General features: G+C 40.5%; 1 protein-coding gene across 1 annotated transcript; it reads left to right on the top strand.

Annotated features, from left to right (window-relative positions):
- The first annotated feature begins 31,180 nt into the window (after positions 1–31,180).
- COL2A1 (collagen type II alpha 1 chain) lies at positions 31,181–100,905 on the top strand. The gene is made up of 54 exons (XM_082245826.1): positions 31,181–31,520; positions 35,179–35,385; positions 36,468–36,484; positions 36,860–36,892; positions 36,985–37,017; positions 37,124–37,177; positions 37,922–38,021; positions 43,679–43,755; positions 45,784–45,828; positions 45,926–45,979; positions 47,840–47,893; positions 49,105–49,158; positions 50,152–50,205; positions 50,287–50,340; positions 50,495–50,539; positions 51,118–51,171; positions 58,160–58,204; positions 60,298–60,351; positions 68,742–68,840; positions 69,644–69,688; positions 69,852–69,950; positions 70,143–70,196; positions 70,770–70,877; positions 73,295–73,348; positions 73,588–73,686; positions 74,278–74,331; positions 74,452–74,550; positions 75,874–75,927; positions 76,483–76,536; positions 78,134–78,187; positions 78,298–78,351; positions 79,234–79,278; positions 79,408–79,506; positions 79,613–79,720; positions 81,317–81,370; positions 81,854–81,907; positions 82,916–82,969; positions 83,517–83,570; positions 85,046–85,153; positions 86,787–86,840; positions 88,474–88,527; positions 89,309–89,470; positions 89,656–89,763; positions 91,423–91,530; positions 92,082–92,135; positions 93,753–93,860; positions 93,948–94,001; positions 95,016–95,123; positions 95,928–95,981; positions 96,079–96,186; positions 96,793–97,081; positions 97,819–98,006; positions 98,164–98,406; positions 99,389–100,905. Exons 1-54 carry the CDS (start codon positions 31,424–31,426, stop codon positions 99,533–99,535), a joined length of 4,473 nt encoding a protein of 1,490 aa, XP_082101952.1. The 5' UTR covers positions 31,181–31,423; the 3' UTR covers positions 99,536–100,905.
- The last annotated feature ends 43,274 nt before the right edge of the window (positions 100,906–144,179 follow it).

Below are 144,179 nucleotides of genomic sequence, written 5' to 3' on the forward strand. Positions count from 1 at the left end.
GCAACAGCAAGCGTGTGAGGCATGCACTAGTAGCAGACTGTAGCACAGCAGACACAGTAGGATGTGTCCAGAAGTAGGGTCAGGCAAGCTGGGGCATATACTGTCAGGACAGATCAGGTACAGAGGAGCAGGTAACAGCGTGGTCTGGGTACAAGCCGGGTAGGGAGCCAATTAGTGCAATAGATGCCAATAGAACAGACAGAAGCGGAGGTCAAGGACACTCACACAGTGCAGATGGAGTTCAGAGAATGGTCAGACAAGCCGGGTCAGCATCTGGATTCAATACAGGATAACAGGAACACAGGATGCAGGGGAGGCTGAAAGACAAAGCAGCACTGATCCTGAGCACTGGCTGAGTTTAAATAGCCTGTTTGGTGCCAACATCTGTCACAGGTGCACGTGTGCGCTGTCACACACGAAAATGCACGATGGCTTGTGTGGGCGTGAGTTCGCGTATACGCATATGTATTAGCCAGTGCATAATTCTTGTGAGCATGAAAAGGAACATGTTTTAGCCTGTGCACAGAAGATCTTTCCTTACACTCTATTATTTTTTGTTATAAAACATATTTTAAAAAAATGTTCTTTATTTAAAAATGTAAACCAAATTGTATTCTGCAACACACTATGGCATAGGCTTGCACAGGGGGTGTGCCAGGTGTGCCTGGGCACATCCTAATCACTACGTGCAGCGCTGATTGCCCCTACTGCCCGGGCTTCCTCAATGTTGGCCCCCCTATTCCGCAGTGTTTCTGGCTTTCCTCCTGTTTCAGGATGGTGGAGGAAGAGGCTAGTAAATATGTAATTTACCAGCACCTTCCTTTCTAAATGAACACAGTGAACACACTCACTCACTGTGTTGATTCAAAAATGTGTTTACTATGCTTCAGTTTGTGAATGAACAGGAAGCCAGTCAGCACAAAGCAATTCACTGTCCAGTGCAGCTGAGGCTGCAGAGAAAGGCATGTGTGTTTGAGCTTTGGGGTGCACACCCTAATGTAATAGGCTGTGCACACCTATAAACAATGCTATATATTTATGAAATGAATGAATCCTGATGTTCTCATTTCTTGAAGTCCTAAAATGCCAGGGCATCTCTTTTAAAGATTTCATTTTTTGCCATGATTTTTTGGAAAATTAAGAAATAAAATGAAAAATGTTCCATAAAGTTGTCTCACAAAGTCACGGGCTTACATAAGTCGGCACACTTACATTTACACCTTAACCACCTAGACGGTAATCCCGAGCGTGATTCGGGGTGGATTTTTCATTGCAGGATCGGTAACCCCGAGTCACGCTCGGGGTGGATTGCAGAGAGCGCAGCGGTGTTCTCTTACCTTATCCTGGCGATCCAGCGATGATCTCTCATTACTGAGATCGCCAGCCGAGAGTCCCGCCGCTCCTCCATCAACCGTCGGTGTGATGACTTCCTAGTTCCGTTCCCTGCAGCAGCAATGCTGCATGGGAGCGGAACTAGGGAGGGAAATTCAAAAAAAAAAAAAGTTTTATATCATATATATATATATATATATATATATATATATATATATATATATATATATATATATATATATATATATATGCATATATATATATATATATATATATATATATATATATATATGTGCATATATATATATATATATGCATATATATATATATATATATATATATATGCATATATATATGCATATATATATATATATATGCGCATATATATATAATATAAAACGTTTTTTTTTTTTTTTTTTAATTTTATATATGCACACACACACATATATATATATAAAATTATATTATTGATTCAATTATAATTCATGCGTTATATATTATATATATATATATATATATATATATATATATGTGTGTATATATATATATATATATATATATATATATACACACACACACAAATATATCTATATATAATATAAAATGCATGAATTATAATCTAATCAATAATATAATTTTATTATATATATTATATATTAAATAATAAAATAATATTATTGATTCGATTATAATTCACGCGTTTGTGTTTCAAATTTATCACATCTGGGATGTCTACTAGACTCTTGTTTTGGTCAGGTTTAAGTCAGTAATTACTAAGAATTGTAGGCCTATAATACATAACGCCAAATTTCCATGAAAACAATTGTACCGCTTTTGGTATGTAATTCCTGACATAATCATACCGCCAGGGAGGTTAAACACATTCTACTTCCTGAGTATGGGGATACTTCATGTATGCAACCTTTTTTCTGCCTAGCCTCAAAGAGGGACCAAAAATCCAAGAAGCACCTTCAGGATTTCAAGTAGGATAAATGATTTCCTGACTACCCTGATGATCTAGTTTTGGAAACCAGGCATGCAATGCTTTTGGTAAGAGGCATAGGGGTTGATTTACTAAAGGCAAATATAATGTGCACTTTGCAAATGCAGTTGCTCCAGAGCTTAGTAAATGAGATAAGGTCTCACTTTGCAAAGAGTAACCAATCACGTGCAAAGAAAAAAAAATGCATTTTTGCTTGCACATGATTGGATGATGGAAGTCAGCAGAGTTTCTGCTCATTTACTAAGCTCTGGAGCAACTGCAAAGTGCACAGTCTTTTTCACTTTAGTAAATCAACCCCATAGTGTCTGTCTGCGTTTAGGGCTGCTCACCCGCACCCACATGCATGTCAAAATGGAAAGAGCGGCTGTGTCTGAGTACACGTACATGGGCTGCCAGCACACAGCACCTAGCCGCTCAGGCGATATAAATATTTGACCCATGTACAGACTACAGGTCTCAGCACCAATCTTCATCAGGCTTTGGACCCCACATTTTGCTACTCCTCCTTAGTATGAGAACACTTTTCGGTGTTTAAACGAATTATGTACCTGACATTGTATCTTGTGTATCATAGAAATCAACCAAAATTGTATCAAAGATCATTAAACAGTGTCTCTGTGTGGTGTAAACAAGTACAACCACCCAAAACTATTACAGAGCAAGTGTTCAAAAATGAGCAGCTCAGATGTGTATACAGTAATCAATAATCTAACACTAGAAACACTTGCACTGGCTGTGATTAGAACCACTGAAAACACTGGCTGTCTCTGTCAGGGGTCAGGCTCAAAGACCAGTAGCTATAGCAGTAGAGAGGTTCCCAGAAATGAGTGATGTCTTGCGAAACGAGTAGCAACTGAGTATAAAAGAGAAGAGAAGCGCCTCTAAGTGTAGCAATATGGTTACATTTAATAAAGGTTCAACATTTAACAACTCACATGGTTGATGATTAAAACAGGCACATCTAAGTATGCAGTCATTAAAAGGTAAAGCAGTCCACATAGACCATCCTCCGCCATCGACGTCATCCCTTCCACACTGCGCTCCACGAGCGCTTTTAAGCCTCACTTTCAGATCGCTCTACTGCGGAGGATGGTCTATGTGGACAGCTTTACCACGGATGCTTGCATACTTAGATGTATGCATAACTCAGACCAAGTTACTTGCAATCTAAAGTTTTACTGTATATCATAATTACTTATTTTAAACTTTTTTTTACATTTCTTCAGTTACTTCTTGGTTTACAAGCCTAGGCAAATAATGTCATACATCCCAAGAGTCTTCAGGAGGGAGGAGGGGTTTTCTCAGCTATGGACACCTTCTGCTAAGGGCAGATGGATTCCAGGAAGTAAATGTAACATGAATCATCTGCCCTTATTTAAGATGGCCACAGCCAGAAATACTAACTAGAGTATGGTTTTTAAAAGTGATTTCTCAGCAAATTAAAACATGGATACCTCTATGGATGGGTGAGTTTGCTTTGAATATTAAAAATATATATTTGTTTTGGTTTGTGGAGCTCAGATGCAGTGTAGTTCTGCTTTAAGTGCCAAATTGTCCTCATTACAAAACTTGCTGCCCCCTGCTTCTTAGCTTTGTGTTGAGAAGTCCTAAGGAAAGCCTTTGTGATTTGGCTGCACTGTACCCCAATTATAATTTGTTTGAGAAAAAGATGCTTAAACATTGGTGCACTGGAATTGTGATTGTCATCACTGAGGTTCTGTCCCTAAAGAAATTTAGGTGACATAAGGTCCCACAGTATTCTTCTGTTGCCCCCCTTACAATAATTTATATTTGGTCAGTAATGTCAGGGCTATCCCTTCCACTTTGTTTACATGGCTGGGGATTCCAAACAGCAAATCAAAGGGGTCAGGTGATGTCACTGGTTGCTAAGGATGTGGTAAATGCCAGCATCCGCTGCTTCCTCAAAGTGGTTGTAAAGGCCCTTTTTACCTTAATGCAGTCTCTGAATTAGGGTATAAAAACCTTCTAATGTTGGTATCGAGCCTGCATGTGTGCTACCATAGGAAGTGGCTCCCTATGGTGGAACACAGAGAAAAGGAGGAGCACAGAGTACCGACAGGGGACCCGAGAAGAGAAGGATTGGGGTTGTTCTGTGTAAAATCATTGCACGGAGTAGGTAAGTATGATATATTTATCATTTTAAAAAAATTACTTTGCAATCACTTTAATACACATTGACAAGCAAACTGTCATATATAGTAGCAGAAGAAAAAACACTACTATATAAAGTTTGGGTTCTGCCGAACAAGCTAAAACTCCAAATGAACCCCTGGAGTGGGTTCTTCTAGGCTATGCTAGGCACCTTGAACTGGGTCACAGCCTTACACATGGGGTACCTTACCTTGAACAGATGACTAAACTCTAGTTAATATACATGCAAACCCAATGCACTCTCCACCTGTCCAGGTTATCTCCTCTAACTCATTCCCAGTAATGGAATGGGGCCCCACCATGCACTTAGCACAGACTCCGTGTAAGCACTTACTTAACTCTTCTGTACCTGTGCACAGGCTAAGGACCTCTGCAATGCTGATCTGCTCCCATTGCTATGGAATATGGATCGCTCATGAAGGGAATGCTGACAACAACCCATCATGCAAGAGGCTATCCCACCTGCCACATGTACACACTGCTAGAGAAACCTTTGTCACCCTTGGTAATCACTTGCTGTCTTCATGCCCCAGAGTGTCTCAACTGACCCAACAGTGAATTATGTGTGCCAGGTTCTTACATTACACCTCTTTAGAAACTTCAGACCAGGCAGAAACAAGTTTTAAACACTTTTACTTCAGATACTTGAGCATTACAGATGACAGTAACACAGTTCTTCCTAACCTAAGCCCTAACTCAGGCTTTGTAGCTGCCCCAGCATACCTACACAGGAAAGAGTCTATAAAGGCAAATCTCCAAAGCTGGTATCTTCGGGCGAAACATGTTAACTCCCAGCTGGGGCAGAATTAAACTTAATTTGCTTACAAGCTAATCCCTATTAATGATCAGCAAACTAGAAATACTGGCAATGACAGTGATCAGCAAACTGAAAAACACTGGCATTGGCTGTGATCAGAAATGCCGGCATTGGTTTATTGGGCAAACCAGGAACTGGGACTGGCTGTGATCAGCAAACTGGATATACTAGCATTGGCTGTCATTGACAAGTGTTATACAGTCTGATCAATGTGATCAGTCAAAATGATCAGATAGACTTTCATTGTCTCTCTTACTTTTGCCTGTGATCTGTGCTGTTCAATGATAGTTTTAAAACATTCCCCAAAAACAGGAAGTCCCTGACCAGCCATTTAATTACAACAGCAGGTTGTGGAGATGTTAAATTATAGTGACTGATTCACTACCAGTGAACATTTGGAGAAAGTTACATTCACCACTTCATACAAATATGCCCATATGTGTTTGCCATGCTTATTAAATTTGAGAACAAGAACTTCTATTCAGTACAGTAATTTTGTCTTTTAACTTGACAGAGATTTACAGTCCAAATATGATGTGGTTGTTACATGAAAACCTGAACCCCTCTGAGTAGAAATGACATTACCATCTTGGGTACACTATTACATGGCATTAAATATCATCGTAGAATTATCCATAGTTGTGCTCAAATGTTCTAACAAAAGACATGTTGTCTGTGGCTTTCTAACTACTATTTTCCTTTCAAGCTCTACAACACAGCTATAGTAAAAGATTATTTGACATTTATTCACTCCTTTTTATGAAATATATTGCAGTGGAAATTAAAAAATGTTGTAGGTCACTTGATTGGAAAATGACATAACCACAATGACATAACCGTTTGTTATAACACAATGGATTCACTGTGGGGCTGGTAGAGTTCTCTTGTGTTCATTGGTGGAGGTAGACAATACAGCGAATTGTCCCAGTAATGGTGACCTGGTGATGGAATTATGGTGTGGGCACCATATGCTATGTTCCATTTACGGACACTGGTACTGGGGATTTTTGTAAACTTTAGTGTTTCAGAGGTGAAAGTAGAGAACTGTATTGTTGGGCACGCTCTGCAATCTTACAGAAGAAAAGTGTAAGAATTTAAATTCAATATCATTAACATAATGACTTTAGCATGGTTTTAGGGATGGGTAAGACATGGGCAATGAAACATATCGTGAGAAAAATACAGGAATTGTTCATTCTAGTTCCCTTGCTTTTATGCTAGTCTATTGCAAGACACTGCAGGCGTTCTTTATTTTCAGTCTCGGGAAGCCCTGCAGAAAGAAGAGACAGAAGAGTAGGGATTTCAAATCCCTGGACTGCCACACCGCCTGTGTGGGCACTAACAGCTCATTACCCATGGGTGTAAGTACAGCAGGTACTGAGAGCGAGAGGGTGTAAAGTATTCACCCTTTTGTTGTTTCTAAACAGGTGAACTTATTCTTTAAAGCATCAAAGAGTTAATGGTGGTAAGACTCTGCATGTGCCAAAGAAAAAAGCTGCGGCTTCCAATAGGCAACATCTAACTTCATGTCATTCAGACATCCAATGAACTTTTCACCAGTGGATTCGCTAGGACAGAGTCTCTCCTTCTCAGGTCTCAGTGCTACCTGTATTCCATTGGTCTGATCTATGACTACGTGTAATTCAGAAATTCTATAAACAACCAAATATACCACTTATTACAACTCTTTCGCTGTCTTTCACAAGTGGATATCATGTGACGTGTCGCCAATTGGAGGAACAGGAATAAACATTCGATCTTGTTTTTATGAGGATATGTGCAATGCTCATATGCAACTTCATGTGATCAACTTTCAGTGACGCCTCCCATACCCTTGATGAAGGAGATCGTTACTCTCCGAAACACGTTGGGTGGAGGGAATTGCTGTTCCATCATTCATTCCACAGTTGGTGCATCACTAGTTTATTGCACAATTTTTTATGTGATGTAAAATGTTTCTATGTATCCTGTGTCGATTTTGTACTTGTCAATATGTTTGCTAATTTTTAACCAATATGTCTAATAAAACATATAGTTTTTAATATATATAAATATATATATATTTGTTTTTCACTTGTGCCTTTAAAGTCCCAACCATTTAGGGGAATTTTTTCTTTATGTCATTCTTTAAAGGGTACTTGTACACCTTAAATGAATGCTATTAAGTTTGATAAAGTACTGTATATCATAGAAAAAGACCTTTCCTAACAATAAAATTATTATTTTTACTTGCTTTGTATCCTTTGTTTTATCTTATGACCTCCTGCAGCATCACTGCATCCACTTCATTTCTAAATCAATTGTATTGAATAACTGCATCATTTTTCAGGGCGAGATTCCTGATGGTTACAACAGTGGACCATGCCTGTGCAACGTATGTCAGCACAGCCACATGTATTCCTTATTGGAAGTGTGTGACAAGTGGACAAAGTGTCTTTGTCACCCTCATCACCAGAAATGCTTTACAAATGGACCTCCATGGAAGTATTCTTTGAATGAAAAATGCAGGTTTAAAAAGTTAAAAATGACTGTTGAAGTGTTAACATTGTAAAGCACATATACATTTGGGTTGGGCACATTGTTGGTGAACCCAGTTTATTGTGTTTTCAGCCATAGTTTGTAACGCCCCATTGCATTTTTTTATATGTGTCATGTAGAACAAAATGCACTGTTTCTACCCCACGAAATAGCATATTCAATCTGCATGTTAGATGTGGTGAATTGAACCATTAATCAGTACAGTGCTCACCCCCTCCAGTGCTCACTGGAGTGCTGAGCTATGGAGAGGATGGGAGCAGCTTGCTCAGGCTCTCAGTAGCTTGCTGAGTGGCTGATCCAGCTGCTGGTTCAGGTATCTGAGTGGATTCTGACTATGTGGTTGGGATCTTTTCAGAGCATGGACCAGAACTGTGATGTCAGTTGACAGCAGGCTTTAGTCCACAGTCGGCTGACAAAGGGTCACAGGAGTGCAGAACAAACTGTACTCCTGTGATCAATAGGAGAAGTACAGCCAAAAAAGATTTGGCTATACTTCTCCTTTAACTTTGGCTATAGTAAGAATATTTTAAAGTCTCTATTGACTTTAATGTCTGTGCTGAGAAGATCAACCAGTGTTGGTAGTCATTAGCTTACTTACTGTATCTAGTGCCACTTTCCATTGGGAAATATTCCCCCATTTTCTGTTCTTTCTCTTGACACCCACAATTTGGACAGGATGTAAGAAACATTGACTTGAAAATCAAGCTTGAATATAGCTTCCCACTGTATTACTTGCTGAATATATATGTTTATTGTTATGCATTAATGCGCTTTTTTTTTCAACCATTTAATTATTTAAATCTGCATTCACAATCATTTCAATTATTCTTACCCCCAATTTGATATTTTGTTTGCATGGTCACTGAACAGGGACTACAATCAGTGAAGTTGACACTAAGCCCCAGAAAGCTATTTGGTTTATAGCATTAGCACTGGGCAACACAGCACTTGAATTCGGAGGACAAAAATAGGTGGCCTTTGCCTCTGTGAGCTCAAAATTTGCATTAATATTTAGAATAATTATATAATTTGTGATATTATTACAGTATACAGTGCACCTGGAAAATATTCACAGCACTTCACTTTTTCCACATTTTGTTATGTTACAGCCTTATTCCAAAATGGATTAAATTAATTATTTTTCTCAAAATCCTACAAACCATACCCTATAATGACAATGTGAAAGAAGTTTGTTTGAAATCTTTGCAAATTTATTAAAAACAAAAACCAAAAATATCACATGGACATAGGTATTCACAGCCTTTGCTCAATACTTTGTTGAAGCCCCTTTGGCACCAATTACAGCCTCAAATCTTTTTGAGTATGATGCTACAAGCTTGGCACACCTATTTTTGGGCAGTTACTCCCATTCTTCTTTGCAGGACCTCTCAAGCTCCATCAGGTTGGATGGAGAGTGTCGGTGCACAGTCATTTTCAGATCTCTCCAGAGATGTTCAATAGGGTTCAAGTCTGGGCTCTGGCTGGGCCGCTGAAGGACATTCACAGAGTTGCCCCGTAGCCACTTCTTTGTTACCTTGGCCTGTTCTTTGGGTTGTTGTCCTGTTGGAAGATGAAACTTCATCCCAGTCTGAAGTCCAGAGAGCTCTGGAGCAGGTTTTCATCAAGGATGTCTCTGTACATTGCTGCGTTCATCTTTCCCTCGATCCTGAATAGTCTACCAGTTCCTGCCGCTAAAAACCATCCCCACAGCATGATGCTGCCACCACCATGCTTCACTTTAGGGATGGTATTGGCCAGGTGATGAGCGGTGCCTGGTTTCCTCCAGACATGACATTTGCCATTCAGGCCAAAGAGTTTAATCTTTGTTTCATGAGACTAGAGAATTTTGTTTCTCATGATTTGAGAGTCCATTAGGTGCCTTTTGTCAAACCCTCAGATTGGCAGTTATGTGCCTTTTTCTGAGGAGTGTCTTCTGTCTGGCCACTACCATGCAAGCCTGATTGTTGGAGTGTGCAGAGATGGTTGTTTCTGGAAGGCTCTCCTCTCTCCACAGAAAAACACTGGAGCTCTGTCAGAGTGACCATCGGGTCACCTCCCTGACTAAAGATCTTCTCCTCCGGTCGCTTACTTTGGCCGGGCGGCCCGCTCTAGGAGAAGTCCTTGTGGTTCCAAACTTCTTCCATTTAAGGATGATGGAGGCCACTGTGCTCATTGGGACCTTCAATGCCTCAGAAAGTTCTCTGTACACTTCCCCAGACCTATGCCTCAATACAATTCTGTTTTGGAGGTCTACGGACAATTCCTTGGACTTCATGGCTTGGTATAGACTCTGACATGCACTGTTAATGGGGGACTCTATATAGACAGGTGTGTGTCTTTCCAAATCATGTCCAATCAACTGAATTTACCACAGGTGGACTCCAATCAAGTTGTAGAAACATCTCAAGGATGATTAGTGGAAACAGGATGTACCTGAGCTTAATTTTGAGTGTCATGGCAAAGGCTGTGAATACTTATGTACATGTGATTTTTTCATTTTTTATTTTTAATACATTTGCAAAGATTTCAAACAAACTTCTTTCACCTTGTCATTATGGGAAATTGTTTGTAGAATTTTGAGGAACATAATGAATTTAATCCGTTTTAGAATAAATGTGGAAAAAGTGAAGCCAAGTGAGTACTTTCTGGATGCATTGTATAGATATATATATATATATATATATATATATATATATATATATATATATACGGTATATATATTTATTAACATCAAGAACATGTGCTTGGAACACTTGTAACTGACTTAATAAAGTCATAAATTGCTTAAATATAACTGCTTGACCTTAATTAGCCCCCTTTCTGACAGAATCCATAGTGTGTAGATTTTCCGTGTTTTTTGGATCCAGTACAAATATATTCAGTGGCAAGGAAATCTAGGTAACCAGATTAGGGAATTTTAACATTGGTGAGTGGCTGCTTTTGATGCTGGTAAGGAAAGCAAAACAATAGTGTGCATTCATTACTACATTTAGGACTTATCCAATAACCTACATTTAGAAAAAGGGATACAAACATCTTTTAAAAGTTCTTTGTTCTAGTTCCTGTGCCACCAACAACCTGACTCCAATTCTCAGATCAGTCAGCTCTTTCATACTCCTGTGTCAGTAAATTTGAGTAGGAGGTGGTAGGTAGCTAACAAGCAGAAAATACACTTCAAACAGCATTGAGATGCCAGCTAAAGATCCAAGCACTGTAAGATCTCACTTTACCCCCAAAACCACCATACTTACATATGTGCTCATATCCAAGTGCACAGTGTCAGGGAGCCTCTCAAAAGTTGTGTTTGCCATAAAAATGGAGAATAAACCTTTTTTATTTTTAAATGTGCTTCTGTTAGTTTGGCCAGACCTCAGTCTCCATAGATCATGACCCCAGTCATCACCATATCCATTGCAATGGTAACTTTGTATCATACAGAAGCAAAATAATATATTGTTCAGCATGTTGCATTATATTATAAAGCAATATAACAACATAACTCACCGATAGGAACAATATAATATTCAGCAGCATTATGATATACGGTAACTCCAGACAATAGCATTGTAATATATAACAGTACAAAAATATATTATTTAAAGAGGAGGTCCAGGCTCCTTCAGAAAAAAATAAAAGTCAGCAGCTACAAATACTGTAGCTGCTGATGTTTAATATTAGGACACTTACCTGTCCAGGGATCCCACTGTGTCTTCACCCCAGCCGCTGCCATTGCTTGTAAGGGAAGCCGGGAGTGAAGCCTTGCAGCTTCACAGCTGGTCCCCTACTGCACATGAGCAAATGGCAGGGAAGGAGGAGGGGGCTGAACTTCCGGGGGATACCCGGAAGTGGGATCACCTGGATCATCCAGAAGTGGGAGCAGCTACCTGTCAAAACCAAATACTCACTCCCCTCTCCCCCCCCTCCAAAAGGTGCCAAATGGGGCACCGGAAGGGGGGGGGCAGATAGGCAGATAGGCAGAGCTTCCCCTTTTGCAGCATCATAGTATCCAGCAAGATTAAAAAAATATATCCCCCAGCCAGTCACCTTATAATAGATCCTGAGAAACTTAATATACCCCTAGCAGCATAGTAATAAAAGATCATTAGCTTTTTGAAGGATCATCAAATATCTTGGGACACCTCTATCTTTTGCTATATCTAGAGGCACCAAATATTAAGTTTGCAAAAAAGAAGTTCTTCCCTTTGGCTTTACCTCTCTTGTGGTTTGAGAGCTGTTTTACAGGCTCAGACTATTGCTTTGTTTATATTTACCCTGCCTACATTTTACAAGTGAAGATTGCAGGATAAGCTGGAAACCAGGACAGAAAACAACAGGAGAATTATGGAGAAAAACCCTCATAATGAGTCATAGCAAACACATGTTGTGTATTTTAACAATGCAAATGCCTATGGAGTGCAAGCAATTTTTCAGCATCATTCATTTCACTGTTATTGAACCTTAGGGGATGTCCCTTTAAATGGAGTGGAGATTACACTGTCTGTTTTGTTGAATTCATATGCTTGAATGTAACAGGTTTAAAATAAACTAGAGTTGTCCAAAAATATCATAATTGATAGGTGCAGGAGTGAATGGAAGCGATCTTTCAAAGAGTAAGACTTCCACTATCTCAGGTCTAGGCAATGATGCATGTGAATTGAGGCATGGTCAGAAAGTAAATTCCATTTTAGTTAGTTATATTTTATTTGCATGCCTTGGTCTGGGCAGTAAATTTCCCCCTGCATAATCTACCAGCCTGTGTAAAGGAGTAATGGGTCCTCTTTACTGGGGAACTAGTGACATGGTCATAGGTTTTCCTGAAGCCAAGGGGCCCTGACCCTATGTAATTGGTGGTTGGAGGCCAGATGGGAGGAGCTAAGGACTGCGTCATAAGATGTTATGATGTGAAGGGTAGAAGAAATCAAGATTACCAAGCAAGTGGAAACAGGCCTAACTGCTGAATTGGGAGAGAAAGTCATCTTCTGTTCTTCAATGTTCAGAGGTACACCTTTAGGGCAACTAATGAGACACATGACCCTCCTTTCTTGTAGGCAGGTACACCAACTGTTACTATAACCATTGTTGTTGTGCATTCTTCTAGCAATATATATATATATATATATATATATATATATATATATATATATATATATATATATATATATATATATATATATATATATATATATATATATATATATCGTTATACTGTATAAATTGGTGGTCATAGGACATAGAGCAAGGGGGCATACACTGGGTGCCTAAAAAACAAAACGTGCACTAATGGAAGGCGTGCTGGACCAAGGTATAAAAAAATACAAATTAATTTATTAGTTTATACTTAAAAATCAGCCAACACATTTTAAGGGTAAAATAAAAACCTCCTCCTTCATCAGGGTATCAGATCAGGTAAGAACTGAAAGGACTCAAAATAGAGTTTTCCTGTGTGGATCTGTACTGTAGGGAAGCTAAATGCTGGATCAAGAGAGTGACTGGCAGCAGTATCTGTGTAAGCAATCAAGATAAACCTTATTTTTATCTTACTTTTATCTTGATTGAGCATGCAGATAATGCTGGCCAGTAACTCTCTTGATCAAGCATTTAGCTTCCCTAAACAGATTCACACAGGAAAGCTCTCTTTTGAGCTAATTCAAAGTTCTTATCTTAACTGAAGCCCTGACGAAGGGGGAGGTTTTTTTTTTCTGACCCCCAAAACGTGTTGGCTGTTATTTCTTAGCATAACCAAATAAATTAATTTGGACTATTGTATCCTTTGGTCTGGCACTCCTTCCATTAGTGTATGTTTTTCTTCTAGTAACTAGTAAAGGCGACCCACTGAAGGGTAGCTTTGTCTGTTGTGAGCTGCCTAATCTGAGCCAGTGGGTTCTCTGAATGTGTTTGTGCTCTCACAACTTTGTATGAATTTATATCAATACTTATAAGTCCCAGCGTCTCTTGGATGCTTTTTTCTTCATTGGGGACTGTGCACAGGGTAATAGAATAATTTAATAAAAAACAGGCTATCTGAGCTAATCTAGGGCAGTTACTAGGTATGCCTTCATAATAAACAATGTTGGTGCATTTAAACTGCTTAATAAAGAAGCACATAATGTTGCATGATCAAAATCAAGGTAATTTACAAATGGTGTATTTGTTCTTAAACACTGAAAGTGCACAAAAGTCAATATGTGTTAGTTGGATGGCAAAGGTGCATGGAAAATAATTTCCACTGGCATATCCAAAAAATATAAGAAACCAGAGGAGATTTAGACCATAAGGATTGATTTTCTAAATGAATAAAGACTGTTCATACAGCACAGTGGATACTTAACTAGCTTAAGGTATAAGAGGAAGATTTGGTCACCTGCCTCTAGAAAAAATGTACTAGAAAAAATCCTGTTTTTTTTAATTCCCCTTGCACATGATTCGACATTTAACATGTATACATCTTTACCCCATTCATTTACCTACGTGAATATTCACTTTTTTATGTAAGCAGCCTCCACTCCTTTAGTAAATGAACCCCACAGACTATACCCATATCTAAATTATTCAATTTTTAATTATATTAATTCATATTTATTATTAACAATGTATTATTGATTAATATTAATGAATGAGTAATTAAATATTAATAATACATAATATTATATTAATAATACAATACCTGTTCTCCTAAAACTAACAAACGATCTACTATCGGCCAAAACTAATGGACACTATTCTGTATTCCTACTCCTGGACCTTTCTGCTGCCTTTAATACAGTTGACCACCCCCTCCTCCTCAAAAAACTCCACGCCTTTGGTCTCCGTGACTGTACTCTTCACAGGTTATCTTCCTACCTATCCAACCACACCTTTAGCGTTACTTACAATTCTACTTCCTCCTCTCCTCTTTCTTTCTCTGTTGGGGTCCCCCATGGTTCTGTTCTTGGACCCCTCCTATTTTCAATCTACACCTCCTCTCTGGGTCAGCTGATAGCCTCCCATGGCTTCCAATACCATCTTTATGCTGAGGATACCCAAATCTATTTATCCACCCCTCAGCTCTCTCCCTCAGTCTCCTCACGTATCACTAATTTACTAGCAGATATATCAGTCTGGATGTCACACCACTTCCTCAAACTCAATCTATCCAAAACCAAACTTATAGTTTTTCCTCCACCACGTGCCCCTTCCCCCGATCTCTCTGTCAATATCGATGGAACAACTATCAGCCCTTCCCCACATGCCAAGATCCTAGGTGTTGTCCGGGACCCTGAACTCTCCTTCAAGCCCCACATCCAATCACTGTCCAAATCTTGCGCCTGAACCTCCGCAACATCTCCAAAATATGCCCCTTTCTAACTAATGACTCAACAAAGCTCCTAATTCACTCCCTGATAATCTCGCCCCTCGACTACTGCAATTCCCTTCTCATTGGCTTACCTCTGCACAGGCTATCCCCCCTTCAATCCATCATGAATGCTGCTGCCAGACTCATCCACCTTACCAATCGCTCAGTGTCCGCTACTCCTCTCTGTCAAGCCCTCCACTGGCTTCCGCTCACCCAACAAATTAAATTCAAAATACTAACAACATCTTACAAAGCCATCCACAGTTTAGCCACCAGCTACATCACTAGTCTAGTCTCAAAATACCAACCTAAACGCTCTCTTCGTTCCTCTCAAAACCTCCTGCTCTCTAGCTCCCTCGTGACCTCCTCCCACGCTCGCCTCCAGGACTTTTCCAGAGCCTCTCCAATCCTATGGAACTTCTTACCCCGATCTGTCCAGTTATCTCCTACTCTATAAGCTTTTAGACGATCCCTGAAAACCCTCTTCTTCAGAGAAACACACCTAACAACTATACTTCCATTTTTTCCATCAGCCCATCCCCCACAGTTATTGCCTTTTGTTTCACTTGACCCTCCCTCCTAGATTGTAAGCCCTAATGAGCAGGGCCCTCTAATTCCTCCTGTATTGAATTGTATTGTAACTGTATTGTCTTCCCTCACATTGTAAAGCGCTGCGCAAACTGTTGGCGCTATATAAATCCTGTATAATAATAATAATAAAAATAATATTAATATTAATATACCCATATCTAAATTATAATTATTGGGTGGGCAATCCTTTTAAAGAGAATTGTGTGCCAGGATTAATATTAAATCGGTAGCAAGCTATAGCTAATCAGAGCAACTGAAATTTTTTTATTATGCAGTGTTGGAAGATAATTCATATGACAATCATCCCTATGCAGTTCTCAGTACTATATTGAATGCAGTGTTGTAACTGGAGGTATTTTTGTATTTATTGAATTTATGTAGAAAATAGCCAACGTGCTTCAGAGGTTTTACAAAGCGCCCATCCTCAGGACCTAAAAGTATGGTAACCTGCCCAGAAAGGCTCTTGACTGACAGCATGAGCAGACAATGAAGCTTTATATTATAATATGTCAATAACACCGGGCTAACTGAGCGTTTGCTGTGCAGCTTACCTGAGATCACACAATTGCAGATCCACTGTCAGCTGCAGGTAAATGCCAGAGTTGTCAGATTACCAGTTTGGCTTATGTAATCGATATCAAGATGTAAAAACCAAGATACCATGAAATACAGTTATGTATTCAAAAAAGATAATGAAATGCAAATTTAACGTTGAACTCTGTGAAAACTAAAAGTCCTGTCTTGAGGTAAGGCTGCTCCTGCACTGAAAGGTTTAGCTGCTTATTTATTTCTAGGGTGACTGGGTAAATTGCTTCTACTTACTGGTCCCTGCAGCCTCTTTTACTCTACACTCTGGCAGTCTAAGGTACACTGAAATTGATGCAGGGACCATAGCTCAGAGGGACAGTCTTCAGCTGGAGCCTAGGGTAGCAACGCCTGCCAGTGGGCAGAGGTAAGTTAAAGTGCATTTCCTGCTCCCTAGACAGAAACAAGCTGCTAACCCTTGCAGGGCAGCCTTTTAGAAATGTTGGGGCCCCTTACACAGATTTAGGCCTGCCCACTAACATTCCCCAGGGACCACCCACTGGCCGTCCCACCAAATCTGCCCCATAGCCAACCCACCGAGTCCTTCAGTGTACGCACTTTTTATTTTAACACTCTTGGAACTTAATCTATGAAAATGAAAAGTGTATTCCAAGTCATCAGTGCTTTAAAGATTTAACAGTAAGGAATTATATTTTGGCCAAAAAATATGAAGCCTGCCACCATGACAAGCTAGACTCTTTTGAGCAGCACCCTACATAACACTAACTGCACCACCTTTTCAATGCCCCCCACTCTATTCTCCCCTAGCAGATCTAAGAAAACAAAAAAAACACCTCTAAAACATAAAAAATATGTATTCGGCAAACAGACTACCCAATTAAGCACCTGAACACACTCAAGCTTCCCTTCACACCTGTACACACTCAAGCTCCCCTTAACACCTGTATGCTCGCAGCCCCCCTCACACCTGTATGCTCTCAGCCCCTTTTCACACCTGTATGCTCTCAGCCCCCTTCACACCTGTATGCTCTCAGCCCCTTTCACACCTGTATGCTCTCACCCCCTCACACCTGTATGCTCTCAGCCCCCCTCACACCTGTATGCTCTCAGCCCCCCTCACACCTGTGTGCTCTCAGCCCTTTTCACACCTGTATGCGTTTAGCCCCCCCTCACACCTGTATGCTCTCAGCCCCTTTCACACCTGTATGTTCTCACCCCCTCACACCTGTATGCTCTCAGCCCCTTTCACACCTGTATGCTCTCAGCCCCCCTCACATCTGTATGCTCTCAGCCCCTTTCACACCTGTATGCTCTCAGCCCCCCTCAGACCTGTATGGTCTCAGCCCCCCTCACACCTGTATGCTATCAGTGTCCCTCACACCTGTATTCTCTCAACCCCCTCTCACCTGTATGCTCTCAGCCCCTTTTACACCTGTATGCTCTCAGCCCCCTCACACCTGTATGCTCTAAGCCCCCTCACACCTGTATGCTCTCAGCACCCCTCACACCTGTATGATCTCAGCCCCCCTCACACCTGTATGCTCTCAGCCCCTTTCACACCTGTATTCTCTCAGCCCCCCTCATACCTGTATGCTCTCAGCCCCTTTCACACCTGTATGCTCTCAGCCCCCCTCACACCTGTATGCTCTCAGTGTCCCTCACACCTGTATGCTCATAGCCCCCTCACACCTGTATGCTCTCAGCCCCTTTCACACCTGTATTCTCTCAGCCCCCCTCACACCTGTTGCTCTCAGCCCCCCTCACACCTGTATGCTCTCAGCCCCTTTCACACCTGTATACTCTACGCCCCCCCTCACACCTGTATGCTCTCAGCCCCCCTCACACCTGTATGCTCTCAGCCCCCCTCACACCTGTATACTCTCAGCCCCTTTCACACCTGTATACTCTCAGCCCCTTTCACACCTGTATGCTCTCAGCCCCCCTCACACCTGTATGCTCTCAGTCCCCCTCACACCTGTATGCTCTCAGCCTCTTTCACACCTGTATGCTCTCAGCCCCCCTCACACCTGTTTGCTCTCAGACCCACTCACACCTGTATGCTCTCAGCCCCTTTCACACCTGTGTGCTCTCAGCCCCCCTCACACCTGTATGCTCGCAGCCCCTTTCCCACCTGTATGCTCTCAGCCCCCCTCACACCTGTATGCTCTTGGCCCCCCTCACACCTGTATGCTTTCAGCCCCCTTTCACACCTGTATGCTCTCAGCCCCCACTCACACCTATATGCTCTCAGTCCCCCTTACACCTGTATACTCTCAGCCCCCCTCACACCTATATGCTCTCAGCCCCTTTCACACAAGTATGCTCTCAGCCCCTTTCACACCTGTATGCACTCGGTTCCCCCTCACACCTGTATGCTCTCAGCCCTCTCACACCTGTATGCTCTCAGCCCCCCTCACACCTGTATGCTCTCCGCCCCTTTCACACCTGTATGCTCTCAGCCCCCCTCACACCTGTATGCTTTCAGCCCCCCTCACAACTGTATGCTCTCAGCCCCTTTCACACCTGTATGCTATCAGCCCCATCACACCTGTATGCTCTCAGCCCCCTTACACCTGTATGCTCTCAGCCCCCCTCACACCTGTATGCTATCAGTGTCCCTCACACCTGTATTCTCTCAACCCCCTCTCACCTGTATGCTCTCAGCCCCTTTTACACCTGTATGCTCTCAGCCCCCTCACACCTGTATGCTCTAAGCCCCCTCACACCTGTATGCTCTCAGCACCCCTCACACCTGTATGATCTCAGCCCCCCTCACACCTGTATGCTCTCAGCCCCTTTCACACCTGTATGCTCTCAGCCCCCCTCATACCTGTATGCTCTCAGCCCCTTTCACACCTGTATGCTCTCAGCCCCCCTCACACCTTTATGCTCTCAGTGTCCCTCACACCTGTATGCTCATAGCCCCCTCACACCTGTATGCTCTCAGCCCCTTTCACACCTGTATTCTCTCAGCCCCCCTCACACCTGTTGCTCTCAGCCCCCTCACACCTGTATGCTCTCAGCCCCTTTCACACCTGTATACTCTACGCCCCCCTCACACCTGTATGCTCTCAGCCCCCCTCACACCTGTATGCTCTCAGCCCCCCTCACACCTGTATACTCTCAGCCCCTTTCACACCTGTATACTCTCAGCCCCTTTCACACCTATATGCTCTCAGCCCCCCTCACACCTGTATGCTCTCAGTCCCCCTCACACCTGTATGCTCTCAGCCCCTTTCACACCTGTATGCTCTGAGCCCCCCTCACATCTGTATGCTCTCAGCCCCCCTCACACCTGTTTGCTCTCAGACCCACTCACACCTGTATGCTCTCAGCCCCTTTCACACCTGTGTGCTCTCAGCCGCCCTCACACCTGTATGCTCGCAGCCCCTTTCCCACCTGTATGCTCTCAGCCCCCCTCACACCTGTATGCTCTTGCCCCCCCTCACACCTGTATGCTTTCAGCCCCCACTCACACCTATATGCTCTCAGTCCCCCTTACACCTGTATACTCTCACCCCCCCTCACACCTATATGCTCTCAGCCCCTTTCACACAAGTATGCTCTCAGCCCCATTCACACCTGTATGCACTCGGTTCCCCCTCACACCTGTATGCTCTCAGCCCCCTCACACCTGTATGCTCTCAGCCCCCCTCACACCTGTATGCTCTCCGCCCCTTTCACACCTGTATGCTCTCAGCCCCCCTCACACCTGTATGCTTTCAGCCCCCCTCACAACTGTATGCTCTCAGCCCCTTTCACACCTGTATGCTCTCAGCCCCCTTGCACCTGTATGCTCTCAGCCCCCCTCACACCTGTATGCTCTCAGCCCCTTTCACACCTGTATGCTCTCAGCCCCCCTCACACCTGTATGCTCTCAGCCCCCTCACACCTGTATGCTCTCAGCCCCTTTCACACCTGTATGCTCTCAGCCCCCCTCACACCTGTATGCTCTCAGCCCCCCTCACACCTGTATGCTTTCAGCCCCCCTCACAACTGTATGCTCTCAGCCCCTTTCACACCTGTATGCTCTCAGCCCCCTCACACCTGTATGCTCTCAGCCCCCCTCACACCTGTATGCTCTCAGCCCCTTTCACACCTGTATGCTCTCAGCCCCCCTCACACCTGTATGCTCTCAGCCCCCCTCACACCTGTATGCTCTCAGCCCCTTTCACACCTGTATGCTCCCAGCCCCCCTCACACCTGTATGCTCTCAGCCCCTTTCACACCTGTATGCTCTCAGCCCCCCTCACACCTGTATGCTCTCAGACCCCCTCACACGTGTATGTTCTCAGCCCCTTTCACACCTGTATGCTCTCAGCCCCCCTCACACCTGTATGCTCTCAGCCCCCCTCACACCTGTATGCTCTCAGCCCCTTTCACACCTGTATATTCTCAGCCCCCTCACACCTGTATGCTCTCAGCCCCCCTCACACCTGTATACTCTCAGCCACTTTTACACCTGTATGCTCTCAGCCCCTTTCACACCTGTATGCTCTCAGCCCCCTCACACCTGTATGCTCTCAGCCCCCCTCACACCTGTATGCTCTTAGCCCCTTTCACACCTGTATGCTTTTAGCCCCCCTCCCCCTCACACCTGTATGCTCTCAGCCCCCTCACACTTGTATGTTCTCAGCCCCTTTCACACCTGTATGCTCTCAGCCCCAATCACACCTGTATGCTCTCCGCCCCTTTCACACCTGTATGCTCTCAGCCCCCCTCACACCTGTATGCTTTCAGCCCCCCTCACAACTGTATGCTCTCAGCCCCTTTCACACCTGTATGCTCTCATTCCCCTTACACCTGTATGCTCTCAGCCCCCCTCACACCTGTATGCTCTCAGCCCCTTTCACACCTGTATGCTCTCAGCCCCCCTCACACCTGTATGCTCTCAGCCCCCTCACACCTGCATGCTCTCAGCCCCTTTCACACCTGTATGCTCCCAGCCCCCCTCACACCTGTATGCTCTCAGCCCCTTTCACACCTGTATGCTCTCAGCCCCCCTCACACCTGTATGCTCTTAGACCCCCTCACACGTGTATGTTCTCAGCCCTTTTCACACCTGTATGCTCTCAGCCCCCCTCACACCTGTATGTTCTCAGCCCTTTTCACACCTGTATGCTCTCAGCCCCCCTCACACCTGTATGCTCTCAGACCCCCTCACACGTGTATGTTCTCAGCCCCTTTCACACCTGTATGCTCTCAGCCCCCCTCACACCTGTATGCTCTCAGCCCCCCTCACACCTGTATGCTCTCAGCCCCCTCACACCTGTATGCTCTCAGCCCCCCTCACACCTGTATGCTCTCCGCCCCTTTCACACCTGTATGCTCTCAGCCCCCCTCACACCTGTATGCTTTCAGCCCCTTTCACAACTGTATGCTCTCAGCCCCTTTCACACCTGTATGCTCTCAGCCCCCTTGCACCTGTATGCTCTCAGCCCCCCTCACACCTGTATGCTCTCAGCCCCTTTCACACCTGTATGCTCTCAGCCCCCCTCACACCTGTATGCTCTCAGCCCCCTCACACCTGTATGCTCTCAGCCCCTTTCACACCTGTATGCTCTCAGCCCCCCTCACACCTGTATGCTCTCAGCCCCCCTCACACCTGTATGCTTTCAGCCCCCCTCACAACTGTATGCTCTCAGCCCCTTTCACACCTGTATGCTCTCAGCCCCCTCACACCTGTATGCTCTCAGCCCCCCTCACACCTGTATGCTCTCAGCCCCTTTCACACCTGTATGCTCTCAGCCCCCCTCACACCTGTATGCTCTCAGCCCCCCTCACACCTGTATGCTCTCAGCCCCTTTCACACCTGTATGCTCCCAACCCCCCTCACACCTGTATGCTCTCAGCCCCTTTCACACCTGTATGCTCTCAGCCCCCCTCACACCTGTATGCTCTCAGACCCCCTCACACGTGTATGTTCTCAGCCCTTTTCACACCTGTATGCTCTCAGCCCCCCTCACACCTGTATGCTCTCAGACCCCCTCACACGTGTATGTTCTCAGCCCCTTTCACACCTGTATGCTCTCAGCCCCCCTCACACCTGTATGCTCTCAGCCACCCTCACACCTGTATGCTCTCAGCCCCTTTCACACCTGTATATTCTCAGCCCCCTCACACCTGTATGCTCTCAGCCCCCCTCACACCTGTATACTCTCAGCCACTTTTACACCTGTATGCTCTCAGCCCCTTTCACACCTGTATGCTCTCAGCCCCCTCACACTTGTATGCTCTCAGCCCCCCTCACACCTGTATGCTCTTAGCCCCTTTCACACCTGTATGCTTTTAGCCCCCCTCCCCCTCACACCTGTATGCTCTCAGCCCCCTCACACTTGTATGTTCTCAGCCCCTTTCACACCTGTATGCTCTCAGCCCCCCTCACACCTGTATGCTCTCCGCCCCTTTCACACCTGTATGCTCTCAGCCCCCCTCACACCTGTATGCTTTCAGCCCCCCTCACAACTGTATGCTCTCAGCCCCTTTCACACCTGTATGCTCTAAGCCCCCTTACACCTGTATGCTCTCAGCCCCCCTCACACCTGTATGCTCTCAGCCCCTTTCACACCTGTATGCTCTCAGCCCCCTTCACACCTGTATGCTCTCAGCCCCCTCACACCTGCATGCTCTCAGCCCCTTTCACACCTGTATGCTCTCAGCCCCCCTCACACCTGTATGCTCTCAGCCCCCCTCACACCTGTATGCTTTCAGCCCCCCTCACAACTGTTTGCTCTCAGCCCCTTTCACACCTGTATGCTCTCAGCCCCCCTCACACCTGTATGCTCTCAGCCCCTTTCACACCTGTATGCTCTCAGCCCCCCTCACACCTGTATGCTCTCAGCCCCCCTCACACCTGTATGCTCTCAGCCCCTTTCACACCTGTATGCTCCCAGCCCCCCTCACACCTGTATGCTCTCAGCCCCTTTCACACCTGTATGCTCTCAGCCCCCCTCACACCTGTATGCTCTCAGACCCCCTCACACGTGTATGTTCTCAGCCCTTTTCACACCTGTATGCTCTCAGCCCCCCTCACACCTGTATGTTCTCAGCCCTTTTCACACCTGTATGCTCTCAGCCCCCCTCACACCTGTATGCTCTCAGACCCCCTCACACGTGTATGTTCTCAGCCCCTTTCACACCTGTATGCTCTCAGCCCCCCTCACACCTGTATGCTCTCAGCCCCCCTCACACCTGTATGCTCTCAGCCCCTTTCACACCTGTATATTCTCAGCCCCCTCACACCTGTATGCTCTCAGCCCCCCTCACACCTGTATGCTCTCAGCCCCCCTCACACCTGTATACTCTCAGCCACTTTTACACCTGTATGCTCTCAGCCCCTTTCACACCTGTATGCTCGCAGCCCCCTCACACCTGTATGCTCTCAGCCCCCCTCACACCTGTATGCTCTTAGCCCCTTTCACACCTGTATGCTTTTAGCCCCCCCCCTCACACCTGTATGCTCTCAGCCCCCTCACACTTGTATGTTCTCAGCCCCTTTCACACCTGTATGCTCTCAGCCCCCCTCACACCTGCATGCTCTCAGCCCCCCTCACACCTGTATGCTCTCAGCCCCTTTCACACCTGTATGCTCTCAGCCCCCCTCACACCTGTATGCTCTCAGCCCCTTTCACACCTGTATGCTTTCAGCCACCTCACACCTGTATGCTCTCAGCCCCCCCTCACACCTGTATGCTCTCAGACCCTTTTACACCTGTATGCTCTCAGCCCCCTCACACCAGTATGCTCTCAGCCCCTTTCACGCCTATATGCTCTCAGCCCCCCTCACACCTGTATGCTCTCAGCCCCCCTCACACCTGTATGCTCTAGCCCCTTCCACACCTGTATGCTTTTAGCCCCCCCCTCACACCTGTATGCTCTCAGCCCCCTCACACTTGTATGCTTTCAGCCCCCCTCACACCTGTATGCTCTCAGCCCCTTTCACATCTGTATGCTCTCTGCCCCCCTCACACCTGTATGCTCTCAGCCCCCTCACACCTGTATATTCTCAGCCCCCTCACACCTGTATGCTCTTAGCCCCCCTCACACCTGTATGCTCTCAGCCCCCTCACACCTGTATATTCTCAGCCCCCTCACACCTGTATGCTCTCAGCCCCTCACACCTGTATGCTCTCAGCCCCCCTCACACCTGTATGCTCTCAGCCCCCCTCACACCTGTATGCTCTCAGACCCTTTTACACCTGTATGCTCTCAGCCCCCTCACACCTGTATGCTCTCAGCCTCTTTCACACCTTTATGCTCTCAGCCCCCCTCACACCTGTATGCTCTCAGCCCCCCTCACACCTGTATGCTCTCAGCCCCTTTCACACCTGTATGCTTTTCGCCCTCCCCTCACACCTGTATGCTCTCAGCCCCCTCACACTTGTATGCTTTCAGCCCCCCTCACACCTGTATGCTCTCAGCCCCCCTCACACCTGTATGCTCTCAGCCCCTTTCACACCTGTATGCTTTTAGCCCCCCCCCCTCACACCTGTATGCTCTCAGCCCCCTCACACTTGTATGCTTTCAGCCCCCCTTACACTTGAATGTTCTCAGCCCCTTTCACATCTGTATGCTCTCAGCCCCCCTCACACCTGTATGTTCTCAGCCACCCTCACACCTGTATGCTCTCAGACCCTTTTACACCTGTATGCTCTCAGCCCCTTTCACGCCTATATGCTCTCAGCCCCCCTCACACCTGTATGCTCTCAGCCTCTTTCACACCTTTATGCTCTCAGCCCCCCTAACACCTGTATGCTCTCAGCCCCCCTCACACCTGTATGCTCTTAGCCCCTTTCACACCTGTATGCTTTTAGCCCCCCCCTCACACCTGTATGCTCTCAGCCCCCTCACACTTGTATGCTTTCAGCCCCCCTCACACCTGTATGCTCTCAGCCCCTTTCACATCTGTATGCTCTCAGCCCCCCCTCACACATGTATGCTCTCAGCCCCCTCACACCTGTATACTCTCAGCCCCCTCACACATGTATGCTTTCAGCCCCCCTCACATCTGTATGCTCTCAGCCTCTTTCACACCTTTATGCTCTCAGCCCCCCTCACACCTGTATGCTCTCAGCCCCCCTCACACCTGTATGCTCTCAGCCCCTTTCACACCTGTATGCTTTTAGCCCCCCCCCCTCACACCTGTATGCTCTCAGCCCCCTCACACTTGTATGCTTTCAGCCCCCCTCACACCTGTATGCTCTCAGCCCCTTTCACATCTGTATGCTCTCAGCCCCCCCTCACACATGTATGCTCTCAGCCCCCTCACACCTGTATACTCTCAGCCCCCTCACACCTGTATGCTTTCAGCCCCCCTCACATCTGTATGCTCTCAGCCCCTTTCACACCTGTATACTCTCAGCCTTCCTCACACCTGTATGCTCTCAGCCCCCCTCACACCTGTATGCTCTCAGCCCCTTTCACACCTGTATACTCTCAGCCCCCCTCACACCTGTATGCTCTCATCCCCCTCACACCTGTATGCTCTCAGCCCCCCTCACACCTGTATGCTCTCAGCCCCCTCACACCTGTATGCTATCAGCCCCCCACACACCTGTATGCTCTCAGCCCCTTTCACACCTGTATGCTCTCAGCCCCTCTCACATGTGTATATATGACACACACATACACACACACAGACATGCACAAACACACACATGTACATACAGACACACAGACATGTACACAACGACACACATGTACACAGTTTCCCCTTTTCTTGTATAACAGCCCTTAGAATCACAATGTAACTCCATTATGTCAGCGTGTCAAGTGATTTACCCTCCATGCTGCTCTCTCGCATCTGCATGCACCTGAGAGGGCTGGGTCCACTCCCACCACTGATGAGGCTGACCACAACCCCTTCCAGACTCCGTGTCAGCAGGCGGCGACTTGTGTGAATCTTTATTGTGGGTGCTGTGTGGGCCAGTGGCTGCCTGCTAAGTGGCAAGTGCTAACACTTTCATTTTCCTGCTGTAGGGGGTGGGGTCAGCCCTGGGCCCGACCGGCCGGGCCTCTTGGGACGCTGGGGCATCTTCAAGTGTATTGCTTGTACTCCCCTGATGGCTGCCCTGAGTGTGGGTGCAGTTTCACTGCAAGGCAGGACTTTTATTAATTCTGGTTTTGGGCTTTAAACACAGTGTAAGCTTCTGAAATTGTCTTGATATTAACCTTCTGTAATTTCCTTTACAAGGCATTCAGACTAGGAGAGGAAGGAGCCAATCAGGCTCTGCTGCAATGCACATGTGCTGATAGTTAACATGCCGACAAGAAGGGAAGGCAAAGTTAGCAGAGGGAGGACCTACTCAGTGTGCTGCTGCTCCATTTTATCTATTTTGATCTATTTTACTGTTTTTCTTATTATCATTAACAGATTCTGTGCAAATCACTTAGTAGCACAAAATTATACTTGGTTCTGTTTTCTCTAAAAGGTACGGTCCCGGGAGGTGGAAAGGAGGCGGGAACAAGGCATGGTGCTCAGAGATGGGTAGAGAGTAGAAATGAAGAGTGACTCAGAAGGAGGGGGGGGGGTGGGAGTTCCTGCACCTATTCTCTGAAAAAAAGCCCTGGTACACACTATACAGTACCATGTATATGTATTTCTAATGTGTATTTGGCTGCTTAGCTGGAGTTTGGCTATTAGTAGCTACCTCTCCTCTAATTATTCATCGGCAATTACTTTTTATGTTGGAAAGAAAATTAGGATTTTTTTTTCAAGCCTTTAAAAAACTGTATTGCCCTTTAGTGTAATGATTGTGCAAACATAGCTGTGGTTCTTTCACTCTGGAATCAAATGAGCACAGCGCTGCATTGTTGGAGCCACATTCCAGGAAGCAAGGCCTAGATTGCAGCTAGTGGGAAGTATCATATGACATTATGCTGCATAAGTAACCAATGGGGCACTCCCCATGCCTGGTACCTAAAAAGATCCCTAGAGGTGATAGTACAGCTCTCAATGTATTCCGGTCATATGACCTATCGGCTGTTTGATCCAGGTTATTCTTTTGGCTTGTTGTGAGACTCTAGAAATCTGCAGTTTCCATAATCCCCTATTACACCTATGTTGTAACTGTTATTTCTTTATTTTTAGTACTGGACTGGTGAACCACTGATGACACTATTCATTCGACGTGCTGCTTCTGAGATGGCTCCTTACTGAAGTACACAAAACAGGAAACTCTTTGTAATGACATTTCATTTATTGAAAGGTCATTCGACCCACAGCTTATTTTTCAGTTAGAGGTGGAAGCTTGTGTACTTAAAGGGAATTTGCTTGGATAGAATCATGGGAGCTGCTATTGCTAGGCTGTCCTCTCCACCTTGCTTTACTGCTTAGCCCATCACTGGTCCAGAACAAACATGAAAAAAAGATGTCCTTATTTTATGGAAAACTTCAGGGCTGTCATTGAGCTGGAACATGCACGGACATATTGGGGTTGATTTACTAAAGGCAAATAGACTGTGCACTTTTCAAAGTGGAGTTGCACTGTGCAAGACCAGTTGCTTCGGAGCTTAGTAAATTAGTAGAAGCTCTGCTGACTTCCATCATCCAATCACGTGCAAACAAAAATGCTGTTTTTTTTTCTTTCCTTGCAATTGATTGGGTATTCTTTGCAAAGTGAAGCTTTACCTCATTTACTAAGCTCTGGAGCAACTGCTCTTGCAGAGTGCAACTGCACTTTGCAAAGTGCACAGTCTGTTTGTGTTTAGAAAAAATTAACCCCAATATGTCCGTTCATGTTCCAGCTCAATGACAGCCCTGAAGTTTTCCATACAATAAGTCAGAAATGGCAGCTCCAATATTTTTTTTTATCTTGAAAGATTCCTTTAGAACACTCATTGACTAAAATCTCCTTGGAATACAGGGGGAGATTTACAAAAAATGGAGCACTCGGAATCTGTTGCATCTGTGCATGGTACCCAATCAGCTTCAATCTTCAGCTTGATCTTTGGCAATAAAACCTGGAAGCTGATTGGTTTCTTTTCTGAGCTGCACCAGATTTTGCACTCTCCAGTTTCAGTAAATCTCCCCCACAGTAACAGGATCCTGGTTCATTGTCCCCATAATACAAAGGGGGTTATTTACTAAAACAGAAGTGTGCAAAATCTGGTGCAGCTCTGCATAGAAACCAATCAGCTTCCAGGTTTAATTGTCAAAGCTTAATCAGCTGCACCAGATTCTGAGTGCTCCATTTTTATTAAATCTCCCCCAGAGTCTCACTCCCCCTGCTTCAAATGAATGTAACAGGTGGATTGACCTGGGTATTCATGTGCTGCAATTTCACCTCTGAAGTTCCACAAGGTTTAATGTGCTCAACCTGTGGCCCTCCAGCTGTTGTAGAACTACAAGTCCCATCATGCCTCTATATGGACTTGCTGAAATAAAGGTGATTTTACTGGACATGGGGCCAACCAAAATTATTTTTTGCTCATTGGAATCCACGATGGACAGGGCCAGCACCTGGTCTGTGTGTTAGTGGAGATGGGAGACTGACCTAGAGCAGTGTTTACACACATCATGCCTCTGCCTTTGGGAGTCATGCTTGTAACTATCAGCCTTGCAACGCCTCATGGGTCATGTAGTTCTGCAACAGCTGAGGGGGCTACAGGTTGAGCGTCCATTGAACTTGGGTCAATGCAATAACATCTACCCAAAACTTTAATATCAGCTATGAGAGGACTAAACCTTTAAGACCAAGACAGCCACAATATTATCCTTTGTGAGTGACTGATCCCGTAGAACTATAAGACCTCTGAAAATAACGGAGCGCCCATATTATAATAAAACCAGATCCCAGCCAACGGACCTCTCCTTTCACATCTTTAAATCCCCAAAGTAAATATGGCTTAAACGATCCAATGAACCAAGCAAAGCTGTGGGTGCTGTCAAAAGAGGTTAGCAGATGTAATAAAATGAGTGGGTGAACAATTTGGCCAGAACCCATGAGAAGACTTCTAAATGAAGATTACAGCCATTGGCTAAACAAGCTCTCAGTGTAATTGGTTCTCTCCAGTCACACCCATGAGACCAGTTTTGTCCAATCAAACTTGGAAAGGAAATGAATCGCCACCAACTCTTTATGTCCCTTTAAGAATACAGAAAATGCTAATTATCCCTCACCTAGAATTCCACATTTGTAGGTGTCAGCTAATGCAAAATGATATTTTCAGGAGAAAAAAAAAATGAATAAAAGAAAGGCGGAATCATTGGGTGGAAAGGCTTAATCATAATGCTGGTACTTTTAACTGCAAATAACAATAGTACCTGAAATAAAAGCAAATAGAAAAAATAAAGATGAAAAAGAAATGTTGTTTAAGTAAATATTAATACACATTGGTGGACTGTTTGCCCAGATTCAGAGTGATATTATGATAATACTGACCCTTCCACCCAGCTATCGCATGTTAGATCTTCAGACTAAATAAGTCCTTTAAAAGGAAGGTTAGATGACTTCAATATTGTTGAAAGTATTAAGTCAGAATAGTAAGCTGCCAAGTAAATAAGAAGTGTTGTCTCATGGAACATCCAACTGGAACATAAAATGCCATTTCTGACCCTCCCTTACAGCACTTAGAGCCCAAAAGGGAAAAGCATACAAACATAGATCCCATTCAGCAGGACCACCTGGCCAGTCCCAGCATCAGCTTGAAAACCAATTCCCAGCTTTAGCCTGCAATAGATAGAAAGCTCATTCATGACATTCTTGTGATCACACTGCAGGCATTTTCCGCACTCTATGCATGTATAAAAATGCATGTTAAATGATGTTAAATGATGCTGAAATAAAGTAAATACCTATACATACTACAAGAAAAAAAAAAAGTTTATAGATGACAGATGCATGCTATGACAGATAGATAGATAGATAGATAGATAGATAGATAGATAGATAGATAGATAGATAGATAGATAGATAGATGATAGGCAGATAGACAGATAGATAGATAGATAGATAGATAGATAGATAGATAATAGGTAGATAGATAGATAGATAGATAGATAGATAGATAGATAGATAGATAGATAGATAGATAGATAGATAATAGGCAGATAGATAGACAGATAGATAGATAGATAGATAGATAGATAGATAGATAGATAGATAGATAGATAGATAGATAGACAGATAGATAGATAGATAGATGATAGACAGATAGATAGATAGATAGATAGATAGATAGATAGATAGATAGATAGATAGATAGATAGATAGACAGATAGATAGATAGATGATAGACAGATAGATAGACAGATAGATAAAAGTGATCATTTGCATATTTAAAGCTAGCATCTTGTTAATCCAGGTAGCAGATTTGTCAGCATAGGTACTCACTGATTGTTAAATGGATGAATAGATAGATGTAGATGGGACAAGAAAAATCTACACAGGGAAAGCTGAAGAAAGTCCCATGAGCTGACACACATTCAGAGCCCTGTGTCTGTCCCATAGCAGCAGCTATCCATAAGGCAGCCAGCCACTCTCTAGAGCCGTATGAACCTAGGAGACCTCCCTAGACCAGAAAACTTTTCTCCTGCAGCACAACCTCTCCAGACAACTTTTCAGCAAACTCAGGATAGGAGATCTGCTTTTGCAAATTGAACTTTTTTTTTTTTTTTTTTATCCTCTGCCTTGCTTCTCTGTAAATGGTGGTACTTTTTTTTTTTTTTTCTCTTGACAGAGGAATGAAAGAGTGTAGGTGATGGGGAGGCAGGAGAGGGGAGGGTGCAAGGGGACAGAGAGTGGCAGGCTTAGGAAAGGGACCCTTCAGCAGAAGGAGGGGTCTGGTGGGATGGGGAGAGGGCAGAGAGGAGTTGAGGGGGCTCAGATTTCAGCACTGCTGGGGGCAGGGGAGGACTAAGATGTGGGCATATACGTTGACTTCAAGGCACTCAGGACTATAACTTCAGTACCTTGGCCCAGAGCAGTTAGTACTAAGTTCTGCTGGGGCCTGGTACTGGATTCTCCCTCTTTTCCCAAGAAATCGGCTGCATGAAGACAAGATAACTTTTTTTGGGGACAGCCAACCTCCTCTCCTCCCTCCTCTTCTTCACTTTCTTCCCACAAAGATTCTGCATGTCTAACATTTAGACATGTTCAGATTTGTGGATTCAAGGACACTAGTGCTGTTCGCAGCCACCCAAGTCATATTATTAGCGCTTGTACGATGCCAAGACGAAGAAGATGTCCGTAAGTTCCAAAACTTTTTAACTATGGAAACTTTTTATTTTTATTTAAGGATTGTCTGTCACTGTGATCTGCATTTTGCTAGAGGATTTGTGAGTTAGCTCTGGCATTTAGCGGTAATTACTTTCCATCAGGGAAGGGGTTAATGCTAGCGGGGCTTTAAAGTTAATTCACTGCTATTCCCGATGTAGCCGGTAATTGATTGTCATTAGGGTGCATGGTTATGGCATCCTCTGTGCTGACAGCATCCTGCAGCGCTCAATTCATTTGGCAACTGCAGCGCAGATCGTGCTGCTGCTCCATCAGGACACCGAGCTGCTGCTGCTGCTGCTTTGTCTGGACGCTGCGCTGCTAGTTCAAGCTAGCAAAACACTAGGAGGGGGATTATTTAAAAGATGAACAGTCAGAATAGTATGTGCAGCAGTTGTGCATGGCAACCAACCCACTTCTATCATTCATTTTAAAAGTTCAGCTGAACAAGCAGAAGCTAGGAGCTGATTGGTTGCCATACACAGCTAATCCAGATTCTGTCTATTCCAATTTTGATAGCTTTCCTCCAAGGGGTCTCAAGTAGGAACTCTAACACCTCACTGAAGTGGCTCTATGTTAGGATGTTTGTAGTGCAAGCAAAGTGAATGGTGACTTACCAGCCACCCAAACAGTAATATATATATATATATATATATATATATATATATATATATATATGGATAGATAGATAGATAGATAGATAGAGATCAATCTATGTATGTATGTATCTATCTATCTATAGATATATACATATATATCTATAGATAGATAGATAGATCTATCTATCTATCTATCTATCTATCTATCTATCTATCTATCTATCTATCTATCTATCTATCTATCTATCTATCTATCTATCTATCTATCTATCTATCTATCTATCTATCTATCTATCTATCTATCTATCTATCTATCTCTATATATATATATACAGATAGATATATAGATAGATAGATAGATGGATAGATATATAGATATATATATAATATTTATTTTAAACTGATCTTAAAATCCTTAAATTGTTTTCCAGTTAGACAAGTAACAGCCCTCCACTGTGAAGGAGCTGAAGAGTTGTAAAAGAGACATTTAATGACACTTGGCTGCTGAAATTCCAATGTTTCCACTGAGACCTGCAAATTTCAGCTTTGATTGATAGTGAAAGCCTACAGCGATCAGCCACAGCACAGAGCCAACATAGGCATTCAAGTCGCTGCTGATCGCAGGTTAGGGGTAGTGTGTGTATGTGTGTGCTGAGTTCAGGAGCTGCATTCTTTCAGAAACTGATCCCTTTGCAAGTTTGAAGGAACTCAAAAAAAAAAAAAATGTCTCTAGGAGCCCTTGTGAATGTTGAAAAGCATTCCTGGGACACACATTAGATTCCAAAAGAATCTTAAAATAGCTTCACGCTCATACTAAACCATTGTGTGGCACTGGGAAAGCAATGCAGTATTTTGGGATAGTCTGATAATTGAGTTCTAAAGGTGCAGCGGTGTGCAGTTTCCCATAGCAACCAATCAGATATCAGCAGGTGAATGAGGTGAATGCTTATTGGTTGCTAGGGGATACTGCAGCATTGTTTATTCGTACCCTGTAACTAAATTTATCAAATGGCATGAATTTATTTTATTTAATCAAATATTTCATTATTACATGACCTAGTGTACTGTTTAATGAAGATAATTTAAAGAAAACACTTCTAATAGCTATTAATATTTATATAAGCTATAAATAATATATATATATATATATATATATATATATATATATATATATATATATAATATGCTTTTTATTTATCTCTATACAAAAATTACTCGAATATTTGTAAAACTGGCAAAAATTAGTGGAATATATGAGAAAACACCTGGCTACGGAAATAGTCTGGGCAATCCTTCTAGATCAATGCTGGAAGCTTTATTTCTTAGCAGAAATGCTTTAACTTGCTTGGGCAGGTCCCCAATGGTAAGAAAAAATTCTTTTACGAGCCTTTTAAGTCTTTGCATACTACAGATTGTAAAACCATTGCAGAGAGAGTATGGAAAAGGCATGTTGTCTTGACTATTTGCCACTTTTAGCTGGAAGCAGTCTCTTCTTCCATAAAGAAAGGTCTTTTTTTTTTTCTTTATAAAGAAACTGACATCTGCAAAAAAAAAAAAGAAATAAGTGTATAAAATTCTGCAGAAGCCAGTTACTAGGATTGTGAATTGGCTCCTCCAGGAAGATCTGTATAAACATACATATAGAGAAATTTTTGTTATATAGAAGTCTAATTCTGATGTAAACTGTCTACATTCTTAAAATGTGTAGATGATGTCCAGGAATTGCAAAGGGAAAGGGGCCTTCCGGGGAAGAGTAGCATTAGTTTAGTGTTCAGGTGAGCAAAGGCCCGATTGGGATGGTATGTACAATTCTGGGAAATGAACCTGTAAATTGTAAAAAAAAATTCTGTATGTCAGTAGCTATATTGATCAGGTCTGATTTGATAGGAGCCAACCCAGAATCCTCAGCATCTTAGGCATGTTTGAAGTGGGTAAGCCTTTAAGACATGTAAATATGGTTAAAAGCTGGGATGTGTAGACTTATTTGAAGACTCCAATTGACTATTGTGATGGTTTATTTGCACTACAGGGATTGGCAGCAATGGGTTCCAGATGGAGCTGAAATGCTGCCCATATTTATTTAAACTGGCCCCTGACAGTGAAATGTGAATTGAAACCTCTGTGTATTTTACAGAAAGGCCCATTCATTAAGGGTCCTCTGGGCTACCCAAGCCTAGGCATGGGACCCAAAGGGAGCTACACTGAATATAATGAAGAGCAATTCATGGAGAACTATGCTCCCATCATAGCCCCTTTGTCATTTTACAATGTATATTTTTGTTTTATTATGTTTTCCTTAAAATTAAACTTACTTATGTAAACATGCATCATATTTTGCCTTGTTTTAGTACAGCTTCTTCTTACAGCCATTGCATATCTGTCTAATGAACACAAGATACTAAATTATTACTTTATTTGCAGCTTAAATTTAATTTCTTTTTTTATTCATAAGCAAATGTGAAAAAAAGGCCCCATGGATACTTCGGACACTTTTCTGAATGACCTTAAAGAAACTTTCTGTTATTAAGGATCTCCATAGTTCATGCTGTAATATTATATTACAACTTCCTATAATTCAGGCCAACAAATATTGCGCTAGGGCATTCTCCTCCCTCTTACCCCAAGCATCCCCTGTCTAATCTGAACTCAGGTCATAGTCCCCTGTCTGGTACAACACTGCCCCTCTCTGGTAAATTACAGCATTACACCCATTTTTTAATTCACCTGCTGCTGCTATTGCAACTAATAAAATATATTTAGCATTGTAAAACTAATTTATGAAGAACTCTGCATAGGTATGCAAATAATATTTAGACAATTATTATGTAAGTGTAATTCTCTAAATATGTCATATATGTATATATACATATGAACTTGTGTATATATACACACATATAATTGCTGCAATATATGACAGTTTTATTTGACTATTGTATTATATTTTTCCCTTTTTATTTTATCCCTGCCTCTGCTCTCTCTTCTGCTGCCTCTTCCTACGCTTATAATCCCCTTCCCTTTACACCTTGGCACAGTGGATGCAGGGAGCTGCGTGCAGGATGGGCAGAGATATAGTGACAAAGATGTCTGGAAACCCGAACCCTGCCAAATCTGTGTATGTGACACTGGGACTATTCTATGCGATGAGATAATCTGCGAGGAAAATAAAGACTGCCCCAATGCTGAGATCCCCTTTGGAGAGTGCTGCCCCATCTGCCCAACTGAGCCGTCCACCACCAGTGGTCGTAATTTATTTATTTGTCTTCCATAAATAAATTACATGTTCATGCCTATGGATGGAATACCTTTCTGTAACAGACTGGGCATCCATGGGTACCAACTGCAATTAAAAAGGGCCCCTTGTGCTTAGCCTTCTGCCTTTAGAATACCAAAGTTCCCAGATTCACTAACCTATGTATAACCTCACCACAAATTGAGAGGGTAAAATCTATGCATACAGATACATTTATATATGTAACTGTACAAGAAAATCAAAGTTTTTATACTGTTTAATTAAAGATTTTACTAGAGCAGGAACAGTACTCTAGAATACTGTGTCCTTTTTTTGCCTTCTGTTGAAACCACAGGTCTGTACTTTTGCGGTTTACTTTGGCAGCCAGACTGGAAGCACACAGAGCAGAAAACCACGTGTAGCTATAAATATGAAAGGCGCTTTAACCTATTCTTGTCATTTTTGTTTAAAAGGCAGAAGACATATAATCAACGGGGATCCCTTTCTAATAGCTTACCTGCACAGCTAGCACTGTGATTGTAAACAGTAGTACCTATGATTACAGGTTCCTGTGATTAATGAGCTGTATCCTTGTGCTCATGTAGGATGTATAATTAGCAGTGCTATGTGCAGGTTTAATTAACATCTGTTATCATAATAACCATTGTTCGTATTTCTTTGTAACTAATAATTTCCTCCTTAACTCTAGATAACTGTTCATGTGAAAAATTGCAACTAACAGCCAGATTAACTAACCCCCTTTTATATTGTACCAAAAACAAAAGCCCTTTTCATGTTTCTTTATAATCTTCCACTGACCTGTGCCTCAGAGCTCTGCAAGCCAAAATGTACAGGCATGTAGCACATCCACTTGGGATGGAGGCGTGTGCTGGAAAACTGGTTTAGTAGCGGAAGTCCTGTGTCATGTGATTTAACACTTACCTTCTTCAAGTGAAGAAGGCCTTCATTGTATCTGACTTTTGTCTACGTTCTGATCTCTGTTTATTTGTAGTGTACTGTGTTTTCTCTTGCCTCAATATAAATTACTTTGTACTGATTTTTTTTTTTTTTCACTTTTCTTCCAATAAACAGGGCAAGGTATACAAAAGGTAAATTGATTTTTACTTTATACATTGAGAGTGATGAGTTGTAGAATAATAAACATTATAGAGAGCCCTCTCAACAGTATAGAAGTGGAAAATGATCCAGTGACTCAGCATTTTAAGAAATGATTTGGCATGTGTATCAGATAATGTAATATTAGAACTTTAGTTGTCATGCAAATGATAAACCAGAAACATGTGGTAAACACCAACAAGAATTCATTATTTTCTAATGAGATATGTCTTTGTAATATATATACATTTATATGATAAGTAATATAGGGATATTTATGGTTACCCTAAAGAAATATACCAATTATTGTGGGCAGATATTGTGGTCCATTCTCATTTAATTAACATTTTTCCTGGTTGATCTTTTAGGGACAGAAAGGTGAACCTGGCGATATTAAGGATGTAAGTACCAGTATCCCATTTCATACTGGTTTATTTTTAAAGAAAACATACCAGGAACATTTCCTTTAATAAATGTATCTCTTTTTGTACAGGTTGTTGCACCAAGAGGACCTCCAGGACCACAGGTATAATAAACAATTTCTAAAAACCCAGATACAGAACTTTAAGTATTCCTTTCCTAGCTCTCATTTTATATGCATTATATTAATATATTTTATTGTTGTTTATCAGGGTCCTGCTGGTGAACAAGGACCAAGAGGCGATCGTGGAGACAAGGGCGAAAAAGTAAGGAAATAGATGTGTAGGACCAAATAAAATAGATGCCAATGACCAATTAAGAAAAGAAGTATGTTATTGTACCCAGAGTTTAGATGCGCAGAAGCCCAGCAAATAGGTAGAAATTAGGCCCAATATATCTTTAATGCAGCTATTTTTATTGGTTAGTTGAGTCTTTTGACATTTGTAATTGTGGCATTCTTAGTGAATTTAAAATGTGCACCAGCCTTGTACAAATCAAGAGTAATAAGTCTTTATAAATGATAAAGACTTATACCCTTCCTTAAAATGATTGACATTATATCCATCCTATATGGATAGCCATCTTTGATGGCTTAGAAATCATGTGTTTGTCTTGCTCCATAACCAATTCAGTGTATTCATCTTATCTTAAGAGGGAGGGAGGGAGGGAGGGAGGGGGAAGTAGTGTTGTTTCTTTATAGTAGAGCAAGGTATTATTAGGGATTACTTTATAAATGTGTAAATTACATGCTTTGGACAGATAAAAACTATTTGTGATGGGTTAATAAGAGCTACTTTAAATTTGCATCATACATATGTTTGTTTTAATGTTCTTTATATAGCTGCAAATCATTATTCCTTGTCTGTAAATAATACCGCCATCTAGCATAAATGTAACACAAAGTGTCTAGCATAAATGTAACACAAAGTGTCCATTATGTATATTGGAAATTTCAAACTTCTTATTTTTTATGACCTGAATATAATGTGTCCATTTTATCTGCCACTAAGGGTTCTCCTGGACCCCGCGGAAGAGATGGCGAACCCGGTACTCCTGGAAATCCAGGACCCCCTGGCCCACCTGGACCTCCCGGACCCCCTGGCCTTGGCGGAGTAAGTAGGCTCAGCTCTGATACCCAGTCTTTCCCACAAAGCCACAAAGTTCACATCTCAGGGTCATATCAGCCTGGGACATTTGCTCTACATGGCTAAACCAACCTGACAGTGCTGAAAGACCTCGCTGTTACAAAGTAGCTTGTAACAGTCACTCTTTGTAATCAGGCAGTTTGTTTGCATTCCTCTGACACAAAATATCTTCTCTGCCCAGAAAGTTTTTTTTTCTTCCCTGGCTGGACACTGTACAAGCAGATGATTGTCCAACTGCAGACAGAGAGACAGATGCCTCATCATTATCACCAATGTGAAAACCCTAATGTAGATCAAAGTCATGCACTTAGACTCCTACATTAGTAGGATAGTTGGATTTCATTAGTAACTACAATTACACATTTCTGTAAAGTACTGCAATATAATTTTTCAACATTAATTTTCAGGTATTAAAAAATGGGTAACAGAAACCCTAAATATATCCATCAGTCTATCAAAGTCTTTTGACTAGTGTAGCTGGCTGCATTTGTAGTGTACAGATGCATTATATATTAGAAATGATAAAGCTGACTATATTCATAATACAAGTCATACTAGAACCTACAGTACAGCTGGGTCTGAAGTAAAAGTAATAAAGCCTTTCAGAATTTCCTCCCACGTAAACTGCACTGGAATACGTTCACCAGCCAAGAAAAACTTTCACTTTGTTCATTTCAAGCATCCAATGATGTCATGGGAAGTTTAACATTTTTTAATACTTCTTACCTGGAATCATTGGGCAGTAAGCGATTCCATTGAATGAAACAGTATATTACAAAATTGCAAATCTGTTACAGCTAATAGCATATGACAGATATATGTAAATTTGCATAGCATGTGGATGCTTTCTGTGAGCAGGATCAGGATAACAGCCTTCAAGCTCTCATCTTTAGTAATAATTTGGCAGTGAAACATCCCATGTTTTTACCCTCACAAGTTCCCTTTAGGATGTTTTTAAAAAACAAGATCTGAGCATTATCTTACCAAATACAGCCATGTATTCCTATATCTAGGACTGGATTTATCTTTAGACTCAGTAGACCTGTGCCTTTAGGCATCAAAAGCAGAGGCAGTTCTGTAGAGTAACCTGGCAAACATTTTTTGCCCATAATTCAAAGAAGTACAGCAGTTCTGATATAAAAATATATCACAATAATCCAAACCTGGGTAGGACCAGTAAAGCAAGAAAAAGTTCTGTGTGGTGCCCGTACAGGGGTATGGTTTTCGGAGCCTAAGGTTGTATGCCTACATTCTCAAGTGATGGTGGCCAGTGATGTTGGCCATATCAAAAAATTATGGATGTTTGGTGGCCAGTCAGAACTTTCAGATGGCATAACAGGCAGGGTTCCCATAAGGCCAGAATTCTTTAACAAATTAGAATATTACATGGCCCAATTTTCATCTTACATCTTGTTTTCATTGGCCACAGGTATAATTTTTGCCCCTATGCAGGACAAGAAAATCATTGGAATGAACAGCTTAGTATTTCTAATATTCATCCTATATAGGTGCCTCATTGCTTTAGAACAGATTAGAGTAACCTATAGCCCTTCTAGTTGTAATAGAACTACAAGTTTCAGCACATCATATTGGAAAGCAACCGTTTTTTTCCCAATCAAAGAACATCAGTTTGCTCAAATTAGTCCTAGATTTAAAAAAAAAAGATGTACTAATGTAGTTGTACTGTAAATCACGTTTAAATATAAAGTGTATACAGACTACAAAGGTACACATCATTTATTGTGTTTCAGCCTAATTCAGAAATGTATGAAGTAGCTTCCTATAGCAATCAAACCAATTACTCTAAATGGCTATCTGATTGTTATCGGTACTGCACTTTGCACATACCTTCCTAAAGCACTGTTTCAATAATTAGGCCCGACATAGTTTCATGGCAAAGGGCATTATTGTTTCATTAGTATCATTTTTAGATATGTTTAGCAGGTCAAATATCTAATTTGTACATTTTAACAGTCCACAACTGGATGAAGGCTTATTGGCTGTTTGAAGTACAGGCACTATAGAATGGTCAATAATTCACAGTAAGAACTTGAAGAATGAAAGTGTTTAAAGTATATCCAAAGCAAAAGTAGTGTACTAGGGGAGAATTAAAGTTGTTGTCTGCTTTTCTTTACCACATTAGAGAGATTTCCTTTCACTTCCTGTGTTGTAGACTCAACATGAAGTGAGAGGATATATTTCCAAAGCAAGGGATATCCCTTCTTAGGCAGTTGACTAACAGGTTTTATGATGGGAAGATTTTTCCTCTGATGGGCCATACACACTATAAAATTTTCTTTAGATTTTTTCCTTCAGACTTACCAAAACCGTATAATATGAGGTCAAACCTAAACACTTTCAATTTGTATGCAATCAGGCCGGCCCTTGCACTACATAGAAGAGGTTAATCTAAAGGAAATCTGACAACAAAAGTTGTATAGTGTGTATCCAGCTTAATACTGTGGGTTTTATCCTCACTTTTCTTTACTGTCACACAGGTGATCAGAACAGTTGAATTGAGCAAATCTCCCAAGCAGGGACATAGACAGCAATACAAACCTCACAGCAATTCATTAAAAAAAAAAAAAAAAAAAAAAAAATATATATATATATATATATATATATATATATATATATATATATATATTACTCTTTAAGGAAACTTTTTTGGAAGAAATGTGGAAGCTGAAATATCTGACTTCTAAATATGTAAATGGTAGTCCCCTGGCTGTCATGCAGATCATCTGTCTTCAAAACTCTCCACTAATCAAGAGAGAGTGAGTTAGAAGTTCTGACTTTACTCTGTCTTTCCTAATCTTTGTCCTTGTTCTGGATTGGTGACTTTGAAATTATTAAAACAGACAGTAAAACAGTCAGGCAATTAGCATTTTTAGAAGGTGCTCAGCACTGGCAACCTTCATGCTTCTTTTAGAAAAGGGTTACTATAAACAGCACAGGAAATAGCAGGGTTGATTTACTAAAGGAGTACCTTTTCTATTTATTTTAGTGATCTTAACTTTAATCATCCAGTCACATGATAAAAAAAAAAAAAATCCTGCTTTTTTTTTTGTTTTTATTTCATCTGAGAATCCCTAGGTGTTCAAAGTGAAAAGTTCCCTTGGCTTAACGAACAATTTTCCTGTCACAAACACAACCAATTAGTTAAAAAAATACTCTTCGCTTCAGCGCATTCCCAGCGAATAACAAAAAAAGTTTTCCAATGAGACTAGTTTACACCTCTGTGTTTCATTGCAATGTCCTGAAAAAGGTGCTACAGGCTGCATTTTTCCAATGCAATATGACTTTAAAAAAAAAAAAATGGAAAAAGAAAATGCAAAAAAGACACTTGCAAAAAAATTCCTTGCAATGCATTAATTCCTTGCAATGCATTAAAAAAAACAAATGCCAATGTATGTGAATGCACTTGCATTAATACAAAGAAAATGTGTTGTGTAAACTGGCCCTAACACAGATTTAGTGCCCCTAAGACAAATTGTCTTATATAAAATTCAAAAACCCAGAGCAACCAATTACAAATTGTATTTTACTGCTCCATATATTATTGGTTGCTGCACAACCCTGAAGCTACATTAAGAATCTCCTAATACAGTAACTTTATGTAGAAAAAAATCAGAACACTTTTTTAACTATACTGTAATCACTAGCTGCTATGATAGTGTAACTTATATCTGTAGATATTTTGGGGACTGATCCCCCACCCTCCCAAAACACACACACACACACAATTTGAGAGGTTGCCAGTCAGTTTTATCCACAGAGATCTGTGTGACAGAGTGTGAAAGTTCAGTTGACAGCCAAATAGTGTACACTGATTGCTATGGTTAGTAGAGTACATTATGGTCAATCTGTTTAGTTTAACTTTATAAACCACGAGCTGAAGTTCTGTCTTTATACTGAGTTGGTTCACACCTGCTGTACGTAGAAACTAGGCTTGCAATGGCAAGCCTGGATTCCATGTGGACCTTCACCAATAGCATAAAGAGCAAACCCAAGTCAGGACAGAAAATGAGAAGACAACCACCGCTCCCGGTGCTGTGGGTGCTGACCCGGCTCACCACCGCTGCAACAGTAGAAATGAAGGAGAAATCGGCCACACACCACCAGCTGCAAGAAAGATGAATCCTTTATTAACATACGTCAAAGGCACACAGGATACTAAGATAGACGCGTTTCACACTTTTCATTGTGGTGAACAAGCACTTTGAAAGTGTGAAACGCGTCTATATCTGTATCCTGTGTACCTTTGATTTATGTTAATAAAAGATTCATCTTCCAAGCAGCTGGTGGCGAGCGGCCGATTTCTCCTTCAAGTCAGGACAGAGGTACAATATCAGGAGAACTTTAGGCTTACATTAGGGAATGATTTATGTGGGAAAAAATATGTCCAGGATAATAAAATAAAGGATAAACTGCCTACCTTAAAAGAAACCATGTCGCTTGTCCATTAAGGAAAAAGTGAAATGGTCTATGTAAAGCCCACTTACTTTATCACCTTATACTTACCTCTCCAGCCGTTGTCCCCCCATTGCTTTTTCTTCCCTGGCTGCCACTACAAAATACTCAGTGTTACAGAATATTTAAGATTTCTGTCCTCCTCCATTGTTTGGGCCCTAGCAACCGATCATTAGGCCTAAGTACTATCACATGATAAAGGAGGTAATATCAGATCCAACAACCGGATATACTGGTGGCAGCAGAGATAGAAGTGGTGGTTGAGTACTGGAGAGATTAGCATAAGGTGGTTAGAGGTGAGCTTTACACAGACCCTGACACTTTGACCTGAATAGGCAAGATGGCAGGGTTCTCTTTGATTTTGTCAGAGCTTAACCTTTGTAGGCCTTTATAGGCTTTCCCAAAAACACAAGGACACGTGTTCTGAAAGAAATATGTAGGCTGCCATTGTTGACATCTTCTGAAAATGGTAGTTACGTGGCTGTCATTCCAATTAATTGAAGCTGATTTAGAGTGAATACCTAATCATGCACAGATGAAATAGGTCACCAGAAATTTGCTTTTCACAAGATTGGTTAACTGAAATGAATGTTCACTTTATTTACCCTTTATTAAGGGAAGATTCTTAACTTTTTTAGTAAATCAGCCTTATTGAGTTCCATACTTTTTATGTTGCTGACTGTAGCATTTAGATCAGAGGTTCTGCCTTAAGTCTGACTTCACTTGCTGCATGCATGTTCCATGTTAAGGACTCAGAAAGTAATAAAGATTAGCATGGTTGCCTGGCAGCTAGATTTTTTAGAAGGATGTAAGCAATTTCAGCTTCCAAATTTCTCCCAGTTCATAATCCTTCAGAAGCCATCTAATGAGTTATTTATTGAAAAAGGATATGTTTTAAGAATTACAGAAGTTCACAGCCCTCAAGATTTGAAGGCCTGTCTAGGAAAGTAGATGCCCCAGAGAAGCCTTGAAAAAAGTCTAACATATGACCTGACATCAGGATTACCTATACAGCCAATCTTGGCCTTGTGATACATATGTAAATGATACCGTTGGCAGACAACTTTTGTTTTAGATGTTGCAGTTAAAACAGTGCAATGAATATTAATGATGTAAACTCTAACTGGGATATTTGTTTGTTTCTGCAGAGCTTTGCTGCTCAGATGACAGGAGGCTTTGATGAGAAAGCTGGTGGTGCTCAGATGGGTGTTATGCAAGGACCAATGGTAAGTATGTCACCTATATCTATTGCCTGTGCTCTGTGGCAAAATATATAGGGCACTAAAGCTGGCCATACAAATTTCATACAAACATTTTCATTTTTGGAACATTTGTAAGATTACATAATGATTAGTCAAAACAATGTTAGTTTACAACCATGGTGATAAAAAAAATTTGAAGGATGGAAAATCTTTCTCAAACTAAATTCTAACTGTGAATGTGATTTTTGTTTAGGAAACATCTCTCACATTGTATGAAACCTGCTTATTATATCTGAAAATACATTTAAATAGCAGGTCTGGATGAAAGGCTTTTGGATGAAACTATTTGACTCAATGATGGCAAGCAAGCACAGTTTAAGAATGTTCTGATGTGAATTCTCGTATGAATGCTCTTACAAATGTCTACTACTGTATGGCAAGTTTACGACTGGAGAGAAGGAGTTGCTGTCTATATACTTGCCAAACACACAGCATTCCTGTTCACCACTATATAAAACAAAATTACAGCCTCGCAGAAAGACTATTGATTATAATAATCCTGAGCAGACTCTCTAGATACAGGGATCACCAAACTACGGCCCTCCAGCTGCTGTGGAACTAAACGTCCCATGAGGCATTGTAAAACTCTGACATTCACAGCCATGACTAGGCATGATGGGAATTGTAGTTTCTGAACATTTGGAGGGCCGTAGTTTGGAGACCCCTGATCTAGAGGAACAGAAAAACACAAACACTGTTGATCTCTACTAAGTTGTAATGAGCAAATATAAACTTAAAAAGATGATTTTTTAAAACATTCATAAACATTACCTATAACAATATGTTCACGTTCCTAAGCATGGATAATAACAAATCTATAATATACCTTTAATTATGTCCTGTTATATTAAAGACATACCAAGAAGGATGTTATTAATATAGCATTGATGTACACTGTGGTGTTTTGTATAAACACAGCAAATAAATTGAACTTGTGCTTTGCACTTTTAGGGTAAAGTAATGTATCCACTAGATATCTTGCACACATTGCTGCAGATACTTACCCTCCCCTACCATCCATTGAAGTCCCATGCTTCACCATACATGGAAGTACATTGTACTTCCTGGTATAATTGGGCATGTGTCTCTCTGACCTTCCTTACATGATGCAGGGTTCAGCACCTGAGTGGTCAGTAGCCAGGCCAGGGCACTGCCATGGGGATGGGGGAAAGGCCTTAGCCCTGTGTAAGCTCCAAGCCTTTTCACTGGGCTCTGGTGGCCATACAGTGGAGGTGAAGGAGAAGCATGGCAAAGCTGTCAAGAGCAGAGGATGGGGGCATTTAAATAAAGTAATACATAGCCTGACTTTTAAGCAGCTTTCATTAACATTATTTTATTTTTTCAGAACTGCAGAGGTTATTTAATAAGTATTGGTTAGACAAGCCAGGGCTCCCCAGTTACTTGAACTTATATTAACACAGTAGCTGACATTGGTTGCTCTTTCTTGTTTTAATTAATTACGTTTTCATTTTTTGTGTATAAAAGGGGCAAGACTTTACAATTACCACAATGTCTGCAGTGCCCCAACAAACAGCCAGACAAACCCGTAACAACTCTACATCTACACAAATTAGACACAATTACCTTAATTATTTCCTTTCCTAACTAAGTCGTGCATAATATATCAATAAAAGCAACCACAGACCTGTAAACATAATGCGGGATTTGTTTGGAGCTGGACAGGACTGCTTTTAAACACGCAGACATCGGCTGCTGCTTCATAGAATCCCCACTGAATTCCTCCAGGAAATGTCTACACTCTAGCCTTTCTTGGCAGGCAGTAAATGAAATCAAGAACTTGTAAACATGGCTGCTGTCCAGGCCAAAAGCCTCTAAGAAGCTGTGCTAAATAAATATAGATGTGTTACTGAGTAAAAACAAAAAGCATACAGTTACATACCAGCAGTGCAATACAGAAGGCCATTGATTCCCTTTTTAAATAAGGCTTTACTATCTAGGTTATAATTTAATCATGTTTTATTTATATCATAGGGCCCTATGGGACCTAGAGGACCCCCTGGACCACCTGGCTCTTCTGTAAGTATTTATATTATGCAAATGCCATAAAATAAGGTTTTCATACAATATATCAGCTTGCTAAGTTCTTATTAACTCTATTTTATTGCATTTTTAGGGACCTCAAGGTTTCCAAGGAAATCCCGGTGAGCCTGGTGAATCTGGTGCTGCTGTAAGTAATATATTTAATTAAAATGTTTACACACATACACACACACACACACACACACTGTATTGGAGCCTTTCTGGACCCAAGAACTAAATTCTAAAATATAATCTTTTGCCTCTTACCAGTCCTTAGATGTGGGAGATGCATTCGTTGTTTTGTTTTTTTCAGGTGTTAGTTTCCTTTATTTTTACCGGATGATCATGCCAGTAACACACTTCCTCTTTTACCGTCACAACACTCAATCACTGTACTGCATCTATAGAAAAGCAGCACCCTAGGACAGAAAGTGTGTTAAGACTACAAATATATAGTTCATATTCCTATCGCACACCTTCCTGGTTTGTAGGCTCGTGTGTACTGGGTGCGGAAGCGATCACCAGTTGGCAACTGGATTAGTTACAAGTAAATACATATTTGCCAGCACACCAAGGATCTTGCAAAAGCAATCCCAAAAACTTTATTCAAGATACGATCACATCAAAAAATGGTGCAACATTTTGGAGCCGCACAGGACTGACGAAGGGGTCCTGTGCGGCTCCGAAACGTTTTTTGGACTGCTTTTGCAAGATCCTTGGTGTGCTGGCGAATATGTATTTACTGTTAAGACTACAAAACACCTCCCCTCCCATCAACTCTATAAAGTAAGGGGAGGTGTTCTGTAGTTCACAGGTTGCCTGGCCAGAGAGATAACAGGAAATGTTTACCCTTATCATATAGAAAAAAAACAAAATTCATTCAATGCTATATTTCACAGACCAAAAGGGAGAAAATGGAAGTGTATATCTAGGGTTTGTATATTCATAAACACATCCATAGCTACATACTATAATACTGTCCTACTTGAACAGCTCTTGATCTATTCCTTATTGTACTGACATCCAGGCTACTGGTACATTTACAGTATAAGCCATTTCAGGCTGTGCAGAGGTCTTCTACTCTATACCCCCCAACCCCTTGCCAACACATACTCCCAATTAATGCACATGCCTTTATACCCAAAACATACACACCCACAGTACCTTTATAATAACACATATGTTGAGTATCAGGGATTTTAGGCAGTGGGACAGATATACTCTATTACTCCATAATGACTCTGAACATGGTTGAAAGATGTTCAGAAGTAGGACATTTTAAGATCATTCCACATGGATCATTAGGTGATTCATAAAATGTATCTTGCTGTCAAACAGACTTGACCCACATTCGATAAACTACACACTATTGTTTTGCTATTCTCTACATAATCTTCACCCAACATTAACTTTTTGTGAGCCATCAATTATAAATCTGTATGAAAAGAACATCTTGTCTGCCCAAAGTATATAAGCATAAGTGTATTGGCTCTTTAAAACCTATCATTAATTATGTATGCTATTGAAATCTTGTCACACCATAATGTAGCAATCATCAGTATAGTTATTTCAGCACTTGAACAAAGTGCTATTGGTGACAACTTGTCTGCATTCGTGATTAGAAGTGAAACACATTTTCATGGAACATTTAAGTTATAGCTTCAGCCTGACATCTGTATTGTATGGTCTGAATGGCAGACATACAGTGGAATGATGTCTTTCAAATACTGTGAAGCATAATTAGGGTGTGGGCGTATAAAGTGAGCCATGCACTGCCATATAACATGTTCCTTCTTGGAGTGAAGAGTGTAATATTTGGGAATTCTACTAGCTATACTATCATGGCTTGTGAACAACTTGTATAAATATAGTAGATAGACATGTTTTGGGAATGGAAAGTAAAACTGTTCCAACTTGTGGACAGTGGAGGGAGCACTTCTGCCCAACTTGTCATGCTCTTTAAAGTTTCTTTATATTATCTCACGCTCTTGTTTTGTTTATTGTTTAGGGCCCTATGGGTCCCCGTGGTCCTCCTGGCCCTGCTGGAAAGCCTGGTGATGATGTAAGTTTCACAATTTTGTGTTTTTCTTTTTCAATAAGTCCAAAATATGTGTAATATCAGTGCCATGACACCTGAACTTAGCATGCGTTAAGATGTGTTAGGCCTGATTTAGAAAAGTATGTTCATTTTAAACATCCAATTATGTGAAGGAAAATTTAAATTGCCCTGCTCATAATTGGATGTTTAAAGTGAACGTGGCTTTATGTCATTTCACTTTATACTTTAGTATATTAAACCCATTAGCCATTATAAGCCTTCTCTGTCAACAGTGGGGTTGATTTACTAAAGGCAAATAGGCTGTGCACTTTTCACAGTGCAGTTGCACTCTGCAAGTGCAGTTCGTTTATGACTTAAATGCAAAAAATACCCAATAACATGCAAGGAAATTAAAAAAAAAAAAACAAAAAAAACAGCATGTTTGCTTGCACATGATTGAATGATAGAAGTCAACAGAACTTCTGCTCATTTACTAAGCTATGGAGCAACTGCACTTGCAGTGTGCAACTGCACTTTGCAAAGTGCACAGTTGATTTGCTTTTAGTAAATCAACTCCCTTGTCCTTACAGATACCCATAGATATGGCCTTAAAATACAGGTGATTTCAAACTAAAGGATCTATTGTCTGAAGCTGCCCACACATGCTGCAATCTAGTTGTACAATCTCTGTGAAACCTCCTTTAGATTTTCTTACAACGATGTAGTTTGAGGGCCTGCCTAAACAAATTATTCAAGACAGGCCCTAATATTTCATATCTGTTGGTAAATTTAATTAGGATTGCACATATAGACATGAGATTGTTACAATCAGCCCGAGAAAGATCATGCTTTGAAAGGTCTTTCACAGGTCTGATAAGCACTGTCAGCTGTCTATAACTAGTCATAAAGATGTATGGTAACCCTACCTGTCAGTTTATCCAATAAATTGTACAAGCATTTATTTGGTCTTCTATATGACATAGAGTCTAGCATAGTTTGTCAAATGCTTGGTCTTCTGTATGGATGTGACAAAGCTAAATATGAATCATTTGGCAAAGTTGGATTGATTGCTACCAAAATATCATAATCATAGTAAGAACATTGGTATTGATATAGTAAGAACAGAATTAGCTGTGATATTATGTTATGCCATTCCATGTCATTAAGCTGGGGCATACAATTTTATAGAAACCATCTATCTATGCCATAAACTAATGTTTAATTTACTCATACAGGGTGAAGCTGGAAAACCTGGCAAGTCTGGTGAACGTGGACCTCCAGGACCTCAGGTATAAAACATTGTATTAAATTGTGTGTCAAAAATAAGCTCATCTTTTTTTTCTACCAACACATATCATAGTATAAATCTCCTATGTCCTCCATAGTAGCTATATGCTAATATATAATTTAATGGCCCAACAAATGTATGGCAGAGATGCAAGATATATCACATTGATGTAAAATAGTTCACATAAATGTAAGAAGAAGATGGCCATTGGAAGAGCTGATGGAACTTGTTTGATCCTACTTTCGGAAGGCCCAGTGATGGACATTTCATAGGGAAGAGTTCCCTAAACCACTGGTGAAAGATGACATCACATCTGGAATATTTTATGGTACACTGGTGGACTATGGATACTGCTATAATAAATGGTGGAGATAATTAATGGGAGTAACAGAATATTTGTGGAATGGGTCATGTCACGCTGGATAAATAATAACACTGTTAATGAGAAACATTATTAATACTACTGGAATAATGCTTCAATTTATGGAAACCATCATGCTAGAATGTTGGAGCACTGACCCCATTAATGGAAAGCAGTATGTTACAGAGGCTGATCAGTTATCCTGCTGATAAGGAACATCATGTTTTTCTCCGGGAATACCAACTAGAAGACATTATATCTGACTAGTGGAAGACTGAAAGCATCTATGGGGGTACAACTACATTAATATGAAACGAAGACGGTGTTGTAACTGAAGGAACACTGATCCAATGAAAGAAGGAAATATGTCCTGCACATGGAGCATGAAATCCTTATTGGAAATGACTGTGTCCTGTGATGGGTCAGGCTAATATTTTATAATGCCCCAGGAGTGGAACATTCCAACTCTGACCTTAACTTGTGAAATATATACTTTAAATACCAAGTTACCCCTCCTATATATACATGGCTTTTAGAAATTAAACTCAGCACACCTTAAAACCAATGTGAATATTAGTGATTTGAATGTTAATGTATGATAATGAACATACCCCAATATTATTTATTTTCTAGGGTGCTCGTGGATTCCCCGGAACTCCTGGACTTCCCGGAGTAAAAGGACACAGGGTTTGTATTAAAATGCAAAAAAATAGAATGTGCAAGTGATTAAATTAGAACCTGCATGTAATCATATATGTCTGATTGCAGGGTTACCCAGGTCTGGATGGCACAAAGGGTGAAGCTGGTGCTGCTGGTGCAAAGGTAATAACCTAAAACCTAATTATGTTCTGTTATTTAGCAGTTTTAGTACAGTACAGAAAATGCTATTGTCTAATAGAAATATTCTTAGAATACACACAAAGTTCACGATAACAAATCTTATTAAACTCTTCTAATGTTCTTTCTATTCTTATAGGGTGAAGGTGGTTCTCCTGGTGAAGCTGGTTCTCCTGGTCCAATGGTAAGTTAACTATTTTGGTACATACCCCACGCCTAACTTTGGCTTTTTATTGCTCTTAATGCTTTTCATTTTTAATATACAATCTGAATCCAGGATACTTAAATGGGGTATTCCTTACAACAATAAAGTGGAATACTTTTAAATATATACTCTGATTTTGACCAATAGTGGCTTCTGTGCTCAGAACCACTAGCTTTTACAGACTTATGAACAATGGAAAGCCAGAGGGCTTATTTATTAAACAGGAGGAAGAAGACTGGAAAACCATTTTAACCATAGTTTTACCACTCTATAGTCAGACCAGTACAAAACCTATTTTGATTGGTTGCTGTGAAATGGGCAACCAATCAAAATAGTTGAAATGGGCAACCAATCGAAAAGTGTGATTAGGGCTTTGCTCCTTGTACTGTATTATTGAAAAAGCCAAATGTCATATATTCTATAACAGCATCTTTAAGTTCTCTGTAGAATAGCATCTCATTTTATCTCTGTGTCCTAATGTTGCATATATATTTACCATTCCAAGTTTTTACTCTTAAGATAAAATAAAGAATTTAAAAAATGCTCTGATTTTGTAGGGTCCCCGTGGTCTGCCTGGTGAGAGAGGACGTCCTGGACCTTCTGGTGCTGCTGTAAGTATTAATTAAGGAATTCACAGTATATGGTATAATTATGTTCAGTAGGTTGTTGTTAGGTCATAAAAGCTGCTGAGCTTATAAAAAGCCTTTTAGAGTCAGACAGTTTCTATTCTCCCCAAAAGAAATATATTTGCTTGCCTATTAAGTCACTTATGTTAGCTAGGGTTAGGAATGAATTAGAATTTAGGGACATTTTTCACAAATAGCAATACAGAAACCATCTTGATTTTCTAAAACTCATAAAAGACTGAATAGATGTAACTAAGGCACAAACAGAATCACTAAAACAGAGACAGGTGTCAAAGTTGGGGCAAATAAATATATAAAATAGGGGAGGTTTAATTTGCAGGTTTATTCAGTAGGGCACTGTCCACAGGCCAAATATTACCCTAGAAAATGTAAAGGAAATAGGAACATGAAACACACACCTAAGCATTGCAATATGGGTAACCTATTGGATCTTCATTTGGTCGACCCATCATATCTGATTAATAGACCAAAGGTTGTTGCCCAAAAAACAAAACAGATTTAAATAATTCCAAAAAATTGATTTAATTTGCTAAAGGTAATTCTACATATATATTTCTCTTGTTTTCTTTTGCTTCAGTGTTTCAAACCCAATCTATTACATGTGCTGACACAAGAACATAAATCCGTTATTAAAGTTTAAAACAAAAACAGTTTTTCATTAAGCCAGTAAAATCCTTTTTTTTTTTTCTAAATCCAAAATCCTCTGAATTATGAGCAACAAGACAGCTTGATAAGTTAGGATAGTTAGTGCATAGGTACCCAGCAGTCCCCTGAAACCTGCCCACAAAATGGCTGCTTCCAGTGTTTATACAAAGACTAATACAATTTACTTTAGATGAATGTATTCAGACATCCAAGCCACAGTACAATCATTGTTTTCATAGTACCATATCTACCTTTGACATATTTTTCAGGGAGCTAGTCTTAGATTACAAGTTGTTACATCTTTGAAGTTACATCTGTGAAAGAAAAACCTGACGTGACTTGTAAAAAGAAAACAATTAGGGTGTGAATAAGGATTATATTTTTCATTGAATGTGTCTCCTACGTGTACAGGCTAGCCACTGGCATGACAATATGTATTTATATTCACAGTGTAAATATAAATGTAGACTGAGACATTTCGGAATTGAAACAAATCATTGTACTGGTTTAAAACAAATTTCCGAAACAACATAGATAAATAAAGGAGCTTTCCTGTGTAAATATAGATGAAAGCATATATAGAAAATATAAGTGATCGGAACTCTTTCTAATCCCCTGCAGCTTATAGGTCAGAGCTGAACATTCTCTTGTCCCGTGCCTGTCTTTGTGTGGATGGTCTATGTTTAGGCTTGTTTCCAACATTCCAATCTTACCTGGATTCACATCTGACCTCCAAAAACCTCAAATATAATATTAATTTAAAAAGCTACAATGTACTATGTGCACAATTCTAATATAGAAGCTGGTTTTGAAGGTAAAAAAAAAGTTTATACAGGACATACAAAAATCAGAGCAGGCAGGATATTTATGGCAGAAGAGACATGCAATGTCTCTTCTGCAATAAAATAAACCTACCTGTCTGCTGGCTGTCTTCCTTAGAATGTACACTGAGTTGCACATGCACAGTTTAGTATACATTCTGGCACTGTGCCTGTGTGCCTGGATGAGTTACATCCTCCCATGCCAACCAATCAAGATGGCTGAAGACCAGAACCTGAAAGAAGCCAGGGAGAAGGTCTCGGTGCCAGTGAGGGAACTCATGGGTGTCAGATTGTTTGCGCTAAGGTAAGTATTGCGGACCTTATTTCCACTTTACCAGATTCAGATGAATAATGGAAAGTGTCTAAATTAAATGCTTCAGAGTTATTTTAGATTATTTTTTTTAGAGAAAGTGTGAGATTGAAGGAGTCCTTATAAGATACATTTATAGCAGGAAGTGGTTGGATGTTTTCCAGGTTTTGCAATAGATGGATTTTCAAACCTTCAACTACTGATCCAGTTGGATAATAGATGAAGTCATTGGGCTGACACATTGTCCACCTCAGCCATTCATTGTAGAGCAGAAAACATTTGGCCATGATAGTCAGTTTTGAATTGACCAATTGCCTGCCAAATAATAAATCTGCGTATGCACATACAAAGATTTAATATCATTGTAAATAAACAATTCACATTCTGAATTGCAGCACCGTTGTTTCCGTGCATGCAAGTTCTGTGCCTGCACAGTATTAATGTGTATAGTCAATATCAGGCTTGTGAAGTCAGATCATATATACAATAACAGGGTAGATGTAGTTTTCTGTCTAGTCTAGTTATCAGCAGACATAGTTTGGCCAGTCATTTTGTGGGTTTTGCAGGCATCAACGGCAGACATACTGTATATTATAACAATAAGTTGATCTACTTTCCCAATATTCGATTAGTTGGCACTGGTTACTATCTAAATCTATAAAGTAAAATATATAATTGTTTGCCACTTTTCTTTCCTGTGCCATCCTATGGAGTGTATTATGCCCATGATCTGAAAAGTCAGTGATCCAACCAAGCCAATTACCAGTCAGAAATAAACTTTTATAGCTAAACTTGATAAAAGATAAAATCTCTATGATTATGTTCTATTTTGTTAAATACAACTTTAGTGGAAGGGACTTATGTACGAAGCCCGTTATCAGCTCCAGCCATAAATATTTTCAGTTTTGTTAGAACTTGCTTTGTTTTACTGTTATCTCTGTACCTGTTGTGGAGATTTCCCATCACTTCCTGTCCCAGGGATATACCAACTCACCACCAAGAGAAATCTCTTTAATGGGGAGAGACTGCAATAAAAACAAAACAGGGGTTCTAAAATTTCCCCACTGCACTAAAAAAAAAAGTGTTTTTGTGTCCCTGTGGCGAGATTACTCTTTGATTCCTGTCCCAGTGATACCTGTTCCCAGATGAGGAAGTGTGAGAAAAGCTCTACATCAGGGACAAAGCAAAAAGGCACCTAAAGGAGATCCCAATACTTCCCATTCTACCCAAAAAAGCATTTTGTCTGGAATTGGCCTTAAACCACACCTGGAATAATAAAAGTGCTATAAGTATCTACTATCATTATAAATGTTAGTATATAGGCGTGCTCACTGAGGATCTTTATTGTCATTATGAAATAGACTAAGGAACACCTGTTAAGATGGCCAAATGTCAGAGATCAACTTCCTATATTTTGTGAAAGATTTTTCTATAAACACACATTCTTGCATCATCCTAGCACACATATTTAAGCTACAAAGTAAGACTGGAAAGAGTTTTATGGCTTATCATGTGAAACACTATAGCTGGTACTGATGAAAACAAAAAAGGTCAACACCCAACCCAGTCTCCTTCAGTCATTTAGTGATTTCTCTGGCAATCTACTGCTATAGAAATCAGACTGATTGGATGAGTACTTCATGTCTGTAACAAATTTATGATAAAAATTAAATAGAAGGAAGTTTCAGTCACAATTATATGTTATTTCAGGCTTCCCAACCATTCAATTTAGTTTTAACACAGTAAATGGCAGTTTAATAAACAGAACGCTTAAAACTGTAGGATAAAATAGTTAAAGAGCCATAATATACAGTACAGGTTAGTGTTGTTGTACCTGCATGTAACACAAATTATTTGAGGGTGATTCACTAATGGCAAAATTGTTCACTTTGCAAAGGAACTTGTCCCAGAGCATAAGAATGTGCAAAGAATGCCCATTCACATGCAAGGAAAATTAAAAAAATGCATGTTTGCTTGCACATGATTGGATGATGGAAGTAAGCAGAACTTCACCTCATTCTCAATTCTGTTACAAAGTGCAACTTCCCTTGCAAAGTGGACAACTTTTTTTCCTTTAGTAAGTCAAGTCCTAAGTTTACTACATAACTGAAACAAACTTGTTTTGTACTATAATTAGATAATTTAAGACAACAAAGGCTGACAGCATTGTGTTTTCAAAGAGATTTCCAAAAGGAATCCTGCATCTATTGGAGAAATAAATTCAGAATTTTATATAATTATAATGAACAAGCTTCTGTAATGCTTACTTATATTTATATTTTTTTCAGTTTCAGCACTGGGTTTTTATACAAATGGTACTATTTAGATTTTGAACCCATTAGTTTCCAATGCTGCAACTGTACATGTGCATTATCACCTACCATTCAGCAGGCTTTGGCCTCATGTCATTAGCCACTTAAAATTCACAAGTGCTCTTTAGTAGCTATACTTAGACATTTGTATACAAATGAATATTTCTAATATTCTAATATATTTCTAATATTAGTGTGAAAATAGCTTTAAATCATAAAGTAAAAAGTAAAGGGCACTTAAAACTATGACATTAAATTATCTACGATGTGTGCCACGGGCAAAGCAATTTAATGTAGATTACAGTGAGACTAATGTTATTAGACAGTATGACCTTGTGCACACTGGGGGTTTAAAACACTGCTACTAAAGGCTTTTTTTATTTTCTGCCTCTTAGTGTTAGCCTATGTGTCCATGCAGGCATTTAGAGGCAGAAAAAAAACTACTAGATAATTCAGAAGCAGCATTGTTGGGCAGAAAAAATGCCTGATGCCCAATAAATGCCCAGTGTGCATGAGACCTATGTCTGGCCATGGATTTTTTTCATTTTTTCAATGCAGATGAAACTAGTTATGTGAAAACACCTAATCTTGGTTGTGAACTTTGTTTGTTTAGAAAGCTGTTATTCAAGCCCCCCCCCTTTAAAATCTATTATGTCCTGTAAGCATTTGACGCAGGTAGATGTAAACCTTGGGGTAAGATTTTGTAGAATAGAGTAGCTAGCAAGAGGATGCAGTCCCACTCAAAGGTACTATGAAAGACCCACTCAGTCTAGTAATGGGCATGTTTTATAAAATGGTAGTTATAATAAATATAAGCCTTCTTGTTTCAACTCATTAGCAGTTCACTGAATGAGTTTACATTTTTCCTGCAGCAACCAAACCTATTTGAAGGCATGTAAGGTCCCTTTAAATAGTTGGTCAAATTAAAGCCATTGCTAAAAAAAAAAAAAAAAGAAAAGAAAAAAAAAAAGCATTCTATTTTTTACACTGTAAACCTGTTACTGTTTTTTCAGCCTTGCCCTAAAGCAATTTTATCTCCAAAAATGTGACCTTTACATTTTTCCAAAACTAATGCATGCCCCCCGTACATTCATGTTTTGAAATTGGTGCAATGCTGCATTTCCTCCACTGAGTGGCACTATAAAAACATTCTACCTCTGTAAGGTGTTTGTGTTTGTAGGTTGCTGCATGCAGTGTTGCCTTTCCACCACTGGGTGGCAGTGTAGAAGCAAATTATTTTTCTATCATTTTGGGGTGCAGGTTTACAGATATAGTCTGTATGAATTAGCTGCTTTAATAGATAATAGCTTCACATTATTTCTAATTGAATAATTTTGTTTTTGATTTAGTTAAAATATTCTACTGATTTTCTTTTAACAACAAAAACAAATACATTACCGCCACATGGAGGCACTCATGCAGGAACAACATATACATTTTCAGAAGTTCAAGTATTCATTATATAGATTAAGTAAAAGGCAACATATTTTGTTCCAAAAGTCAGACATTGTAGGCAATTTACTGAATATTTATCAGAAGCCAGACAAACTAGTTCCATTTAGCATTTATTCAGCATACAGTCACTGAAAACTAACAATCTTATACATTAATGTGTCCTTACAAGGGAATTAAGTATTTTCTTAAAATCAATCAGATTCAAGCTTTCAGGGCAGATCAGATGCTGATTGTTGGCTGAGGAGAAGTACCTGGTGGGCAGGATCCAAATGCCAAATAACTTCTCTGCCAACTAATCTGGCACAATCATGCACATTTGCATTAGACACTTAGTAGACATCCCCAGTGTTAGCCTCACTTAAGGGAAAACATTAGTGATCAGCTGGTAAAAATTCCCTCCTGAAGGATGATTCTTCACTTGCCCCCATCACAGAGTTTGTTCCAATATTGAGTAGTGTCTATAGACATACAAATGGTTCCAATGGTGCTAGAATCAGATTAATGTTTTCTGTAGGCACCTTTAGAGGCTCAGCCCTTTCAAAATGACCTCCCCCATATTATTACAGTTATTTATATACTCTAGCTCTGACAATGTAGATATCACTTTATATACTGTACATTCACATCAGTCCGTGCCTTCAAGGAGCTTCCAATCACAGGTCCCTAATTCACGTTGTTATATACACGCACACACATACTAGGCACCAATTTAGCCAGGAGGCAATTAAGCTACCAGCATGTGTGGGTGGAAATCATATTTTCCAGAGAAAACCCACACAGACACACGGAGAACATGCAAATGCCATACATATAGTGTCCTGACTGGGATTCGAACTAAGGATCCCAGCACTGCAAGACAGAAGTGTTAACCACTATCTTTACAAATAGTATTTAATTGTGGTAGGTGTCAGTGTGTATATATAATATTAAATATCATACAGCAGGTGTAACTTTCCAAGCAATATAAATAAGGTATTTTAATGTATATGTTAAGAAAGCATGTTATCTGCTAAGAGTGATTTATTACCTAGCAGAATGAATATAATTTATGCCTTATATACAAGAATAACATATCTCTGTAGGCCTCTAAACCACAGAATGTAAGGAATTTAGCTGTCTACTTTGAGTTATGATCCACACATGTAAGACTGATCAAATTAATACACGGTAGCATATTGGTTTCTTTTGTATTAATTACCCTTATCTGGTATGCTCATATAATAAATAGGAGTGAAATCTTAAACTAAACAACAAAGCTAGCTTAGAGTCATATTACAGGTCAGGTATTGTGTAATAATACAGTATATATCCAGTAATAAGGTATGCGTTCCATAGAATAGTCATAAATGTTATAAATCTTAATGATAACATTGCAAAGCGATAACTGAAGAATTGTGTTCTCCCTACAGGGTGCTCGTGGTAATGATGGTCTGCCAGGTCCCGCCGGTCCACCAGTAAGTAATGTTTTGTAAAATTGTATTTAGATTCCATAATTATTTTAGATACACTTTTTCTAAAACACTTTTTAGATAGGGACCTTTTCATGTAGTAAAATAAAGGGATCCCCAGCTCAAAGATAACAGAAGTGAAGCCCTACTCCAGTTTTAAAGACTGAAGACATGCTTCTCATACAAAATAATTGGGGTGCATTTACTAAAGAAATAGAGAATATTCTTGCAGTTTAGGGAATCAAGTGAAGCTATGTTCACACCAAACATCAAATCATATGCAAGAAAAAGCCTGTTTTTTTTTTTTTTTTTTTTTTTAATTACTAGCACATATTTGGGTATTCCCAGTGAATATAGTTGAACTTTATTCACTATGCTAAGTGAACATTCTCTACTTCTTTATTGTCATCTCCATGGCGTTATACAAGAGTTCACCAGCAGGTGGCACTGTAGATCTCATTGCTGAGAAATCCTTGGCTATAAGGGAAAGCTTTACTGTGCTGCAGAACAGAGAGTTCCCAAACAGATTATGATCAACAGACAATCTCCTTATGTGATCAACTGTGACAAAATGGCAGTTTAAGTATGCATTTTTTTATGTGTGGCTATAAACAACTAATAACATGCTTTACAAAATGAGTGAGAAAGTTTTAATTGGAATCTCCCAGCATGCTGGAACATTTCTACAATCCAAATGCCAAAGTTGCCTAGCCAAAAAAAGGTTTTTCATTTGATCAATAGAAAAACAAATTAGGGGTAGGAGTCAGAGCCACATCAAATCATTTGCAAGAAAAGGTCCTGTTTTTTTTTAAGGGTTTTTTTTTCTTTCAATTACCGGCACATATTTGGGTATTCCCAGTGAATATAGTTGAACTTTATTCACTATGCTAAGTGAACATTCTCTACTTCTTTATTGTCATCTCCACTGAGTTATACCAGAGTTCACCAGCAGGTGGCGCTGTAGATCTCATTGCTGAGAAATCCTTGGCTATATGGGAAAACTTTACTGTGCTTCAAAACACAGCGTTTAGAAACAGATTATCATCAACAGACAATCTCCTTATGTGTTCAACTGTGACAAAATGGCAATGCAAGTATGCATTTTTTTTATGTGTGGCTATAAACAACTAATACTATGCTTTACAAAATGAGTGAGAAAGTTTTAATAGGAATCTCCCAGCATGCTGGAACATTTCTACCATCCAAATGCCAAAGTTGCCTAGCCAAAAAATGTTTTTCATTTGATCAGTAGAAAAACAAAATAGGGGTAGGAGTCAGAGTCACATCAAATCATAAGCAAGAAAAAGACCTGTGTTTTTTTTTTAGGGTTTTCTTTTTTTTCAATTACCGGCACATATTTGGGTATTCCCAGTGAATAAAGTTGAACTCTACTTCGTTATTAAGTCATCTCCATGGTGTTATACCAGATTTCACCAGCAGGTGGCGGTATAGATCTTATTGCTGAGAAATATTGGGTTATATAGGAAAACTTTACTGTGCTGCAAAACACAGCGTTTCCAAACAGATTATAATCAACAGACAATCTCCTTATGTGAGCAACTGTGACAAAATGGCAATTTAAGTATACAATTATTTTTTTATGTGTGGCTATAAAAAACGAATAATACGTTTCACAAAAGGAGTAAGAACTTTTTAACTGGAATCTCTCAGCATGCTGGAACATTTCTGCCATACAAATGCCAAAGTTGCCCAGCCAAAAAATGTATTTCATTTGATCAATAGAAAAGCAAATAGCGGTAGGAGTCAGAGCCCCTTTAGTAATCAGTGACAATGCATGCAATCACTGAATTTTCCTTAACCGATTATTATGGCATCCATTAGAGCACAAGCTGGAGTCTTAGAAATTAACCAAATAATTAAGGGTGTTTAGAACTGGCAGATAATTCGGTAATAATTGAGAACTGTTTGGTGGAGGAGAAGCAGTGTTTAGAAGTGGCACATATTTGTCTGATTGGGTACAATGTATGTGGACTGTATTGCAGTCGTCTCATTTCCTCTCCAGCTGTAAAAATACTTAGGGCTAAACAGCTTTAAGATTTGTCTGCCGACTCAGAATCACAGCTTGTCTTTGTTTACAGGGACCTGTTGGCCCAGCTGGAGCTCCCGGATTCCCAGGTGCCCCTGGCTCCAAGGTATGTGTTAAGTTACAGCAATTTGTCTGCAGCCGCTCACAATCACATGCAGAAAAACCAGACAGCAGAGGAGACCAGACAGAATACATTCTTTACAAGTGGATACATCGAAACATTGCAAAAAGTGCCATAGGTCTAAACTGATTGGCTGTCATTATTATATTGATGTTTTTCCAAATATGCAAAATGGAACTGATAGAGATCAGTGCTGTGATTATTGGAATGTCTGAGATGTTATGTGACTGAATGCAGACAGTGAAGGTCTGGAAAAACACATGTATCAGAAACATACTAAAACTACATAAATCATAATTACAATGGGGGGGGGGGCTATTCTCATTACCCCCTCCCCCTTTCTTTATACTTCATAAATAATAAATACCATAGGGCTATATACTATAGGAAATATTATTCCCCATCCCTTATACTTCATAAAGGATAACTTCGATAGTGAAATATTATCTTTAACCCCTCCCCATCCATTTAAAAAATGCTAAATTCAATAGAGAAAAAATAGCATTGCCCCCGTTTAGACTTCATGAATAATAAATACCATAAGGAAATATTATCATTACCCTCTCCCCTTTTTATGTTTCAAAAAATTAAAAACTTGCTTTGGAAATATTATAATTACCACCCAACCTACCACCCTTTATACTTCATAAATGATAATTTTGATAGAAAAATATTATTATTACTCCCCCCTCCCTTTATACTTCATACATGATAAATATTGCAAGAAAATATTATTATTACCCTGTTCCCCATTTATACTTCATAAATGATAAATTTGATATGGAAATATTATAATTTCCATCCAACCTACCCCCTTTATACCTCATAAATGACAAATTTGATATGGAAATATTATAATTCCCACCACACCTACCCCCTTTATACTTCATAAATGATACATTTGATATGGAAATATTATAATTACCACCCAAGCTACCCCCTTTATACCTCATAAATGATAAATTTGATATGGAAATATTATATTTCCCACCACACCTACCCCCTTTATACTTCATAAATGATACATTTGATATGGAAATATTATAATTACCACCCAACCTACCCCCTTAATACTTCATAAATGATAAATTTGATATGGAAATATTATAATTACCACCCAACCTACCCCCTTTATACCTCATAAATGATACATTTGATATGGAAATATTATATTTCCCACCACACCTACCCCCTTTATACTTCATAAATGATAAATTTGATATGGAAATATTATAATTACCACCCAACCTTCCCCCTTTATATTTCACAAATGATAAATTGGCTAGGGAAATATTACCATTACTCCCCCCTCCCTTTATACTTCATACAAAATAAATACCATATGGAAATATTGTCATTACCCTGTTTCCCCTTTATACTTCATAAATGATAAATTTGATACGGAAATATTATAATTACCACCCAACCCACCCCCTTAATACTTCATAAATGATAAATTCGCTAGGGAAATATTATCATTGCTCCCTCCTCCCTTTATACTTCATACAAGATAAATATCATAAAGAAATATTATCATTACCCTGTTCCCCCTTTATACTTCATAAATTCTAAATTTGATATGGAAATTGTGTAATTACCACCCAAACTTCCACTCTTTATACTTCATAAATTATGATTTCGATAGGAAAATATTATTACTCCCTCCTCCCTTTATACTTATACAAGATAAATATCATAAAGAAATATTATCATTACCCTGTTCCCCCTTTATACTTCGTAAATTCTAAATTTGATATGGAAATTTTGTAATTACCACCCAAACTTCCACTCTTTATACTTCATAAATGATCATTTCCATAGGAAAATATCATAACTCCCCCCTCCCTTTATACTTATACAAGATAAATATCATAAATAAATATCATTACCCTGTTCCCCCTTTATACTTCGTAAATTATAAATTTGATATGGAAATTTTGTAACTACCACCCAAACTTCCACCCTTTATACTTCATAAATGATCATTTTGATAGGAAAATATCATTACTCCCTCCTCCCTTTATACTTCATACAAGATAAATATCATAAGCAAATATTATTATTACCCTGGTCCCCCTTTATACTTCATAAATGATAATTTTGATATTGAAATACTATATTTACCACCTATCCTGTCCCCAATATACTCAAATATGATAAATTCGCTAGGGAAATATTAGCATTACTCCCTCCTCCTTTTATACATCATAAATGATAAATAATAGGGAAATATTATGATTGCCTCCTCGAACCTTTATATTTCATAAATGATACATTTGATATGGAAATAAGAAAGTTACCACGCAACCTACCCTCCTGTATACTTCATAAATAATTAATTCAATAGGGAAATATTATCACTGGGCTACATTCACATGGGTGTAAAAATGTTACTGGTCATTTTACTTTATTTTTCTAGACCAAAAGTTCCTGTGTAATGATCAGTAAGTACTTGTGTAAAATTCACAAACGATGTATGATAGGGAAATATTATCATTAATCCCCCACCCTCAACTTATTTGTAGGCAAATCATTTAGATAACGGTTACATGTCTAAAAGAAGGCCAAAAAGCACAAGATCCGCTTATTTACTGTGCTTCCACCCCCATGCCAAAAAGCTGAGAAAAATAACTGGAAAAAAATCCACCTGAGACACCTAGATGAGGGTGATGTCATTTTCCTCAAGGCAAGATCTTAAAGCGGTAGTCAACCGCTGTTAAAGAAAAAAAAATCCCCTGCAAGGCAATGTCATAATGTGCTAGTATGCATCCCATACTAGCACATTATGAGAGATTTACCCTAAAACAAAGCCCTCCAGCGTTGCGCTGTGACAGCTGAGAGGTCTTCCATCTTCTCCCGGTATTCCTTCCAAGTTGTTTGTGGCCTTCGGCTATATGAGTGGCTGGGGGCACGATTACATCACTCCCACGCATGCCGTGGGAGATGCCGTTTACAAAACGGGGCTCTAAACTCATGGTATGCCGGACCTTCAGAGTTCATGCACCAATGATGTCACTTTAAATTCCAGTAATACACTATCTCGACCCTAATCTGCACATGCTCAGTTGATTTCTATTTTTTGGCACTGTGCCAAATTTGTAGCGGCTGATCTGCTGACAGCCTAAAGATTTACTGCTGTTCAGATGCTATGGGCATCAGCAAAATGGCAGCCTCCGGCAAGAAGTAACTAGAACAATGCTGGAGGCAATTTACAGCACTCATTTTGGTAGCGTATATATTAATGTGGAATGTATGTTCCTTGCTAAAGAACATAATGTATATCAGGTTTTTATGGGTAACTTTCTTTTTTAAGGAATGCTGAGTAGCCAAATGCGATGAGGACACACTCCTGCACTGTGTTTGAGCATCATCTCACAGGACCTGAGTTACTGAGTCTTCCCTGAGGTTTCATCTGAATTCTCATGACATTGTCCCGTACAGTACAGAAGCCAGGGGAACACTGAGCAAATAAGTTAATGAGAGGACCATGCTTGTAGTGCAAAGGGAATATGTGAGGACAGGTATATAGGGGCTGCCATTGCTGACCTTCTCATAAGAAAATCAGTATTCCAACTGGTTTCTAAACTTTCTGTGTCATTAACCTAGAACAAGCACACAGATGAAAAAAAAGAAAAAAAAATAATTACTTAGCTGAATACTAGTTGAAGGTCATTTCTTCAGAAAGTACTGAAGCAGCTCAGATAATCTGAGAACAAAGCAATTAGCATTCCAAGAAAAAACGGTCAACATGGCAGCTTCCATACTTCTTCAGCACAATTTACTTTAAATAGGAAAATCGTGGCATTTTCCTATTTGAAGCTGCCAGCTTGTTAGCAATACCCAGTAATGGTAGGATATTACTGGAAGAAGTTTACATTTTCTAGGTTGGACAAGTATTATAAATTCTGATTGGAATTATAATTGAATTGGCCAGTCGTTGGTTTACCCAACAACATGGCTGCCTCCATACTTCTTCAGCACAATTTCCTTTAAATAGGAAAATGATGGCATTTTCTATTTGAAGCTGCCAGCTTGTTAGCAATACTCAGTAATGGTAGGATATTACTGGAGGAAGTTTACATTTTCTAGCTTGGAAAAGTATTATAAATTCTGATTGGAATGTAATTGGATTTACCAGTCATTGGTTTACCCAACAACGTGGCTGTCTCCATACTTCTTCAGCACAATTTCCTTTAAATAGGAAAATTGTGGCATTTTCCCATTTCAAGCTGCCAGCTTGTTAGCAATACCCAGTATCAGTAGGATATTACTGGAGGAAGTTTACATTTTCTAGCTTGAACTAGTATTATAAATTCTGATTGGAATTTAATTGAATTCAGCAGTCATTGGTTTACCCAACAACAAGGCTGCCCCTCAGTGCACATGTATGATTGAAATATATGTGCGTCATTGCACTAGCAGCATGCAAGAAGTCACCCTATATAGAGCAGTGCATTTTTTCGCCACTGGAGGGCAGACTTGTAAAATGTGATGTTCATCAGACGTGGATTGCTCAGTTAATTTATGTATCGGTGCTCAACCTGTGGGCCTCCAGCTGTTGCAGAACTACAAGTCCCATGAGACATTGCAAGGCTGACAGGTACATTCATTACTCTCAAAGGCAGAGGCAAGATGGGACGTGTAGTTTCACAACAGCTGGAGGGCCACAGGTTGAGCACCCGTGGTTTATAGCATTTTTTTCTATAGAGTTATTACTTAATCCCACATTAATAGGGGTCATCTAACATCACTGCATATTATATTAAATTGTTTTGTTTACTGTTATGAATGCTTCAGTGCTGTCTGGGAATTTTCTTCAGTTGCCTTACGCGGTATATAATGCATGTGAGGCCAAAACACTTCCTTTAATGATTGTGCTTTGACCTTACACCTGGTCAGTTCATGGTGGACAAATTCTTCTCTAAGCACTTAAAAGGATTAGAGCAGAGCAATAGGGGGCCGAGAGGTTCAAACTAAGGACAAAAATGAGGTTGGGGAACACATTGCCACAAGCCCCTCTAAGTTTTCCCCGAGAACTTCAATAGGAATCTCTGTTATTATTGGTCTCAAGTTTGTATTCCCAGGAGTCTCGTTTCATGGGTAACCATAGTAACCAGACAGCAGAGGGATCTGGCCTGGAATTCCTATAAACAAGGCTCTTTGTCTAAGGAGACAGGGAAGAAAGCATCAGTGCATGAATAAAACAATGACCCCCAACAAACTAAGGTTACATAGCTTCAGGAGTCACGTAGATGTTTAACTAAAAGGATGCAAATATTTCCGCAGAAAGACTATTTCCATCTGTATTAGGGTATTTTATACAAGGTTATACAGTGATCACTGCAAGAAGCATACAACTGAGAACAAACTAGGCAAAAAGTTTCCATGCACCACCCATCCTAATCGCTACATACACTCTACCTGATTTTATGCATTATTAATATTCTGTACCTCTGTGGGCCTCATATATAAAAGCACCTTAAAAAATAATATTAATATTATACAGGATTTATATAGCGCCAATGGTTTGCACAGTGCCCTGCAAAATTGAGGGAGACAGTAAAGTCATAATTCAATCTAATACAGGAGGGAACAAAGGGCCTTGCTTGTAAAAGCTTCTAAAGAAATAGTTCCAAACGAAAGGGAAAGCAACATTTACTCACTCATTGGATTGAATGAAGAAGCCCATGTATACTTCTCAAACTATTGACATAAATTACAGGTAGAAATTCCAGGCTAGGCCTTAAAAGGTACCAGGATGTAGATATATACTACGTGGTCATTTGCCCTTTTACTGCAGTAGTAGAGTCTTGTACTGTATTAGCTATTGATCAATGTGGAAAGTTTGGAGTTTACCCTTTCAAAATTGGACACTTTCACCCTCTTCCTGCCCAGGCCAAATTTTCAGCATTTAGTGCTGTCACATTTTGAATGACAATTATTCAGTCATGCAGCATTGTACCCAAATAACATTTTTATCATTTATCCTTTTTTTTATCATTTTCTTGGGACAGATAGAGCTTTCTTTTGGTGGTTTTTAATCACCGCTGGGTATTTTATTTTATTTTATTTTTGCTAAATAAATGAAAAAAAAATTGAAAAAAAAAAAAAAAGGAAACAGGGTTTTCCTTATTTCTGTCTTAAAATTTTGCAAATAAATAATCTTTCTTCATAAATATAGGCCAAAATGTATTCTGTTACATTTTGTTTGGTAAAAATAACCCAAATCACTGTATAATATTTAGTCTGTATAAAAGTTATAGAATTTACAACTATGGCGTATATATATATATTTCAGAAAATGTATTAATCTTGATATACAGACAGCCTGTCTCATTTCTTAGGGCCCCTAAAATGCTAAAATAGTACAAATACCCCCCATATGACTCCTGTTTGGAAAGTACACATGGTACAGATGCACTGTGATTGGCCATGTCTGTACCATGTAATCACTGGGACCAATTACAGAGATCATCACAATAGTACACAATGAATGGCAATGAATGAAAGCCATTCATTGTGTAAAACTGCCGTGTGATCACTGTGATTGGTCATAGCGATCCCATGGTATCGGGGCCGGCTCGATTCAATGATCGGTCATTGTTTCATTGTGTCCAGTGGACACAGCAGGTGACAGATCGCACCACTGCGCATCCCCTAGGGTCAGCAGCCAGTATAAACGGTTAAGCATTGCCCTTTATTGGCTGATGTAAAGTTTTTTGTCCAGCCATAGCTTTTTATTTTTCTTAAGTTTTAGAGTTTTGGGATGCAGTTTTAGAGGATTACGGTTTAGTTTTTAGCGCTATCTGTGTCACTTTTGCAGATGTTCCCTTACTTCCTGTCTGGTGAAATCATTGTCACTATAACAGTAAGAGCCCACGTCAGGGGGCTTTTGTTTGCTTCAAGCAGGTTTTGATTTCCCATACAAGTCAAGGGGAATGCAAGACCCACTTTATGCGGGGCAAATACAAGTCAGAAGGAGCTCAACTGCAGGTCAAATATACCTATCACTGCAAACTTAATGATCTCAGAAGTATCTCAAACTCATGTGAAACCAATGTCTTTAACACAAGTCCAAAGTCTGTGAACACACACCTTTAGTGTGGAGTAGTCTCTAAAATGGAACCCATATAAAGATAAAAACCTGATAGGGATTCTTATCCTTCCCTGCTCTATCCAAAAATAAAGAAACAAAGTTTTGGCTGGGGCTACACTTTGAGTTATTAAAGATGCAAGCTTGTATAACTCATTTGATTCAGCCTCACATCATTGTCCCAAAATTCCTGCACATATTTATGTCAGATTACATGAATCTTTGGACATAGGAAAATGTGCACATGAACATGCACAAAATTGTACATCATCATCTGTACTTGCTATCACCAAGATGTTAACAACCATGGTCACCATGATGTAGCTGCAAGCCCAGAACATTGACTTCTAGCAGTATCACTTTGGTACAAAGTCACAAAATACACATAAAAAACAAGTCATAAATGGGCTAAAAGAACAATACAGATGTTTAATTTAGAGATGTCAAGGGAACTGGAAAGTATACTACTGTATAATGGTAAACTAAAAGAACCCTGTTCTAGAATTTTAAGATGTAATACACCAAATCAGTCACTAGGTGGATAAGACATTCACTTTCCCACACTACTGAGCATACTAAACATAACACTGTAAACATAATAAACCTTAAGTGGTCAACCACAAATCCCAACCACAAGTCTGGCTGTGTTAATATTTTTTTATTTCTGTATATTCAGATGTGAATGATATTCTTTTTCATTCAGCCTTGTAACAGGAGAAAACGTTTTATTCTGATGCATTGCCACCAATTTGATTCTTTCAGTGATGTAAAAATAAATGAAATCCGTTTAAAACTTTTGCAGCCTGGTGAAGCACATGTTCATCTAAAACCATCATAAAATATTACAGCAGTGCTAGCATTGTTATGTAATAAAAACGTATTAATAAATAATCTATAACAAGCCTGAAAAAAAAAATGCAAAATTAAGATAGAGTCACTCGGCTCAAGATACTATTGGTATGGAATTATTATTCTTGATTCATATATACTTTTAGATTATTATTTTCTTAAACATTCAGGTACAATAGAAGTACATATTTACTTATATTACAGGACCAAGTATTTTTACAAATATATATTATTTTATTATATTAATAACATTAATATTATCAACAATCAACCAATGCTAAGTCTTCTCCAAGTATTGAATCTCTTTACTATTATTTATATTATTTTATTATCCAGAGTATCAAAGTTCTATTATCGACCATATTAACTATTATTAATGATATCAATGAAGGATGTAATAAGATAATAACCAGTATTATCAATTTTTTTCCAGGGTGAAGCTGGTCCCACTGGCGCTCGTGGTCCTGAGGGTGCTCAGGGTTCTCGTGGAGAGTCTGGAACACCTGGATCACCTGGACCTTCTGGTGCATCTGTAAGTGTTCAGTTGTTAATACTTAGGTATAGTAATATTATTGATCTGTCATTTCCTACAGATTCCTAAGGGTCTTAGTATTAGACAGACATATATGCAGAGGTGTGCCTGAATATTTCTGTTCCCTGATGCAAAACCTTAAAGAGGGTCCTACTAAATGTCCTCATTTTTAAAAGCAACTACCACACATCAAACAATATAACAAAAGATGCAGCATTAAAGTGTCTTTTACCTAACAAGCATTATGAAAAAAAATAAATAAAGGATATGACGTTGGACCCAATGCAGAGTTTAAGGGGTTGCTGATTGCTGGTTCCTCTGCTGCCTCTGTTGGTATACTTCTACATATGGGTTTTACTCCTAGCACTGAAATACAAGTTTGTAATCAGGTCATAAAAATCTTTTTTATTATGTCATAATAAACATAGAAATTTATAGCCATAGAAGCAAGGTGGCTTTAAATTCCCACAACTATTTTTTATTACATGTACTTAAGAAATAGGCCCCTACCACTTGTGTGATAATACTTCAGAATGCACTTCAAAATAGCTGAAATAGCAATATTGAGGAACATACACCACACTGACATTCTATAAAGGCGTGCTTAAAAAAAGAACTGACTAACAAACACTAGACACTAGATATGTGGTGATAATGTGGTGTATACCATTAAAGCTCCCAGAGCTAATATATTGATTTTAAAACATATGTACATATAATCAGAAGCAGCCTGCATTCACAGTCTTTTGTATAAGCGAATAATGTCAAATCTGATTCCTTAAACCACTGTGTTTCCTTTATAGGGCAACCCTGGTACTGATGGTATCCCTGGAGCTAAAGGTTCAACTGTAAGTATCTCACACTATTTATGATGAGTGATGTGATTTCTTTAGATAAATAGTAGTTAATCAAGAGATGTGTTTTTGAAATGATCATTAGTTGTAGTTGTTTGAATCATTTTAGTATATTTTATGGTTATATAATATATGGTAACTCTTTATTATCCTGTAGGGTGCTCCTGGTATTGCTGGTGCTCCTGGTTTCCCCGGCCCACGTGGTCCTCCCGGGCCACAGGGTGCCACTGGCCCCCTTGGTCCCAAAGGTCAATCGGTAAGTCTACTATCTACACTAATGTCTTGGGCTTCTGACATTAAATATGACTGCTACTTATGCATACTGTCCTCATTTCTAGACTGATTATTGACAGTACTTAATAATTTGTAATCCATAGGTACATTTTCTAACAACAGTGCAGTAATATGGATCATGTAATAACTATTATGTTATTTCTGTTTATCTTAGGGTGACCCCGGAGTTGCAGGTTTCAAGGGTGAACAGGGTCCTAAGGGTGAAATTGTAAGTATCTAAATCTTAAATACCTTTTTAAATTTAAATGTCACACATTATTAAGTTTACTCCGTATTTCCTTTTGTTTTTTTGTTTTTTTGTGACACCCTGATAATAAAATAGGTTAGATATAAGGTATATACAAAAACTCTGTGCTAAAGTGAAATATGAGTTTGTATATATTTAAGCAAGGTATTCATCAATTACAAGCAAACATAAGTACCACAATTCCAGAGATAATTTGATATAAACTTTATAAAGGCTGGCTTGCTGTTGATTACTAGTTCAAAGTAAAATTGTTAGCATTTAGGTCATTTCAAACTATATATAATACTATTTGTTCTTTAGCATTTACAATCTCAAAAATTTAAATATATAATTCTTGTCATAATACTAATATTAACTCCATCATATTCTGTAATATTTTACAGGAAGGTATACATCTATGTTAGTTTAGGTGACTTAGTACTCTTGACAGATATCATTTGTTATCAACATTATAGGCTAGTATAGCCAGGTCACATAATACAGTACAACAGTTTGCATTGCGCATTACTAATGGTTCTGTCTGTTTGATTTTAGGGGCCTTCAGGTCCTCAGGGTGCTCCTGGTCCAGCTGGAGAAGAAGGTAAAAGAGGTCCCCGTGGTGAGCCTGGCGCAGCTGGTCCTCTTGGTCCTCCTGGTGAAAGAGTAAGTTTAACTTACAATTAAAAATCTTGACGCTGGAAACTGTTTAAGCCCTGGTTAACACTATAACCGGCATGTGAATCACACAGGAACCACAATACATTCCTGTGCAATTCCCATGTGATTCTGTATAGTGTATTTTGAATAGGCTCAAATCGTACTGCATCGCACCAAAGAAGTGCAGGCACCTTTTTGGAGCTGCACCGCAACCAGATTGCATGTTCATTATGTACGATGCATTCCAGTGCAGGCATACTGCACTGTGTTTGGGGTATCATTCATTTTGTATTGCCACCTGCAGCGGATCGCAAACACAGTGTGATTGCAATGCGGTGTGGGAAATGCGCAGAGATTGCTGCGTTTCCTGCATATGTTTGAACCCAGGCTAAGGGCCCGAAATGGATTGCATCACACATACATTGGGTCATGTGAAAAATGAAGTACACTTCATGAAAATTGTTGACTTTTTTTTACATATTTGCAAAGGCAAAAGAATATCATATCATATCAAAAACATTTTTGCTTGCACATGATTGGATGCTGGAAGTCAGCAGAACTTTACCCCATTCACTAAGCTCTGGGAAAAATTCCCCTGCAAAGTGCGACTTCCTTTGCACAGGGAATTATCTATTTGCTTTTAGTAAATCAACCCTGATGACTGCAAGCTGTCCATTGAGCAATAAAAAATTAACAAACAATAACATTTCCACCACCATGCTTCACAGTTAGTATGATGTCCTCCTCTTGAAATTCTGTCTTTGGTTTACCCTAAACATGTCTACTGTTACCGTGACAAAACCATATTGTCCCGGAAGGCCTGTTTTTTGCCTATATGTTTAATGAAAAAAGTTGCTCATATGAACTTTTTGGACAGCAAATGCAGGTTAAATTGGTGCAGTATCTGATTGTAGATGGATGTACTTTGACATCAACTTGTTCAAGAGATACCTGCATAACCTGTCATGAAATGTTGGTCTCTCTGCACTCTTTTTGCATCAAACCTTCAGCTCCTTGACAAGCCAGGCCTGGACAAATTAGCAGTTACTGGAAATCTATGTACATTGTAGATTTTTTCCTTATGTTTCAATTCAATTAATTTGGCAACCTTTTTTAAATCCCTTTTCAGGCTCATAAGCATCCATAACCTTAATTCTGAGGGCCTTAGAGAGTTCACTTGACCATGTCATGGTGACGCCACACATGTCAATAGCAAAGAGAACACCAAACCCTAGATGTATGGTTTAAATAAGACAGGTTATACCTGCATACTCTCTAAGGAGATTCCAATTATTGTCACCTATTTTGGAACACCTGATTCTAGTGCTGCCATAAGTGTTGGGATGTACTTACAGTACTTTTTCCATGTGACAAATCTGCATTTATATTAACGCATAATGAGAATGAGCACATGATATAAATTTTATGTCTCATTTAATCAAGTATATCACCTTTATCTGTAGTCACTGTTTGAAAGAAGATCTAATGTTTGCCAGTTTAGATAAGATGAAAAAGCAAACAATTTCCATGGGGTACTCTTGTTTTTTCACATGACTGTATATATGATGAAATAAATGGTTGAAAGCCAAGGTAATAATGAAAAATATATGTGCACTCCTAAGATAAGGATGTCCTGAAAAAAATAATAAAGATTTAGATATTACAGTCAATGGGGTTGGCCATTTACTTAGCAAGGGAATTTTCCTTAAGCATTGGGAATGTATGTGTTTTCAATGACTTCATCATTTAGGTTAATATTTTAGAATTTTTCTAAGACACTTCTAAGTGATTTTCCCTATTTTTCCATACTCGTTATTCTAAAATGTCATTGTTAAATTATACAGATTTTATTCCTGCTCAACAACTGTCACCCAATTTTTCTCACTACAGTAAAACATATCAGCTGGGCAGTGTTGCTAAATAGAAACTCCCTTCACTCTTGTTTCCTTTTTTATATTTAATCAGCAAGTATGGCTGACACAACATACAGACATCCTCCAAATTATAACAGACTGGGAGAGCAAACATTTAGGCTCTGTGTCCCGTTAAAAAAAAGAAGCACCTTAGTTGCCTGGACTGGCTGGGTCCTTCTAGAAGAGGGCCATAAAGAGAGCCCAAAGCACTTACCATGTTTTATTACACTTTATTTTGTGGTCAACAGGAAAAACTGTTAAAAGGCTCTCGTTTTGAGTGGAGGATTATTTTTTAAGTCCCATTTTTAAAGCAACCTATAAATGGTAAAGGTCACATATTTTTGATGTAAGATAGCAAGAACTCCCAAAATCAGACATCTTGCTGTGTGTCATGTGCTTTGGGCTGGTATTGTTTGTCAAAAAGATATACTAAGTATTAAAACAAGCATACATGGGTAAGCCCTCTAACATGAAGTTTCAACAATTGTTCTGCTTTATTTTTATTTCTAGGGTGCTCCTGGCAATCGTGGTTTCCCTGGTCAAGATGGGCTTGCTGGTCCCAAGGTGAGTGCAATGACAAAATAAGAAGGCAAGAATAATATATATGGCTAGTTTTAGCTAGTTTAAATAAAGATATGACTTTTGTATCGAAATGCCACATAACCCTTCAATGTTCAGTGGCATTTTATTGAACCAGAAGTAAAATAGTAAAGTATTTATAATTCAGTTAAACAAGTATTGCGTAGGCTAAACTTCCTAACACAAGGTTATTTGTTCTTATTGACAAGTTTCTTTTGTTTTAGGGTGCTCCTGGTGATCGTGGTGTCCCTGGTCTTGGTGGTCCAAAAGGAGCTAATGGTGACCCTGGTCGTCCAGGTGAACCCGGTCTCCCAGGTGCCAGAGTAAGTACAAATAAATTGGCAAAGTTTGATATGGAATTGGGATAGTGGCCTCCGACAACACTAGATAACATACAAATTTGAGGAGTGGATGTTTGTGCCCTATACTGATGTGGTGGGTACAATAATTTCAGTTGTGACACATGTCAGATAATTGGTGCATTATGGGGAATAGGTAATAGAATATTCTGTTGATAAAATTTCAGCACCTAAAGATGATTGTTGCACCTTGCTTTAGGTACTAGGCTGATTGAATATTTTTAGCTGCACTACACTTATGATCAAATGCTAAAACAATCAAATACTATGATGCATAACCACAGACATCCACTTTTGTACCATGTATATGGAATATAGTGGCCATTATACACTATACTATAGTATCTTAGAGTATCAGGGAGTATTCCATTCTCCCTTATGATATGTCTCCTGAACTGGAGTCTGTTTTTTACATAACACTTTTTGATGAATAAACAACACTACAGTGTTCAGTTCGCCAATACTGTAAAATGTAACCACTCCAAAACAATTTTCACATCTAGGACTCTCATTGCAAAAATGATTGTATGTTGACGAGCATTTCATTTCCAATAGGGTCTTACTGGTCGCCCTGGTGATGCTGGTCCTCAAGGAAAAGTTGGTGCAACTGTAAGTATATTTCACACTCTAATTTAAATGTACTGAAATATCATTAATTAATAGACACTTGTTTTATTTTGAAGTTAATAAAAAAAAAACAGGCTGATGACTTGATGTTGTTGCTTCTAGGGTGCTGCTGGTGAGGATGGCCGTCCAGGACCTCCTGGCCCACAGGGTGCTCGCGGACAACCTGGTGTCATGGGTTTCCCAGGACCTAAGGGTGCTAATGTAAGAGACATCTACGTATTTTTTTTAAATATACATATGAGTATACTTATGTGGCCAATTAGTGAAAATGAATATGGAGTGTAGGGTGTTAAAAGATCATGCAGCAATATGTAGAATGAGTTTTCTCTTCATTTCACTGCTTGACCAATATTGCCACTAGCCTATTGAGTTATGATAAAGAGAAACATGCAGATACTCTTTCAAGATGAAAATAACTGGCACAATGACAGTTATACAAACCAGTGTAAGTGCCAGATGTGCTGCCTGTAGCAAGAAGTCAGCTTGCAGTTATTATTGGCAGGTTCATTATGGTTTCTTTGCTGCATTTTTGAAAATAAAATGAGACAAAATGATATTCAAATGGAAACAGAGTAAATGCAACTATAGCTGTAGAGAAAGAAATTTGGAAGATATGATTTATTTCTATGTACTAGAGTAAATATGAAATACTGCATTTGAATGTAATGTATCCTTGAACTTCATATTTTCTGCACAGTGATTTACTTCTATGCTGTGGATAGCCTTAGTAGCCTGCATTGTGAGTAGCAGGAGGTCAGACTACACCAACAAAACCAAATCAGTCAGAGAAAGGACACCCCTATCATTCTTAGCTAGTAGATATATACTTAAATTGATGTTTATTTAGACTGAGGCCACGGACAAGTGAAAAGGCAGTGCTAAACTTCCTTTTTAGAAAGTCCATCATGCCCTGCAAGCTAAATGTCATGGGATCACCTTTTATTATGATTAGTTGAAAAAAAATAAAGATCCAATACAAAAAATATATAAAGAATGAATTATAAACGTGTAGACATTGAAAGATCAAAATAATTCCTAAGGTTTGCCAAGGCTGGGACTGTGAACCCAATGTCATAAATGGGTGGCTTAGGGCTTCAGTGAACTTCTGATAACCTGTTATGAATAAAAGTTCTGTATACCTTCCAAGCATAAAAAAATCATTGTGGGGGGTTCTGATGCATATGGGGATTAATGTTATCTTAGGCACAAACTGATGATGTTCTATGACCCCAATGATATCATCAATAGTCTGGCACCTATCAGGAAGTAGATATGTCCATTATCATAATAAATGTATATAAATGAAAGGGACAATTCTCATGTAGTTGGTAGATGACATTTAAACTCACACATTTTATATTCTTATCATTGAAGACCATTGTTCTTTATCCAGTCAGTTTAGCTTGGCTAAATTTGCAGATTGTTTTTCAAATGATTGTTATTGACTGTTTTACTATTTACTTACCTATATTATAAAGGATAATAAATCAATAAACTTACCTATCTGTTATTATTTTCAAACAGGGTGAACCTGGCAAGTCTGGTGAGAAAGGATTGGTTGGTGCTCCTGGTCTAAGAGTAAGTACATATATTTCCTCAGGATATACCCTTTTTATTTGGGATCGTTGAATCAGATAAACCTTTCCTAACATTCTAAGCTGTAGCACGAGTGCTATGATTTTAGGCCATGAAAGGAATGGCTATTTCCAAGTGGGTATGTTTGTCAGTATATAGGTCGATTAGGAATGAGGTTTGGTGCATTGGGGGTAGGTCTTTACAATTTGGAAATACTAAAAGTTAAGTCTACCTATACTTTTGTAATATGAGTTACATTGATTTTAGGTGAATATATCTCATACAAATTGTCATCCAGCTGATTCTACCTTCATATGTACCTAAAATAAAACAGTATACCAAATTGATACTAAGTTGACAAAACCATGATTTTGTTTTCACTAATTCTATAGTAATTATATATATATATATATATATATATATATATATATATATATATATAAAACACAAAAATGAATTTTATGTATTTTTGCATACTTTTTGTGGTTTTGGTACTTAACCTCCCCCATTTGTATGTTTAAAATAAGTTAAACTAACAAGAATGATTTTCTTTTCAAGGGTCTGCCTGGAAAAGATGGTGAAACTGGTTCTCAAGGTCCATCTGGCCCAGCTGTAAGTTGTAACTTATTTCCTCTATTATTTGGTAAAATTAAAACTATGGAAAATTTTGCAGTCTAAATAGCATGATATTTACAGATCATAAAATAAATGGCATACTAATAAATTCATGTGATACATTGTCATTTAGAATATTAGACACTTATATTAGACACTTGTCTTAAAAGAGGTTCCAATAACTTCTATTCAACCTGTTTTCTAAAGCATCACAAAGAGCACGGTCCTAACCACTTGCTTACTGAGCACTTATGCCCCCTTCCTGACCAGGCCAACTTTCAGCTTTCAGCGCTCTCACACTTTGAATGACAATTGCGCGGTCATGCAACACTGTGCCCAAATGAAATTTCTATCATTTTTTTCACACAAATAGAGCTTTCTTTTGGTGGTTTTTAAATCAACCCTGTTTTTTTTTCTAAACAAACAAAAAAATATCAAAAATGTTGAAAAAAAATTTGAAAAAACAAAAATAACTTTTTTCATATTTTGTTATAAAATTTTGCAATCAGGTAATTTTTCTCCTTCACTGATGGACACTGATGAGGTAGCACTGATGGGCACTGATTGGCTGCACTGATGGACACTAATAGGTGGCATTGATGGGCCGGCACTGGTGGGCACTGATCAGGAGGCACTGATGAGGCTGCATTGATGGGTGGCACTGATAGGCAGCACGGAGTGGTGACACTGATAGGTGGCACTGATGGGCACTGATAGGTGGCACTGATGGGTACTAATAGGTGGCACCAAGGGGCTGGCACTGGTGGGTACTGATCAGGAGGCACTGATGATGAGACACTGATGGGCACTGATTAGCTGTACTGATGGTGCACTGATAGATGGCCCTGGTGGGCACTAATTAGTATCACTGGAGGGCAATGATTACAAGCACTGGAGGGCACTAAGGGGACTGATGTAACAGACAACATGTTCTGTTTCTGTTTACTTATAGGATCAGCTGTCATTGGCTGACAGCTGGTCACATGGCAAAGGGCCCACTGTGATTGGCCCTTTACCCTGCTCTGTGATCAGCCGAGTTCCGAGGATTCGGCGATAAAAGAGCATGCGGCCCATGTGCCCTAGGGGGCGTTCACGCCCTCCCAGCATTTTAGGCACATACTGTAGCCATCTTTTGGCTATAGCGAGGGCGCCAAGTGGTTAAAGTGCACTAGCACAGAAAAAAACAGACAAACCAAAAAGGTGTTTTCTGATTGATTAGTATAGTTTCTTCTTCCTGATGTTTATGAAGGCAATATTGTGTGTGTACTCTTGCCTAAGAGCGCTACCAGACACTGTGGGCAGCAAGATGTATTGAACTGAGTTGCTAAAAGGCACTCTATCATTTAATAATGCATCACCTTTGCTGTGGGAGATATGCAATGCTAAATAGAAGGCTATAGCATTAACTATATATATTTTTATTCACTAATTAATAAAGTAAAAACCTTCAAGTCTAAGTACAGGCAGTTACTAATGATGCAGGGAACTTAGTGTGTAGCATCACTGTATACATGGTTCACTGACTGTTTTATTTCTATGTAAAATATTGCACATTTAATGCAAATGTCATACTAATGGCTATATCACCTTTAAGGGTCCTGCTGGAGAAAGAGGTGAACAAGGTCCTCCCGGTCCTTCTGGCTTCCAGGTAAGTACATTTAGATGCTTATAGTTTGCATTATTGCTCATTAAAACTGTATATATTTTTAGTCTCTGAGTTACATAAATGTAATTGATTTTTTCTTTTAAATTTGCTAGGGTCTTCCTGGACCTCCAGGTCCTCCCGGTGAGGGTGGCAAGCCAGGTGACCAGGTAAGTAATTTTAATTTTGTAACACCAACAAACAGTGGTTAATGTGCTATGGTTCAGAGGATATTGACAACTTGGACCATCATGGCTCCAATAGTTATCAGTGATTCACAAACCTAAAATAAAATGCTACATCATAGTAAAATTCCATTTATATTTTAGCATTTATATTTTTGTCAAATATACAGAAGGTCTATAATCATGATAACCAAACATACTTTATGAACCTTTATATACAATAGCTATTGCTGCAGTTTCAAGCAGTGTACAGGACATCATAATTGGCATGGTGTAAAGTATACCATGATGTTTCATTAACAATACCACTATTAGTAAAAGTATTGGATATTCTGCTATACACAGTAAAATTGGCCAACAAAATAACAATTTTTTTGTGTTTAGTCATTTCCTGGCTGCACAAACAAACCTCTATAATACCACAACTTATCCAGAACATATATTGTAGTTCTGATCAGTGCCATTTAATTTCATAGTCTCCTTTTTTGTAGATGTTCAGGCAGAAAGATCTCAATATGCATTACTAATCTGGCCTTTTAATGCCTCCAATCAAATTTTTTTCTTTACTATTGATTACATTTCTGATAAAACCTCTAGGTTGAGAGTCCAGGAATACTGGGATAGTACACTTTTTAGCTTTTTGACTCTATTGATCAATTTCAGAACTGGGTAAATGCTTATAATAGAAAACTTCAAGACTTGGATTTATATTATACAAACACTCCAATATTTAAACATTGACAAATTTGAATCCCCTGTAATGATTGGAAACAAAAAGTATATAAATACGCTAATCACGTATTTGAGCACTATTATTTCTTTTACAGTATTTTGTCATGCACCTTACAAGTATTCTTATCTATTTAGGGTGTTCCAGGAGAAGCTGGTGCTGCAGGTCTTGTAGGCCCAAGAGTAAGTATCATTTAAAATATTACTAATGATTACATGCTGCTATGTGGAAAGGGAAAACTTCAAAACCTTTCCATTTTTAAAAAAAACTTTAGTTTCTGAAATGCTATTATTAATATTGCTACCTTGTAGGGTGAACGTGGTTTCCCAGGTGAACGTGGCTCTTCTGGTCCTCAAGGTCTTCAAGGTCCTCGTGGTCTCCCTGGTACTCCTGGTACTGATGGTCCAAAGGTAAGTTTAGGACATTTTTGTTCTGTTCTTTACTTTATGAACTGATACTGAATATGCACTATAAGAATTATTGGAGTTTGTGTATTAATGTTTGTTTGTTTAATAGGGTGCTACTGGTCCAAATGGTCCTACTGGTGCCCAAGGTCCCCCTGGTCTTCAAGGTATGCCCGGTGAAAGAGGAGCTGGCGGTATCCCTGGAGCTAAAGGTGACAGAGTAAGTAATCCAATTCCAGTTTTAGTATAGTCTTTATGTCTTGCAGACTCCCTATGAAAGACACCAAGACGTTGCAATCTGTGTCCCCTCTGAAAATATTTCCCATCACTTGTCCTGACACAAATAAAAGTGAAATATTTTCAATGTAGGGACAGACCACAAAAAAATCTGGCAAGGCTCCTATCTCTCCCCACTTTATCCAACAAAGTGAGATTTGTCTTGAGTTAAGCTTTAAATTATTAATAAAACATGTCATAATAGATGCTTTGCAAAAAGCTGAAGATTTTCAAGTCATCCAAAAAATCTGACAATTAATTTAGTTGTCCAGATTACATTCTGATCATTCAGATATATTCTGGCTTCAGACATAATATCCTAATCTTGCAGACTTTTGGCCAAGTAGGTCACAGCCCGCAATATGAAATGTAGTCAGAGGTGTTGAATTACTAAAGGCAAATGAGCTGTTCACTTTGCAAGGAAAGTTTAAATTGTGCAAAGGAATTTTGCCCAGATCTTAGTGAATGGGGTCCTGGGGACTTCCATCATACAATCTTGTGCAACCAAAGATGCTGTGTTAATATTTTCTTTTTCACGTAATTTGGTTATCTTTGCAAAGTGAAAGCTCACCACATTCACTAAGCTGTGAGGTTAATCCCCTTACAAAGTGCAACTTATATTGCAAAGTGAACAGCTTATTTGCCTTTAGTAAATAAACTGCACTGTCTGAAAAGACTGATGAAGGAAAAACTACTGTTCACCTATGTGTAAAACTGTTTAATTCTCCAGAGTTTCTGGTAATTTATTGATTAAGTGTGGAAGGGTTAGAACCTCTACAATTATTACTCCTGTCAACTACCCAGTTGGAAATATTCCCCTCAATTCCTGTGTGGTTAACAGAACAGGAAGTAATGGAAAATATCTCTGGTAGAGAGACACATGTTATACGTTCAAACCTTTGCTGTCCCTATCCCAAAAAAAAAAAAAATATATATATATATATATATATATATATATATATATATATATATATCATATAACAGAAACTTCGATTTAAGCTAATCAGCTATTTAGTAGACTGCCTTTGCCACCAGGTCCAGCCATCTAGATATTGTGATCAGTTCAAAGCATTCCTTTTTTCATTTAGATTACACTTCCTTTGTCCTAATCAGTGTTACCCTTTGCTTGTGTGTTCATAATAGAAGGACATGTATAGTTCTAAACAGAAACCTTGTTATGCCAGTATTTGCTAATGTGAATTTGAACAACTATTTTAGGTCTGCAAATTTAAAGTGTGTGCAAACAAACACTACCATATTACCTACTACAAATGTATTGTCCTTGCACTACAAGTTCAGCTTTGCTAAAATTTAGAGTACTGTGAAAGTTATATGGTGACATTCATGAATCACAAAGTTGCCTTAGTATGGCTGCATTATAAATGTACTGGTTACTAATTGTAGCTAGTAGTTTGTGTCTCTGATCATGTATTATATAATCATTGTTGTTAATAATGGTTGTGAACATTTCTCCTTTTGTCCTTACTGAAGCAAAATAAACACACAAATTGCCAACTTATATTTTTTGCTCTTTATATAGGGTGACTCTGGTGAGAAAGGCCCAGAAGGTGCTCCTGGAAAAGATGGCGCTAGAGTAAGTATTGAGATTTGAACTAAATTGCTTAGCAGCAAAAGTAGCTCAAAAAAATGCACTCTTACCGTTTAGCTAGATTCTTCCAGTAGAAAATACTAAATATTAATTGTAAATGTTTTATTTACTGTTACTCTTTAGCAAGATTCTTCCAGTAGAAAATACTAAATATTACTTGTAAATGTTTTATTTACTTCAAAAAATATGCATTATTGTAAAGAAGAAGCATCCTGGGCTGAGAATATTTGTGCTAATCTTACAATTAATTCCTAAATGTAGTCCTAGAGTTTTCCTGGTTGTCAGGCCACCTTATGAGTAGCAGGGTTCAGAGATCTTATATTTTGCAGTAATATTTTGTGTATTATGGGAACATCATGCTGTGTAGATGCAGTATTGTTATTAGGAACGTGCACTTCTACAGGAATGTAAAAAATGCTATTTGATCAACATGTATCTATTTTGTTAATAATTATCTTTCTTTTGTAGGGTTTGACTGGTCCTATTGGTCCATCTGGTCCATCAGGTCCTAATGGCGAGAAAGTAAGTGAAATGTATTGTATAGTTTGTTTTCAAATGTATATACAATGATAGCAAAACAACCTCATTCCATCAGTAGACTATTCCACTAAAGTTTAAAAACTTACTAGTGTTTGATAGCATAGCCCCATAGAACCTTTATAAACTCATGTGATTAGGAAGGCAAGATAAAAAAAGTGATATTAGCTCATGTCCCACTATATATATATATATTCAAATAATTTTAATATACTAGTTTTATTAAGATGCTATTAACACTAAAATAATATTACATATGTCCACTGGCTATGTGAAAAATAGTTTTCACAGCCAGTTATGAAATGTGAAATTTGATTGGTTATAATAGCCAGCATTCCATCTTTCTTTTAATAAATTAGCTACAGTGTGCCAAAATGGTATGCAAATATAATCTAACTGATAGATGCACACCATGTTAAGGCCAGACAGATTTAAAGGCATAAGGAATTCCACCTTAGTGCATAGAGTCTTAATAATCTGAATGTGGCTGAAGCTCCTGTAATGCCCACCACATCGAAGGGCAATCTGTCAACCCCCAGATGTGGTGAAGCTGCAAATGCCATAGTATTTTTTCTTACCATTGAATAGTTGAAGGTTGCCCATAATTTGTGACCATCAATGGCTTTGTAGTCAGAGATATAAAGTTAATGGATTCTTATGGATTAACTTGTAAATCACAAAATCATCAAAGACAGAAATCACACATCTACCAGTGCATTGCACTGATAGGCAAAGCTTTATTGTGTCAGTACAGTTTTGTATGAAAAACATATCTTGAATATTTACGTTACGGCTACCAACTATCTGCAGTAATACATTTAAACAGATTCATTGACATATAAGTTCTAATTTCATTTTAATATAGTTCAATAATAGGACATTATAGTTGAAGGAAATGCAGTTGACATTGAGCAGAGATAATTGTTTTATAATATTTATTACACTGTGACAGCTATGGAAACTGAAACTGTACATTTGTTTTCATTATTTTAGGGAGAGTCTGGTCCTCCTGGCCCATCTGGTATCGTTGGTGCCCGTGGTGCTCCTGTAAGTTTTTTTCAGTATATATACATATATATATATATGTAAATTTACTGATACAATGTCTTATTTTGAGTAGCATTGTGGATAAGTTGCAGCATCGGGAACTGGGTTTGAATCCCATTGGAGGTTCCAGCTGCATGAAATTAGTATTTTAACACGCCTCCAGTTTTTTACACTACCCAAAAAACATACTGGTAGGTTAACCTATCCTAGTAAGAATTTCTGTATGTATTAAAGGGCTAACAATCTACTTCCATATCTGTATTTTACCATGATAGTCACAATTAAAAAAAAAACATCCGAAAAAGTTTCCCTAACCTTGCATTGACTTGATTTATTTTTGGTTCATGTCATATTGCTTTTGCCATTTTGTGAGGAGTCTTTAGTTTTATTAGTACAAACTAATGAAGTAAGAACTTTTTGGGTGTGGATTATGTGTTTGTCAGACTTAATGTAGTGTAAAATGGTTTATCCTTAAAACAAAAAAAACATCTTGTATTACATTTTCTCCTCAATTAACCAACTTACAATGTAATTGTTTCCCTTATAGGGTGATCGTGGTGAGACTGGCCCACCTGGACCTGCTGGTTTTGCTGGCCCACCTGTAAGTAAAAAAAGCTATATAATAATTTACTCTAACAATGTATAGCCTTTTGTAATTTAAGTGGACTAGTGGGTAGAATCCCCCACCGATCTCTTACGTCTCCTTGGGACCCTATGGTCTTTGATCTGTTTCCAACTACCTTTGGGTTTTAGGTGTTCACGCACTGCATTTTCTACAATGTAAAATAAATTAGAAAAACCCAAGAAAGAATAGCGGAAACTTCTTATAATATTTATGGCAAGTGTTCAGACCTGGGAAATCAAGAGCTTAGTTCTCATCAACAAAGTTTCCAAGAGATATAAGAATCCATCAGGTGATTCCATGACTCTCCAACATCTACCAAAACATGGATTATCAGTGTTGGATTAACTGACTCTTTGAAATCCACAGTTCACATGTGAATGAATGAGGACCAATGTCACCATTGCCAAGCCCTAAGATGATCATAATTAAAAGATGTACCTCTTCTTGTCATGTGTAAAAAAAACAGTTTGTTTCAGGCTAACCCATGTGATAGCCTAGATCACATGGCCATTGCTTTGCAGGGGAGTTATGGATTTCTCATGTCATTAGAGACGATGTTTGCTGTGATTGGGTATTCTTTGCAAATATAATTCTTGCCGCATTCACTAAGCTAAGAGGAAATTTGCCTTTTTGCCTAATCAACCCCATTGTGCTCAATTTTTGGTGGCTTGATTAAAAAACGATTGGGCCATAGATGTTTATTTCTAAATTTAGACAATCTGGTCATTTTTTGGGTGGCAAAAAATACCCATGATAACCAAAACCCCACAAGAACAGGCAGATATCCCATCCATATGATTAAAATCTCTCCAATGTTTAGACATTCATCAATGAACCCCACCTGTGGACTAACTGTTGACAAATTAGGTAATTAATAATGAGCCTTTGTATAGTAATCTGAACTAACAGATATAACAAGACAATGGATATCTGCACATCAAATTCCATTCAATTAGGAATACACAAACCTTTTTCTATATAAATTTTAGGAGCTGTGCAACTAGTAGTATCTCAATTGCATACAATAAATTTATAGAGGACCGTCATTAAACCCAGCTTCTGCTAACATTATTTGTGTTAAATTCAAAAATGGATGGGAAGACTGTCTTTTCCTTTGACAGGCATCTTCTATTGACTTCTTAGAGTTTCTTAGACTTGGAGATGTAAAGTTCAGTTGCTTTTATAAAAGTAGAATCCCAGCATATTTAGCTGCAATTAGATTAACAGCTCTGTAAATTGTAAGGAAACATTTTTTTTTAAATTGCTTTGTCAAAGAAAACTCAAGTATAGACAGATCAATGGTATAAATTACCAGTCAACAAGCTTCCCTTCTGTTTTTTAAATGTGGAAGAATTTGCATGTTCCCTTATCTAATATATTGCTCAATAATTAGTTCTGATTTACATTGTAGCAGGTGTCCTGATATGTCTTTTCCTTGGTCTTACATACAGGGTGCTGATGGTCAGCCTGGTCTTAAAGGTGAACAGGGAGAGTCTGGCCAGAAGGGTGATGCTGGTGCCCCAGGTCCTCAAGGTCCATCTGGTGCTCCTGGTCCTCAGGTTTGTTTCTTTTTCCTTCATCTAGATAGAAATTAGAAATGTATTACAATTAATTATAGAAATAATATAGAGAAAATTAAACACATAACTATTTTAGTACTGTAATATTCCACTTTTCCTATACAACGCTCTACACATATATGAAGATATGAAATCCTGACATGTTGTTTCCATGAATGTATATTTTACAATTCACAAATAAACACATAGGTTGGATTACTCTCAACAAAAGAATAATACTTCGGATGAACTATAACCAAAGAAGAACGTTAATGAGCCTGGAGTTCTGACAGTAGTTATAGGCCCAGCAACAATAGACAAGAAGACAATAAAGTGAGGATGGGAGATATAGCGGCAATGGGCCTTCTACAATAACTTTGATTTATAGGAGTAAAGAGGTCCACTGGCCCGAAGGGTAATCTGTCAAAATGAATCATGGGTTTCAAGGGGGACGGACTTATAATTGATCCAGGAAGTTGGTCAGATCTGCTCTCAGGTACCACCCTGCGTGGAAAGAGTGCATTAAATACATCATTTCTGTAGGAGAAAAGTAGATCATAGAAGAATAACATCATGCGAGGTAGAACAAATAGCACACATTGTGTATATAAAAGAGAACAGGCAAACTACCCCGCCTATAGTATCCAGGAGAATTGTTAGGTCTTTTGGGGAAGAGGATGTCCACACCTTTAGGATGCTCTTGCGGGCTGCCAAATATAGTTGCACCCATTGGGGAACAGGGTCTCCTTGATCTCCTGACTGTGTATATCTGGGGTATCATAGCTAAACAATAAAAAGAGAGGTGTCTTGGGAAGGAGACACCCAGTGATGCTGTAAATAAAAGGGATAACTTGGTCCCAAAAGTCTAAAATTGGGGAGCACAAAAAAAATCGGTGGAAAAGTGAGGGTTTGGAGGTCCCGCAATGAGGAACAGAGGACGGGTGGATAGTAGCCTCTGAGGAGAGAAAAAGGATAAATGTCCTATGTATCAATTTTTATTGAGTCTCTTGTCATAGTTTATTAGTTATGCACTCACAAAGAGTGTTTTGGGCGTGTAGAATTCCCTTTAATGAGCAATTAAAGAGGAAGTAAAGCCTGGATTTTTTTCTTTTTGGTTACCTGCAAAGTAAATGCATAATCTGCTAGTATGCAATGCATACTAGCACATTATGTGACACTTACTTGAAAACTAAGCCTGCATCATCCCCGCTGGAGGCCGCATCCATCTTCGCCCGTCTTCCTTCCGGGTCTGCTGACTCCGGCTGTGCTACTGACAAAAAACGCGTAACGTCAATTCCTGCGCATGCGCGCTGGAGCCGCCGGTCACGGCATGGGGCTCTGAAGAATTGGCATGGGCCATTCCTTCGCAGCACGTGCGCCAATGACGTCATTGGCTGCATTCAATGTAACTATCTCCTAAACGGTGCAAGTTTAGGAGATATTTACAGTACCTATAGGGCCTTGTTATACGCTTACCTATAGGTACAAACATAACAGGGGGGTATACAACCTCTTTAAATGTATTATCAAAGTTATATGAGTAAATAGTACATAATTGATATAATGTAGTATATGAACCACGAAGAACAAGAAACTGTGATTGCAATAATAACCTTTTTTTTTTTCCTTCTAGGGCCCAACTGGTGTTAACGGTCCCAAAGGAGCTCGTGGTGCCCAAGGTCCAGCTGTAAGTATAACCATTTCTTTTTCTCTTCTAATTAGTAGAAATCTTCTAGTCTTTAACATTATGCGGCATTTGGTAAACACATGCACATTGTTAGAATGGTATGATACTATTTGGTAAAAAAACAAGTAGTTTTAGAGCCAGCATCAAACTGAATTATTGTGTGAACTGTTCAAGTTTTTCTGAAAAAGCTCCCAACCTCCCTGATTTTTGTAATACCATCCCATGCTCCACTTCACTTCCCCCACTCAGTGCACCACTTTGCTTTGATTTAATACCCTCTGCCACATACCATTGCCACTGGGCATTAAGACATTTGGGCAAGTTCACTTGTCACGAGAGAAATACAAAGGGTTCAATTTGGAACCTTTTGAAAATGCTTGTTGCCTAGCCATCTCTGACATTAAAAGTGTGCAGATAGAGCCTAGAGATTTTAATCTACTTTTCCTAAATTGCATGCTTGTTCTGGGTTGCTGAACAGCATTAATGGTAGCTCCTGTTTTTCTGTCAGCACACTTTAACCCCTGGGTAGTCACTTGGTGATATTGGCAGCTGTCTCTTTAGCAGTCTTTTGTTCTGGGGTTTCTGTAAAAGGAATGTATATTTTTTTCCTAATAGTGTGTGGAGCACACATGAGGAGGCCTTTGAATGACATGGGAGGTTTTTTGGAAATTCTTTGGCAACATGATGGAAACAATGGGCAATATTTCATTACTGGACAGGATAAGTCCTTCTTTCCTCCTATTAGAAGAGAATGATACTGGCCAACACTACTTTCTGTGGACTGTGGTGCAATGGAAAATGTAATGGGAAATCTAAATCCCTAAAGTTTTCACCTAAACAGGAATAGAGGGGGAGGCTTTCAATGGGACACATAAAGCTGGCCATAGGTAGATCAAAATTCGGACAGTTCATCAGGGATCTGTGTAATTTCAAACCATAGATGGCTATTGTGGTTGAACAGAAGTTTATTCACCAATCTACTGATCAACTTCTGTTAAACCACCCTGTCAGATAAAAGTGGCTCAGTCATCGGTGCAGGCTGTAGGCTGCAGCACTGATCTGTGTATTCTGATGGCGGTGAAGTCTCCCCACTGTCATAATACAATAGCGCAGCAGGGAGGATTGCCCCAGCCATCTCAAATTGCTCAAATGGCTCAAGTATACAATGGGAAGTGAGAGAAAACCTCCCCAATGAGACAGGCAGTAATCATTCCCAAATCTACTGAAAAACACTTACAAAAAGATTTTATTTTCAATTAACTTTATACTATCTGACAAGAAGCCATTAAGCTATTTGATGTTGTCTTATTATTGCTCCTGTTCAGTATATTTACCTAGAAGTTTAAATTCTCTGTTGGCATGACAGAGGTTGGTCAGTACAAAAACAAGGCATAGTAAGCAAGCCATTATGGTAAATTTACACCACTCACCTTCTGGTCACTGTCTGTCATCATAGTTCAGGTCACTAAAGTTTTAAAATCCAAAAACAAAACAAAAGTAAAATAATCAACAAGACACTTCAAATTTCATTATCAGAAAATGGGATAATATTTTTTTTTAATGTGCTTTTTTTTTTTTTTTACCTAACTGTTCACACAGAAAAATAAATCTATTTGTATCTTCCTATGTATAGGGTGCTACCGGATTCCCTGGTGCTGCAGGCAGAGTTGGTCCACCCGGTTCCAATGTAAGTAACCTTGTTTATTAGCTTTAATTAGTGTATTTATGAATGTGCATTATTTTTATGGTGGACATCACCTTTCATGGACTTTCTTTTTGGCAACAATTGCATCCTTAGCACCCTGAGGCCTTTCTGCTTCTTCCACTGGTCCACCAAGTTAAAGCGATGTGATATATAATAACATCATCTGACTGTGCTTCACTTTCTTTACTATAACATGTCCAGCCCTGTACCATATTAGCTAATGTTAATAGACTGCTTGATATATAGGTAAAGGTACTAGTTGTGGCTTTACACCAGCATTCACAATTATACTTGTCTGTTAACTTTTGACTGCAGCTGAATACTGCCCTTGACCTAGAACACTGGAGGCTCCAAGTATCATAGCCTATTAGAAGAAAGTTAGAGCACCATGTCTTTGGGCAGATAACATCTTAATGGTCCTGCAGCCAAAGGCCCAGGGTTTTGAAATTTGTAACAGTCATTTTTAAAATGAGCAATGAATTAAAATAATTTCATGTTGAAAAAAAAAAAGTTTTTAAAAGTTTGCAAAATGCATCTTTGTGTAATTTAAAATGTTTTACAGCAAGATCCCAGATGTGAATAAAAAAAAAAAAAAAAAAATACCATTATATTTCATTACTAGAGGACATCCTATAATTTCTTAAAGTTGATCTTTTTTTTAAATTCATACCTCACATAAGTCATTAGAGCATGTCAGCTTTGCTGAAATACATTTTTTTAAATAAAACTTTTAAAATGTACTTACATTTTATTCATGTCATAGGGTAACCCTGGACCTCCTGGTCCTCCTGGATCTGCTGGCAAAGATGGACCAAAGGGTGCTCGTGGTGATGGCGGTCCTCCTGGCCGTGCTGGTGATCCTGGTTTGCAAGGTCCTGCTGGTGCTCCTGGTGAGAAGGGAGAGCCTGGTGAAGATGGTCCTTCTGTGAGTATAGATAACATTACATCTTCAAAGATGCCTTGGGCACATTGTTTATTAAATCAATAATGGGTTACTTGATCACATGGGTCAAATGAGTCACCAAGTATTACATATAAGTATTCTACTTACACAGGCCTGTCTTGCTACTGTCCCAGCTCTCTAATTCTGGTGTTATTCCCATTTATTAGGGTCCCGATGGTCCCCCTGGTCCTCAAGGTTTGGCTGGACAGCGTGGTATTGTTGGTTTGCCTGGTCAGCGTGGTGAGAGAGGTTTCCCTGGTCTTCCTGGACCTTCTGTAAGTATGAAATTAAATGTCAAATAGTATTAACACATAAATAATGTCTTCTAACCTGTAATAAGTACAATGTAACCTTAAGTTACAGGTAAGAATAGGTGACTATAAGGAGACAATGGGGGAGGATTTATTAAAACTGGAGCGTGCAAAGTCTGGTGCAGCTCTGCATAAAAACCAATCAGCTTCCAGGTTTTTCTTGTCAAAGCCTAATTGAACAAGCTGAAGTTAGAAGCTGATTGGCTACTATGCACAGCTGCACCAGATTCTGAGTGCACCAGTTTTAGTAAATCACCCACAATGTAATTAGGTAGACAGTCGAATAGTATAGGCTGTGGAGCAGACAGTGACATAGAAACTACCTAAAACAACCAAGAGTTTCTAAGACAGGCTTTGAGAAAATTAACATTCCTTTTTACAGTTCCAGAGTTCAGTAGTGAGAATAAGTTATCATGAGTATGTTTTAAATTTCTGCCATGGTTTTCTTTGAAAGGCCAAGTAGAAGAAAGTAGCTAATAGAAGGAAAACAGAAGCTGTTTAAAAAGAATATATCAGGGGAAAACAATTGCGGGTTTAAAGTGCAGGCACATACAAATTCCCGCACATACCTGCAGGAGCTTTCAAAATATTACAGTTATGGCCAAATGCTGGGCTGTTTGACAGTTAAAACCCAAGCACTTCTTGATAGTGCCAAAGCATGCCTGCCCTTTCTGCTAGTAAGACAACATATCACAATGATGGGCCAACAGGAATTTTGGTAGGAAATTGATTGAGCTTTTCCTGTCAAAATGGTCTGGTGTTTGGTCATAACTGCAAGCTGCGGAGGCAGCTGCAGGTATGTGCAGGCATCTATATGGGCCCACACTTTGTACTCACTTATCTTTCTTTTATTACCTTGACAAAATCTGTTTAAGGATAAAAAGAAAACATCTTTAAAATCTTTAAATGATAGGAGTCTTTTTTAAAACAACTAAGGGGGATATAGTTATTATAGATATTGATGGTCAATATGGCTGGAGATTGGAAATATGCTTCAGATTTTTTTAATAGTTTTACTACTTTCAGAATAATTTTCATGATTGACATTGCTCCTTTAAAATATTACTAAAGATCTTTTTTTTTTAGTGTTTGGATAGTGTTGAGAGGCATTAGAACACTTGCTGTCTGTGCCCCTGTTAGGGAGATTTACCCACTCTGTCTAGACTACTGTTATCACAGAGAGTGACAATTAAAGAAAATCATAAATTATGGGTTTTTGCCAGAACAGGAATGAAGGGAAAAATCTTCCAACGGGCACACTAGTTCTGGTGAGCCTGGTGACAGCCAAGGATTCCCTCACATACAGGAATTTCCTCTCATTTCCTGTTTTGGCTTGGGACAGGAAGTGAAAGGAAATCTCTCTGATGGGACACAGAGGGCAAAAAAACCTATATGCCAAATGAAGAAACATTTTGCCTTTAGCTCTTCTTCAATGATAAAATGAAATTAGAAAAAAAAAAAAAAGATTTAGGATTTTTTTTTTTTCAGCTTTTAATCATGTTGCTTACTTGGTGAGATGATGGAAGTCATTATGGCTGGAGACCCTAAATTAGTCACAGTTGTTTTTCACAGGTTTACTAGTCTTTCTCTGCATCATTTTCATACATATGATTGTTTCTTTAGGGTGAGCCTGGTAAACAAGGAAGCTCAGGAAGTTCTGGGGACCGTGGACCTCCTGGCCCTGTTGGCCCACCTGGTTTGACTGGACCTGCTGGAGAGCCTGGACGTGAAGTAAGCACTCTTAGTTATTTGCTTAAAATGCAGTTTGGAGTTTGCAAAATGTATATATATGAAACAATTTATAACAGCAACGTTCAATACTTTAAAAAAATATATAAATTGTTCTTATTAACTGGGGTCTATATTTCTTCATATTAAAAAAAATAATAATAAAATTATAGGTTTATGTACTAGCAGATATTACAATCTATACCAAACGCATTCGATTAGACATGTTTTATTGAATCAGAATTATGGGGGATGCTTCAAAAACATTTACATACATCCAGCGGGTATTGATAGTAAATGTACAAGCCATAAAGGATAATTTACATTTAATGCACAGTACTTGGTAGAGCTTGTAGTAGAAATAGCTCCATTTAATTTTCAAGACATGTCGTTACTCATCCCACTTGCTACCTCTGTCTTTTTGTTATTAAAAACAGGTACATAATTATTAGGAAACGTGTTAGTTCAGGGAACGTACACTGAATACATAAACACAGTGCATATATAACAATAATCTATTTTTTCAATATGTAAATTGTTGAATCTTCCTTTAGGGAAACCCTGGATCTGATGGTCCTCCTGGTCGTGATGGTTCTACTGGTGTGAAGGTGAGGTTTTGACTTAAACTCTCATGGAAAACGTTTATTAATCGTATGAGGGTAAACCAATTAGTGGTGATTCTGCAATAATTATGTTTAATAGATCTATGAGTCAGTAAATAGACAGTGCTCTTTTTTTCCAAAAAGTGCTCTTTTAAACCATATTCACAGAGACATATAGATTTCAAGACCTGCATATCTGGAAATATATACAATTATGGTTAAGTTTTACTTATGAGGAGGGATATTTGTATGCACTTGCCTTCCTCTTAATAGTCCAATACTGTAGACAGGTTCTCATGTGTCCTTTTTTCAGGGCTGCTATTATAAATCACGGGGTCCTGTACAGCCTACCTGACAGGGTCCTTCCCACTCTGAAAATAACAATTTTTATTTTCGATAAAATGCCACGTCCACGATCCTATGCTTCGCAGCCATGGCATAGATTATAGCCTCATCAATCAAGACCCATTCAATTGAACAGCACTGCTCTGAAAGCACCCCCCAACCACGTGCAAAGCATACAGTTGTGGTGCACTAGTGCAGGATTAGAGCAGGCAGTGAAGAGGCAATATCCGTCATCACCGCCTGTCAAATGCTCTGAAGAAGCATCCAAATGATTAAAAGAAAGTTCTTAATTTGTATTAAGCTATTTTTATTTATTTTATTTTTTTTAATGCATGTTTTTTTTTTTTTTTGTTTTTTTTTTTTTACTTGCCTTGTTAGGGGCCTTTGGTAAAATATCAGTGGTCTAAACAGACCCCTAATGTCTCACATTAGAGAAAGGGAGAAAGGGAGAGAAAGAGACTGAAGACCATTAGTCATTCATTAGTCCCTTTCTCTGCAGCCTCAGCTGCATGAGACAGTGAATAAATGAGAAGCGCTCTGAGGCTTCCTATTCATTCACAAACGGAAGCATAGTAAACACGGTACTGATCACTCACTGTGTTCATTCAGAAAAGGAAGGGGCTGGTAAATATGACATATTACCACCCCCTCTCCATCTCCATCCTGAAACAATTACCCTGTGTGCCCACAGCAGCCAGTGGGAGAGAAGCTGGCAGCACTGCAGGTGAGGGGGGCACACAGGGGGGGGCCCGACAGCAGGCTGAAGGGGGCTCAGATGCTAGAAAGGATCCCTCCGCCGTGCAGACAGAGGGAGAAAGAGGAGTAGAAGCCGAAAGGGGGGAGGATTGACAAGACTCAGTAAAAAGGCAGTACAGCCAACCCTTCTGCTTGGCAGGTGCCTAGGCCCCTCTTTTGTTCAGATGGGATCCAGGCCCGGTACAGGAGGGCTGGCTGTACTGCCTTATCAGCGGCCATGCCTTCGATAGCCAAAAATGCCAGATGATTTAGAACAATAACTGCATTTAGCATCACAGTGTAAAGACAGGGAAATTCTGCAGTGATGTCTAGAGATGTGTGCAGATATAGGAATCTCAATACTTTATATAATATATTTAGTGATTTTTAGTGTATTTCATGGCTGTACATAAAATTGTCCTTTAAAATATATATTTAAAACAAACACTAATATAATTAATAGGTTGTACCAATTATTGGTATTATCAGAACTAGTACTCAAATTCTTATACTGGTACTTAACTATTTATTTTAATATTCAAGGGTGACCGAGGTGAGACTGGCCCTGTAGGTTCTCCTGGTGCTCCTGGCTCCCCTGGTGCTCCTGGCCCTGTTGGCCCAACTGGAAAACAAGGAGATAGAGGTGAAGCTGTAAGTATCTATTTAAATTAAATAATATAAAACACATATTTATTCTAAAAAATGTCTAACATGTAATTGTTTGCACCTTTTTTTTAGGGTCCACAAGGTCCTTTGGGTCCATCTGGTCCAGCTGGAGCTCGTGGTCTGCCAGTAAGTCATTTCTTTTTCTTTGCTTTTTGTAATTGTCCTTCAGAGTTTCACATGTAAAAAATCTAATCTTACTCATGTAGTGCGAGCATATGAAAACATATTGACTGTGTGCATTTTATAGCAAAATAACAATGCAACACACACACATTGCAGTCACTCAATACAACCAAAGTATAACCAGGTGTTGAATGGGTTTTGTTATACACATACTAAAATGCCAAGTTGCAAAGAAAGCAGCAGTTGTACCATAACCATCTATATTGGAAGATGTAGCCGGTATGGATTATAATAGGAGCATTTGGGACAGCAGCTCATGGTTTGTAGATCTTAGGGGATGTAAAATCTTTGTTCTAACATAAAAACCAATGTGTACAGTATATGGTTTGTGTAAGGAAGCTGGGATATATTCTAAGTGTAATAAAGGGGTGCTTTTTACTTTGTTGCTTGGTTTATTGTTACTATGGCTTTATTTTAATGAATTAGTAAGGGAAAAGGTTTATAATTGTTTTATATGGCACACAAGTAATTTCCTATTGATAACTATATTGATTATCATGTAATGAAAAAAAGGCATTGCTCAAACCAGAGTTCCAATAACAAAGATAGGCAGCTGGAAAACTGAAACATCCAAATGCCTAGGTCTTTATTTGCTACGGAGTAATTACAGGATAAAACAGCTTACGCATTTCATGCTATGACTAAGGCCACTCGGCCGAAACGCGTAATCTGTTTTGTCCTGTAATCACCCTGTAGCAAATAAAGACTTATGCATTTAGATGTTTCCAGATGCCTATCTCCATATTGATTATGGTTATAAAACTGGTCATGACTATTCCGATTCAGATTAAAGTTAGCATGCATATACTACATGCAAAATAACTAGCAGCACTGTATGTATAATATAACATAAATAAGAAAAAAATAGTTTAATAAATTGTTAAATGTAGTCATGCTTATATTGTGTTTATCTAGCTTAGTGTTCTAGTGTTCATAGTGTAACCCTTTGTATTTTAGGGTCCTCAAGGCCCACGTGGTGATAAGGGCGAAGCTGGTGAGGCTGGAGAAAGAGGTCAGAAGGGTCACAGAGGTTTCACTGGTCTTCAGGGTCTGCCCGGACCTCCTGTAAGTACATTTGTAAAAGTATTTATTTTACAAAAAAAAATATTTAGTACAGAACAAAGAATTCCCAGAGCACTACAGGATAATGGAATAGACAGCAAAGCAGGTGCTGCTTACTTTGAGACTCTATTTGACTTATTAAAACCTCCTTTTTGGCTGGCTATTTGATGAGGAGCGAGTTTTAGCTGTAATGGCTCACTGAGTTCTGTAAACAGGCAACTTCATTTAGCTTGTATTAGCAGCGATACAATACTTATAACATATGCAATGGAGAGAGTATCACCAGCTAGTTGTAAAGAAGATTTTTTTTTATATCTTGAACATGATAAAGAACATATGTGGAAAACACTGTACATCACCTTTAAAGTAGCTTACTTAAAGCATTGTCTATACATAAAATGTGCTTCTCTACTTAGCAATGAGTTCAGAAATGTCTAACTTTTTTCTTCCTGGGTCCCTAAACGGCAGAGATATAGACACCTTTAAAGTTTTAGCCTTTCCAGGCTTTGTTGCTAACAGTTCTAATGGCAGGGATTTATCCCAGTGAGCACCAAGCAAATTTGCTCAACTTTCAAAAAACTGTCCTGTCCATAATTTCGGATATATTAATTTGTATGCGTAATATTATGCATCTCTGAAAATATACCTAACTTAGGTAGGAAAACTACAAAAGGACAGAGCTAAGAGGATTAAACAATAGTTTAAACCAAAATGTCATGTTTAGCATATAGTACTAAATTCTGCCATATGTAATAATGTACTTAATGTAATGTTCAAACGTAAACTTTATTTTTATTTATCACCTAGGGTACTGCTGGTGATCAAGGTGCTACTGGTCCTGCTGGCCCATCTGGTCCAAGAGTAAGTATAAATTTAACTCAAAATACATTAATATTAGCATTACTGCTGCTATTTTTCATGCAGAGCATTATCAATTTGTGTATCTTGATTTGTTTAGGGCCCTCCTGGTCCCACTGGTCCTTCTGGCAAAGATGGTTCCAACGGTCTGCCTGGTCCAATTGGTCCACCTGGTCCACGTGGTCGTAGTGGTGAAACTGGTCCTGCTGTAAGTACAAAACAAAATGTTTCATGTTCTAGGCATGCAAATATAAATACATGAGAGTTTTACCTTTCTTGAAAGTGTTATTTGGTAGGAATAATTGTAGTGACAATTAAAGTGATTGTAAAGGTAACATTTGTTTTTTTAAAAATAACAAATATGGTAGTCTTACCTGTTCTGTGCGATGGTTTTGCACAGAGCAGCCCCAATCTTACCCTTCTCAGGTCAGCTGCCGGAGCTCCTGGCTACTCCCCCCTGTGTAGTGCCCCCATAGCAATATGCTTGCTATGGGGGCACTCATGCAGGCTTGCTTCCAGGCCATGCTCTGTGTGTCTATTTACACACACAGTGATGCTCAGCCCTACCATCCCCCTGTGAATGACAGCAGCAGGAGTGAATGGTTTCCCGCAGCTGTCTCTGAGCCAGTGAGGAGAGAGAGAGCAGCGATTCTCTCAAGCACAGCACTGGAATGAAATTGGACTCAGGTAAGGAGAGACAGGCTAGGGAGCTGCACACAGAACGTTTTTTACCTTAATGTATAGAATTACTTTAAGTAATAATATAGTATAATTAATCTTGCAATTAATAATTTATACTTACATAATCCATTAGGGTCCTCCTGGTCAACCTGGTCCACCTGGTCCTCCTGGTCCTCCTGGCCCTGGTATTGATATGTCTGCATTTGCTGGCCTGTCTCAACCTGAGAAAGGACCCGATCCCCTCCGTTACATGCGTGCAGATCAAGCCTCCAGCAATCTCCGCCAACATGATGTTGAGGTTGATGCCACTCTGAAATCACTGAACAGCCAAATTGAGAGCATTCGCAGTCCAGATGGAACTAAGAAGAACCCAGCTCGTACCTGCCGTGACTTGAAACTGTGCCATCCTGAGTGGAAGAGCGGTATGTGCAAACCAGTCACTAAAGTATTTATAACACAGTAGAGAACATCAGAGAAAAGAATATTTCTTTCATGTTAGCCTTTTTATAGCAGCATTAAATAGTCACCTTAAACACTCTATAATGCATACATGACATATGTTTGGCTAAATCTTGTAAATATGCATCTTCAGCAACTGGGCATGATTACCACATTCCCAATATAATCTGAACAAATATTATTTAACTACAAGAGTAGATTTACCCCCATACATTGTATGAATGGTAAGACTTTAGACCTACAGGCTTATTAAAAACAACCAGAGGTTTCAGTTTACAACATTAAAGCCCGGTAAGATTTCTAATTACTTGCTATGGATTCCTCCATTTTGCATATCACCATGGCTCTTTCAATTGCCTTATTAAATAATGATGTTTTTAATTTTGCTTGAAAGCATTCTTTACGTTTTTAATCTGGCTTGTAAAATTCTTTATCAGCTTATATCATATCCTTTTATATACTCTGTCTTCCCCAGTTCCTTTTCCTCTGTGCATAGCGTTCTCTGTTTGAGAGATCACTGTGTGTATGTAGTGCTCTGTGTTTCCAAGATATAGTTTGTGCAATTCCTATACTGAATCATATAAGTCACCTACCTACTTTATTCTACCTTTTATGTGATCTGTAGAGAAGAAAAACATTTTCAGAAAACGATGGTTTCTTCCATTATTATATTTTATTCAATCTTTCCTTTTTTATCTAGGTGAGTACTGGATTGATCCCAACCAGGGCTGCACAGTTGATGCTATCAAGGTCTTCTGTAACATGGAAACTGGAGAATCATGTGTAAACCCAACTCCAAGCAAGATCCCGAAGAAGAACTGGTGGACAAGCAAGACCAAGGACAAGAAGCACATCTGGTTTGGAGAAACAATCAATGGTGGCTTCCAAGTAAGTGCACCTTCTTTTGTTGGTAATTTCGATATTCATCTGTAAACCTAACTAAAATGGTTGTCTCTCAATCATTGTTTTGATACATTTCCCATTGACTGATATATAATATTTACCTTGTCACCAACCAACATTTGTTTTGCCTTTATCATTGCAGTTCAGTTATGGTGATGACAGCTCAGCACCCAACACTGCCAGCATCCAGATGACCTTCCTGCGCCTTCTGTCCACGGATGCATCACAGAACATCACCTACCACTGCAAGAACAGCATTGCTTTCATGGATGAGGCATCAGGCAACCTGAAAAAGGCTCTTATCCTCCAGGGCTCCAATGATGTAGAGATCAAAGCTGAAGGCATCAGCAGATTCACATACAATGCCTTGGAAGATGGTTGCAAGGTAAATGTAAAATAGAACATTTCACAAATCTGCAGTAAATGTTGCAGCTGAATTCCAGGTATACATTTAAATACACTGATAAAATACATATATAGACGCTGCTTTACCTGCCACCTGAGTTTCTTTCCATCCAGTCCAGACATTTACATAGCCCTAAATATACAACACAGCCAAGACACCACTTTTAATTATTTTACAGTTAAATAACACTATGGTGCCATCTTATTAGCTCCTTGTACAGTCCCTTCCACATCCAGTGTGATTAGGGGATTTTAAGAGGTTGATAGTAAGTCAGATTTAGGCACTATTTGCATCTAAAATCTTCATATAATTATTTATTAATGACTACATAGCAACATTTAATTGTTTATTTAATGTCTCCCTGGAGCTCAGCTTTAACAGTGCAGTTACCATGTGTATTAGGATACCGATATTCTAGGTTGAAAACACTATTTAGTTCTTAAACTTCCATATAATGATCTATTAATGAATACATAGCTGCAATAAATTATGTATTTAATATCTGCCTGGAGTTCAGCTTTAATGGCATAGTTCCCATGTGCTGTACCATATAGATAATCTATGCCGAAAACATCCTTCTATTATAATTATTACAAAATTATAATTATTACAAAATTGGCATAGCTGGAACTAGATCCATACATTGCAGCACAATATTACTTTCTGGTTGACAAGAAATTGTATAGCAGGATGGAAGATCTTCTGTTCAGGCCACTTTTACAATACTGTATAGTTATAAGTCAGTCAGAGCTGCAGCTATAATATTGTTAGTCCTATAAAAATTAAACCATTGCCATTGATTAGACACATGGCTTCTCTATAAACTTTGCAGTGTGGAATATTCCCTTGCACATGTCATGATATGATGTTATATATGATATGATGGATGTCAATTTTCAAATAATTAGCAATTTATTTGTCGTGAGTATAACTAACCCACTCTTTTTTTTTTTTTTTCTAGAAACACACTGGCAAATGGGGCAAGACAGTTATTGAATACAGGACACAGAAAACTTCCCGCCTTCCCATAGTAGACATTGCACCTATGGATATTGGTGGAGCTGATCAGGAATTTGGTGTTGACATTGGCCCAGTTTGCTTCTTGTAAAAACCAAAAAGTAAATAAAATAAATAAAAACCCTAAGGACCTGAGTACTTTCCAATCACTTTTAGGACTTCTGCACTGAATGGCTGAACCGACCCCAAATTTCCATTCATCCACATGCTTACATTTTGGACAATTTTATTTTGTATTGCAAGGCCAGAACTGGGCAGACTGCGGAATAAAATCACGGTATTATTTATTTATTGTCTTCCTGTAAGACCTATGGGTCAGGTGAAGGTGTGACACTAACTGGCATGATTGAAGGCTCCCCTAAACTGATGTACGAAGTGCAGTTTAAAGCATCCCTCCCCCCCTCACAGTGTATACCAGCAGAAGTACTGTGTGTCATTGAATGAAATGGTGCTATTGTTGTAAAAAAGTTTGTATTTTGTAACATCAACTGATATAAAAAATAACTTTTTTTGGAAAGTACAAGTTGATCTGAGCTTTGTTATTTTTTATTTTTATTATACTGTAGATAGCAAAGAAAATTCCAGAATTTTGAGTTTGTCTGCCCTTTGTTTTTTATTTCCAGTACAAGATGAAGGAAGTTTAGGGCAAAATCTACAACTTCCCAGGCTTAAGCTACCTCACACTAAGTAAAAAAAAACTAGAAAGACACAAGTGTAATTTTGAAGCTGAACTAAACATACAGTAGAAGCTACAGAATCATGGATGGAAAGATCATGAGTCGTTTTGCCAAGATAAGGTGCTTACCTTATGTTTCTGGGTTCTCCATTTAGTCGACGACTAAAGAGACGGATCAAAGATCGAGGATCATGATGAATCAGTGGAGTTAAGAATGGTAACCTTAAGTGTTGCTGTTTTGTGGTGGAACTTGGATAATGCCAAAGTTTAGCAGCTAGAGACAAAAAAATCAGTATTGTAGTAGGCAAGTGGATGATTTATGTTATTCAGGTTAAAGCCATTCAAAAGTATTCCTTTGTTGTTTTATTCTTCCAAATTGTGTATGTGAATTACTGATCCCTGTATCCTTTCCCTAAAAAAGAGTTTCTCTTCAAAAATGACAAGGGACAAACAGGTAGGCATTTTTGGCCCAGAGGGGGTGGGGGAAGCAAAACCAGAACGGATAAAGAAATAATATGTATTATTTTGTATATGTAAAATAGATTTTTTTTTTTTATTTTGCAATACTGATTTTCAGCATGGTAGGCTAGCAAACATGCCCAACACCAACACTAATCTTTCTTGTGAAATAATTGTCTTACTGTATCTTATTTTCTCATTTTCCCACCCCTCCTACTCTTCGGCAATAAAGATAAAAAGCTTTTTCTATTAAAAAAAATAAAACACGTTTTGTTGGATTTTTTTTTATTTGTATTAAATTCCGTCCTATGATGTAATCTTTGTTGAATGATGTTAATCTTATCTGGGATATTTCATGACAGAACGAAACAACACAAATAAAAATTTTAATTAAAAAATAATCATCAGGCTTTTTATTTTAATGGAATTCTATGTGATGTCTCACCTCTATACTGTAAAGATTTGAAGGATGAGAATTAATAATAACAACACAATAATCTTAGAAACACAAAGCTAAGCCCCGCACCAATTCAATAATGTGAGTCAAGACCAAATGATTCTGGTCTTAGTTTGCCACCTATTCAGTTAGTTTAAGGGACTGCTCCAAGTAGGCAACCATTATAAAATAGTTTGTTATAGAAATAATAAACATTAAAATTATTTAAGGAGAAAAAAAACTGTGTGATTTTGTTGTGTCTCTGGCGCTGTTACACTGGTACCATTTTGCAGTATATTGAGTATATTTAGAATAAAAAAGCCATTTAAGAAAGCTGTAATATATTAGATGTGAATTGTCAAATTCTTGTGGGTCCGATCTGTATGAATGTACAAACTCTTTCTGGGATACTTTTCTATGTAAAGAACCCAATGCTGTAGGTGAGGGGGTAAAAGTTTTGCTCCAGTCAGGTTTTTGAAGTCTAGGCCTTAAAAACCATGCAGGGCATGTAGCATAGTTTTATTTGGTGTCTGTTTTTCCTCCAAACATATTCATATTGCCTTGAAGCACTTACAGGTAATTTGATGTTCTAGAAAAAGCCACACAGCCATAGGAAGGCATGATTTTAGACAGGAAAAATTTATTATATTGTATTGTACTGTCTTTGAGATGCATTTACAACACACTTGCCATTAATTAGCATTGCATTCCAATAGATGAGGAATAAAACCTGTTAAATGCTGAATTTGAAAAATACCAAGATGAATGGCAAAGAAACTGTGTCTTAAAGTTAAAACTGAAACCTAATTCTAAATTCATATTCTGCATTCCAAATCTTGAAAGTACTACACAAATACATTTTAGCAAATGCCCATGTCTGCTACCCATAAGAATAAACAATGGGGACTGCAGGGCTTCCTAAACACTGTCAGCAATTCACTGTTTGGTTTCACATATTGTTTGGAATAGCTCCTTAAAATGCATGTTCAGCCAAAACGTTTTTATTTATTTTTTTAATTTTGCATAGAAGGAATAGAACCCCTGTCTGGATTTTAAGGTACAGGGGTAGATTTCCCTGTCACTTACTGATGACAACAGTTTCATCAGACAGAAAATGAGAAAAGATCTTAAACAAGGGCACAGACATTAATAAGAAGACTCTAACTTTCCCCTATTCTACTAAAAACATACATTTTTATTTATTTCTTTGTTGCTGTTGGAGAGTCTCCTACATGTCCTATCTAGTGAAACCATGGTTACTGGGGCAGTGAGGGGACATCTCTCTAACAGGACCAAGGATAGCAATACAGGACTCAAATCCTTCCCCAATCTATGAAAAAAAAAAAAAAGCTGGGCACACATTTTAAAAAAGTGAAGACCCAATGGGACACATATGGCAAAAAAAAAAAATGACAGGGGTTATAACACTTTTTTACTCTATCCAAAATGGTGAGATTGGAGGTTGATGGATCAGTTGAGGAATATTTCTTGGTTTCCAAATTATTGGTGTATTAGCTAGAGCAGTACTGGATGTATTGAAGAGAATCAAACTATATAGCATTTCAGTATTTTTATATTAATAATGCATATGTCACAAACAAATTGTCTTGGTTCCCTCCCCTAAATTATAAAAAATGTGACTCACACCCACTTTTTGCGTTCAATTTTGGAACACATAAATTGCGGGTGTCGGATAAAAAAACCTGTACTGAGAAACATATGTAGGTCACCATTGTGGACCACTGCTGATGGATAAGGTGTTTTAAATTTGTTCTGACATCACTGGTTACATATTTGTTCTCAATACAAGTACGAAGAGCAAGCCAGACAGGTATCATTTTAAAAGCCTGTCGGCAATTACAGCCTGATTATTTCTCTCAGTATAGGTAATGTGATTTTTTTAAATTCTGATTTATCTATCAATAATTCTTGAATGCAGTGCAGTATAATATACATAGAAAATATTGCACATTCACATAAGGATCAGTTGAAAATAAGAACAAATCTGTCAGGTTGTGGTAAAAATAATTAAAATATGGTACAACCAGATACCAGGCAAAAAAAATTGGTATACATATGCCAAAGGATATTTATATCAAAAGGGTGATCTAAAAGGAAACAATCGTTTAGGAAACATATGGTTTGGAGTTATAGTTCTTTACTTCAGGAGTTTGTAGTTGCTTTGACATCTAAGAGCTCCTATGTTCAAATTTTATAAATTGAAATCTAGAGGAGGAGGAGGGGGAGGAGATAAAAAAAGAAACATTGAGGTTGGTATAGAAGAGAATGGGGGAAGGGGTGGGGAAAGTTCAAAACAGAATTGCTTAATATAAGGGGAGATTAGGAACAGAGCCCAAGAATGTAAAAGAAGAGTAACCAAGGGGTTAAATAAAAAAGGATGTGCATGGCTTGCAGAGGAGAAAGGGTAGTGGGCCAATTCCAGTTGCTTTCCACTGAAAGAAAGTGAACAGAGTGTGTCTTAGGTGTAGAATGAAAAAATGGATCAGGTAAGATCATGTAGTTGATGAGAACCATACTCTGTTGTAGAGCAGAACTGTCACTAATAGTGCCAATGGTAAAGGCAGGCAGTTACATTTTCCATTTGCTTGATCTTGTTAACTTGAACAAGGGTAGGAGGGGGGGGAGGCAGGAATGTGGGGGGCATTATTTATTCAGACATCTGTAAGTTTGTAACACAATGTTTGGACTGGGGGAAAAAAGGGGATTAAGATGGGACATTCCCAAAATATATGTAGAAGTGTGACCCTTTGCTGTTTACAGCGCCAACACTTGGGAGAGATATGAGGGTACATTTTGTTCAGTAAGTCTGGGGTAATACCATCTCGTAAATAGTTTGTATCCTGCTTCTTGAGTTTTGTTAGAAATGGGGGCTTTATGTGCCAAAAGGACAATATGATCTATTTGGCTTTGTGCAAATATATAATTGAGGTCTTTTCCCCAGGCTTGAATGTAAAGCAGGGGAAAGCTAATTTCCACTTCTTGGCATGTAGCATAGGTAAAAAAGAGAATGAGTCTGTGTGAGGATGACCCTAAAGCACAGTTTCTCAAATAATGTGGTGTCATGAAATAGATTAGAATCTGAAAGTAGGGATCATAAAACACAAGAGTTGAAGCATTTGCCAATCTCCCAGGTGAGGATGTGACTGTATCTCAAGCTGATGAGGTGGGTAGAACTTGTCCTCTGTAGCAAAATGGAAGATGCAAAAGATGCCCAGACATACAAGATTAATGAACTAGATGCCAGTGTATCCCAGCAAAAAACACAGGATGGGAGTTAGTGGGGCCAAAAATAAAGAAATCATAATGGATAGAAAGAACTTACAGGAGTCCATGTATGTAGGAATGAAATCAATCAGAAGTAAGGAACCAAAGCCTTGTTCAATCTGAACCCATGATTTGGAAGAGTAGAAAGTGTTCCAATCTAAAACTTTTACCAGATGACATTTTAATATGCCATGCGCAACACAGGAAAGGCAGGGGGACATTAGAAAGCTGAATGCATGGCTAAAGACCTGGTGTAAGGAGGAGGGATTTGGGTTTTTAAAGCACTGGGCTAACTTTTCATTGGGGTGCAACCTATATGCTAAAGATGGTTTGCACCTAAATGGAAGGGGGTCTGTTGTGCTGGTGGAGAGGTTTATGGGAAGGCTGGAGGAGTTTCTAAACTAGGATTGAGGGGGGAGGGTAAATTCGATTGTAATGGGGCAGACAGGTCAGACAGGGGTCAGCCCCTATTGGTGGGTGGAATGGGGAAAGATGGGGGAGAGTTATGGCAGAGGATAAGAAGTTTCCCATGTTACAAACAACCATTGGAAATGCTACTATTTGTACCAAAATTAAAAACATGCGAAATAAGTCTGCAAAATGGGACAATGATTTAAAGTGTTTGTTCACCAATGCCAGAAGTCTGCCAAGCAAAATAGGTGAGTTGGAAGCTCTGGTGCATGAAGAGAACTATGACTTAATTGGTATTGCTGAATCTTGGCTTCATTCTTCACATGACTAATATTCCTAGCTATGCTGTCTTTTGGAAAGACAGGGACAGTGTTAATAATGGGGGATTTTAAATATCCAGACATTGACTGGAGTAATGGCACTGCTGGGACAGTTAAAAGGGCACAAATTTATAAACCTATTACAAGACAATTTTATGGTGCAGTTTATTGAGGCCCCCACTAGAAATGAAAGCGGTTGTAAACCCTTAGAACAAAAAAAAAAAAAAAACCTGCAAGACAAAGGCATAATGGGCTAGTATGCATCGCATACTAGCCCATTATGTGTAACTTACCTTAGAACAAAGCCCCGACACGGACCCCCGGACATCGCTGCGGGCGCTGCCATGATCCCCCGAAGTCTCTTCAGGGTTCGGCGGCTCCGGCGCGGTGATTGGCCAGAAGAGACGGCTCCGGCACGATGATTGGCCGGAGCCGCGATGGCGTCACTCCCGCGCATGCGCGCGGGAGTGATTTTTCCGGCAAGCTCCCGGCAACTTAATTGAAGGTCCCCCCGGACCTTCAGAGCGCATGCGCCGCTCGCGAGAGCGGCTGCATGCACTGTAAATATCTCCTAAACCATGCCGGTTTAGGAGATATTATTTGTACCTACAGGTATGCCTTATTATAGGCTTACCTGTAGGTAAAAGTGTCAAAAAGCGGGATACTACCGCTTTAAAGAACTGAGCGCTGTAATTTCTAAGCCTTTGTTTCTAATTTTTAGGGACTCCTTAAGGACTGGAATAGTACCACTGGATTGGCGTAGGGCCAATGTGGTGCCTATATTTAAAAAGGGATCAAAGTCTTTGCCGAGTAACTATAGACCTGTTAGTTTAACTTCTGTAGTCAGGAAGATATTGGAGAGTTTAATAAAAGACCACATAGATGAGTTCTTGCTGGAAAAAAATATTTTAAGCAACAGACAGCATGGATTCATGAGAGACAGAAGTTGTCAAACAAACCTGATTTCTTTTTATGAGGAGGTAAAACCTTGGACTGAGGGGTGGCTGTTGTTACCCAGAAGATATGAGATTTAATTTACCTCAGACAATATTCGGGATAAATGAGAGTTCTTTGACATGAGTGAAAGCTTCAAAACAGCAAGATTAGTTTTATTGATATATAGCTTGAAAGCCTAAATTAATTTACAACAATCTATCTATAGTACATACAACAAAATGGAAAATATTCCTAGTTTAACTGAACAAATATAGAGTGTGATACTCATATACGAACACAGCACTACCAACACAAAGAGGACAAGCAACGTATACCTTATAGTCCATAATTACCCTTCTCCTGGGAGTTCCATAATGCCAGAGGAAGTCCCTCTCCCCTCACCTACACTAATATAGATCTATATTGCATAGACTTGTGTAGGGCTATTCTAATTGCTTCAGCTATCCTGTCCTGTTCCTCCCTCTGGGCGTATCTCGTTCAGGATTGGACAACTTCCTCCTTGCCTAGTTTAGCCTAATTCAGTCCCTTGCTAACCCCTCCTCTCTGTTGGAGGGAGAATTTAATTACTCTGAAATTGAAAATTAAGATATGCAAGGTTCATCTCCGGAGCAAATTGTCCCCCCCCCCTCAACATAGAGCCCATCTTCATTGCATATCTTAATGAGAGTTCATTGATATGGAGCAAGAAATAAGGGCGGACATGACATGATCTATTCACCCAATTGCCTTGGCCCCAGGATGTCTGGCTCTCAGGGATTTAATTACAAGGTTGATACTATTTTGCATATCAACAGGCCACCTCCCGGCTAGCAGACAGTTTGTCCTTCAAACAGACCTGTTAAATTGGATTCATGCCACTGCCTGTCTGTCTGGCTTACACAAATTACAAATCTACCAATCATATAGCAAATATGAGTTCTGAAATCAAAAATGTGTACATTTATATTTACATTAATATTTACAATTACAAAATGGAGATTTATACATAAACTCCTCATCCGGCAACAGTCTAATGGAGATTACACATAAACTCATAAGGCAACACTGTGTAATGTTCCGGTACCTTTGGTACCCTAAATTACACTTTCCACAAGTGTATGCGCCCTACCATTTACTTTTGGAAAGGTGCGCATACACCTTTAAGACTGGAGCTGTCATCACTCAGCGCCGGACTAGATGGCTATTTAAGGCGTCGGCTCTCACTCACATGTGTTCGTTCAAACACCCTTATCTGGATGCTAACCTTGCTTGAAGCTTCCATGCTTGCAAGCTTACTTCGCTGACGGAACCTCGCTGCGCTGATCCCTGTATCCCGCTACTGGATCATCCGCCTCTCCTGAACCACCCTTCGGCTGTATCGCTAATAGTGCTAAGTACCCCGCAGGGGAATTCTCTATAAACTTATACTAAGCTTACACTATCTAGCTCTGCATAGTAGAGACTGTTTATCACATCTGCATAAACTAGATTGCTAGCTCTTGAGACTACTGCTACTTTTCTGCACTGGGTTGATCTCTTTTGTATGTCCACCTGCTATTCTATCATCTGCTATCATACAACATTGTTAAACCTTCCTGCATCCATCTGCTACTGTCTCACCTTCAAGTGTCTATCACCTACCACCTCCACTAAACCTATCCCTCAAACCTTCATCATTGTGATACCACATATATAAAGTCACTCTAGGAACCAGCTTGCTAATTGTGTGTATTTACTGGCTGAAATAAGATCTTCCACACATGATGAGTCATTGAGGTTGGGAATGGTATCTCAGCATATCTCTTACATGACAACTGACGTGGAACTATTTCTGCAGCTGAAAATCCACACCATATAAGAAACGCAGGAGCGTTACACACTGTGGACGTAGTATACTTGGATTTTGCAAAAGCGTTTGACACACACACAGCTAATGTGTAAGGTAAAGTCTACTGGCTTGGAAATATCAGTTTGTAATTGGTTAGAAAATTGGCTAAAAGATAGAATTCAGAGAGTAGGGGTTAATGATTATTACTCTGAATGGTCTAAAGTTATCAGTGGTGTACCCCAAGGTTCAGTGTTGGGACTCTTACTTTTTAATATCTTTATAAATGATATAGGGTCTGGGATTAAAACTAGCATTTCAGTCTTTGCAGATGACACCAAGCTTTGCAGTGGAATAACTTCTTTACAGGATGTCTGCAACTTACAAGCTGACCTCAATGCACTGTTTCATTGGGCAACTATGTGGAAAATGAGGTTTAATGTTGATAAATGTAAAGTTATGCCCTTGGGGGCTAAGAATATGCGTGCATCATACATACTAGGTGAAGTAGAACTGGGAGAATCCATAGCGGAGAAGGATCTGGGTGTTCTGGTAGATCATAAGCTTAATAATAGCATGCAATGCCAAGCTGCTGTTTCCAAAGCCAGCAAAGTCCTTTCTTGTATTAACAGAGGCATGGACTCCAGAGAGAGAGATATAATTTTGCCCCTGTACAAATCATTAGTAAGACCTCATCTGGAATATGCAGTTCAGTTTTGGGCACCAGTTCTTAAAAAGGATACCGGGGAACTGGAGAAAGTGCAGAGAAGGGCAACCAAACTGATAAGAGGCATGGAGGACCTCAGCTATGAGAAAAGATTAGAGGAACTGAATTTATTCTCTCTTGAGAAGAGGAGATTAAGGGGGGATATGATCAACATGTATAAATACATAAGGGGACCATATAGTGAACTTGGTATTGAGTCGTTCACTTTAAGGTCAACACAGAGGACAAGGGGGCACTCTTTACGTCTAGAGGAAAACAGGTTTCATCTCCAAATACGGAAAGGTTTCTTCACTGTAAGAGCTGTGAAACTGTGGAATAGATTCCCTCCAGAGGTGGTTCTGGCTAGCTCACTAGATTGCTTTAAAAAAGGTCTGGATTCTTTCCTAGGTGTACATAATATAAATGGGTATTAAACATTTTTTTAGGTAAAGTTGATCCAGGGAATAACCAATTGCCTCTCAGGGGATCAGGAAGGAATTTTTTTCCCCTGCTGTAGCAAATTGGATCATGCTTTGCTGGGGGTTATTTTTGCCTTCCTCTGGATCAACAATGGGTATAGGATTGTGTATATGGGATTGTATGGTTGGGTTTTCAATACTGTTTTTTTTTTTTTGGTTGAACCAGATGGACTTGTGTCTTTTTTCAACCTTGAACCAGATGGGCTTGTGTCTTTTTTCAACCTTACTAACTATGTAACTATGTAATATCTTATGGGATCAGGGAAACAAATCACTCTACAACATTTACAAGTGCTTAGAACATAGAGTTTGATTCTTGTTTTTTGCTTGACCCATAAAAAAACATATGAAAGTTGAATGTAGATCTTTGAGGAAGTATGAGGGGCAAGAGAATAGTAGTGTCTGAAAAAGATATGTTAGTCTGGGCATGATGTTCATTTTGAGAATACTGTTACTTCTAAACCACGTGAATGTTCCATGTTGCCACCTATATAGGTCACATTTGACATTTTGTAGTAGAGGTTTACAGTTGAGTTTATAGAGATGATATAGATTCCGGGGTAATGATGCCCGGATAACATAGATGTGAGGAAGCCCATTTAAAAGGAAAAACTTGTTTTAATTCTGTGAAAAGTTTGTTGGGGGAATAGAATCCTTGGAGCTTCTGACTATTGATAGTTTATCTTGTAATTAGAAAGTTGGCTAAAATGTTGAAGTCACCGTCAGAGCTAGAAGTGTGGTTTTGGGGTTAGCATTGTGTGGAAATGCCCTAAATATCTGATGTGCTGCAGATTGTATACAGGAGAGGTTCCAACATGAGTACAAAAATTAAAAGGACACTCCTGCCATGCACTGTTGGTAATTGAAAAGGAGTTGAGAAGTACTCCGTTTGACTTGACCGGGGCTGTAGGGGAAGAATGAATAGCCTGAATCCACTTTTGCATATTGGGACCAATATAGGAGAGTGTTTCGGTAATGAATTTTTAAAGATAGTTTGAATTTCCTTTCCTATTCTGACCCTCTTTGTGTTCATTCATAATCACAGTAAAAAAGTTTATCTCATAGTTTGTGTATCATATGTTAAACAATAAGAAGAGCAACAAAATATATGATGTGGAAAACTTGCAAGGGGTAAAGAGGACAAGTTCCAACCCATTCATCAGCAACTCATCCTTGTATATAAAAGCCTACAAAAACAGGGTGAGATAACCTTACTCAATTGCTGCTCTACACAACAATGCACAGTTGTTAAATTCAATTTACTATCCCAAATATACACTGCTCAAAAAATTAAAGGAACACTTTGAAAACGCATCAGATCTCAAAGGGGAAAAATACCATGCTGGATATCTATACTGATATGGACTGGGTAATGTGTAAGGACCATTAAATAATGGAAATGAAAATTATCAACCTACAGAGGGCTGAATTCAAAGACACTGAAAATCAAAGTAAAAAAATTATGCAGCAAGCTAGTCCATTTTGCTGAAATTTCATTGGAGCAACTCAAAATGGTACTCAGTAGTTTGTAGGGCCCCCACGTGCTTGTATGCATGCCTGACAAGGTCGGTGCATGCTCCTTTTGAAACAACAGATGGTGACCTGGGGTATTTCCTCCCAGTTCTGGACCAGGGCATCACTGAGCTCCTGAACAGACTGAGGTGCAACCACTGCACCAGCGAATGGTCTGACAATGGGTCCATAGATATTATCCCAATACCTAATGGCAGTTAGGGTGCCATTGTCTAGCTTGTAGAGGTCTATGCGTCCCTCCATGGATATGTCTCCCCAGACCATCACTGACCCACCATGAAAACATATGGTCATGCTGAAAAATATTATAGGCAGCATAACATTCTCCATGACTTCTCCAGACCCTTTTATGTCTGTCACATGTGCTCAGGGTGAACCTGCTGTCATCTATGAAAAGCACAGGGCACCAGTAGCGGACCTGCCAATTCTGGTGTTCAATGGCAATTGCCAATCGAGCTCCATGGTGGCAGGTAGTGAGCACAGGGCCCACTAGAGGACGTTGGGCCCTCAGGCCACCCTCATGAAGTCTGTTTCTGATTGTTTGGTCAGAGACATTCACACCAGTGGCCTGCTGGTGGTCATTTTGTAGGGCTCTGGCAGTGCTCATCCTGTTCCTCCTTGCAAAAAGGAGCAGATACCGGTCCTGCTGATGGGTTAAGGACTTTCTTTGGCCCTGTCCAACTCTCCTAGAGTAAATGCCTGTCTCCTGCTCTTGAAACTGTGGTGGAAGACACAGAAAACCTTCTGGCAATTGCACCTATTAATGTGCCATCCTGGAGGAGTTAGAATGCCTGTGCCACCTCTATAGGGGTACTGTGGGGATTTAAATTGACCCCACAATACATCGTGGCACAAAGATTTATCAAGATTTTTATATAAGCACAGAATAAAAAAAAAAAAAAAAAAAAGGAAATTAACATGAGGCCCCTAATCCCAAACCTAAAACAAACCCCTAATGCCTAAAGAACAGCAGGAGACAAGTGTAAAGTTTTTTTTTTTTAGCTTAGTGTATCTGACCCCTGCTTTTTTCTGATGGGAATGTCAGTCGGTGCAAATGACAGCGTTTATCGACTCTGGATTCTCTTACTAATTCTCCAAAAAATTAGGAACTGAAACTAGAACGCACATGAACCAGAAATGGAAGATCGCACCAAGTCCATGGAAACTACGCCGCCAACCACTGCACATCTACCATCAACTAAACCTGCCTCTGCATGAACACTAGTTTTTCTTCCAGCAGGCCCTCCATTACAAACCCAAGAACACTTTGCAGGTGACACAAGTTCGGAGCATTTTGAAAAGCCCTATTGTGCTCTTTTTCCCTCAAAACCACAAAAGTGATCTTTGTTATGTTACTTCTTTTGAGAACGCAACAGTCTTGAGCTATAAGGTAAACCAGATCCTCAGCACTAGAAAACCAGTGTGAGCTTATGCTAATATTTGTGTTTGCATTGTTCATGTGCTAATACTTCTAGGCAAAGATGTACTATTACTATTCAACATGCTCGCATTCGTGCACGCACTGGCACATACGCATTTGCACGTGCACAGCTGCCCAGCTGCATATTTAAACTGGCCTGTCACCATTAGCAGTTGCTGAATGGTCTTCAGCTTGTACCTGTATTCCTGTGACCTGATCCACTGAATCTGCTTACCTGTGTATGACCTGGCCTCCTCCTGGACTCTGCCTTTGCTCCTGCATTCACCTTGTTCATCTGATCTCATTGACATCGGCCTGTTTACTGGACTTGTCTTTTCCTGCTGATTCTGTACTGCGCTGCCCGGCTGTTAACAACCTTGGACTGCTTCCTGGACTTTGCTTTGTCTGCTGACTTGATCCCCTGTTACCCATCTGCTGCTGGTCGCTGCCTGCATATCGGCTCTGCTACCATCTCCTGCTCTGGTGCCAAGCTGCTTCAGTATCCTTTTCCTAGGACTGCAACCCCCAGCTTCATCCACCTAACTGCGGACTTTACCAGCCAGCTACTCCAGCACTCATGCCTCTCTGTGCCCTCACACTCTCTGTCTCCACCTTCAGGAGTGTTGGGCAGGAGGTGCAAGAGAGGCCCCCAAGACATTCCATTCGTCACCAGGTACGCGATAGTACCATTCAGCTGAGGCTTAGACTGGAGGAAATGTCTCTCTTTTGGAAGCACTATGCCATCAGATCACAATGCTAATTCAAGTAATGACTGGACTTCAGGAGGGTTATCTCCAGCTTGAAGGTCGCATCCGCAACCTGACCAGCACAGCTTCAGCCACTGGCAAATCAGTTTCCACTCCAGCTTCAGTTCCAGCACTCACCATAGTGGTCCCTCCTCCAGAGCCATGAGTACCTGCTCCAGAACGCTTCTCAGGTGATCGCTCAAAATTCCGGGCATTTCATAATGCTTATATATTAAAAAAGAATAGCGCGCAAATGCAAAAAAAATTTACTACCAAATCTGAAGAGAGTCCATAAATAAAAATGGGGGTTTGGTCCCACCATATGGCCATATCGTGCTCAAGCCCACTACTGCGTCAAAGTACCCCATTATCAGTGGGTCCTACACTATCCATGAAAAAGAGATGAATCCAGCCTTTCTAACCCTTGGAGATAACACTCCTTGCTGGGAGAGATGTGCAAATGCACTACAGGGGACTCCTCCTATATCCACTTGATGGTAGACACTGATTGAGTACAGGTGTGTGTGGGGGGTGGGGAGGGCTGCTCAACCCCGATAGTCTGGTCAGACCGAATACATAATAAACAGGCAAAACATTTGGGGGAGCATACCCATGTATTTCCAAAGCTGCTGCAGCTATGAACCAAAATACATATATATTAAAAAAGAATAGCGCGCAAATGCAAAAGAAATTACTACCAAATCTGAAGAGAGTCCATAAATAAAAATGGGGGTTTGGTCCCACCATATGGCCATATCGTGCTCAAGCCCACTACTGCGTCAAAGTACCCCATTATCAGTGGGTCCTACACTATCCATGAAAAAGAGATGAATCCAGCCTTTCTAACCCTTGGAGATAACACTCCTTGCTGGGAGAGATGTGCAAATGCACTACAGGGGACTCCTCCTATATCCACTTGATGATGGACACTGATTGAGTACAGGTGTGTGTGGGGGGTGGGGAGGGCTGCTCAACCTCGATAGTCTGGTCAGACCGAATACATAATAAACAGGCAAAAAATTTGGGGGAGCATACCCATGTATTTCCAAAGCTGCTGCAGCTATGAACCAAAAGACATATATATTAAAAAAGAATAGCGCGCAAATGCAAAAGAAATTACTACCAAATCTGAAGAGAGTCCATAAATAAAAATGGGGGTTTGGTCCCACCATATGGCCATATCGTGCTCAAGCCCACTACTGCGTCAAAGTACCCCATTATCAGTGGGTCCTACACTATCCATGAAAAAGAGATGAATCCAGCCTTTCTAACCCTTGGAGATAACACTCCTTGCTGGGAGAGATGTGCAAATGCACTACAGGGGACTCCTCCTATATCCACTTGATGGTGGAGATGAATCCAAGGGTTAGAAAGACTGGATTCATCTCTTTTTCATGGATAGTGTAGGACCCACTGATAATGGGGTACTTTGACGCAGTAGTGGGCTTGAGCACGATATGGCCATATGGTGGGACCAAACCCCCATTTTTATTTATGGACTCTCTTCAGATTTGGTAGTAATTTCTTTTGCATTTGCGCGCTATTCTTTTTTAATATATATGTCTTTTGGTTCATAGCTGCAGCAGCTTTGGAAATACATGGGTATGCTCCCCCAAATTTTTTGCCTGTTTATTTCATAATGCTTGCCAGCTCTTTTTTTCTTTTTTTTTTCCATAAAGGTTTTTATTGTGAAAGAAAAAGTGCATATTACAGAAATGGATAGCACTAATAAAACGAGAACACTTAACATTGGTACAGAATAGCAGAGATTGAACATAGTATTGAACCTGAAACTCATGAGTACACTCTCATTACATAGGCAAGATATTAATATGTATCTGAATATAAAGGAAGGAGGGGATAGAGGGGAAGAGAATCATATCTAGAAGGGAACATGACCTTGTATTTACGATATCAAGTCATTGGAGGAATCAACAAAAAGTTAAATAAGCACATTTAAGTCAATAGGTTGGGTATATATATATATCAGTGTCAACATTCAGAATAGAATCAAACACATTCAGAAGTTGGGTGAGTCAAGCTGAAGGTATCCCCGCACTGCCCTTATTTAGGGGGGGATAACCCTCATATATTATCTTGAAGCCTATAAAGTGCAACCTCTGTGTTTTAGAAGTGTGGAAGAGAGAACTTTGTCACTTATTGGGGTGTTTAATCATTGTTTTCGCCCATTAGGTCATGGTATTGGGGTGTTGTTTTGAAATGGGTCCAACATGCCCATGTGTTGGAGAATTTTTTTGGTGTATCTTTCGCAATGTTTATAAGTTCCTCCATCTCTGTAATTTTGTTTATCCTTGGGGTGTTAGAGTGGTGTAATAGAAATTAAGCGGGGATGAAGTCAAGGGTGTAAGTGGAAACCTGAGCTGTAATCTGGTGTACTTGAAACCAGAAGGGTTTAATATGTGGACAATTCCCACCATACGTGGAGAAGGGTGCCCCAACTCTGTAAACATCGCCAGCATTTGTCAGATATGTTTGGGCTAAAGTGGTAAAGAAGATCCGGCGATCTATACCATCTGGTTAACAATTTATAACATTTATGGAGCCCTTATGAGTGATCGTGAAAATGCGTTCCCAATCTGTTTCTGAGAGCTCTATTTGTAGTTCCCTTTCCCAGGAAGTGCAAGCCTTTCCAGATTTCGAGGAGGATCCTTCGAATAGTATGTTGTGTAATGTCGAGATAACACGTCTTTGTGGAATTGTTTGTTGGCAAGGTGATTCCAACTGGGTCAGGGGTCGGGTAATTTGGTCATTCTTGTTCAAGTCATGTAAGAAGTGCCTGATCTGTAAACATAGCCATAAAGGGAAGGATTTGTTCAGTGACAAAGCGGGGATGTCAGCAATTTCACGGATGGAACCATTAGCATAGAAGTGTTAAACCAGTATGTGGGTATGTGGCCAATTGCGTTGTAAAGGAAATATGTTCAAACCTGGAATAAATGCTGGATTGTTAGTTATGGGTGTGAGAGGGCCAGGGGAAGAAGAAATTTTGAGCACGTCAATTTAAAGCTCTTAAGGGTTGGCCCTATTAATGAATGCTCTTTTAGGAATCGGGGTATGAGGCCCAGTGGTAACCAGGGTGTAGTTTCTAGATCTAGAGAGCTAAAAGAAGTTTCATTGGATATCCAGTCTTTTAGGTCTTTGTGGACCTTCCAATCGACTCTATTTTTCATTACAACCAAGGACATCCTCTGCTGAATCCACCAAGGTGGACTTTGTTATCTCATTGCTGCTAGAAGTCTTGGGCTCATCGTCCCCTCCAACAGACCAGTCCCATCTTAAAATTGGTTTCTTCCTTCTTCGAGGCTATAGCTCAAATCTATGAAGACCCCCAACAAGTGTCCACGGCGTAGACTACCTTGCATGCCATCCAACAAGGAAGTTGGTGTCACAACCCACCTGGGGTCTTGCAGTGGAGAGGGAACCCAGTTGCAGTGGAACAGCACTCCCTTACAATCACGACCCTCAGGAGTCCCTGGAAGTGGGAACAGGGCCCCGTAGGGTCTGTGGTGGCACGGAGGCCTTTAATGAAGAGGAGGAAGTAAAGTCGACAACTCTGGAGTCAGGTCTGGCAGGCAATCAAGGAGTATCAACCTGAGGGAGAAAGGATCAGGAACCAGGAACACAGGCAAATCAATACCAGACACACAGGAGCAAGGAAAATAAATAAGCACTGACTGGAAGGTGTGCTTGGTTTATAAAGGGAGCCAGGATCACATGACCCGCCACCTCCCACCAGTAGGTGGGGCTGCCAGGAGCTATAAAGGGAGGTCAGAGACCCAGCGCCATCTTGATTTGCTTCATAGAACCTTATCTAACCAGATCTTCAACTCTCCTCTCTCCCTCTGTGTAAAACACTGGAACCGCATGGCGGCCGCTATCTTGCCACAACAGTGTGCCGCTGCAGTCCTCAGAGGTGAGGGGAGGAGAAGGAACCACCTCAGACCTGGAGGAGGTGTCTCTGAGGATGGCAAGCACCAAGACTCTGCTGCGAGAACGCCGCATGCGCCCAGACGCAGGTGAGTACGCGGCAGTGCCGTGACAGTTGGCTTGTGGAAGACTATGTGGTTGAATTCCACAAATGGAATTCCAACACTGCCTGGAATGATGCAGCTTTGTGGTACAAGTTCCGCTTGGGACTTTCAAAGACTCTTAAGGATGAGTTTGCCAGATTTGATCCACCAACTCCACTCTCAGATCTAATCCAGCTCACTAAACAACTGGACCATAGAATACAAGAGAGGAAAGCGGAAAGATTCGGAAACTCATGACCCACCCAGACTTGTCCACAAGTTCAAAGGCTGCTCTCTTCCACAGTGGAACCCATGCAATTGGGACTAATCAGCTCACCTCTCTCTCCTGAAGAAAAGCTTTGTCGCCGGTGGATCAATCTTTGCTTTTACTGTGGTGTAGCTAGTTTTCAATTGCAAAACTGTTCTGCAAGACCTTGCAAGTCTGTTTCCGTTTCTGTCACTTCCAGCAACCTTGTAAAGAGCAACTCAACTCATCTCACATTACCTCTATCTCTACAGCTACCTGGGAGGTATATTCAGACCCCAGCAATAATTGATTCCGGAACATGTAGCGTCCTGGGAGCACCAGATGTGACTGTACATGGTTGATGGCTCGCTCTTGATACATTTGCAGTCTGCTTTGTACCTCTTGTGCAATGCAAGTTCTGCCTGCCTCCCTATTTGCCGGTCCGTCTCTCCCTCTGAACTCCCCTCCTCTTCCTCTCTTGTGGCCACCCACGTGAAGTCCATAGACAGGTCATCATCCATGTCACCTTCCTCACCACTAACATTCGAGATCTCGGGGTAGGCAGCAATAGCGGGGACCAACCTCCTTGGGCTGATCTGGGTACTGTCGTCAGACTGCTGAGTGGCGGCTGTTGCTGCCTCCTCTTCCTGATCCGATGCCAAGAATGGCTGCGCATCGCAAATGTCTTGTGATGGATCGGAAAATAATTCCAGTGACTCAAGCGGAGGGTATGTGGTGTTTGTGGTGGTGTCTTTGGGGGTGCACACAGCAGAGAGTGAAGAGGGTGCAGATAGAGAGAATGAGGAGGGTGCAGAAGAGGAAGGCTGAGTGAGCCATTCAACCAAGTCTGGTGCGTCCTTTGATGTAATCGAATGTGAAGCTGAAACTTCACACTTTGGCTCCGGCCTACTGCTCCTGCCCTACCCCTACTACCCCTGCGTAAGTGTCTGCCTCTTCCTCTGCCTGTCATGTTTTTAAATTACCCTGTGACAAAAGTCTCTAGAGAATCGCAGAATATCTGGAAAAAGGGGGACACAGGTTTATCACACCAGTTCTACAAATAATTGGCCAGTAACTGTTATCACTGTGTGTAGCACAGTTAACACAACAAAAGAGGCCACATTTTTGCAGGACTAAAATACAACCTTAGAAAAGTATACTGTTACATAACACCCCACCTCAATATGTGGTATTGGGGGGCCACTGGTTTATCACACCAGTTGTTCAAAAAATTGGCCAGTGAGTTTGGCACTGTGTGTATCAGAGTTAACGCAGCAAAAGAGGCGATATTGTTGCAGGACACAAATACACTTATGAAAGTATACTCAGATAACACCCCACTTCAATATGTGGTATTGGGGGGCCACTGGTTTATCACACCAGTTGTTTAAAAAAATTGGCCAGTGAGTTTGGCACTGTGTGTATCAGAGTTAACGCAGCAAAAGAGGCAATATTGTTGCAGGACACAAATACACTAGTAAAAGTATACTCAGATAACATCCCACTTCAATATGTGGTATTGGGGGGCCACTGGTCTATCACACCAGTTGTTCAAAAAATTTGCCAGGGAGTTTGGCACTGTGTGTATCAGAGTTAACACAGCAAAAGAGGCAATATTGTTGCAGGACACAAATACACTTGTAAAAGTATATTCAGGTAACACCCCACTTCAATATGTGGTATTGTGGGGCCACTGGTCTATCACACCAGTTGTTCAAAAAAATTGGCCAGGGAGTTTGGCACTATGTGTATCAGAGTTAACGCAGCAAAAGAGGCAATATTGTTGCAGGACACAAATACACTTAGGAAAGTATACTCAGATAACAACCCGCTTCAATCTGTGGTATTGGGGGGGGGCACAGGTTTATTACACCAGCTCTACAAATAATTGGCCAGTAACTGTTGTCACTGTGTGTAGCAGAGTTAACACAGCAAAAGAGGCCACATTTTTGCAGGACTAAAATACACTCTTAGAAAAGAATACTGTTAAATAACACCCCACTTAAATATGTGTTATTGGGGGGCCACTGGTCTATCACACTAGTTATAATACATTAAAAGGGCTTTTGTCACTGTTTGTAGCATTGCTGCAGCAACGCTCAGTCACCACACCAGTCACAATGCTGCACAGTGCACAATACAAATCCACTATAATATGCTTTCTATATTACGAAGTATATTATACCATGGATTATACACCAGTTCAAAAAATTGGCCAGTGAGTTTGGCACTGTGTGTAGCAGAGTTGACACAGCAAAAGAGGCAATATTGTTGCAGGACACAATTACACTTGTAAAAGTATACTCAGATAACACCCCACTTCAACATGTGATATTGGGGGGCCACTGGTCTATCACGCCAGTTGTTCAAAAAATTGGCCAGTGAGTTTGGCACTTTGTGTAGCAGAGTTAACATAGCAAAAGAGGCAATATTGTTGCAGGACACAAATACACTTGTAAAAGTATACTCAGATAGCACCCCACTTCAATATGTGGTATTGGGGGGCCACTGGTCTATCACACTAGTTATAATACATTAAAAGGGCTTTTGTCACTGTTTGTAGCATTGCTGCAGCAACGCTCAGTCACCACACCAGTCACAATGCTGCACAGTGCACAATACAAATCCACTATAATATGCTTTCTATATTACGAAGTATATTATACCATGGATTACACCCCTAAATAGTGCACTGCATACCTATACCAAATAAATAGCAGCCCTTGAAATTACTTTTGTGGACATTAACAGAGCGATTTGTGTCACTGCTGATCTCTGTCCCTGGAGCACACTGAATACCTGTCCTTAAACTGAAAAACTGCCACATTTCAGGCTTCAAACATAAAGAAATAAAACTGTAATTTTTTTGTGAAGAATCAACAACAAGTGGGACACAATCATGAAGTGGAACGAAATTTATTGGATATTTCAAAAGCTTTTACCAAATAAAAAACTGAAAAATTGGGCGTGCAAAATTATTCAGCCCCCTTAAGTTAATACTTTGTAGCACCACCTTTTGCTGCGATTACAGCTGTAAGTCGCTTGGGGTATGTCTCTATCAGTTTTGCACATCGAGAGACTGAAATTTTTGCCCATTCCTCCTTGCAAAACAGCTAGTGCTCAGTGAGGTTGGATGGAGAGCGTTTGTGAACAGCAGTTTTCAGTTCTTTCCACAGATTCTCGATTGGATTCAGGTCTGGACTTTGACTTTTTCCTATCTAACACCTGGATATGTTTATTTGTGAACCATTCCATTGTAGATTTTGCTTTATGTTTTGGATCATTGTCTTGTTGAAAGACAAATCTCCGTCCCAGTCTCCGGTCTTTTGCAGACTCCATCAGGTTTTCTTCCAGAATGGTCCTGTATTTGGCTCCATCCATCTTCCCATCAATTTTAACCATCTTCCCTGTCCCTGCTGAAGAAAAGCAGGCCCAAACCATGATGCTGCCACCACCATGTTTGACAGTGGGGAAGGTGTGTTCAGGGTGATGAGCTGTGTTGCTTTTACGCCAAACATAACGCTTTGCATTGTTGCCAAAAAGTTTGATTTTGGTTTCATCTGACCAGAGCACCTTCTTCCACATGTTTGGTGTGTCTCCCAGGTGGCTTGTGGCAAACTTTAAACAACACTTTTTATGGATATCCTTAAGAAATGGCTTTCTTCTTGCCCCTCTTCCAAAAAGGCCAGATTTGTGCAGTATACGACTGATTGTTGTCCTATGGACAGAGTCTCCCACCTCAGCTGTAGATCTCTGCAGTTCACCCAGAGTGATCATGGGCCGCTTGGCTGCATCTCTGATCAGTCTTCTCCTTGTAAGAGCTGAAAGTTTAGTGGGACGGCCAGGTCTTCGTAGATTTGCAGTGGTCTGATACTCCTTCCATTTCAATATTATCGCTTGCACAGTGCTCCTTGGGATGTTTAAAGCTTGGGAAATCTTTTTGTATCCAAATCTGGCTTTAAACTTCTCCAGAACAGTATCTCGGACCTGCCTGGTGTGTTCCTTGTTCTTCATGATGCTCTCTGCGCTTTAATCAGACCTCTGAGACTATCACAGTGCAGGTGCATTTATACGGAGAGTTGATTACACACAGGTGGATTCTATTTATCATCATTAGTCATTTAGGTCAACATTGGATCATTCAGAGATCCTCACTGAACTTCTGGAGAGAGTTTGCTGCACTGAAAGTAAAGGGGCTGAATAATTTTGCACGCCCAATTTTTCAGTTTTTTATTTGTTAAAGTTTGAAATATCCGATAAATTTCGTTCCACTTCATGATTGTGTCCCACATGTTGTTGATTCTTCACAAAAAATTACAGTTTTATATCTTTATGTTTGAAGCCTGAAATGTGGCAAAAGGTCGCAAAGTTCAAGGGGGCCGAATACTTTCTCAAGGCACTGTATATAGCAGCCCTTAACACGACTTTTGTGGACATTAACAGAGCGATTTGTGTCACTACCGATCTGTCCCTGATGAACACTGCATACCTGTCCCTAAACTGAAAATAGACTGTAGTAGACCTATACCAAAAACCATTTATTTTAATTATTAATTATTAATATCTATATTCACATATAATTTTATGTTTATATTTATTGATTATATATTTACATATTTATACATATATACACGGTTGAACCACTTGCGCGGTTTTTGGTTTGCACCAAACCCCCCTTTTTTTCTGATATACCAAAAACCAGCCCTTAAAAGGACTTTTGTGGATCTTAACAGAGCGATTTGTGTCACTACCGATCTGTCCCTGATGAACACTGCATACCAGTCCCTAAACTAAAAAGAAAGTATAGTAGACCTATACCAAATACCAGCCCTCGAAAGGACTTTTGTGGATCTTAACAGAGCTATTTGTGTCTGGCAATCTGTCCCTGATGCACACAGCCAACCTCTCCCTATGCTGACAAAAAGCAAAATGTGAAATGGCTGCCAGCTCTGGTCTATTTATAAGGTAGGGGGCATGTCCATGTGCTGAAATGTTTCAATTGGCTGTCCCGTTCCACCTGACGGCTATGTCATGGGTTAAAGTTCTCCCCAAGGTAAACTAATATGGCCACCGCAAACAACGCCATGTGTTCGCAAAATTGGCGGGTAGCGAAAAAGCAAAATTTGCCGCGAACCGCAAGGCCATCCCTGAACATGGCCATATAGCTCTGGGATGCTCTTCTGCAGGAAATATTTCCTTCCTGGGACCTTCCATAGTGGTGTTCCAATGGCCACAAATTTTCGAAAGGCCCCTGAGTCCACCAGTTTATATGGCAGTAGTTGGCGGGCTATCAGTTCCGACAAGCCAGCAGTCAACCGTTGGGCAAGAGGGTTATCCGGCGTCATCATCTTATTACGCTCGAACATTTGGGCCACAGAAGCCTGCCATTTTCTAGAAAAACTTGAGGACGGCATGATGGAAGGTGGAGTGGAGGATAATTGTGAGGAGAGAAGAGGCTGGACAGTGAGAGCCTGGAGGATGGCTTTGTGGGTTCTGATGGCGTTGCTCCCACTGGGCTTGGTAATGGGAGTCCAGGTGCCTTCTTAGGCCCCTTTCACACAGGCGGACCGTTCAGATCCGCCTGTCCATTTTTTTTGGCAGATCTGAACAGTCCCCCCATGCATGTCTGTGGGGCATCAGGTGTCAGCGGAGACATGACATCAGACATGTCAAATCTGGACGGATGGAAACCCTATTTTCCATCCATCAAGCGGATCATCCCTAGGTGAGTGTTGGGCTTACCGCGACTTATGCGTTGACTGCAAAGGCTCCAGCATCAGTGAACGCATAGATCGACAGGTGTCCGACTACATCGGGTTAACGGCCGATGTGGACGCTCTGAGAAGTGATGAACCCCTGGACAACTGGGTGGGCAGGCTTGACCTCTGGCCAGAGATTGCACTATTTGCAATGGAACTGTTGGCTTGCCCCACGTCCAGTGTCCTGTCCGAAAGGACATTCAGCGCAGCAGGGGGGATCATGACCAATAAGCTCACTCGCCTAGCTCATGACAGTGTTGACTACCTCACATTTCTAAAAATAAATGAGGCATGGATCTCGGAGGAATTCAACACATGTGACCAGTAGACCATGTTTGATTCAAATTCCTCATGACAGGCCACAAATATCCACCAACACCCATAACAATTCATGGTCCCTGTCTTAGGTAAATACAGGGACATAAAAGGCCTTTTATGTCCATTGAATGCCTAATTGCTACAGTCTGTCCCAGCTCCACACAGCAACCTCTCCCTACACTGACAAAAGACTTTTGTGGACCTATTAGCTAGCGACTTGTGTCACTATACAGTCTGTCCCTGCTCCACACAGCAACCTCCAGCCACAGAATACAACGCCTGTGGGCTAATTTTTGGGGCCTGTACTGGCTGACACTTACTTCTGTATCCTGTGAATGCCTAATGTACCTCCAGCCACAGAATACAAAGTTCTTTGCTGTCAGGTGAATGCCTGTGGGCTAATTTTGTGGGGCCTGTACTGGCCGACACTTACTTCTATATCCTGTGAATGCCTAATGTACCTCCAGCCACAGAATACAAAGTTCTTTGCTGTCAGGTGAACGCCTGTTGGCTAATTTTTGGGGCCTGTACTGGCCGACACTTACCTCCTTATCCTGCGAATGCCTAATTTTTCAGACTGGCATTGAAAATCAATGGGTCTGTAAAACGTTCCGCTAAAATGTGGACCCATTTTACAGACGTGTGAATGGACCCTATATGTATTTGACATGTATTTACCGGCTGCTGTCAGTTCTGGCTGATTTAGGAAAAAAAAAATAGTAATAGTTTTTTGGCTGGAAAAAAAAACGGAATTTTTGTAAAATCTTACCTGTAAAATTCCTTTTTCTGAGTCCTCCGACAGTCGCCGCCATCTTCATATTCGTCACAATGGGGTATTAGACTTTGCTCCGTAGGAGTAGCTAGGCAACAGAATATGTCAATATTAAAGCTTTTAACATATCCCCACCCCAGGGGGTGGTCCCCTCAGTCTATACCCTCCTGCTTCCTGTTTCCTGCTTCAGTTTCAGTGGAATAGCAGTAGAGTACCTAAACCCCAAAAGAGGGGCGGGGGCAGCGACTGTCGGAGGACTCAGAGAAAGGAATTTTACAGGTAAGATTTTACAAAAATTCCGTTTTCTCTTACGTCCTCCGACAGTCGCCGCCATCTTCATATTCGTCACAATGGGGACGTCCCAAAGCAGTGCAAACATGAGGGGTGGGAAACGCAGCCGCGCCTAAAGGCAACGCAGTCTCCACATCAAGAAAGTAACCTTACCAAAGGAAGGAAACCAGCTGGGCAACACGAGAAAAAATTTGCTCAACGGGAGCAATAACCCAGGAAAAAAACAAATAACCCAGGGATACAAATCCCAAACAGCCCAAAGGACCAAAACCAGGGACCCTAAGGGACCGCCGCACTAAGAACCTTGCGGCCAAAGGAAGCATCTGCCGATGCTTGAACATCCACTCTGTGGAACAGAGTGAAGGTGTGCACGGTCGACCAAGTCACCGCCCTACACACCTGGGCCACAGAAGCCCCATGAAGACAGGCCCAAGACGTACTCAGAGATCTGGTAGAGTGCGCCCTCACAGGCATAAGGGAAACTTTTCCCCGCAAAGCATAGGCCTGTACAACGGCATGTCTGAACCAATTGGCGACGGCAGAAGCCGACGCCGCCACGCCCTTCCGAGGACCCCCGGAAGGACAAACAAAGAATCCGACATGTGAAAAGATTCAGACGATTTTAGGTAAACCCTAATCGCCATGAACAGCATCCAAGGAGTGCAACACCACCTCCTCCGAATGTTTAGACTTTGCGCAAGGCGAAGGCAAGACAATGTCCTCATTGAGGTGAAATTCCGAAACCCTCTTCGGAAAAAAAGAAGGGTTAGGTCGCAAGACCACCTTAACCAAGTGATTGACCAGATACGGACAATGGCAGGACAGGCTGCCAGCTCCGACACTCTGCGAGCCAAATTGATCACCACCAAAAAAGGTGACCTTCTAGGACAACATAGACAACGAGATCTACCCGATCCGTTCAAAAAAGAACCATGTTGTAACACGGACAGAACAAGATTCCAGTCCCAAGGAGGCAGAGGCACCCTCCTAGGAGGGACCAGATGCCCCCGAACATAAGTGCCAATCAAGGAGATAGATGCCATAGGACGTTGAAAAAAGAACGGCCATCGCAGACACCTGACCCTTGATCATAGCCAGCGCCAAACGCTGCCAACACCCTTTCGAAAGAAGGACAACACCCCAGACACCGACCACGGGCGAGGTGAAGACCCCCTGAACTCACACCAGGCAAAATAGGCCTCCGAAATATGGTAAAAGACCTACCCCGAGGAAAAAATTCCTCGTGTCGATCAAAGTGTGAATGACCTCAGGGGAGAGAGAGACCCCTATCCCTCAGGGCCTCGGTTTCAACAGCCAGGCCGGCAAAGCCAGCGACTGCAAGGCAGGATGAAATATCAGCCCTTGAGACCGGAGATCTTCCCGAAGAGGCAGACGCCACGGGGCGTCGACCGCCAAATGCACGAGGTCTGCGTACCAGGACCGGCGAGGCCAGTCCGGTGTCACAAGAATCACCGTGTTTTGGTTCCGAGACCAACCTGCGAAGGAACCTGGGCAGCAATTGAAACGGTGAAAACGCATACATCAGTCGGTACTGATGCCACGGAGCTACCAACGCGTCTGACGCGTCTGCCCGAGGATCGCGTGGCCTTGCCATGAACCTGTACACCTTGCTGTACAGACGAGACGCGAACAGGTCCACCTCCGGAGGACCCCACGTCGCGCACAACATCTGGAGAACACCCGGACGGAGGGGCCATTCCCCCTGGTCCAGGGACTGGCGGCATCAGATAATCCGCCCGCCAGTTCTCCAACCCCTGGAATGTGAACCGCCGATATCGCCGGGACATGCGTCTCGGCCCAAGACAGAATGTCGGCCACTTCCCGAGCCACCCGGGCCCTCTTGGTGTCCCCTTGGCGAATGACGTAAGCCACCGCCGTGGCAATGTCCGTCTGCACCCGAACCGGACAGCCCTGCAGCCTGTCCGGCCAACGTTGAAGGCAGAGAATCATTGCACGCAATTCCAGAATGCTGACCGGAAGGAAGGATTCCCCCTCCGACCAAGTTCCCTGGGCGGACAGAACGCCCAGAACACCACCCCAGCCCGACAGGCTGGCATCCGTGGTGACCACCGTCCATGATAAAGGACGAAAAGACTTGCCCCCTGACACCGGCGGGGACAGGAGCCACCGCAGAAGAACCCGTCTGGTGCGATGGCCCAACGAAATCCGGATCCAGATATCGCGGTCGCCCGTCCCACCTGGACAAGATCTCCGCTTGGAGACCCCGCGTGTGAAACTGGGCGAAGGGAATCGCCTCGAAAGCCGAGACCATCAATCCCAGACATCTCATGCACGTCCGAGTGGACGAGGACGGAGCGTCCCTGAGGGGCCTGACTTCCGTCCTGAAGAGTCCTGAATTTGTCGTCCGGTAGGAAGACCTTCGCCTGGACAGAGTCCAGAACCATTCCCAGGTAAGGGAGACGAACCGATGGGCACAGTGCTGACTTTGGAAAAGTTATCGTCCAACCAAACTCCTGCAGAGACTGCAGCGTAACAGACAGAGCCTTCTCCAGACCCTGGCTGGTCGCAGACCGAACCAGAATATCGTCCAGATACCCTAGGACAGAGACTCCTTGGGCTCTCATCAAAGCCAAAACCGGTGCCCGCACCTTGGTGAACACCCGTGGAGCCGAGGCGAGACCAAAGGGCAACGCCACAAATTGGTAGTGATCCTCCGCTATGGCGAATCGAAGGTACCTCTGGTGACCCTCGAAATTCGGGATGTGAAGATACGCATCCTTCAAGTCGATGGAAGCCATGAACTCCCCCGGAACCAGGGCAGCCACCACCGACCGCAGAGATTCCATGCGGAACTTGCGCACCCGCACAAAGCGGTTCAGCGCCTTTAAGTCCAGAATCGGACGTACCTTGCCCTCCTTCCCGGGCACGGTGAACAGATTGGAATAGAACCCCCGAAACCTGTCCCGATGAGGCACCGGGACCACCACTCCCTGAGCCCTCAGGTCCTGCACCGCTAGATGCAGATCCCGCAAACGCTCCGGGGACAGTAGAAGATTTGAGGGAAAAAATCTGCGCTCCGGCCTATAGAGAAACTCGATCTCGTAGCCAGATCGAACGATTTCCTGAACCCACCTGTCCCGAACCCGGGACAGCCATGGCTGAAGGAAACCGAGCAAGCGTCCCCCCACCCCAGAGTCGGGTGAGGGCGCCCCTTCAGGCCGCACTGTTGTGGGCCGCTGAACCGGACTGGCCGGACTTTTGCTTACCAGAAGCCGTCTTAGCCTTGTGGGATTAGGGTAAGAGCGTGCTCTTACCACCCGTGATCCCCCTAATTAACGTATCTAGGGACTCACCAAAAAAGGCGAGAACCATCATAGGGCAGATTAGCCAAGGTCTTACGCGAAGATTGGTCCACCGACCAACACTTCAACCAAACCAAAACGGCGAGACAATACCGCCACACCATGTACACGTGCAGCCAACGGAACCATATCCAGGTCCGCATCACACAAATACATGACACCCTGGTGGATTCGATCCACCATATCCAAAGTCGCCTTGAGGGCAGAATCAGCCACCAGGACGCGATTAAGCACCTGCGTCCAGCTCGCGACAGCCTGGGCCGCCATAAGTGAAGCAAATAAAGCTTTCAGCATAGAACCCATAATAGAATAGGCATGACGGGCAAGGGACTCCGTCCGTTTGTCCGTGGCATCCCGGAACACCGGGATATCCTCAGCAGGAATCACAGTGGGCTTATTCAGAACCGCTATCGCGTGATCCACCGGAGGTGGGACACACCAACGCCCATCAGTAGCGGGCGTAAAAGGATAGCGCAGCTTAAACCTACTTGGTATAGCAAAAGGCTTGCGTATATTATGCCAATGTTCCTTTACAGTGCATTGAAAATCATCAGTGCAGGGAAATACCTGCGATGTTTTGCGTCTTTTCTGCGTCCCATAAGCCGCCAAGGCAGCAGGAGGACAAGGTTCATCCTGTAAACGCAGTGTTTGCTTGATAGAAGCAACCAATTCATCCATGAGTGCAAGCTCTTCAGACGAGCCAGGGGGAGAAATATCAACCCCCTCAACCTCAGCCTCCATTTCTGACCCTACAAGGTCCAGGGAGGAACGGGACGCCGACAAGGAGACCCCAGCAACAGCAGCCCCATCACCAACACCCTCTGAATCAGAGGAAATTGAAAACTCTGGGCCTTTTTGAGGATTGAGCAGCCATCAGCAATTGCACCTGAGTCGCAAGGCTAGCCACAATCGCAGCCAAATCCCCCCCCGAGGGGGAAAACCGCAGTCCCCTGGCTTCCCACCAATGTGACAGGAAATATGCTTTCCTGAGAATCCATGCCCCAAAATGAGTAAAATAAAACGGGTGACCGCCCCTTTAAATAAGGCGCTGCGAACGTAGCCCACCGCCACACAAGCACACCCACACCAGGGACCCCCACAGGGAGAAGTTAAACTCAGGCAAGGATACAGAGAATAGAGGGAAAAGACCTGGAGAGACCGCTGCTGCTGCTGGCCAGATCGGTGCTCCTGTAGAAAAAGGAATTGCTGACATTCAGGGCGCTCCATTAAAGCCTATGGGAGGCTACAGGAAAATGGCCGCCATGCATGTGTACCATGCGGCCGGAGCGAGTACAGCCAAAATGGCGCCGTTTGGCGCCGAAACCGCCGCTCCCCCACCTCATGAAGGTGGAATAAAAATACACCACATAGTTATAAAGAACATGGTGGACCACCGCAGCGGCACTGTAATGTGCCCCAAACATGATAGCATCAAGTTCCACAGCACACAGCCGTTCACACACTCAGACTGACACAGAAGTGCAGCACAGCCCCCCCTCCTTGCAGCCCACAGCATGCAGTGTGAGAGATAGGGAAACATCAATAGTGTGAACACAGGGCAAGGTAACACAGTCCCAGACTGACACCCCCCAGACAGACAGGTCCCCACATGAATACACATACCTCTTACATGGCGTGGGGGACCCGCACAGGCGAACAAGCCGCTGTACATGAGACAGGGAGAGTCGCATCCAGGACGCAGCAGAAGGTGGGTTGAGAAACCGCACAGCGTCCAGTGAGGTAGCCACCTCACCCTAGCATCCCTGCACGGAATAGGGATGGGTCGTTCAGAAAACTCAGGAGCGGTACCTGACTGAACGCTCGATGGCGGGCTGAGAAGCCACTGACCCACAACCTGCGACCAGGGGAGTCAGCCCGAGACGCAGCCCGCATTATCCTCTTCATCCGAAGATCTAACTATTGCTGGTAAAAATAACAGCTAAATAAAGAAAGAGAGAAAAAACTCAAATAAAATAAAAAAAAAGAGAGAAGGCTGAGACAAAATGCCCCAGCATAGAGACATCCAGCTACTCCTGACAAGCTAGACATTGAAACTGAAGCAGGAAACAGGAAGCAGGAGGGTATAGACTGAGGGGACCACCCCCTGGGGTGGGGATATGTTAAAAGCTTTAATATTGACATATTCTGTTGCCTAGCTACTCCTACGGAGCAAAGTCTAATACCCCATTGTGACGAATATGAAGATAGCGGCGACTGTCGGAGGACGTAAGAGAAAAATGTTTTATGGCAACTTTTCCAATAGGAATACTTCTGGTATGTCAGTGTCCATGTTGTGGCACTATGTGTGAACAGCTAGTAAGTATTTTGTGGCTGCAAATATGACCTGGAGGTTTTTAATGTTTGCCTGCCATGCGGTTCGCGAACATTTGAGAAAGTTTGAGGATCACGTTCGTGAACTGCCCCATCCGATGTTCTTCCATCACTACTCTGACACTCGTGCCTCTCCGTGCCCTCACACTCTGTCTCCACCTTCAGGAGTGTTTGGCTGTAGGTGCAAGAGAGGCCTCCACGACATTCCAGTCATCACCAGGTATGTGATATGAGTCCATCACCGATTAGAGCAGAGCAACCCAGTTTTGGTAACACCACATCCTTCTTCAAAGCCATAAATCCGCACTTCAATGATCCCCAGCTGTCTTCTACTGCAGAATTCACCCTGCATGCACTTTAACAAGGCAGTAGACCCACTGAAGACTACATCGCAATGTTTAGCAAGTGGAGTTCGGTCACAAACAGGAATGACGTGGCCCTACAATAGCAATTTTACTGAGGGCTATCTGAAACTCTTAAAGACAAACCAGCCAAGGTATGAAGCTCCGATTCTCTCATTTGTGTTGCTATCGTAGGCATAGAGAAAGATAAGCAGCAAGGTCCATCAATTTTTTTCTGCCCTGGAATTTCATCGACTAATGGTCCACTGGCAACCACTACCAAATCACCACCTTCCATGGCTGAGCCTATGCAATTTACCTTTCTCCATCAAGGCAAGACTCAGACAATGGAGTGTCTATACTATGTAGAGATACTAGTTATTATCTTCACAAATGCACTGTGAGACCCAGTAAGTCTGCTTCCTCTGTTGCCAGCTGTCCTGCACGGGATAGGTCCACTTATAAGCAGGTTGCCTACTGTGTTAATTTAAGCAAGGCCAGTGTGGCTACCCAGATTAGGGGGGGGGGGGTTAATTATGTTTTGCATTCCCTGTTCATGTTTGCTGGCTTTTTTGGGGTCCAGCCTTCTGTCCTGTGATATACAGTATAAAAGGCAGAGGTTTGGGTCCCAAGAGAGCATGGGGTAGCAGGCTAAGAACTGGAACCTTGCAGGACTTCTGGAGCCTTGTAGTTTTTCTCCAGAGCACCAGCCTCTCAGAATACACTCAAACTATGGACTTCTCCAGTTTAGTCGTGCCAGTTATGGACTTCACCCATAAGGACTTTAAATATGCAGGTACACTGGGGAAGCCGCTGTTAGGGAAAAGAACGTTTTGCCATGTTATGTATGCCATGCTGAACTTCCAAAACAAGCTGGAACTCATTAAGTGGTCTGAGCACACCAAGGGTTCTTGTAACATTCAACAACAAAAGATTAAACTATAACCAGTTGTAGAACCTGATTAGTAGACAGGTCCTCTGGTATTGAGGGGGTTCGATGTTACAACTCCTTCCCTAGCTGTCTGTCTCCTTCGGTCATTGGGAGCAGATCAGTGCTACAGAGATCAATGGCCTGATTACTAGGTACATAGAGGCAAGAGTTAAATTTAGCATGTATGAAGTCTGTTCTATGTGCTTGGCGATACCCCATTTTGTTACTGGGGGTGAGGCAACAAAGGTACACTGACTGGTGGAGTGGGAATAGGCTCTGTGTGTCCCTTCTAATGAAACACATACACCTGTTCAAGTGTGTCAGACAAGGGACAATGTCTTCTAGAATAACTACATTTAACACTATACACAGGTCGCTGATCTGTGAGTTGGGGGACTGCCTAAATGTTTGACTTCACATGACCGTGGCTCCCACCTGGTCCTGGGCATTGGTGAGCATACCTTCTGGCAAGGTGTAACCTCTGGGACGTGAGATCGCCATACGCCACTTCCGGCATCCGAAGTGCAGGTGGAACGTGCAAGCAGTGTCCCCTGCTCTGGATTTTTGCTTTAAAGCACGGATAGCCGGATTGACGTGGTCTACTAAATTGTAAGTAAGTGGTAGTGTCCGCGCTATGGAGAAATAAATAGAACGGCTGCTGCCTACCTCAAAAATATAATCTGTGAAGTCAATATTCAAGATATGTAAAAGGTGGTGAGGTAACTGGCGCTGCCTATAAGTGTATATAAGAATGTGAATATTCAGTAAGTGGTAATAACTTATACACAAAGGTTAAAACATGTATAAGTACTCCAAATGAACATCATAAATAATATAAATATAAAGTGCAATAGTGTCAACAGTATATAAATGAAACAGTCACACAAAGGAATATATGTATCAAAAGAACATATGTGAAGTATTCCGTGGTAAAGGTGACCAAATAGAGTGAAGATACTGGCCTATAAGCTATTTATTATTCACCAAGAAAAAGAAGAAAGTGGCTGAAACATATCCATGTATCTCAGCTTAAAATGGTATGGTGATGTAACAGTATAGTGATTCCAATATAAGTGAATGTAGAAAATAGAAGATAGGGGTGTAGGTGATTCCAAAACAAATGGAATAGCTTGCCAAAAAAAGAAAATAGGTGCAAGAAGGTCTTGGGATAGACCAGTGAAATAAATAATAACCACAGTAATATTAATAGTGGTGAATGAATAATTTCAATAAAAGGTGCTATAGTGCAAAAGGTCCTGATTAGCAAAGGCCAATCATGGGGACCCGTAAACAAATAGTGAGCAAAAAAGATATTTTTATAACCAAAAAGATCTGATAATGGTAATCTGTATCCAAGCTCTACAAAGTACTAGGTGAAAGTCCATAAAGTTCATAAAATTAAAATATCCGACTCCGTGGGTGATTCTTGAGGTGCTCCAGGTGCTTAACTGCCGGGTGAGGAAACAGTGCTCCCCCCTTCCAATATCTCCCGCACTCACCGGAAATCGGCACCCCTGCAGGGGTAACCAGCGTGTAAGTAGCAAGTAAGCTCTCCAATCGGTGGTACTTCTATGTGCCGATCTCTCCAGTATTATATCCTGAAGCCTCTTATCCCATATATATTATGTACAGAGCGGACTCAAGTATAATGCATATCCATCAAAAGACATATCCGGGGTCACATATAGGAGAAAAGAGCCTCATATAGTGATGTACTATTAAAAAGTAATCATTTATTTGAACATAAAAGTATAGTATTCACATTTAGCTATGGTAAAACAAGCGACAAGGTGTATAGGGACCGCAAGACCCTCTTTAGTGGTGACTTCCGGGACGCTGTCTTAGCCAACCGCCGGATCTGCGTTCCAGTAGTGCGGAAATGACGAAGTTACGCTTGACGCGTTTCGTCATCAATGACGTACTACGTCATATTTATATTATTTATGATGTTCATTTGGAGTACTTCTACATGTTTTAACCTTTGTGTATAAGTTATTACCACTTACTGTGATATTCACATTCTTATATACACTTATAGGCAGTGCCAGTTACCTCACCACCTTTTACACTACTAAATTGTAAGTTTTACAGTACTCTAGTGGCAACCTGTGAAGCTCTGGTGAACTCCATGCCCAAGAGGGTGAGGGCAGTGCTGGAAAATAATGGTGGCCACACAAAATATTGACACTTTGGGCCTAATTTGGACATTTTAACTTAGGGATGTACTCACTTTTGTTGCCAGCAGTTAAGATATTAATGGTTGTGTTGAGTTATTTTGAGGGGATAGCAAATTTACACTGTTATACAAGTTGTATACTCACTACTTTACATTGTAGCAAAGTATCATGTCTTTAGTGTTGTCACATGAAAAAATATAATAAATTATTCACAAAAATGTGGAGTGTACTCACTACAATTTGATGAGGATTTAAGGAGACAAATGGAAAACCCCTTTCTGCACCCATTTTGGTTACCTTGAGTATTTATAGATGTCCTTCAGGGTATGCAATGCCATTACTTGTAAATGCTATTTTGAGAGACTTTCTTGATCTTTTTATGATCGTTTACTTCGTTCATAATGACATACTTCGCTTTTCTCAATCCGTGGAGATGCATCATGAACATGAAAGTACTCAGCCGGTTAAAAGAGCATAAACTAAAGGTGAAAATTGTGAATTAAAAAAAAAAAAAACTATTCAATTCTTAGGACCAAAAGTGATACTAAATAGAGAAGTGTTAATTGCCATAATTCATTCACATAAACCATATACAGTATCTCACAAAAGTGAGTACACCCCTCACATTTCTGTAAATATTTTATTATATCTTTTCATGTGACAACACTGAAGAAACAACACTTTGCTACAATGTAAAAAGGTGAGTGTACAGCTTGTATAACAGTGCAAATTTGCTGTCCCCTCAAAATAACTCACCACACAGCCATTAATGTCTAAACCGCTGGCAACAAAAGTGAGTACACCCCTAAGTGAAAATGTCCAAATTTGGCCTAAAGTGTCAATATTTTGTGTGGCCACCATTATTTTCCAGCATTACCTTAACCCTCTTGGCCATGAAGTTCACCAGAGCTTTACAGGTTGCCACTGGAGTCCTCCTCCACGACGACATCACAGAGCTGGTGGATGTAAGAGACCTTGCGCTCCTCCACCTTCCGTTTGAGGATGCCCCATAGATGCTAAAAAGGGTTTAGGTCTGGAGACATGCTTGGTCAGTTCATCACCTTTACCCTCAGCTTCTTTAGCAAGGCAGTGGTAGTCTTGGAGGTGTGTTTGAGGTCGTTATGTTGGAATACTGGCCTGTAGCCCAGTCTCCAAAGGGAGGGGATCATACCCTGCTTCCGTATGTCACAGTACATGTTGGCAATCATGGCTCCCTCAATAAACTGTAGCTCCCCAGTGCTGGCAGCACTCATGCAGCCCCAGATCATGACACTCCCACCACTATGCTTGACTGTAGGCAAGACACACTTTGTACTCCTCACCTGGTTGCCGCCACACTCACTTAACACCATCTGAACCAAATAGGTTTATCTTGGTCTCATCAGATCACAGGACATGGTTCCAGTAATCCATGTCCTTAGTCTGCTTGTCTTCAGCAAACTGTTTGTGGGCTTTCTTGTGCATCATCTTTAAAAAAGGCTTCCTTCTGGGACGACAGCCATGCAGACCAATTTGATGCAGGGTGCGGCGTATGGTCTGAGCACTGAAAAGCTGACCCCCCCCACCCCTTCTACCTCAGCAATGCTGGCAGCACTCATCCGTCTATTTCCAAAAGACAACCTCTTGATAGGACGCTGAGCACGTGCACTCAACCTCTTTGGTTGACCATGGCGAGGCTTGTTCTGAGTGGAACCTGTCCTGTTGAACAACTGTATGGTCTCAGCCAGCGTGCTGCAGCTCAGTTTCAGGGTCTTGGCAATTTTCTTTTAGTCTAGGCCATCTTTATGTAGAGCAACAATTCTTTTTTTCAGATCCTCAGAGTTCTTTGCCATGAGGTGCCATGTTGAACCTCCAGTGACCAGTATGAGAGAGTGAGAGCGATAACACAAAATTTACCACACCTGCTCCCCTTTCACACCGGAGACCTTGTAACACTAATGAGTCACATGACACCGGGGAGGGAAAATGGCTAATTGGACCCAGTTTGGACATTTTTAACTTAAGCTGGATACACACTATTCAACCTTTGTTGGTAGATTTCCATTAGATTTACCTTCAACTATGTAGTGCAAGGGCCTGCTAATTACATTCAAATTGAAAGGGTTTAGGTCAGACCTCATATTATAATGTTTTGGTAAGTCTAAAGGAAAAAAATCTAAAGAAAATTGTATAGTGTGTATCCAGCTTTAGGGATGTACTCACTTTTGTTGCCAGCGGTTTAGAAATGAATGGCTGTGTGCTGAGTTATTTTGAGAGGACAGCAAATTTACACTGTTATACGAGCTGTACACTCACTACTATACATTTTAGCAAAGTGTAATTTCAGTGTTGTCACATGAAAATATATAATAAATTATTTACAAAAATGTGAGATACTGTATATCATGCCACAGTAGTTTTTTTTTTTTTATAAAAAATTGTTTTGTAGCTCCCTATAAAGCTTTATTTGAACATCAAATGTGTATTTCTTTTGTGCATTAATATGGTGTAGGTAGAGTCAGGGCTAATTGACACAAACTTTCTTTTTGTTCAGACAGCATCTGCATCCAAAGCTCTTTTTTTAAATTTACAGGTATTAGCAATTACATTTTATATGTTTAATACTGATTTATATTTAAAGAATTTGTAACCGTAAAAAAAAAAAAAAAATTGGAACCTGTTACTTCAAAGCATGTTAAACAGCACACTGCTTGTAATTTGCCCCACCGTATCCCCTGAAATACCAGGCTGATCCTGACTGGTTCTGCCCTCCCCTCTGTAAACAGCCCTGACACTGTGGTCAGTTTACGTGCCTCTGTCACCTGCAGCTCTGTCCTCTGTCCTCCTCTCCTCCCTCCCTGCCTGTCAGCTCAATGTCAGCCCCACTCCCCTCCTGATACTGAAATAACTGTGTAATCTACATGCAATCCTCTCTGTTAGAAAATGTCCTATGCTGCAGTGTTTGTGTTGTGTAAAAAAAAATATGCCCATTACTACCTTATTTTACAACATCGGCACTCATGTGACTCCTCGCAGCTCTCCTCCCGACCGACGTCAGCGGGGGATTCTCGGCTCCTCCTACTGGAGCTGTCAGATCAGGAGCAGCAAGGAGTCAGGTGAGCGCCAAGTGGAGCTGTGAAAAAAGGTAGTATTGGGCATATATTTTACAAAGCTCAGATAGTGGGGCATAGAACATTTTCTAACAGAGGTGATTGCGTATCCTTTACATTGTGGCTTAACAACCACTTTAACCCTTTTGCTACCAGGTCCGTACATCTGTTCGGGTTGCCCCCTGTGCTCTGCCATGTTTTCTGGGCTCCGCTTGCCCATCTGTTGACCTGGGACCGAAAGGCGGGTGCCGGTGGGAGGAGGGAAGGGAAAAGAGTGGACAAAAGTCCACTCTTATCCCCTTCTTACAGTGACCCGAAAATTACATCTATGACAACACTTTCCGGTCAACCTCTCAGTGTCCTGGACCCTGCATGTCTCAAAGTATTTTTGTCCCTTCTGTGATAAAAAAAAGTTACACCCAAGCACGAACACCCCCCCCAAAAAAAAAAAAAAGTATTTTGAGCCCCCCCCCACACATATGAACGCAAACACATGTGTCAGGGGCGCCTACACGTGAAGTGAGAGCAATGATTTTAGCATCACACGCTCAAAGGGCCAATCCCATCCTTGAATGACTGAACTGATTGTCTTAAACACTGTTTCGCAGATATGTTCGGTTTGCCAATTTCTATCAGAGGTTTATTAAAGACTTTTTTGCCATCATTAACTCTTTTACCCAGTTGCCAAAGGCAATACATAGTCCCACTGAACACCAGAAGCACAAATTACATTTGACAAACTAAAGAGTCTATTTATCTTGCCACCAATGACCCATTATTGCCCTTTGTTATTAAGGTGGATGCTCCAGAAAATGCAGTAGGTGCTATCCTATCACAACCATTATCCATTAAATCTGTGCTAACTTATTTGGTGCTACCTGCTTGAAGGCGCAGCCCACCCAATCCTGATCTTCACAGATCACAAGAACCTAGAATAACTCACCCTTGCCAAGCCAGATGGGCACTAGTCTTCTTTTAGTGTACATTCCGCATAACTCACAGGAGTTCTAAAAGTGACAAACCAGAAGTGATATTGTGCATGTTTGCGGAGGATGAGGAATCTCACTAACCAGATATAATTCTAAAAGTGTTTTGCTACTTCAAAATTATCGGATGTCCCAGTTTAAGCATTTTACCATAGGACCTCTATCTACAGAAGAAGGATTATTTTTCCACTACCAGAAGATCTTTGTGCCCTCGACTATGCACCTCAAGGTGTTCAGTCTGTATCATAATCATCTCTTGACAGGCCATTTTGAGGTACATAAAATTATAGACCTTGTGCAACAGTCCTTCTAGTGGCCCAGTGTAAAGTCTAATTGTCAGAACAATGTGATGGGACACTTGGGCTGTGGAGATTAAACACATACAGTATCTATTAAAAAAATGCTGAGTCTTCATGGGGTACCTAGTAGCATAACCTCTGATTGGAGAGTACAATTCAAGTTTTGGAAAGAATTCTACAAAGCATTTAAAGAGAAACTCCACTTCTGTGGGGAAAAAAATTAACAAATCGAAAAAAAGAAAATAGTGTATAAGCGACCCAAGTCATACTGTAATTGAATTGTATTAAAAATGTCCTTTCCTTTTCAATCTGCAGCTCTGTAATTTTCTATAAAATGAAATGCAATATGGTTACCTGGAGGTGTTCTGTACACAGATGGTATACAGAACGCCCCCCCAGAAATGTGATTTCCTGCTTTTGTGATTGAATTACTGATTTTCCCAGAAGTCTGCACTAAGATACAAGTCAGATTTTGAGAATCCCCTGCAAAAAAAATGCAATTTTTGGTGAGATACTCTCAAAGGGAAATCACATCTAAAGTAATGCAGACCCTTCAAGTTTTCCCATTATAGCCCTGCAGGTACAGCAGCTGATAGATAATTATAAAACCACTCCCATAAAGATTCCCTCTACACATGGACACAGGCAAACAGCTACTTCTTCAGAATAACAAGATAGGAGTCTGCAACAAAATGTGTTAACCACTTGCTTACTGGGCACTTATACCCCCTTCCTGCCCAGGCCAATTTTCAGCACTGTCTCACTTAAAATGATAATTGTGCGGTCATGCAACACTGTACCCAAACAAAATTATGATAATTTTTTTCACAAAAAATAGAGTTTTCTTTTGGTAGTATTTATTCACTACTGGCTTCTTTTTTTTTTTTTTTTTTGCCAAAGAAAACAAAAAATACCATACATTTTGGGAAAAAAAAAAACAAAAAACACCACAACACTTTTCATAGTTATAAAATTTTGCAAACCGGTAATTTTTCCTCCTTCGCTGATGTACACTGATTGGCACTAATGAGGTGGGACTGATGAAGCTGCACTGATGAGAAGGCACCGATTGGCAGCATTGGTGGGCACAGATTGGGACCATGCCCCTGTAACAGAAGTTGGTTACCTGCTTTCTTCTTTTCTCTCCTGATCGGGAGAAAAAAAAAGCCAATAACTGGCTTTGGTTTACTTACGTGATCAGCTGTCATTGACTGACAGCTGATCACATGGTAAAGGGCCACTGTGATAGGCCCTTTACACTGATCTGCGATCAGCTGAGCTGTCTTTCGGCTATAGTGAGGGCAAAAAGTGGTTTAACATGTACACAGATTACCTAGAGGGGAATATTTTTTCCCAACAAGATTGGAGTTAATCTTTAAGTCTGAAACTACAGCTTACCATTCACTTACAGACAGAAAGAATATACAAAACACACTAGAGCAATATTTTTGGTGTATTTTACCATATTAATAGGAGAACTGGGCATTGCTTCTTCCTTTCATAATAATATAAAAGTTCAAGACACTTGGCCATGGGGAAAGCTTTGTTCTTTACAAATTTTGGATCTAATCCATCCTTTTTATCCGACTTGGTTTTCAATTTCCTAGTCACAGCAGTTCAAGAAAGGCTGGCCCTACAGTCTAATATTAAAATTTTACAGAAAGTCATTACCAAAGCCCAACAGGACAATAACCTTTTTTTTTTTTTTTTTTTTGAGAAGAAAAGGAGAGCTGACCTGAGTTTCAAATGTGGAACCAAGGTATGGCTGTCATCCTAAAGAAAGCATGCCTGTCCAAAAATTATGTACTAGATATATTGGCTCATTTAGTGTAAAGAGAAAGTTAAATCCAGCAGTTTACTGTTTTGGATCCATTTCTTGGGCACAATCCCCTGGCATCTACAGTGATTGATGACAATAAAAAACATGAAATCAAGACTATTTTGGACTGTGGGAAAGGAAGAGGCCACATTCAATATCCAACTAAAAGGGAGGGTGACCGCTCCAAAGAAAACACAAAACTAATGTTCATGCCCCAAGACTGGAAAGAGTATTTAGTCAGGCTTATCCTGAGTTGTCCCAGATGGACATCAGAAGGCTGTCCGTTAGGGAAGGGCAGGCTCAGGAAGGTTAAGTTAAACTCCAGTATAAGGAAACCAGTGCAGGCTTATTTGTGTGTGCAAATTTCTGAGCATGGCTACCGAAGGGTAACATCTGAATGCACATTAGCGAGTAGGCACACACGTTAGTGTGTTTAGGCATTAGCGTGCATGCTGAGCACTGGTATTTGCATTGTAGAGAAGTTGCTGAGTGGTCTTCAGCTGGTTCCTGATCACCTACAGCGCAACCTGCTAACTCTGCCTTTCTGTGTATACCTGGCTCATTCCCGTTCTTCATCTTGACCTTGTCGCTTCCATCTGATCTCACAACATTCTGTTTTTGCTTCATGATCTTGTACCACACTCTCACCTTGATTTGTGCAATGACTCTGTCTTCTGATGTGGAACTCTGCTACACAGCTGTTTCCACTTTTTTTAAGGCAAATGCCTTAAACATAGTTCCTTTCACCTGATCCAGTACCTTGGAGTACCTGTGCTTGGTTTCAGCTCAATGGTCTACAGTCCTCTGCTCCTTGCAGTGAAAGATCCAGAACTGCCTGCAAGTCTACCACTTGTGTCACTCTGCATCCTCGCACTGTCACCACCTTCACGAAATATTAAGCATGAGGGTAGCATTATCTACCAGGTACATGCTACCTGCATATATTGTCCACTGTCATGCCCTCCCAAATAATCTCCTGCACATGGTGCTCATTACCACAAGCTCCCTAATCCTCTCCTGCACATAGTGCTCACTGCCATGCCCTCCGTAATCCTGTAAACATTGCCAACAGCCATGCCCTCCCAAATTCTCTCCTGCCCACTGTCATACTCTCTGTAATTCTCTACTGCGCATATTATCAATACTCTCCACAGTCCTCTTTGGCATATACTACCTTCCGCCATGCCCATCACAAACCTCTTCTGCACATGCTACCCACTGTCATACTCTCCACAACAATTGTCATAACCCCAGCAATCTTCTCTCCTGCACATACCAGCTACAGTCATACCTTTTGCAATTCTCTCCTGCACATATGGCCTGCAGTCATACCCTCTGCATTCCTTTCCAGCACTTACTCCCTGATGGCATACTCTCTGCACTCTTGCCCTGCACTTACTACCTATCATACTCTACCCTCCTCTCCTGCACACACTTCCATTTGTCACACCCTAACTCTCCTGCGTGTACTTTCAAATGTCATACCCTCCACACCTCTCCTGCACAAAACTTCCCACTATCCTACCATCTCATCACTTCTCTCCTGCACATATAAAACTCTATATTTCCTCTCTAAAAGTTACGTTTACCTTTTGCACCATACATCTGTATTTTAAGGTGCAAATTGCGCAAATAATCCCCCCTCCCAAGCGTTAAAATAAATAAAAATAAAAAAAATCAAATATAGAAACGTCCATAAATCTGTTCATTGAGCTACAGCAAATCACCCACTAATATATAAAGAGTGAAAAACAAACAATGTGGCATTCAAATCCTGGATCTGTAAACAGTGGAAATGGGGCATCAGTCACCCAGAGGCAAGTTTGGTTTACCAGAGCCTCGACATTCCAAATAGAGGGAAGTAACGCATACAATATGATGGATTGATTCAGTGCCTTGAGTACACTGCAGCCTGCTCCACAAACGCTTCCCACACAGCAGCCTGTGATCTCATTGCAGGACAAATACTGCTCAGTATCATTGCAAGCATGCAGGGCAAGATAAAAAGAGGGCTCTCCTAGTGCAGCATTAAAATACTTCATTATGATTTTAGTAAATTAAAGTACAACATATCATCTACAAGGATAAAAAGTGAAAAGCAATGTGACATCCAAATTCTGGATCCGAAAACAGTGAAAATGAGGCACCCATCACCTAGAGCAAGGATCTTCAAACTATGGCCCTCCAGTTGTTCAGGAACTACAATTCCCATCATGCCTAGTCATGTCTGGGAATGTCAGAGTTTTACAATGCCTCATGGGATGTGTAGTTCCTCAACGTCTGGAGGAAGATCCCTGACCTAGAGGTAAGTATTAAAGTGGTTGTAGTCTTTTTTTTGTTTAAATAGCAAACATGTTATACTTGCCTCCTCTGTGCAGGTGGTTTTGCACAGAGTAGCCTGAATCCTCATCTTCTCAGGTCACTCGTTCCTGCTCCTGACCTCTCCCGCCTATTGAGTGCCCCCACAGCAAGCAGCTTGCTATGGGGGCACCCGAGCTGAGCTGCAGCTCCGTGTGTCTATTCAGACATGGAGCTGCCGTTTGGCCCTGCCCGCTCTCTCTCCTGATTGGCTTACTGTGATTGACAGCTGGGAGAGCCAACGGAAGGAGGAAGAGTCCCAGGACAGCCAAGGGACTCGTGGACAATCGCTGAACAGAGAGGGGGGCACAGGTAAGGGCTGCTACACACAGAAGGCTTTTTATCTTAATGCATAGAATGCATTAAGATAAAAAACCTTCCTAACTTTACAACTCCTTGAAGCTTACCAGAACTTAAACCCCCCAAAACAGAGGCAGACAGAGCATGCATTATAATCACTGGAGTGAATGAATCTCTCTGTGCATTGAGCACACTGCAGACTGATCCATGGCAGTTTCAACACAGCAGCCCTTCGCTTGTCTTCTTGCCCTGCTGGTTAAATGTCGCTCAGTATCACCAGAAACATGCAGACCAAGATACGCAGAGGGCTCTCATAGTGCAGCATTAAAAAGCTTTTTTGTAAAATCAAACATAAAACACACACTTTTCAGCTGAAAAGTGAGTCACCACAGTCTCCCTGAACATCAGTGTGTGATGCTAGCAGGATCATACTCCACCTCATCCTCAACTAACAACAGTCCGTACAGAGGTACAAGCAGAGAGCAAAGATTTTTCAGGAATCTAACTTTGCGTCCATGACCAACTGACTTTCAGGTGCAATGCTTTGCAGGCTCCTGTAAAAATAATAAATGCACATTCCTGCAAAAACATGTGCAATAATAAGCTGAACCTAGCCTTTAGCTATAAAATTGCATATTGTCCACGTAATTCATAAAAGACTGAGGCAGACTTTGCAGAAGTGTCTCACATGCGTTCTAAAAGTGGCACATTGTGTGCCAAAATTATGTACCTGTCTAGAACTTGTCGGTATGAATGTTATAGAGTCTACAAACTATGGTATACAGTATAAATTTGAAATTCAATCAATCCTGATGTAGTGACTGCCTCATTTCTTGAGGTCCTGAAATGCTAGGACAGTGCAAAATACCCACCAAATGACCCCTTTTTGGAAAGAAAGAAGTTCAAGGTATTTAAAGTGGACCTTTAGTCAGAAAATAAAGTCCTGCTAAATCACTTCAGGCTGGCTCCTTTTGCAGGTATAGCTATGTAAAACATTAAAAATAAGTGTCTATAATGTCTACAATCCAGTAATACACTATTTCAGCTTGCTCTGCACAGGTTTAGTTGCTCTCAATTTTTAGACACTGCTGAGTTTGTAGAGGCCGATCTACTGACTTAAACCGGAATTAAACCCTCCTATTACGGCTGGGCAAAAAAAACGATTTAAAAAACTATTTAAATCGATTTTGTAGTGTAAAACTATTTTTATTTTGCAAACTCGAGTTTTTTGCCACAATAGTTTTTACTGACTTTTCCGTGTTTCGTCCTTGTGCGTTACCATAGCGCGATATGAGCCAGCCCCGCGTAACCGACAGTACACACACACTAGAGGTCACTCAGGGGCCCCCATGGCCTGCATGTGGGACACTTACCTGTACAGGCGGGCTGCCCTGGGCTCCAGCCAGCTCCTAGTCTGCTGCACACCCACAGCCAAGCCCGGGAACCAGCCACAACACACCGAAAACTCCCCAGTAACCGGACCACCGCCGCTGCCATCTCTGCTCAGAGTCTACGAGGAACGAGCCAATCAGCGGCCACCGCCAGGCCTGGATGTCACGTCAGCTGCCGGGAGAGGAAGCGGGCGGTGTGACTGAGGGGAGGCGGGGTTATACCTGTACAGGGGCTGAGATAGGTACAGAGACTAGCCACACCTGTACAGCGCTTCTCCTCAGTCCTCCACACAGGTGTGAGCTCTCCTCCTGTGAGCCTTCCCTCCCCGCTCAGCGCCCCTCATTCCACACAGTCCTTGAGCAGGCTATATGTCTGCCGCAGGCATGTTTCATTTTTTATATTCACAGTTCACACTATACTGAGAAGAGTTTATTTTTTTAATTGTAATGTTACATGTTACAAAATTTGTAATTATCTGATTTCTTGAACAGAAAATTTAAGCTACTGTGAATTTGTTGCACTTTTGCTTAAACCTGGATTAAAGCTTGAAAAATTGTTGAATGACAGAGCCTCATTTACTTTTTGTTTTGGGATTCTACGCATTTTAACTCTTGAGGACAATCATAGCAATAAAGTTGCACTTTTGACACTATATCTGATGTCTGCAGTCATTTTTTAAGTGCATTGAAAAAAATAAAATCGAAAATCTAAATCGAAA

This window comes from Pelophylax lessonae (genome assembly GCF_965119305.1).
Source record: "Pelophylax lessonae genome assembly, chromosome: 2".
In the NCBI taxonomy this organism is placed as follows: domain Eukaryota; kingdom Metazoa; phylum Chordata; class Amphibia; order Anura; family Ranidae; genus Pelophylax; species Pelophylax lessonae.

What these genes read in the sequence shown, in the direction of transcription:
- COL2A1 (XM_082245826.1), top strand. Translation starts at nt 31,424, where the DNA reads ATGTTCAGATTTGTGGATTCAAGGACACTAGTGCTGTTCGCAGCCACC. An exon ending in TTGGTCCTCCTGGTGAAAGA is followed by an intron (nt 70,878 to 73,294) that starts GTAAGTTTAACT and finishes TTTTATTTCTAG; the next exon opens with GGTGCTCCTGGCAATCGTGG. An exon ending in CAATCAATGGTGGCTTCCAA is followed by an intron (nt 98,007 to 98,163) that starts GTAAGTGCACCT and finishes TTATCATTGCAG; the next exon opens with TTCAGTTATGGTGATGACAG.